Source organism: Salmo salar, chromosome ssa27 (genome assembly GCF_905237065.1).
Source record: "Salmo salar chromosome ssa27, Ssal_v3.1, whole genome shotgun sequence".
Lineage (NCBI taxonomy): Eukaryota > Metazoa > Chordata > Actinopteri > Salmoniformes > Salmonidae > Salmo > Salmo salar.
The window spans coordinates 31,919,963-32,064,141 of record NC_059468.1 but is presented as its reverse complement, the minus strand read 5'-3'; the positions used below and the strand labels follow the sequence as shown (position 1 = coordinate 32,064,141).

The 144,179-nt window shown below is 44.9% G+C and overlaps 4 protein-coding genes across 10 annotated transcripts in view; all 4 read right to left on the bottom strand.

The window, feature by feature from the left end:
• Positions 1-4,033, bottom strand: part of LOC106588960 (gamma-aminobutyric acid type B receptor subunit 2) — a 462,346-nt gene extending 458,313 nt beyond the window's left edge. Inside the window, exon 1 of the mRNA XM_014178545.2 lies at positions 2,855-4,033. Coding sequence (XP_014034020.2) covers positions 2,855-3,166 — 312 coding nt within the window. The 5' untranslated portion in view covers positions 3,167-4,033. The remainder of the gene's footprint in view (positions 1-2,854) is intronic.
• A 60,676-nt stretch (positions 4,034-64,709) lies between these two features.
• Positions 64,710-73,435, bottom strand: LOC106588932 (uncharacterized). 4 transcript variants are annotated; one of them, XM_045709817.1, is made up of 3 exons: positions 71,990-73,435; positions 69,271-69,378; positions 64,710-65,631 (listed from the first exon to the last, which is right to left on the bottom strand). In XM_045709817.1, exons 1-3 carry the CDS (start codon positions 72,291-72,293, stop codon positions 64,931-64,933), a joined length of 1,113 nt encoding a protein of 370 aa, XP_045565773.1. In that variant the 5' UTR covers positions 72,294-73,435; the 3' UTR covers positions 64,710-64,930. The 4 variants fall into 4 exon arrangements, with proteins under 4 accessions (XP_045565773.1, XP_014033964.1, XP_045565772.1 ...); XM_045709816.1 differs by lacking the exon at positions 64,710-65,631 and adding an exon at positions 67,547-68,407; XM_014178487.2 differs by lacking the exons at positions 64,710-65,631; positions 71,990-73,435 and adding exons at positions 67,553-68,407; positions 69,694-70,397.
• A 1,313-nt stretch (positions 73,436-74,748) lies between these two features.
• Positions 74,749-92,865, bottom strand: LOC106588955 (polypeptide N-acetylgalactosaminyltransferase 12). 4 transcript variants are annotated; one of them, XM_014178538.2, is made up of 11 exons: positions 92,596-92,865; positions 91,734-92,432; positions 90,953-91,122; positions 89,470-89,659; positions 88,666-89,157; positions 88,341-88,458; positions 87,601-87,777; positions 85,746-85,877; positions 84,856-84,969; positions 81,712-81,870; positions 74,749-78,074 (listed from the first exon to the last, which is right to left on the bottom strand). In XM_014178538.2, the coding sequence occupies exons 2-11, from the start codon at positions 92,087-92,089 to the stop codon at positions 77,934-77,936; spliced, it is 2,049 nt and encodes a 682-aa protein (XP_014034013.2). In that variant the 5' UTR covers positions 92,090-92,432; positions 92,596-92,865; the 3' UTR covers positions 74,749-77,933. The 4 variants fall into 4 exon arrangements, with proteins under 4 accessions (XP_014034013.2, XP_014034012.2, XP_045565765.1 ...); XM_014178537.2 differs by having other exon boundaries at positions 91,734-92,857; XM_045709809.1 differs by having other exon boundaries at positions 88,819-89,157; positions 91,734-92,855.
• A 2,115-nt stretch (positions 92,866-94,980) lies between these two features.
• Positions 94,981-140,048, bottom strand: LOC106588954 (polypeptide N-acetylgalactosaminyltransferase 4-like). Its single transcript, XM_014178536.2, is given in 12 exon segments — positions 94,981-96,787; positions 97,011-97,036; positions 97,039-97,162; positions 107,678-107,788; positions 108,691-108,822; positions 111,924-112,100; positions 118,180-118,297; positions 118,879-119,064; positions 119,346-119,535; positions 120,762-120,931; positions 125,119-125,569; positions 139,659-140,048. Coding segments are annotated over 11 exon segments (1,758 nt in total). The 5' UTR covers positions 125,502-125,569; positions 139,659-140,048; the 3' UTR covers positions 94,981-96,646.
• Positions 140,049-144,179: the final 4,131 nt, after the last annotated feature.

Sequence of the window (144,179 nt, the reverse complement as noted above, 5' to 3'; positions counted from 1 at the left end):
ATTCATTCATTCATTCATTCATCCCCAGAATGAATGTCCAACTGACCGATCAACTGACCTCTTGTTTACAGCTCATATTTCAACCAGGGGAAATATGCCAGTAGTATATTTAATCCTATGGGCAGAGGTGGATTCCTGGACTTGCATGCTGTATGCCATTCGTGACCACTCATCACTGTCCTGCTGCTGTCCGACAGATTATACTGTTGTTTGAACTTTTTGTTCACAGCGGCACGGAAACACCTGTGCCTTTATGCATTTGAAAAAGCAGTGCGCTTCATATGGAACAGGGTGTAATTTGGGAGTCAGCACACTACCTATTTTTAGTGTTCTGTGACAGCCTTCCTCCACACTTCAACCTGACTAGAGTGTTTATCACCGACATGGGTCTTATAAGTCAGTAAATAAATAGTACAATAAATACCTAAATGCTGGCAGCTGTAGAATGCAGACTGACAAATCAGTTAAAACAGGTAATGAGGTTTATTCAACACTTAAATTAACTCCTGGGTAATTTTAACTGCATCATTCATAACGGAATTAGTCACATCGATCGTTTTGCAAACGTGTTTCCTCAATGAAGATACCTGAGACCATTCACTGCAAACCTCATCAATTAAATCAGCTTGAGTGAGCACCGCAGTTTTGGACTCTGACCTTCAACCTGCTTCTACGTTGACAAGGTAACGTGATGTTTATATAATATCCTCGATATCACCTCTCTCGCCTCCTCAACCAATCACTGCTATGCCATGCCCATGCACCCAACCTGGTCTCAGAGGAATTTGTATTATTCTGTACGGAAATCCGAGACACTCCATTTAGTATGATATGTTACTTTTCGTATGGTATGTATTAATTTGTGGATGTCCATCATCGATTTTGTAGATATGTTACAAATTATAATTTGTATGATATTAATTATGTGAGAAATGGTGGTGGAAATCCCATTAAAACAGCTGAATACATTAGAGATGCTGAAGAGGCTTTTTTCGGTTGCTTGTACAGTACATTTTTATTTATAACTTTCTTGGAAGTATATAGTGGCCGTAATGGGAGTAAATGAAGATAGTTGCTCAGCGAAACTCCATATCTGATGATCAACAAACGTATTTTGACGTTATAATGCTTGCAGAGCTGGTGAATGGGAGTTTGAATAGGAGCTTTATGGGCGTTAGAGAGGTCTCTACGGCACAGATACTCTTTCAAGCTGTTTAATGATAACCTACCTTGTTCAGTTATTATAGCCATAATATTTATTTCAAATTTAACCATCAGCTAAATCAATCTTGACAGGCTCCTGTACACATTGGTGTAAAGTACTTAAGTAAAAATACTACTTAAGTCATATTTTGGGGTATCTGTACTTTACTTTTGACAACTTTTACTTCACTACATTCCTAAAGAAAATTATGTACTTTTTACTCCATACATTTCCCTCACACCCAAAAGTACTCGTTACATTTTGAATGCTTAACAAGGCAGGAAAATAGTCTAATTCACTGGATCAAGAGAACATCCCTGGTCATCCCTACTGCCTCTGATGTAGTGGACTCATGCTTAATTTGTAAATGAGTGTTGGAGCATGCCCCTGGCTATGCGTACATAAAAATAAAAAATAAAATGGTGCAGTCAAGTATCAAAAGTAAGATTATAAATCATTTCAAATTCCTTATATTAAGCAAACCAAAGTATATTTAAAACCAAATACTTTTACTCAAGTAGAATTTTACTGGGAGACTTTCACTTGAGTCATTTTCTATGAAGGTATCTATACTTTTACTCAAGTATGACAATTGGGTACTTTTCCACCACTGCCTGTACTGAGCTGACAAGGTAAAAATCTGTCCTTCTGCCCCTGATCAATTAAGGCATCTCCCTGAACAACTGACTAGGTATCCCCCTTTCCCTAATTGTGACAACAATTACATCCTGCATCACTGCTATAATGACTGGTTACCGCTAGTTACCACAGCCACAAAGTCAAACATTGGCTATAGCCTAATGTAAAAATGAATGAAAACGAAAAATAGCTTTTTTGTCTTATTTTAAGGTTAGGGTTAGGCATAAGGTTAGCAGTGTGGTTACGGTTAGGGTTAATATTAGGGTTAGGTTTAAACTCACATTGGTCCACCGAGTGGCACAGCGGTCTAAGGCACGGCATCTCAGTGCTGGAGGCGTCACAACAGATCCTGGTTCAATTCCACGTTGTATCACAACCGGCCGTGATTGGGAGTGCGGTGCACAATTGGCCCAGAGTCATCCCGTTTAGGTTTGGCCGGGATAGGCCATCATTGGAAATAAGAAATTGTTCTTAATTGACTTGCCTAATTAAATAAAGGTTAAATAAAAAAGCAGAGATTATGAAATATTGTTATTTGATCACGAGCTTGTGGCACCTACTGCAAATTAAGCAGAAATGGCCCTTTTGATCATGAATTGATGACGACAAAATGTGTCAACATTTAAAGACAACAAAATGTAATGACAACATCCGATAGTGTATGCTCCTGTGTTAATCGAACAGTACCCTAACGTTGCAGGCGTAAAATAAGGCAACAGCAGACAATCTCCAGGCATTATACAAAAATAAAAACAAGTTGTGGAACAATGCGCAGATGTAGGCCTACCAACCATTTCCAAATGGAAGCGCTGCCTGTGAGCGCTGCCTGCCGGGCAGTGTAGGCTACACCCCCTTAAACACAACACACACACACACACACAAACAGAGACATACACGCGCGCTAACAACCAAAGCGGTCTGAAGCGTTTTATCTGCCCCTGAAGCCCAAAGCGAAAGCACATGTAGCCTATGCTACCAAGGACATGGGGCAGAGTGGGTGAATGAGTTTACCTCGGTGTCGTAGATTTTGGTGATGAGTGAAAACTTGTAATTCTGTGACTCTCGTATGTGCTGGATGGCCAGTTGGACAGCGGGCTCGATGCCCTGACTAATGCTGCTCATCAGCGCCGACTCGTTCATCGGCATGAGCACCATGATGGGCAACTTCTCATCATCCCCCGAGAACCAGCTGTTGTCCTGACCGTGCCTCGTATAGTCATTGCAGACCTTGGCTAGCGCAGGTTGAAACGCCAAGATGGACAGGAGCAGGCATCGCGACAGAGGCGTCATCTCCCATCCGCAGTGCCTTCGCGACGGGGCCATGCTACTGTGGCGTGCAGGACGACCAAATAAGATCCCACCCAGGTCTCACTGCTCAAGCATCGCAAATTCGGGGTCGTCCGAGCCGAGAGGAGAATATATTAAAATGGTCCAAACAGTAAAACAGCAACCGTAGCCTAGGTAGGGAGTTCAACAGCAGCGAGCAACCTCAACCCGAGTGTAGCCTATCACAGCGAATTTAAAACAGATTTATTCTCGATGACAGGTTTTCTGTAGGATTATTCCAAGGTTCCAGTTTTGATGTTGCACCATATATGGAAGAAACGGAGACGCGTTCTGTTGCAGGTGTTATTGGCGCTGACGGTTCTCTCCTCCTGGTCTCCGTGATGCACAAGGTTTCCGCGTTAAAATCTCTCCAACTCAAACACTATCCTCTCAACCTGGTGAAGCAGCGCGACAATGGCACAAGAACATCACAATTCACAGTCCGTAGGATGCTCAAAAAGCCCAAATAAGACAACTTCAAGATGACAGAGGTCGACCAGAGTCATCCACTCTCGTTGACAGTTGGATACAAATTCACCTCCCGAGTATTTTCACCAGCCAAGAGACAGCAGGGTAGCCTAATAGAACATCCGTGCCAGCGCACAACAATATATAACCTATTAAGGTCGAAGAGAATACGGAAATTGTTCTGGAGAGCCTAAATAGAGAATATTCAAAGTAATTTTGCAGCGCGTCCAGAGTGCGCGAGACCAGATAGCGTCGGCGTTCTAACAGCCCGCGCGACTGTCAGTGTGTGTGCTGCTGCGGACGATGCTGCTGCTGCGGCTGCCTTATTGCCTCTGAAAAGGCTTCACTTATTTAGCACTGTCTGCTGCTACTCAGAGCGCGCACGAGTGGGAGCAGCAAAAGAAATGCGGAAAAAGGAAGACAGAGAGAGAGAGAGGGAGGGTGGGGGACTCAGAGGAGGGATGGATGGATGGATGGATGGATGGATGGAGCAAGCTCTTGTGTAAGCATCAGCCGCCTGACAGGCAAAGTTGATTTAATGGGCTTTCTGTTTAGCAGAGAGTCAGGGTTTCAAACATGCAAGAGGGGTTGTCAAGTGTAGCCTGATACAATACATGACCAAAAGTATGTGGACACCTGGTCGTTGAACATCTCATTCCAAAATCATGAGCGTTGATTTGAAGTTGGTCCCCCCTTTGCTGCAACTGCAGCCTCCACTGTTCTGGGAAAGCTTTCCACTAGATGTTGGAACATTGCTGCAGGGCCTTGTATCATTTCAGCCACAAGAGCATTAGTGAGGTTTGGCACTGATGTTGGGTGATTAGACCTGGCTCGCAGTCGGTGTTGCAATTCATCCCAAAGGTGTTCAATTGGGTTGAGGTCAGGCCGCTGTGCAGGCCAGTCAAGTTCTTCCACACCAATCTCAACAAACCATTTCTGTATGGACCTCGCTTCGTGCACAGCGGCATTGTCATGCTGAAACAGGAAAGGGCCTTCCCCAAAGGACAGAATCATCTAGAATGTCCTTGTGTGCTATATTGTTAATATTTCCCTTCACTGGAACTAAGGGGCCTAGCCCGAACTATGAAAAACAGCCCCAGACCATTATTCCTCCTCCACCAAAACCAAACTTTACAGTTGGCAGTATGCATTGGGGCTGGTAGCGTTCTCCTGCCATCATCCAAACCCAGATTCATCCGACTCACGCCAGATGGTGAAGCGTGAGTCATCACTCCAGAGAACACGTTCCCACTGCTCCAGAGTCCAATGGCGGCAGGCTTTACATCACTCCAGATGACGCTTGGCATTGCGCATGGTGATCTTAGGCTTGTGTGCGGCTGCTCCCGACGAACAGTTCTTGTGCTGAAGTTGCTTCCAGAGGCAGTTTGGAACTCGGTAGTGAGTGTTGCAACTGAGGAGACTCTTTTTTTTACGCACTTCAGCACTCAGCGGTCCCATTCTGTGAGCTTGTGTGGCCTACCACTTTGCGGCTAAGCCATTGTTGCTCCTAGACATTTCGACTTGACAATTACAGCACTTACAGTTGACCGGGGCAGCACCAGCAGGGCAGACATTTCACGAACTGACGTGTTGGAAAGGTGGCATCCTATGACGGTGCCATGTTGAAAGTCACTGAGCTCTTCTGTAAAGCCATTCTACAGCCAATGTTTGTCTATGGAGAGTGCATGGCTCGGTGCTCGATTTTATACACCTGTCAGCAACGGGTTTGGCTGAAATAGCCGAATACACTAATTTGAAGGGGTGTCCACATACTTTTCTGTATATAGTGTATTTTCGCAATGGCTCTATGGGCTAGCCTACTTCTTAAAACCATCCTGATCTCATAGAGCAGGGAAACATAATAAACATAAATCCAGGACACTCAAATCAGTATGATATGTTCTTTTTGGTATGGTTACATAAGACCGAAGGTAAACTTAAGGCAAAGAAGTAGGGTGGTTGGCCGGGGTGGATGGGTAGGCGAACGTCTAGCAACCCAAAAGTTGCTTGTTCCAATTTCAGCATTTCAGCACTTTAGCTAATTAGCAACTTTGCAGTTATTTACTACTTTGCAACTACTTAGCATGTTAGCGAACCTTAACCCTAACATTTGAACCTAATTCCTAACCTTAACCCCTAACACCTACCCTAGATAACATTAGCCACCTAACCAATATTAGCCACCTAGCAACATATCATATGTTTTGCAAATTCGTAACATATTGTACGAACTGCAATTCGTAAGATATTGTACAAATTGCAAGTCGTAATGTATCATACAAATTGTAATTGGTAACATATAATACAAAATAGGTGATGGACATCCACAAATGAATACATACCATACGAAACCTAGTGTATCATACTAATTGGTGTGTCCCAGATTGACTTTTACTATGTTACATCTACCCCTTAGTCCAGGTTGCATGCATGTATAACATAGCCTCAACATCACAGGAGGCTGCTGAGGGGAGGACAGCTCATAATAATAGCTGGAACGGAGCAAATGGAATGGCATCAAACACCTGGAAACCATGTGTTTCATGTATTTCATACCATTCCACTCACTGAGCTCCAGACATTACCAAGAGCCTGTCCTCCCAATTAAGGTGCCACCAACCTCCTGTACGTCTGCATGGACTTAAAATAACTTAACATGACTATGGCTAAAATGATTGCTTACTCTATATTATGTAGGCTATATAAACATAGCATATACATTTCAAAATGGTGTATATTGAATATGTTGAATCACAAGATAAGCAATCACGGGATTCCTTTAAAGAAGCGCAGTCATGCAGGATTATAAATTCATAAATTATCTAAAATATGAGAGCAGAAGAGAATGTCGAATGCCACACAAGTGTCAGAGACATAAACCAATGCATGTTATGGACCTCTCAGCAGCAGGTTATGGGGGTATTAACGCCTTGTTAAATAAACACTGCCACCAAGCATTTTCAAGACGATTATTCCCTCATACAGTATGGGCAGCCTAATTGTGACTTTGGCTTTAGTGGGCACTGCATTAAAATGTATGCTCACTGAATTTTAAACACAATACTTCTTGAAGGTACACTATGACAAAAAGGATTTTGTTGTCCCGTTTGAGTCAAGTTTCTAAGGGATGAAGGTGGAGGATGACGCTCTCCACATCCTGTATCATTGCGTTAGACGCGGCGCTCTCTGTGGGACAAAATTAGACAGCTTAAGCCAGTGGTTCCCAACCTTTTCCGCTTTCTGTACCACCCACAGAATTTTGCTCTGCCCAGAGTACCACTGAAGTACCCCCTCATGTGCATTTTACCAGTATGGTCTCATGAGTCTTCTGAAGTACCCCTTGTTTCCTAGTACCCCTGGTTGGGAACCACTGGGTTAAGTGGTTGTGCGCAAAGGGGGGTAAATGCCTACTGTAGCGTTCCTGTGAAAGCCTTTCACATGCAGTCTTTGTTCCCCATTACCTGTATGTCGCCAAGGGCATCAATCCCTTTCCAACCCCAAACTACCCACACAAGACTGACTGCATTTCTCCAGCGACATTTGAAGTCGAACAGAACAATAGGCAATTATTTGAAATTGTTTGCTGTAGCCTACACTTCTCCTAAACAGAACATCAAACAGCAATTTGAATCCACCATGCCAGGGGCAACTTCTCTTTCCATGTTTTTTCTCTCATCAATCTACACACAATACCCCATAATAACAAAGCAAAAATAGTTTTTAGAAATGTTTGAAAATGTATTACAAATAAAAAACTGAAATATCACATTCAATAAGTATTCAGACCCTTTACTCAGTACTTTGTTGAAGCACCTTTGGCAGTGATTACAGCCTCGAGTCTTCTTGGGTATGACACTATAATCTTGCCACACCTGTATTTGGGGTGTTTGTCCCATTCTTCTCTGCAGATCCTCTCAAGCTCTGTCAGGTTGGATGGGGAGCGTCGCCGCACAGGTATTTTCCGGTCTCTCCAGAGATGTTCGATCGGGTTCAAGTATGGGCTTTGGCTGGGCCACTCAAGGACATTCAGCGATTTGTCCCAAAGCCACTCCTGCGTTGTCTTGGCTGTGTGCTTAGAGTCATTGTCCTGTTGGAAGGTGAACCTTCGCCCCAGTCTGAGGTCCTGAGCGCTCTGGAGCATGTTTTCATCAAGGATCTCTCTGTACTTTGCTACATTTATCTTTCCCTCGATCCTGACTAGTCTCCCAGTCCCTGCCGCTGAAAAACATCCCCACAGCATGATGCTGCCACCAGCATGCTTCACCTTAGGGATGGTGACAGGTTTCCTCCAGACGTGACACTTGGCATTCGGGCCAAAGAGTTCAATTTTGGTTTCATCAGACCAGAGAATCTTATTTCTCATGGTCTGAGAGTCCTTTAGGTGCCTTTTGGCAAATTCCAAGCGGGCTGTCATGTGCCTTTTGCTGAGGAGTCTGTCATGTGCCTTTTACTGAAGAATGGCTTCTGTCTGGCCACTTTACCATAAAGGCCTGATTGGTGGAGTGCTGCAGAGATGGTTGTCCTTCTGGAAGATTCTCCCATCTCCACAGAGGAACTCTGGGGAGCTGTCAGAGTGACCATCGGGTTCTTGGTCACCTCCCTGACCAAGCCCCATCTCCCCCGATTGCTCAGTTTGGCCAGGCGGCCAGCTCTAGGAAGACTCTTGGTGGTTCCAAACTCTTTCCATTTAAGAATGATGGAGGCCACTGTGTTCTTGGGGACCTTCAATGCTGCAAAAATGTTTTGGTACCCTTCCCCAGATCTGTGACTCGACACCATCCTGTCTCAGATCTCTACAGACAATTCCTTCGACCTCATGTCTTGGTTTTTGCTCTGACATGTGCTGTCAACTGTGGGAGCTTATGTAGACAGGTGCGTGGCTTTCCAAATTATGTCCAATCAATTGAATTTACCACAGGTGGACTCCAATCAAGTTGTAGAAATGGAAACAGGATGCGCCTGAGCTCAATTTCAAGTCTCATAGCAAAGGGTCTGAATACTTATGTAAATAAGGTATTTCAGTTTTGCTTTTTTTATAAAGGTGCAAAAACATTCTAAAAATCTGCTTTCGCTTTGTCATCATGGGGTATTGTGTATAGGTTGATGAGGACATTTTTCTATGACAAGTTTATTTTCAAAATACTATAGGTCCATAGAATTTGTGTTTTTTATCAGAAAGAATTGTTAATGGTTATCTTCAAGTGTGTGTAAAATATTTTATTTTTATTTTATTTCACCTTTATTTAACCAGGTAGGCAAGTTGAGAACAAGTTCTCATTTACAATTGCGACCTGGCCAAGATAAAGCAAAGCAGTTCGACAACATACAAAAACACAGAGTTACACATGGAGTAAAACAACATACAATCAATGACGCAGTAGAAAAAAAAAAAAAAAGATATATATATTAAAAAAAAATAAGACTATATACAATGTGAGCAAATGATGTGAGATAAGGGAGGTAAAGGCAAAAAAAATGCCATGGTGGCAAAGTAAATAAAGTACAGCAAGAAAAACACTGGAATGGTAGATTTGTAGTTTGAAGAAAGTTCAAAGATAAAATATAAATAATATGGTGCAAAGGAGCAAAATAAATAAAATAAATAAATACAGTAGGGGAAGAGGTAGTAGTTTGGGCTAAATTATAGATGGGCTATGTACAGGTGCAGTGATCTGTGAGCTGCTCTGACAGCTGGTGCTTAAAGCTAGTGAGGGAGATAAGTGTTTCCAGTTTCAGAGATTTTTGTAGTTCGTTCCAGTCATTGGCAGCAGAGAACTGGAAGGAGAGACGACCAAAGGAGGAGTTGGCTTTAGGGGTGACCAGAGAGATATACCTGCTGGAGCGCGTGCTACAGGTGGGTGCTGCTATGGTGACCAGTGAGCGGAGATAAGGGGGGACTTTACCTAGCAGGGTCTTGTAGATGATCTGGAGCCAATGTGTTTGGTGACGAAAATGAAGCGAAGGCCAGCCAACGAGAGCGTACAGGTCGCAGTGGTGGGTAGTATATGGGGCTTTGGTGACAAAACGGATGGCACTGTGATAGACTGCATCCAGCTTGTTGAGTAGGGTATTGGAAGCTATTTTGTAAATGACATCGCCGAAGTCGAGGATTGGTAGGATGGTCAGTTTTACGAGGGTATGTTTGGCAGCATGAGTGAAGGATGCTTTGTTGCGAAATAGGAAGCCAATTCGAGATTTCACTTTGGATTGGAGATGATTGATGTGAGTCTGGAAGGAGAGTTTACAGTCTAACCAGACACCTAGGTATTTGTAGTTGTCCACAAATTCTAAGTTAGAACCGTCCAGAGAAGTGATACTGGACAGGCGGGCAGGTGCAGGCAGCGATCGGTTGAAGAGCATGCATTTAGTTTTACTTGTGTTTAGGAGCATTTGGAGACCACGGAAGGAGAGTTGAATGGCATTGAAGCTCGTCTGGAGGGTTGTTAACACAGTGTCCAAAGAAGGGCCAGAAGTGTACAGAATGGTGTCGTCTGCGTAGAGGTGGATCAGAGATTCACCAGCAGCAAGAGCGACATCATTTATGTATACAGAGAAAAGAGTTGGCCCAAGAATTGAACCCTGTGGTACCCCCATAGAGACTGCCAGAGGTCCAGACAGTAGGCCCTCCGATTTGACACACTGAACTCTGTCAGAGAAGTAGTTGGTGATTACTGTTACTATTACTATTACTGTTCTCAGACTTTTAATTCATAGATGAGTAACAAAATGTTTTTGTTGTTGTTACAAAAATGCTATATATCCATCGTATTGCGTAAATTAGACAATGTGGATGCAAGTTTGCAGCTTACTATTGAACTAGGTCTTCAATGTATCAGATTTGTGGCAGCCCACTGAACTAAGGTTTATAGGAGTTCATATAGAACTAAATCCTACATGTGTTAATATAAAACTAAATCCTATAGATGTTAATATAGAACTAAATCCTATGGGTGTTAATATAAAACTAAATCCTATAGATGTTAATATAGAACTAAATCCTATAGGTGTTCATTTAGAAGTAAATCATATAGGTGTTAATATAGAAGTAAATCCTATAGATGTTAATATAGAACTAAATTCTATAGGTGTTAATATAGAACTAAATCCTATAGGTGTTCATATAGAACTAAATCCTATAGGTGCTCATATAGAAGTAAATCCAATAGGTATTCAAATAGTACTAAATCCTATAGGTGTTCAAATAGAACTAAATCCTATAGGTGATCATATAGAAGTAAATCCTATAGGTGTGTCATGACGTGCCCTGGGGGGATTATCATAGCCACCTCTCCCTCTCTACAGTTTTATGACTTAACAAAAGGTGGTAAATTCCTCTTCCCCTTTGGACATGCAGTATTGAGGGAGAGAGAGAACAAAGGACTAGACTTGGCCAAACTCCTAAATCCCCAAAATGGGAGAATTAAACAATATTTCCACTTTTGAGAATTTTGTAATGGTCCGTGGACACTTAAGGGACAGTTATGACGAGTGTGTTTCATTTGGTGACTCACATGAAGGACAGGAAACACACATAACGGTATCTCTTAAAGTGTACATTTCCCAGCTATCAGGTTTACATCTAAATATTGTGAAACGTATGTGATTAAACATGAAACTATTTGTGAAAAGATGTAATGTGATGTTAACCTTCTAAATGAGAGTATGGATTTTCATATCAAGCATAACTAGTCAGTGGCCACACCGACGTGAGCATAGACAGTACGTTGGCGTCATGGAACCGCCCTTTTCTACTGAAATGTATAAAACCACCCGTAACTAAATTTACATTTCATACCAAAGAGACCCACTGTAAGCGGGACGTCTCAAATGGTTAAGAAGGCTAGAAAACATGTAGCTAAAGCTACAGTGGGGGAAAAATGTATTTGATCCCCTGCTGATTTTGTAGGTTTGCCCACTTACAAAGAAATGATCAGTCTATAATTTTAATGGTAGGTTTATTTGAACAGTGAGAGACAGAATAACAACAAAAAAATCCAGAAAAACACATGTCAAAAATGTTATAAAATGATTTGCATTTTAATGGGGGAAATAAGTATTTCACCCCTCTGCAAAACATGACTTAGTACTTGGTGGCAAAACCCTTGTTGGCAATCACAGAGGTCTGACGTTTCTTGTAGTTGGCCACCAGGTTTGCACACATATCAGGAGGGATTTTGTCCAACTCCTCTTTGCAGATCTTCTCCAAGTCATTAAGGTTTCGAGGCTGACGTTTGGCAACTCAAACCTTCAGCTCCCCTCCACAGATTTTCTATGGGATTAAGGTCTAGAGACTGGCTAGGCCACTCCAGGACCTTAATGTGCTTCTTCTTGAGCCACTTCTTTGTTGCCTTGACCGTGTGTTTTGGGTCATTGTCATGCTGGAATACCCATCCACGACCCATTTTCAATGCCCTGGCTGAGGGAAGGAGGTTCTCACCCAAGATTTGACAGTACATGGCCCCGTCCATCGTCCCTTTGATGCGGTGAAGTTGTCCTGTCCCCTTAGCAGAAAAACACCCCCAAAGCATAATGTTTCCAACCTCATGTTTGACGGTGGAGATGGTGTTCTTGGGGTCATAGGCAGCATTCCTCCTCCAAACACGGTGAGTTGAGTTGATGCCAAAGAGCTCCATTTTGGTCTCATCTGACCACAACACTTTCACCCAGTTGTCCTCTGAGTCATTCAGATGTTCATTGGCAAACTTCAGATGGGCATGTATATGTGCTTTCTTGAGCAGGGGGACCTTGCGGGCGCTGCAGGATTTCAGTCCTTCACGGCGTAGTGTGTTACCAATTGTTTTCGTGGTGACTATGGTCCCAGCTGCCTTAAGATCATTGACAAGATCCTCCCGTGTAGTTCTGGGCTGATTCCTCACCGTTCTCATGATCATTGCAACTCCACGAGGTGAGATCTTGCATGGAGCCCCAGGCCGAGGGATATTGACAGTTCTTTTGTGTTTCTTCCATTTGTGAATAATCGCACCAAATGTTGTCACCTTCTCACCAAGCTGCTTGGCGATGGTCTTGTAGCCCATTCCAGCCTTGTGTAGGTCTACAATCTTGTCCCTGACATCCTTGGAGAGCTCTTTGGTCTTGGCCATGGTGGAGAGTTTGGAATCTGATTGATTGATTGCTTATGTGGACAGGTGTCTCTTTTACAGGTAACAAGCTGCGGTTAGGAGCACTCCCTTTAAGAGTGTGCTTCTAATCTCAACTCGTTACCTGTATAAAAGACACCTGGGAGCCAGAAATCTTTCTGATTGAGAGGGGGTCAAATACTTATTTCCCTCATTAAAATGCAAATCAATTTATAACATTTTTGACGTGCGTTTTTCTGGATATTTTTGTTGTTATTCTGTCTCTCACTGTTCAAATAAACCTACCATTAAAATTATAAACTGATCCTTTCTTTGTCAGTGGGCAAACGTACAAAATCAGCAAGGGATCAAATATTTTTTCCCCCCACTGTATATGTGAAATGGTTTAAAACTACAAGATTGGAGACCATACAGCTGTAGTTTGACTACATGACTGGAAATGGTTCAACTCTGAGACTATCGATCACTACAGAATAAGAGCAAATCTTAGACGTATAATTACTAGTCTGCAGCTAGAAATTACTTAAGTCTAGAACAAGAATACCGACAACCGCCAAAGCATCTATCTATGAGAACATTTCTGAATGATACTCTGAAGTAGCCATCCTAACCACCAGCAACCACAAAATACTTTGTGACTTCAATGAAAGTTGACCAGAGACTCTGATGAACCCTCTAGGACGATTAAGGATTCCAACAGAGAAGACATCATATGGGCGTAAATATACTGCTAAAAAAAAATAAAGGGAACACTTAAACAACACATCCTAGATCTGAATGAAATAAATAATATTATTAAATACTTTTTTCTTTAGATGGTCCCAGATGGTCCCCTGAGGGATCTCCTCCCAGACCTGGACTAAAGCATCCGCCAACTCCTGGACAGTCTGTGGTGCAACGTGGCATTGGTGGATGGAGCGAGACATGATGTCCCAGATGTGCTCAATTGGATTCAGGTCTGGGGAACGGGCGGGCCAGTCCATAGCATCAATGCCTTCCTCTTGCAGGAACTGCTGACACACTCCAGCCACATGAGGTCTAGCATTGTCTTGCATTAGGAGGAACCCAGGGCCAACCGCACCAGCATATGGTCTCACAAGGGGTCTGAGGATCTCATCTCGGTACCTAATGGCAGTCAGGCTACCTCCGCTGTGCGGCCCCCCAAAGAAATGCCACCCCACACCATGACTGACCCACCGCCAAACCGGTCATGCTGGAGGATGTTGCAGGCAGCAGAACGTTCTCCACGGCGTCTCCAGACTCTGTCACGTCTGTCACGTGCTCATTGTGAACATGCTTTCATCTGTGAAGAGCACAGGGCGCCAGTGGCGAATTTGCCAATCTTGCTGTTCTCTGGCAAATGCCAAACGTCCTGCACGGTGTTGGGCTGTAAGCACAACCCCCACCTGTGGACGTCGGGCCCTCATACCACCCTCATGGAGTCTGTTTCTGACCATTTGAGCAGACACATGCACATTTGTGGCCTGCTGGAGGTCATTTTGCAGGGCTCTGGCAGTGCTCCTCCTGCTCCTCCTTGCACAAAGGCGGAGGTAGCGGTCCTGCTGCTGGGTTGTTGCCCGCCTACGGCCTCCTCCACGTCTCCTGATGTACTGGCCTGTCTCCTGGTAGCGCCTCCATGCTCTGGACCCTACGCTGACAGACACAGCAAACCTTCTTGCCACAGCTCGCATTGATGTGCCATCCTGGATGAGCTGCACTACCTGAGCCACTTGTGTGGGTTGTAGACTCCGTCTCATGCTACCACTAGAGTGAAAGCACCGCCAGCATTCAAAAGTGACCAAAACATCAGCCAGGAAGCATAGGAACTGAGAAGTGATCTGTGGTCACCGCCTGCAGAACCACTCCTTTATTGGGGGTGTCTTGCTAATTGCCTATAATTTCCACCTGTTGTCTATTCCATTTGCACAACAGCATGTGAAATGTATTGTCAATCAGTGTTGCTTCCTAAGTGGACAGTTTGATTTCACAGAAGTGTGACTGAGTTGGAGTTACATTGAGTTGTTTAAGTGTTCCCTTTATTTTTTTGAGCAGTGTATATTAAACATTGCAATTATTCTCGAATGAGCGGCCGTTCATCTGCAAACGATTAGTATTTCAATGAATACAATTATAGACTGTGTGTAATAAATCCATTTTGTCTTTCTTGCTCTTTCTCAGTCCCACCCCTTTCCTTTTGTCTACCAAGCTGTCATATCGGCTTAGCCCACAAGGGACTTTTCTATCGTTGTTAGTAACCAATATCTACTGTTTGTTTGCTCTGTATTTCTGTAATTATTTTGTTAGTTAGTAAATAAATAATTAAGCCAATTTGTATCTTCCTGATTCATTATGGAAACTAGGGTTCGTGCAGATAACCAAGAATTTTACGACGTTCAGATGAGACTGATAGAAGGTAAAGAATAATTAATGACTGATGACTGAAATGTAAGAGATCTTTAGATCTCTAAGAGTTCATTCGGAAGACAGAACTCCTTAAATAATCTTCCCCGTGGTGCCCCAGGTTATTAATGAGTTAAATGTTACATGATTTAATTCAATCACGTAATCAATTAAATGTTAGGTAATCGATTTCATAAAATAGAATGTCATCACATTAAGGATACTAAAGACACGACAGGTGTTAATATGGAAGTAAATCCTTTAGGTGTTAATATAGAACTAAATCCTATAGATGTTAATATAGAACTAAATTAGATTATTCATTATGTATAGTCTGATGAACCATCTCTGCTACACATCATTTCCATGTATCTCTGTTGAAGTCTGTTCACCCACATAACACCGACATGTTTGGTAGCCTTTTTAGGCAAACTCACTGAATGTAATATTTTCCATCATGTAGTAGTAGAAAAAACCATACCCACATTAACCGCCTCTGTGTGAAGTCCTTCATTAAGCTGGATGGACATGTCATCCCGCCCTACGTTCCAAATGGCAACCTATACCCTATATAGGGCACTACTTCTGACTAGAGGCCAATAAAGAGAATGGGGTGTCATTTTTTAGAACATGAAATTGGTAGCTTAAGCATAGCCACACCTCTCCAAGCTTAGGATACAACATTTACATTTTAGTCATTTAGCAGACGCTCATATCCAGAGCGACTTACAGTAGTGAATGCATACATTTCATACATTTTTTCTCCGTACAGGTCCCCCGTGGGAATCGAACCCACAACCCTGGCGTTGCAAACACCATGCTCTACCAACTGAGCCAGACGGGACCCAGGTTACAACCCAGGTTAGGATACAACCTGGGTGAGGATGCAACCCAGGATTCCTGCAGTTTCTAACTGTTTAGACCAGGTGAAAGCCTCCTACCAGTCCTTCTGACTTCTCTCATCACTGCCAGATTGTTATTTTCTCTGTGATATCCTGATAAAGAACTAGGTCAAGATGATTCTAGTGCCATCTGTTTATTCCCCCATAAGACACATCCCTCACTATTCCAACTTCAGCAGAGAGAGAGAAAGAGAAAAAGAGAGAGGGAGAAAATCAACTAGGCAAAATAGTTTTAAAAAAATACTTTGAAAAGAACATAAAATCAGAGTGTTTCTGTACGGCTGACAGGTAAATTGTCTGAACCCTGTGGCCTACAGTGCCTTTGGAAAGTATTCATACCCCTTGACTTATTCCACATTTTGTTGTTACAGCCTGAATTCCAGTGGTGTAAAATAAGTAAAAAATACTTTAAAGTACTACTTAATTAAGTAGTTTTTGGGGGTATCTGTACTTTACTTTACTATTTATATTTTTGACTACTTTTACTTTTACTTCACTACATTCCTTAAGAAAATATTGGACTTTTACTTCCTTGACACGCAAAAGTATTCGTTACATTTTGAATGCTTACACCCAAAAGTATTCGTTACATTTTGAATGCTTACACCCAAAAGTATTCGTTACATTTTGAATGCTTACACCCAAAAGTATTCGTTACATTTTGAATGCTTACACCCAAAAGTATTCGTTACATTTTGAATGCTTACAAGAAAATAGTCAAATTCACGCACTCAGTCGAACATCCCTGGTCATCCCTACTGCCTCTGATCTGGTGGACTCACTAAACAGAGAACATCCCTTGTCATCCCTGCTGCCTCTGATCTGGTAGACTCACTAAACAGAGAACATCCCTTGTCATCCCTGCTGCCTCTGATCTGGTAGACTCACTAAACTGAGAACATCCCTGGTCATCCCTACTGCCTCTGATCTGGTGGACTCACTAAACACATGCTCCGTTTGTAAATAATGTCTTAGTGTTGGAGTGTGCCCGTGGCTTTGCATAAATAAATAAAAAAACAGGAAAATGGTGCCATCTGGTTTGCTTAATATAAGGAATTTGAAATTATTTATACTTTTACTTTGGATGCTTTTAATTTACATTTTGTTTAACCTTTATTTAACCTTTATTTTAACTAGGCAAGTCAGTTAAGAACAAATTCTTATTTACAATGACGGCCTACCAAAAGGTAAAAGGCCTCCTGCGGAGGCGGGGGCTGGGATAAAAAAATATATATATATATATACTGCTCAAAAAAATAAAGGGAACACTAAAATAACACATCCTAGATCTGAATGAATGAAATAATCTTATTAAATACTTTTTTCTTTACATAGTTGAATGTGCTGACAACAAAATCACACAAAAATAATCAATGGAAATCCAATTTATCAACCCATGGAGGTCTGGATTTGGAGTCACACTCAAAATTAAAGTTGAAAACCACTCTACAGGCTGATCCAACTTTGATGTAATGTCCTTAAAACAAGTGAAAATGAGGCTCAGTAGTGTGTGTGGCCTCCACGTGCCTGTATGACCTCCCTACAATGCCTGGGCATGCTCCTGATGAGGTGGCGGCTGGTCCCCTGAGGGATCTCCTCCCAGACCTGGACTAAAGCATCTGCCAACTCCTGGACAGTCTGTGGTGCAACGTGGCATTGGTGGATGGAGCAAGACATGATGTCTCAGATGTGCTCAATTGGATTCAGGTCTGGGGAACGGGCGAGCCAGTCCATAGCATCAATGCCTTCCTCTTGCAGGAACTGCTGACACACTCCAGCCACATGAGGTCTAGCATTGTCTTGCATTAGGAGGAACCCAGGGCCAACCGCACCAGCATATGGTCTCACAAGGGGTCTGAGGATCTCATCTCGGTACCTAATGGCAGTCAGGCTACCTCTGGCGAGCACATGGAGGGCTGTGCGGCCCCCCAAAGAAATGCCACCCCACACCATGACTGACCCACCGCCAAACCGGTCATGCTGGAGGATGTTGCAGGCAGCAGAACGTTCTCCACGGCGTCTCCAGACTCTGTCACGTCTGTCACATGTGCTCAGTGTGAACCTGCTTCATCTGTGAAGAGCACAGGGCGCCAGTGGCGAATTTGCCAATCTTGGTGTTCTCTGGCAAATGCCAAACGTCCTGCACGGTGTTGGGCTGTAAGCACAACCGCCACCTGTGGACGTCGGGCCCTCATACCACCCTCATGGAGTCTGTTTCTGACCGTTTGAGCAGACACATGCACATTTGTGGCCTGTTGGAGGTCATTTTGCAGGGCTCTGGCAGTGCTCCTCCTGCTCCTCCTTGCACAAAGGCGGAGGTAGCGGTCCTGCTGCTGGGTTGTTGCCCCCCTACGGCCTCCTCCACGTCTCCTGATGTACTGGCCTGTCTCCTGGTAGCGCCTCCATGCTTTGGACCCTACGCTGACAGACACAGCAAACCTTCTTGCCACAGCTCGCATTGATGTGCCATCCTGGATGAGCTGCACTACCTGAGCCACTTGTGTGGGTTGTAGACTCCGTCTCATGCTACCACTAGAGTGAAAGCACCGGCAGCATTCAAAAGTGACCAAAACATCAGCCAGGAAGCATAAGAACTGAGAAATGGTCTGTGGTCACCACCTGCCGAACCACTCCTTTATTGGGGGTGTCTTGCTAATTGCCTATAATTTCCACCTGTTGTCTATTCCATTTGCACAACAGCATGTGAAATTTATTGTCAATCAGTGTTGCTTCCTAAGTGGACAGTTTGATTTCACAGAAGTGTGATTGACTTGGAGTTACATTGTGTTGTTTAAGTGTTTCCTTTATTTTTTTGAGCAGTGTATTTACCAAATAAAAGTAAATAATTATAAAAAGTAACACAGTAACATAACAATAAAGAGGCTATATACAGGGGGTACCGTTACCAAGTCAGTCTGCAGGGGTACAGGTTAGAAGTAATTTGTAGATGTAGGTAGGGGTGAAGGGACTATGCATAGATAATAAACAGCGAGTAACAGGGGGTGGGGGGGGGTCAATGTAATAGTCCGGTGGCCATTTGATTCATTGTTCAGCAGTCTTAGAAGCTGTTAAGGAGCCTTTAGGTCCTAAACTTGGCGCTCCGGTACCGCTTGCCGTGCGGTAGCAGAGAAAACAGTCTATGACTTGGGTGACTGTAGTCTCTGACAATTTGATGGGCTTTCCTCTGACACCACCTATTATATAGGTCCTGGTTTGCACGAAGCTTGGCCTCAGTGATGTACTGGGCCATACGCACTACCCTCTGTAGCACCTTATGGTCAGATGCCGAGCAGTTGCCATACCAGGTGGTGATACAACCGATCAGGATGCTCTCGATGGTGCAGCTGTAGAACTTTTTGAGGTTCTGGGGACCCATGGCAAATCTTTTCAGTCTTCTGAGGGGGAAAAGGTTTTGTCATGTTGACCTGTTTAAGGGTCTTGCTCATATCGACCACCGAGAGCGTTATCACACGGTCATACAGAACAGCTGGTGCTCTCATGCATGCTTCAGTATTGCTTGTCTCAAAGCAAGGATAAAAGGCATTTCGCTTGTAATAAGCCTGTGTGTAGCTGGTGTAGAGGAGTTAGGCGCAGGACAGCAGATATGAGTAATAAATGTAATTTACTCAAAGAATCAATAATACAACGCAATAATCTAGCCCACAATAATGGACCGTATTACATACAAACAATCACTCACTCACAAACAAACATGGGGGAACAGAGGGTTAAATAATGAACAAGTAATTGGGGGAGTGAAACCAGGTGTGTAAGACAAGGACAAAACAAATGGAAAATGAAAAGTGGATCGGCGATGGCTAGAAGGCCGGTGTCGTCGACCGCCGAAAGCCACCCGAACAAGGAGAGGGACCGACTTCGGTGGAAGTCATGACAGTACCCCCCCTTGACGCGCGGCGCGAGCAGGACGAGGCGCAGTGCGATCCGGATGGAGACGGTGGAACTCCTGCAGCAATGAAGGGTCCAAGACGTGCTCCACCGGACCGTACCCCTTTCACTCCACGAGGTACTGAAGGCCCCTTGCCCGACGCCTCGAGTCCAGGATGGCGCGAACAGCATACGCTGAGGCCCCCTCGATGTCCAGAGGGGGCGGAGGAACCTCCCGCACCTCAGACTCCTGGAGTAGACCAGCCACCACCGGCCTGAGGAGAGACACATGGAATGAGGGATTAATATGGTAATCTGGGGGAAGCTGTATTCTGTAGCATACCTCGTTCAGTCTCCTCAGGACTTTGAATGGCCCCAGAAACCGCGGGCGCAGCTTCCGGCAGGGCAGGCGGAGGGGCAGGTTTCGGGTCGAACACCGGGACCTCACTGCGGTGGCGCTCGGCGCTCGCGTTCTGCTGCCTCACGGCCCGTTGCAGGTGCACATGAGTGGCGTCCCAGGTCTCCTCCGAGCGCTTAAGCCATTCGTCCACCGCAGGAGCCTCGATCTGGCTCTGATGCCAAGGTGCCAGAACCGGCTGATACCCCAGTATGCACTGGAAGGGGGAGAAGTTAGTGGAGGAGTGGCGGAGTGAGTTTTGGGCCATCTTTGCCCAGGGGATGAACTCCGCCCACTCCCAAGGCCAGTCCTGGCAATATGACCGCAGAAAGCTAACCACATCCTGGTTTACTCTCTCCACCTGCCCGTTACTCTCGGGGTGAAAACCTGATGTGAGGCTGACCGAGACCCCCAGACATTCCATGAACACCCTACATACCCTGGACGTGAACTGGGGACCCCGATCAGAGACTATGTCCTCAGGCACCCCGTAGTGCCGGAAGACGTGAGTGAACAGGGCCTCCGCAGTCTGTAGGGCCATAGGGAGACCGGGCAAAGGGAGGAGACGGCAGGACTTAGAAAACCGATCCACAACGACCAGGATCGTGGTGTTGCCCTGTGAGGGAGGAAGATCCATCAGGAAGTCCACCGACAGGTGCGACCACGGCCGTTGTGGAACGGGTAGGGGTTGTAACTTCCCTCTGGGCAGGTGCCTGGGAGCCTTGCACTGGGCACACACCGAGCAGGAGGAAACATAAACCCTCACGTCCTTGGCCAAGGTGGACCACCAGTACTTCCCACTAAGACAGCGCACTGTCTGACTGATGCCAGGATGACCAGAGGAGGGTGACGTGTTGGCCCAATAGATCAACCGGTCGCGGACAGCAGACGGAACGTACAGACGCCCAGCTGGACACTGGAGAGGAGTGGGCTCTGTACGTAACGCCCGCGGACATCGATGTCCGCGTCCAGCTCCCACACTACCGGTGCCACCAGGCAAGAGGCCGAGAGAATGGGAGTGTGATCCATGGACCGCTCCTCTGTGTCATACATCCGGGACAGTGCGTTTGCCTTAGCGTTCTCGGAACCTGGTCGGTAGGACAGGGTGAACACAAAACGGGTAAAAAAACATGGCCCACCTTGCCTGGCGAGGGTTCAGTATCCTCGCCGCCCGGATGTACTCCAGATTGCGGTGGTCAGTCCAGATGAGAAAAGGGTGTCTCGCCCCCTCAAGCCAATGTCTCCACGCCTTCAGAGCCTTGACAACAGCCAATAGCGCCCGGTCCCGCACATCATAGTTCCGCTCCGCCGGGCTGAGCTTCTTCGAAAAGAAGGCACAGGGGCGGAGCTTCGGTGGCATACCCGAGCGCTGGGGGAACATGGCTCCTATCCCAGCTTCGGACGCGTCCACCTCCACTATGAACACCAAAGAGGGATCTGGATGAGCCAGCACGGGAGCCGAGGTAAACAGAGCCCTCAGGTGACCAAAAGCCCTGTCCGCCTCAGCCGACCACTACAGTCGCACCGGCCCCCCCTTCAGCAGTGAGGTAATGGGAGCCGCTACCTGACCAAAACCCCGGATAAACCTCCGGTAGTAGTTGGCAAACCCTAGGAACCGCTGCACTTCCTTTACCGTGGTGGGAGTCGGCCAATTACGTACGGCTGATATGTGGTCACTCTCCATCTCCACCCCTGAGGTGGAAATGCGGTACCCTAGGAAGGAGACGGACTGTTGGAAGAACAGACATTTCTCAGCCTTGATGTACAGGTCATGCTTCAACAGTCGACCAAGCACCTTGCGCACCAGGGACACGTGCTTGGCGAGTGTAGCGGAGTATATCAGAATGACGTCGATATACACCACTACACTCTGCCCGTGCAGGTCCCGGAAAATCTCATCAACAAATGCCTGGAAGACTGATGGAGCATTCATCAACCCGTACGGCATGACGAGGTACTCATAGTGCCCTGAGGTGGTACTAAATGCCGTCTTCCACTCGTCCCCCTCCCGGATACGCACCAGGTTGTAAGCGCTCCTGAGATCCAATTTTGTGAAGAAGCGCGCCCGTGCATTGACTCTATCGCACTGGCGATGAGAGGCAGCGGGTAGCTGTACCTCACCGTGATCTGATTGATACCCCGATAGTCAATACACGAGCACAGACCACCATCCTTCTTCTTCACAAAAAATAAACGAGGAGGCAGGTGAAGTGGAGGGCCGAATGTATCCCTGCCCCAGGGATTCGGAGACATATGTTTCCACTACATGATTCCATATGTGTTATTTCATAGTTTTTATGTCTTCTCTATTATTCTACAATGTAGAAAATAGTAAAAATAAAGAAAAACCCTGGAATGAGTAAGTGTATCCAAACTTCTGACTGGTACATTTACATTTTAGTCATTTAGCAGACACGCTTATCCAGATCGACTTACAGTAGTGAATGCATACATTTCATTTCATGCATTTTTTTGTACGGGCCCCCCGTGGGAATCGAACCCACAACCCTGGTATTGCACACACCATGCTCTACCAACTGAGCCACAGGGAAAGCTGGTACTGTTTATATATATATTTATTTGTACTAATGTTACTGTCCCCACTACAACAACAAAAAATACTTAAATACATGTAATTTTGTTCTTGAAACATTACTGTAGAATTCCATTAATTACTCTGTAGGACTGCTCCTTTCTATACCAATATTATGGCTGACCGGTGGCTTCGAAGCCTCTCAATGGCCAATACATAGCATCAGCAGTCTAGGGTTTATATACCTCATTGGTTCCAATGTTCCAGTGGTCTTATCGTCTCATCCATGTCACAAAGCATATATCATGTGATCCTTTATGTCTAAGTTGTTAGAGCATGGCACTTGTAATGCCAGGTTTGTGGGTTCGATTCCTGCTGGGACCATCCATAGTAAAACCTATGCACGCATGACTGAGTTGCTTTGGATAAAAGTGTCAGCTAAATGGCATATACATGTATATTATAAATGATCATCAATCACGACTATGAATTGGTATTTTTTCCCCCCACAGTGAAATGTCAAACCAAGCTATTAAACAACCTATATTCTGCTAATCGGGCCACAATGGCGTGGTGCAATATGAAGGGTAAAGCCAGACTATCATTACACATACGTACAGTATGTTGATACCATACTGAAAAGGAAAAGAGCAGTCATGGATGAAATTGAGGTTACATTTGATTAACACGTTCAGTGAAGTGAATCAGACTGTGATTGAATTCAACTTGGACCGGTATATGAGCAGCGGCTACAGCCTATCAGTCTCAGAAGATGATACTATTATCCTTCTTTTTGGAGATGTATGTATCAAGCTGATTTAGGATCAGTTTGGCTTTTTATATCACTGTGAATAAGATTACATGGACAAGGGGGATCTGATCCTAGATCAGCACTCCTTTGAGGTGCTTGATGCAAGTTCTGAGCAAAGCCGACTCTCTGGGTAAGCATCATTGGCTAAATACAGGTTATAAAATGAGCGTCTCAGAGTAGATTGGATTAAAAGGGTGAATTGGTGCAAGTAAAAACCAAGGGGAGGACACACACACACACACAGGTTGACATGTTCATGTTCAATATAAATGAATGAGATGGCCTGAGGACATCCCTCATTACTACTTTTGAAGATGCACTGTTGGACACACATTGAATTATAAATGGCAGGTGTTCCAAACACTATGAATGAGGCATGATATTTAATATTTCAGACGGGTGTATTTTGTAACAGCCGCTCTACTCTGTCTATTCTTACTAATGTATTTAGAGAATGTTCTGATTACTGGACTGCCTGACAGATCATTAATCATGTTTCCTTTTCATTGGAAGGTATTTTTCAGTATTAAATCACATCATTTCTGACATGAAACCCATAGACAGTACAGCTTTGGTTTAGTTAACAGTAGAGGCCTAGAAAGTAATTGAATTGCAGGCGTATGTTGGTGTAGTCACCGCGAGATCAAGAGGCAAGCAATAAAGAACATCATATTATATTCAAGTACACGGTTGTGTTATTACCTAGGTAGGCCTGTTCGTTTTTTACTTGCAGAGCTTTATGGACTCTATAATAAAGAGATGTAGCAAGTTAGGACCCATATGAGGGATTAAATTACTGTTAGGTGAACTGAAGGAAATGTCTTATTAAGAAATAATAAATGCTTTTATACATGGCTCAGTTCCTCAGGTTCTAACGTAATTAGAAGTAAGGTACATTCAGGGAATTGTATGAACCTAACAAGATGTCCCTTAATAGAATAGTTTAAAAAGCTAGATCCTTTTAAACAAGCCCTCTGTACAAGTCTTAATAATTTATCAGAATGGAGAGTGAGGCTTGTAAAGGATATTAATGTCCAAACTACTTGTAACGGTGACAGACACACTGTAAATATACTATCAGTATGGCCTGTTTGTGGTCCAGCGGTCTAAACCTGTTTCTGGTCCAGTGGTCTAAACCTGTTTCTGGTCCAGTGGTCTAAACCTGTTTCTGGTCCAGTGGTCTAAACCTGTTTGTGGTCCAGAGGTCTAAACCTGTTTGTGGTCCAGCGGTCTAAACCTGTTTCTGGTCCAGTGGTCTAAACCGGTTTCGGGTCCAGTGGTATAAACCTATTTCTGGTCCAGTGGTCTAAACCTGTTTGTGATCCAGCGGTCTAAACCTGTTTGTGGTCCAGCGGTCTAAACCTGTTTCTGGTCCAGCGGTCTAAACCTGTTTGTGGTCCAGTGGTCTAAACCTGTTTGTGATCCAGCGTTCTAAACCTGTTTGTGGTCCAGCGGTCTAAACCTGTTTCTGGTCCAGCGGTCTAAACCTGTTTGTGGTCCCCTGCTCTAAACCTGTTTGTGGTCCCCTGCTCTAAACCTGTTTGTGGTCCAGCGGTCAAAAACCTGTTTGTGGTCCAGCGGTCAAAAACCTGTTTCTGGTCCAGCGATCTAAACCTGTTTCTGGTCCAGCGGTCTAAACCTGTTTGTGGTCCAGTGGTCTAAACCTGTTTTTGGTCTGGTTCTAAACCTGTGTGTGTTACAGTGGTCTAAACCTGTTTGTGATCCAGCGGTCTAAACCTTTTTGTGGTCCAGTGTTCTAAACCTGTTTGTGGTCCCCCGGTCTAAACCTGTTTGTGGTCCAGTGGTCTAAACCTTTTTGTAGTCCAGTGGTATAAACCTGTTTGTGGTCCCCCTGTGTATACCTGTTTGTGGTCCAGTGGTCTAAACCTGTTTTTGGTCTGGTTCTAAACCTGTGTGTGTTACAGTGGTCTAAACCTGTTTGTGATCCAGCGGTCTAAACCTTTTTGTGGTCCAGCGTTCTAAACCTGTTTGTGGTCCAGCCGTCTAAACCTGTTTCTGGTCCAGCGGTCTAAACCTGTTTGTGGTCCAGTGGTCTAAACCTGTTTTTGGTCCGGTTCTGAACCTGTGTGTGTTACAGTGGTCTAAACCTGTTTGTGGTCCAGCGGTCTAAACCTGTTTGTTGTCCAGCGGTCTAAACCTGTTTGTGGTCCAGTGGTCTAAACCTGTTTTTGGTCCGGTTCTAAACCTGTGTGTGTTACAGTGGTCTAAACCGGTTTGTGGTCCAGTGGTCTAAACCTGTTTGTTATCCAGCGGTCTAAACCTGTTTGTGGTCCGCTGCCTCGGCATCACATGTATTATGCAGTGCTGTGAACATGGGTTCTAATCCTCTCTCTTGTTTCGTTCTCACTATCCTGTCCAATAAACATTTACAATATGAAATGATTGAGACTGCCCCGGAAAAATAAGATACTATTGATGCCTCAATTCCTTCCTAAATAAATGTAATCTGACGCCATCACTAGTGGATATACCAGGAGTATTTGAAGTGTAGGCTACTGTAATATGCTAATGTTCAAAGTCAAAAAGAGAGGTATAGATTGTTTGCTTCATACTATAGCCAACTGTTCAGTTTCCCTGGCCAGTCAGTGCAATAGAGCCTTTTCCATCCTACTGCAACCTGGCGTGGTATGGGTTTAGCCTTTTCCATCCTACTGCAACCCGGCATGGTATGGGTTTAGCCTTTTCCATCCTACTACAACCCGGCGTGGTATGGGTTTAGCCTTTTCCATCCTACTGCAACCCGGCATGGTATGGGTTTAGCCTTTTCCATCCTACTACAACCCGGCATGGTATGGGTTTAGCCTTTTCCATCCTACTACAACCCGGCATGGTATGGTTTAGCCTTTTCCATCCTACTGCAACCCGGCATGGTATGGGTTTAGCCTTTTCCATCCTACTGCAACCCGGCATGGTATGGGTTTAGCCTTTTCCATCCTACTACAACCCGGCATGGTATGGGTTTAGCCTTTTCCATCCTACTGCAACCCGGCGTGGTATGGTTTAGCCTTTTCCATCCTACTACAACCTGGTGTGGTATGGGTTTAGCCTTTTCCATCTTACTACAACCCAGTGTGGTATGGGTTTAGCCTATTCCATCTTACTACAACCCGGCGTGGTATGGGTTTCCTACTACAACCCAGCGTGGTATGGGTTTCCTACTACAACCCAGCGTGGTATGGGTTTAGCCTTTTCCATCTTACTACAACCCGGCGTGGTATGGGTTTCCTACTACAACCCAGCGTGGTATGGGTTTAGCCTTTTCCATCTTACTACAACCTGGCGTGGTATGGGTTTCCTACTACAACCCGGTGTGGTATGGGTTTCCTACTACAACCCGGTGTGGTATGGGTTTCCTACTACAACCCGGTGTGGTATGGGTTTAGCCTTTTCCATCCTACTACAACCTGGTGTGGTATGGGTTTAGCCTTTTCCATCTTGTAGAACTCTACATGCCCCAGTGATTTACAATAGAGAACTCTGATGCACCCAGTGATTACAATAGAGAACTCTGATGCCCCCAGTGATTTACAATAGAGAACTCTGATGCCCCCAGTGATTTACAATAGAGAACTCTGATGCCCCGAGTGATTTACAATAGAGAACTCTGATGCCCCCAGTGATTTACAATAGAGAATTCTACATGCCCCAGTGATTACAATAGAGAACTCTGATGCCCCCAGTGATTTACAATAGAGAACTCTACATGCCCCAGTGATTACAATAGACAACTCTGATGCCCCCAGTGATTTACAATAGAGAACTCTACATGCCCCCAGTGATTTACAATAGAGAACTCTACATGCCCCAGTGATTTACAATAGAGAACTCTACATGCCCCCAGTGATTTACAATAGAGAACTCTACATGCCCCAGTGATTACAATAGAGAATTCTGATGCCCCCAGTGATTTACAATAGAGAACTCTGATGCCCCCAGTGATTTACAATAGAGAACTCTACATGCCCCCAGTGATTTACAATAGAGAATTCTGATGCCCCCAGTGATTTACAATAGAGAACTCTGATGCCCCCAGTGATTACAATACAGAATTCTGATGCCCCCAGTGATTTACAAAAGAGAACTCTGATGCCCCCAGTGATTTAACAATAGAGAATTCTACATGCCCCCAGTGATTTACAATAGAGAACTCTACATGCCCCCAGTGATTTACAATAGAGAACTCTGATGCCCCCAGTGATTACAATAGAGAACTCTGATGCCCCCAGTGATTACAATAGAGAACTCTGATGCCCCCAGTGATTTACAATAGAGAACTCTACATGCCCCCAGTGATTTACAATAGAGAACTCTACATGCCCCCAGTGATTTACAATAGAGAACTCTACATGCCCCCAGTGATTTACAATAGAGAATTCTGATGCCCCCAGTGATTTACAATAGAGAATTCTAGATGCCCCCAGTGATTTACAAAAGAGAACTCTGATGCCCCCAGTGATTTACAAGAGAACTCTGATGCCCCCAGTGATTTACAATAGAGAATTCTGATGCCCCCAGTGATTACAATAGAGAATTCTACATGCCCCAGTGATTTACAATAGAGAACTCTGATGCCCCCAGTGATTACAATATAGAATTCTGATGCCCCCAGTGATTACAATAGAGAATTCTACATGCCCCAGTGATTTACAATAGAGAACTCTGTTGCCCCCAGTGATTACAATATAGAACTCTGATGCCCCCAGTGATTTACAATAGAGAACTCTGATGCCCCCAGTGATTTACAATAGAGAATTCTGATGCCCCCAGTGATTACAATAGAGAATTCTACATGCCCCAGTGATTTACAATAGAGAACTCTGATGCCCCCAGTGATTACAATATAGAACTCTGATGCCCCCAGTGATTACAATAGAGAACTCTGATGCCCCCAGTTATTTACAATAGAGAATTCTACATGCCCCCAGTGATTTACAATAGAGAACTCTACATGCCCCCAGTGATTTACAATAGAGAACTCTGATGCCCCCAGTGATTTACAATAGAGAACTCTACATGCCCCCAGTGATTTACAATAGAGAATTCTGATGCCCCCAGTGATTTACAATAGAGAACTCTGATGCCCCCAGTGATTTACAATAGAGAACTCTACATGCCCCCAGTGATTTACAATAGAGAACTCTGATGCCCCCAGTGATTACAATATAGAATTCTGATGCCCCCAGTGATTTACAAAAGAGAACTCTGATGCCCCCAGTGATTTACAATAGAGAATTCTGATGCCCCCAGTGATTTACAAAAGAGAACTCTGATGCCCCCAGTGATTTACAATAGAGAATTCTGATGCCCCCAGTGATTACAATAGAGAATTCTACATGCCCCAGTGATTTACAATAGAGAACTCTGATGCCCCCAGTGATTACAATATAGAACTCTGATGCCCCCAGTGATTACAATATAGAATTCTGATGCCCCCAGTGATTTACAATAGAGAACTCTGATGCCCCCAGTGATTTACAATAGAGAACTCTACATGCCCCCAGTGATTTACAATAGAGAACTCTGATGCCCCCAGTGATTACAATAGAGAATTCTACATGCCCCAGTGATTACAATAGAGAACTCTGATGCCCCCAGTGATTTACAATAGAGAATTCTACATGCCCCAGTGATTTACAATAGAGAATTCTACATGCCCCAGTGATTTACAATAGAGAACTCTGATGCCCCCAGTGATTTACAACAGAGAATTCTACATGCCCCCAGTGATTTACAATAGAGAATTCTACATGCCCCAGTGATTTACAATAGAGAATTCTGATGCCCCCAGTGATTTACAATAGAGAATTCTACATGCCCCAGTGATTACAATAGAGAACTCTGATGCCCCCAGTGATTTACAATAGAGAACTCTGATGCCCCCAGTGATTACAATAGAGAATTCTACATGCCCCCAGTGATTACAATAGAGAACTCTACATGCCCCCAGTGATTTACAATAGAGAATTCTACATGCCCCAGTGATTACAATAGAGAACTCTACATGCCCCCAGTGATTTACAATAGAGAACTCTGATGCCCCCAGTGATTACAATAGAGAACTCTGATGCCCCCAGTGATTTACAATAGAGAACTCTGATGCCCCAGTGATTTACAATAGAGAACTCTGATGCCCCCAGTGATTTACAATAGAGAATTCTACATGCCCCCAGTGATTTACAATAGAGAACTCTGATGCCCCCAGTGATTTACAATAGAGAATTCTACATGCCCCCAGTGATTTACAATAGAGAATTCTACATGCCCCCAGTGATTTACAATAGAGAACTCTGATACCCCCAGTGATTTACAATAGAGAACTCTACATGTCCCAAGTGATTTACAATAGAGAATTCTGATGCCCCCAGTGATTTACAATAGAGAACTCTGATGCCCCCAGTGATTTACAATAGAGAACTCTGATGCCCCCGGTGATTTACAATAGAGAACTCTGATGCCCCCGGTGATTTACAATAGAGAACTCTGATGCCCCCAGTGATTTACAATAGAGAACTCTACATGCCCCAAGTGATTTACAATAGAGAACTCTACATGCCCCCAGTGATTTACAATAGAGAACTCTGATGCCCCCAGTGATTACAATAGAGAATTCTACATGCCCCAGTGATTACAATAGAGAACTCTGATGCCCCCAGTGATTTACAATAGAGAACTCTGATGCCCCCAGTGATTTACAATAGAGAATTCTACATGCCCCCAGTGATTTACAATAGAGAATTCTACATGCCCCCAGTGATTTACAATAGAGAATTCTACATGCCCCCAGTGATTTACAATAGAGAATTCTACATGTCCCCAGTGATTTACAATAGAGTATTCTGATGCCCCCAGTGATTTACAATAGACAACTCAGATGCCCCCAGTGATTACAATAGAGAATTCTGATGCCCCCAGTGATTTAAAATAGAGAATTCTACATGCCCCAGTGATTACAATAGAGAATTCTACATGCCCCAGTGATTAGAATAGAGAACTCTGATGCCCCCAGTGATTTACAATAGAGAACTCTGATGCCCCCAGTGATTTACAATAGAGAACTCTGATGCCCCCAGTGATTTACAATAGAGAATTCTGATGCCCCCAGTGATTTACAATAGAGAATTCTACATGCCCCCAGTGATTTACAATAGAGAACTCTGATGCCCCCAGTGATTACAATAGAGAACTCTGATGCACCCAGTGATTTACAATAGAGAATTATACATGCCCCCAGTGATTTACAATAGAGAATTCTACATGCCCCCAGTGATTTACAATAGAGAATTCTACATGTCCCCAGTGATTTACAATAGAGAATTCTGATGCCCCCAGTGATTTACAATAGATAACTCTACATGCCCCCAGTGATTACAATAGAGAATTCTGATGCCCCCAGTGATTTACAATAGAGAACTCTGATGCCCCCAGTGATTTACAATAGAGAACTCTGATGCCCCCAGTGATTACAATAGAGAATTCTACATGCCCCAGTGATTACAATAGAGAACTCTGATGCCCCCAGTGATTTACAATAGAGAATTCTACATGCCCCCAGTGATTACAATAGAGAACTCTGATGCCCCCAGTGATTTACAATAGAGAACTCTGTTGCCCCCAGTGATTTACAATAGAGAACTTTGATGCCCCCAGTGATTTACAATAGAGAATTCTACATGCCCCAGTGATTACAATAGAGAACTCTGATGCCCCCAGTGATTTACAATAAAGAATTCTACATGCCCCCAGTGATTTACAATAGAGAATTCTACATGCCCCCAGTGATTACAATAGAGAATTCTACATGCCCCAGTTATTACAATAGAGAACTCTGATGCCCCAGTTATTACAATAGAGAATTCTACATGCCCCCAGTGATTACAATAGAGAATTCTACATGCCCCAGTGATTACAATAGAGAATTCTACATGCCCCAGTGATTACAATAGAGAACTCTGATGCCCCCAGTGATTTACAATAGAGAACTCTGATGCCCCCAGTGATTACAATAGAGAATTCTACATGCCCCCAGTGATTTACAATAGAGAATTCTACATGTCCCCAGTGATTACAATAGAGAATTCTACATGCCCCCAGTGATTTACAATAGAGAATTCTACATGTCCCCAGTGATTTACAATAGAGAACTCTGATGCCCCCAGTGATTTACAATAGAGAACTCTGATGCCCCCAGTGATTACAATAGAGAATTCTACATGCCCCAGTGATTACAATAGAGAACTCTGATGCCCCCAGTGATTTACAATAGAGAATTCTACATGCCCCCAGTGATTACAATAGAGAACTCTGATGCCCCCAGTGATTTACAATAGAGAACTCTGATGCCCCCAGTGATTTACAATAGAGAACTTTGATGCCCCCAGTGATTTACAATAGAGAATTCTACATGCCCCAGTGATTACAATAGAGAACTCTGATGCCCCCAGTGATTTACAATAAAGAATTCTACATGCCCCCAGTGATTTACAATAGAGAATTCTACATGCCCCCAGTGATTACAATAGAGAATTCTACATGCCCCAGTTATTACAATAGAGAACTCTGATGCCCCAGTTATTACAATAGAGAATTCTACATGCCCCCAGTGATTACAATAGAGAATTCTACATGCCCCAGTGATTACAATAGAGAATTCTACATGCCCCAGTGATTACAATAGAGAACTCTGATGCCCCCAGTGATTTACAATAGAGAACTCTGATGCCCCCAGTGATTACAATAGAGAATTCTACATGCCCCCAGTGATTTACAATAGAGAATTCTACATGTCCCCAGCGATTTACAATAGAGAACTCTGATGCCCCCAGTGATTACAATAGAGAATTCTACATGCCCCCAGTGATTTACAATAGAGAATTCTACATGTCCCCAGTGATTTACAATAGAGAACTCTGATGCCCCCAGTGATTTACAATAGAGAACTCTGATGCCCCCAGTGATTTACAATAGAGAACTCTACATGCCCCCAGTGATTACAAGAGAATTCTGATGCCCCCAGTGATTTACAATAGAGAACTCTGATGCCCCCAGTGATTTACAATAGAGAATTCTGATGCCCCCAGTGATTTACAATAGAGAATTCTACATGCCCCAGTGATTTACAATAGAGAACTCTGATGCCCCCAGTGATTTACAATAGAGAACTCTGATGCCCCCAGTGATTTACAATAGAGAATTTTACATGCCCCAGCAATGTACAATAGAGAATTCTACATGCCCCAGTGATTACAATAGAGAACTCTGATGCCCCCAGTGATTTACAATAGAGAATTCTACATGCCCCCAGTGATTACAATAGAGAATTCTACATGCCCCAGTGATTACAATAGAGAATTCTACATGCCCCAGTGATTACAATAGAGAACTCTGATGCCCCCAGTGATTTACAATAGAGAATTCTACATGCCCCCAGTGATTACAATAGAGAATTCTACATGCCCCCAGTGATTTACAATAGAGAATTCTACATGTCCCCAGCGATTTACAATAGAGAACTCTGATGCCCCCAGTGATTTACAATAGAGAGTTCTACATGTCCCCAGTGATTTAAAATAGAGAACTCTGATGCCCCCAGTGATTTACAATAGAGAACTCTGATGCCCCCAGTGATTTACAATAGAGAACTCTACATGCCCCCAGTGATTACAAGAGACTTCTGATGCCCCCAGTGATTTACAATAGAGAATTCTGATGCCCCCAGTGATTTACAATAGAGAATTCTACATGCCCCAGTGATTTACAATAGAGAACTCTGATGCCCCAGTGATTTACAATAGAGAACTCTGATGCCCCCAGTGATTTACAATAGAGAACTCTGATGCCCCCAGTGATTTACAATAGAGAACTCTGATGCCCCCAGTGATTTACAATAGAGAATTTTACATGCCCCAGCAATGTACAATAGAGAATTCTACATGCCCCCAGTGATTTACAATAGAGAATTCTACATGCCCCAGCAATGTACAATAGAGAATTCTACATGCCCCCAGTGATTTACAATAGAGAACTCTGATGCCCCCAGTTATTTACAATAGAGAACTCTGATGCCCCCAGTGATTACAATAGAGAATTCTACATGCCCCAGTGATTACAATAGAGAACTCTGATGCCCCCAGTGATTTACAATAAAGAATTCTCCATGCCCCAGTTATTACAATAGAGAATTCTACATGCCCCAGTGATTACAATAGAGAACTCTGATGCCCCCAGTGATTTACAATAGAGAATTCTACATGCCCCCAGTGATTTACAATAGAGAATTCTACATGCCCCAAGTGATTTACAATAGAGAACTCTACATGCCCCCAGACATTTACAATAGAGAATTCTACATGCCCCCAGCAATGTACAATAGAGAATTCTACATGCCCCCAGTGATTTACAATAGAGAATTCTACATGCCCCCAGTGATTTACAATAGAGAACTCTACATGCCCCCAGTGATTTACAATAGAGAATTCTACATGCCCCCACTGATTTACAATAGACAATTCTACATGCCCCCACTGATTACAATAGAGAATTCTACATGCCCCCAGTGATTTACAATAGAGAATTCTACATGTCCCCAGTGATTTACAATAGAGAATTCTACATGCCCCCACTGATTACAATAGAGAATTCTACATGCCCCCAGTGATTTACAATAGAGAATTCTACATGCCCCAGCAGTGTACAATAGAGAATTCTACATGCCCCAAGTGATTTACAATAGAGAATTCTACATGCCCCAGCAATGTACAATAGAGAATTCTACATGCCCCCAGTGATTTACAATAGAGAACTCTGATGCCCCCAGTGATTTACAATAGAGAACTCTGATGCCCCCAGTGATTACAATAGAGAATTCTACATGCTCCCACTGATTTACAATAGAGAACTCTGATGCCCCAGTGATTTACAATAGAGAATTCTACATGCCCCAGTGATTACAATAGAGAATTCTACATGCCCCCACTGATTTACAATAGAGAACTCTGATGCCCCAGTGATTTACAATAGAGAATTCTACATGCCCCAGTGATTACAATAGAGAACTCTGATGCCCCCAGTGATTTACAATAGAGAATTCTACATGCCCCAGTGATTACAATAGAGAACTCTGATGCCCCCAGTGATTACAATAGAGAATTCTACATGCCCCAGTGATTACAATAGAGAACTCTGATGCCCCCAGTGATTTACAATAGAGAATTCTACATGCCCCCAGTGATTTACAATAGAGAATTCTACATGTCCCCAGTGATTACAATAGAGAATTCTACATGCCCCCAGTGATTTACAATAGAGAATTCTACATGCCCCCAGTGATTACAATAGAGAATTCTACATGCCCCAGTGATTACAATAGAGAACTCTGATGCCCCCAGTGATTTACAATAGAGAATTCTACATGCCCCCAGTGATTTACAATAGAGAATTCTACATGCCCCCAGTGATTACAATAGAGAATTCTACATGCCCCAGTGATTACAATAGAGAACTCTGATGCCCACAGTGATTACAATAGAGAATTCTACATGCCCCCAGTGATTACAATAGAGAATTCTACATGCCCCAGTGATTACAATAGAGAACTCTGATGCCCCCAGTGATTTACAATAGAGAACTCTACATGTCCCCAGTGATTACAATAGAGAATTCTACATGCCCCAGTGATTACAATAGAGAATTCTACATGCCCCAGTGATTACAATAGAGAACTCTGATGCCCCCAGTGATTTACAATAGAGAACTCTACATGCCCCCAGTGATTTACAATAGAGAACTCTACATGTCCCCAGTGATTACAATAGAGAATTCTACATGCCCCCAGTGATTTACAATAGAGAATTCTACATGTCCCCAGCGATTTACAATAGAGAATTCTACATGCCCCAGTGATTACAATAGAGAACTCTGATGCCCCCAGTGATTTACAATATAGAACTCTGATGCCCCCAGTGATTTACAATAGAGAACTCTACATGTCCCCAGTGATTACAATAGAGAATTCTACATGTCCCCAGTGATTACAATAGAGAATTCTACATATCCCCAGTGATTTACAATAGAGAATTCTACATGTCCCCAGTGATTACAATAGAGAATTCTACATATCCCCAGTGATTTACAATAGAGAATTCTACATGTCCCCAGTGATTACAATAGAGAATTCTACATGTCCCCAGTGATTACAATAGAGAATTCTACATATCCCCAGTGATTTACAATGGAGAATTCTACATGTCCCCATGATGTTCACACTGTCAGTGCCGTTGTAGTGGACACAGGTCATTTCAACACCATGGTAGAGGTGAAACTATGCAGATTAAGGATGAATCCCAAATGGCACCCTATTCCCTGGCCTATTCAATAACTATGTGTCTTGGTCAAAATGAGTGCATTATAAAGGGAATAAACTATAGTCAAAAGTAGTGCACTATATAGGGAATAGGGTGCCATTTAGGAAACAACCTATAGCGACAGAGGAGAGGAGCTTCATTTATCAGTGGTGTGACCGCACAACTGAGTCATTTCACACATGGCTGATGCCAACCTGAAACTCCAATAATGGACTGTACATCAAACAGATCTGGATGCTACACTGAAGTAGGCTACTATTATTTTACCATAGCACACACCATAGAACAATGTCATCACGAACAAAAGAGGCTCGTCTTCTTCTTGTTCTTGACACACCTATACGCCGGTTACAGTGGAGGAGAGATATTTGAATAATTGATTTTCCAGTCCTGAGAATCCCATGCATACCAAAAAGTTCTATGAGTTATTCCCGCTGTAGTCGCAGCCGTCTGCAGGCGTCGCAGGGAAAATGCAGATTTTATGAGCTCGGGAACACGAAGACACTGTAGATTGCGCACGTATCCTTCCCAAGGCAGGAGGGGAGGGACACTGGATATTTAGAGATGTCTGTGTGCTACGTATGAAACCCCTAGAGATGAGTAATCTCCTTGTCGAAGGGAGTTGGAGACGACATGATTACTGTCAGCTATGGTGTATAGGGATGAAATTCTTGGTAACAGAATTATTGTTTTATAGCTTTGTAATAAGAACACGATTAGCAACATTGTATCAACATGTTGTTGCCATCACTGTGGTTTTCAAGATGTACTCCTTTAGGTATCTGCCAGAAGATGACATGGACTGACATAAGTAACACTTAAAAGTGGGTAGGCATATCTTGTCTTTCATGAGAAGGCAATCTGGAATCCAGTATCTGATATCAAGATTAAACAGCCACTTACACAGTTATACCTACTTTGAAATGACACAAACAGGTTATCAAAATATCAATCTAAAAGTCAAAAACGATATAAGAGGTTTAAAAAACATTCGTCATATTTCACTCAAAATTCCATGACGTCTATTTGAGTCAGACATTGTAGGTAGAATAAATGGTTGAAAGTCAATGCATGATTAATTTAATTCAGCAATAAATCTCAGGTTAATCTAATAAATAATGCTATCCGATTGTACTGAGCATTGTTAAAGCAAGGCCACATTTTGTGTAATCCCAATTTACATTACACTGTATCACATATAACCTGCAATCTGACATGTCCTCATGGATTAAGGTAGATTGAAAGAGAGCAGCTCTTTGTAATTTAATGATGTACTGACATATTAAAATATTTTTATGAGGTAACGTGGACATTTATGACAGCTGCTGTTTGTCTTTGTGTCTGTGTGTACACGCGTGTGCACCTGCCTGCCTGGCTGCGTGTGCATGCATGTGTGTGCACAGGAAATCATTTTCTCTGGCAGTCATAGCCGATGAAGAGGAGGGAGGTAAACAGTGATGTTTGAAGCTATGGCACCGTCTAAAGGCTGGTGGAGAGACAGGAAGGGGAGGGAGGTGAAACAGTGAGGTTTGAAGCTATGGCACCGTCTAAAGGCTGGTGGAGAGACAGGAAGGGGAGGGAGGTGAAACAGTGAGGTTTGAAGCTATGGCACCGTCTAAAGGCTGGTGGAGAGACAGGAAGGGGAGGGAGGTGAAACAGTGAGGTTTGAAGCTATGGCACCGTCTAAAGGCTGGTGGAGAGACAGGAAGGGGAGGGAGGTGATACAGTGAGGTTTGAAGCTATGGCACCCTCGAAAGGCTGCTGGAGTGACAGGAAGGGGAGGGAGGTGAAACAGTGAGGTTTGAAGCTATGGCACCCTCTAAAGGCTGCTGGAGTGACAGGAAGACAGGATGTCAACGTGTCGGCTCTGTTTTAGAGGGTGGATGTCAGCTAACCCAGTTCTTAATTAGAGCCTGTAGGTCTGAGAGAGGAGGGGGAGACTGGCAGAGTGGAGCTGTGCTCTCTCACATTAGCCCTGGAAGTATTATTAAAAACTGTCACTCTAATTAGCGGGTATGATCACACATGCACTCACACACGCACTCACACACAGAGAGAGAGAGACACAGGCACGCACACACAGACAGACAGACAGACAGACAGACAGACAGACAGACAGACAGACAGACAGACACCGACTCTCACACACACAGAGAGAGAGACGCAGGCACAGGACACACACACACACACACACACACACACACACACACACACACACACACACACACACACACACACACACACACACACACACACACACACAGAGATAGAAAACAAGCGATTACCATCAGTTTTGACTTCAGTTATTTCCCTAGCTCGATCGGTCATTGAAATCAGGTCAACAGGTTTTTTTCTCCATTTCAAGCCTCTAGGGTCCCAAAGTATTTTCTGGAATCGTTTCTGCTTCCACAACCATGCAGTGCAATCGGAAATTATTCAGACTCATTGACTTTTTTCACATTTTGTTAGATTACAGCCTTATTCTAAAATGGATTAAATTTGTTTTTTTCTTCATCAATCTACACACAATACCCCATAATGACAAAGCAAAATTTGTTGGCAAATTTAAAAAACTAAATTTACATAAGTATTTAGACCCTTTACTCAGTACTATGTTGAAGCACCTTTGGCAGCAATTAAAGCCTTGACTCTTCTTGGGGATGACTCTGCAAGCGTGGCACACTTGCATTTGGGGAGTTTCTCCCATTCCTTTCTGTAGATCCTCTCAAGTTCTGTCAGGTTGGATGGGGAGCATTGTTGCACAGCTATTTTCAGGTCTCTTCAGAGATGTTCGATCGGGTTTAAGTCCGGGCTCTGGCTGGGCCACTCAAGGACACTCAGAGAGACGTGTCCCAAAGCCACTCCTTGTCTTGGCTGTGTGCTTAGGGTCATTGTCCTGTTGGAAGGTGAACCTTGGCCCCAGTCTGAGGTCCTGAGCACTCCGGAGCAGGTTTTCATCAAGGATCTCTCTGTGCTTTGCTCCGTTCATCTTTGCCTTGATCCTGACTAATCTCCCATTCCCTGCTGCTGTAAAACATCCCCACGGCATGATGCTGCCACCACCATGCTTCACCATAAGGATGGTGCCAGGTTTCCTCCAGATGTGATGCTGGCATTCAGGTCAAAGAGTTCAATCTTGGTTTCATCAGACCAGAGAATCTTGTTTCTCATGGTCTGAGAGTCCTTTTGGTGCCTTTCAGCAAACTCCAAGCGGGCTGTCATGTGCCTTTTATTGAGGAGTGGCTTCCGTCTGTCCACTCTACCATAAAGGCCTGATTGGTGGAGTGCTGCAGAAATGGGAGAACCATCTCCACAGAAGAACTCTAGAGCTCTGTCAGAGTGACCATCGGTTTCTTGGTCACATTCCTGACCAAGGCCCTTCTCCCCCAATTGCTCAGTTTGGCCAGGCGGCCAGCACTAGGAAGAGTCTACCCTTCCCCAGATCTGTGCCTCGACACAATCCTGTCTCGGAGCTCTATGGACAAATCATTCGACCTCATTTCTTGGTTTTTGCTCTGACATATAGACAGGTGTGTGCCTTTCCAAATCATGTCCAACCAATTGAATTTACCATAGGTGGACTCCAATCAAGTTGTAGAAACATCTCAAAGATGATCAATGGAAACAGCATGCACCTGAGCTCAATTTCGAGTCTCATAGCAAAGGGTCTGAATACTTATGTAAATAATGTAGTTCGTTTATTTTATAATTATTGCAAAAATCCGGTTTTCACTTTGTCATTATGGGGTATTCTGTGTAGATTGCAGGTGAAAAAAAAGCATTTTATTCCATTTTAGAAAAAGGAAGTGTTTTTCTTCCATTTTAGAAAAACACTGACAAAACACATTACAGAACATCTGGAATCCAGTCGTTTCTGCTTCCACAACCATATAATAACACTGACAAAACACATTCCAGAACATCTGGAATCCAGTCGTTTCTGCTTCCACAACCATATAATAACACTGACAAAACACATTCCAGAACATCTGGAATCCAGTCGTTTCTGCTTCCACAACCATATAATAACACTGACAAAACACATTCCAGAACATCTGGAATCCAGTCGTTTCTGCTTCCACAACCATATAATAACACTAACAAAACACATTACAGAACATCTGGAATCCAGTCATTTCTGCTTCCACAACCATATAATAACACTGACAAAACACATTCCAGAACATCTGGAATCCAGTCGTTTCTGCTTCCACAACCATATAATAACACTGACAAAACACATTCCAGAACATCTGGAATCCAGTCGTTTCTGCTTCCGCAACCATATAATAACACTGACAAAACACATTACAGAACATCATCAGATGACCTTCAAAAAACAACAGCAGATTAACATTAACAGAATGTGTGTCTGAAAAGCTATAAGAAGTTTGTTGATGGATATTTGTATTTAAGTTATCATTTCAGTTTTACTTGGTGTTATCACTGTTACACACAATACTTCTGATAGCTTAACACCGCTAGAATGTGTCCCAAATGGCACCCTATACACAACAGTTCACTAGTTTTGACTAGAACCCATTTGGCCCTGGTCAAAGTAGTGCACTAAATAGGGAATAGGGTTCCATTTGGGATGAAAAACAGTACTATCAACAATTGTGTTCAATGTGCTGGGGACTGCTGTGACCCATCAAAATGTACTAGTTACAGCACTGCACATCTCTATGCTTGTAGCTGTTTGGCTGATAAACTGTGTTCATTAGAGTATGATGCTTATAATCCATTACCTTTGATTCTCTTCATCAGATGTCACTTCCAGGTATCACAGGTCCATAACGAATGTAGTTTTGTTCAAAAAAGCTCATCATTTATGTCCAAAAATCTCCGTCTCGTTAGCACATGATGTAAGCCAGCCGGACTTCGTCATGAACGAGGGGAAAAATATATTTCCGTTCGTTCAAACATGTCAAACGTTGTATAGCATAAATCATTAGGGCCTTTTTTAACCAGAACATGAATAATATTAAAGGTGGACGAATGCATACTCTTTTATAACGTATTGGAACGAGGGTACCCAACATGAACTCTCGCGCCAGGTGTCTAATGGGACATCATCGTTCCATGGCTCTTGTTCGGTCAGATCTCCCTCCAGAAGACTCAAAACACTTTGTAAAGGCTGGTGACATCTAGTGGAAGCAATAGGAAGTGCCAAAATATTCCTAAGCCCCTGTGTTTTTCAATGGGATAGGTTTAAAGTCAATACAACACATCAGGTATCCACTTCCTGTCAGAAAATGTCTCAGGGTTTTGCCTGCCAAATGAGTTCTGTTATACTCACAGACACCATTCAAACAGTTTTAGAAACTTTAGAGTGTTTTCTATCCATATATAATAAGTATATGCATATTCTAGTTACTGGGTAGGATTAGTAACCAGATTAAATCGGGTAAAAAAATTTTATCCAGACGTGCAAATGCTGCCCCCTAGCCCCAACAGGTTAAGGGCTTGCTGGCCCAGATACAATACTCCCAGAATAGATAGATGATCAACGTCTCCTCCATTCTTATGACTGCTGTCCTCAAAACAGATGACATCACAAGTCACCGAGGGGTCACCTGGACCACCAGGTGCATACAGGGATTAACTCCTGCAATGAAGAAACATATATCTCAGTTTTGGAAAGATTTGGTGACATGACATGTTTCTAGTTGTATAGTCCATATGAATCATCCAAAGTTGTGTACAATCCATTTCCATGTTAGTTTGGAACTTTGGATATTAAATAAACATATGAGATACAAAATCAGTAATAATCTGCCGTGATGATATGTCCAGCCAGGTCACCTGTGATACAAGTCAGTATTCGACGTCCATGTCTGAGATCGTCAGGAGATGACATGGAAACCGGACACTAGGGGCAAAAGTGAGCGCTGTTACCTTCAAGTAGGTTTAGGTTTTGCTAGGGCGTTGGGGATGGGGATGGTAGATGTGCATAAGCCTATCCCAAACCTTAACCGAAACTTAAAAATGTGGAGTTAATGCCTAAACATATCCTTAAACACAACAACAACAAAAAAATACTTTTGCAACAACCATGAAATTTGAAGTTTGAGAAACATGAATGAACGTCTAATTCTGACGTGAGACTGTGAGAGCTGGTTAAATATGTCACACACCCACAGCCAGGCTGTTGTATTTCTGTCACTACATGGCATCTCCTAGGATGTGTCCCAAGTGGTACCCTGTTGACAATAGTGCACTATCCCTGAACTGGTCAAAAGTAGTGCACTATATAGGAAACAGGGTGCCATTTCAAACGCAACCCTGGTGAACACCATGCAGTCACTCCTCAGGATACTCTTACTGCCGTGGTTAACATGGCATGGCAGAAATAATCTTCCAGTCTCACACTCCTTTTAGTGTTAGACGGGGCTGGACCATCTAAATCAACCCACCACCGCACAGACACAGAGACACAGACACACACACACACACACACACACACACACACACACACACACACACACACACACACACACACACACACACACACACACACACACACACACACACACACACACGCACGCACGCACTAGACACATTCTATCTGAATCTCTTAATTCCCCTCCTCTCTTTCTTATCAAGAAAAGAACATTCAACAGCATAGTTCACACGCAATCTCAGTAAAATATTCCTACCAGCCCATGTCCTTCCTAACATGACCAGAGGAAGCAGCAGCACTCCACAGTACCTTCCTCCATGTAGAAACCCTCAGCTCCATTACAACACCCAATCAGTCTCTGTCTATGTCCCAAATGACACCCTATTCCCTACATAGTACACTACATTCACCAGTGGTGCATTATATAGGGAATAGGGTGCCATTTGGGACTTACCCTTGTGTCTCCACTAATGAGAACCAACCATCCATCCATTCAGACAGCCAGGCAGCCAGTCAGATAGCCAGCTAGTCAGCCAGTCAGTCAGCCAGCCAGCCAGTCAGTCAGCTATGCAGACAGCTAGCTAGTCAGCCAGTCAGACATCTATCCATCCAGTCAGTCAGCCAGTCAGCCAGCCTGTCCGGCCCACGTGCCTGACTGATCTCCACTCTCCAAGGAGGACCAGCGCTCCAGGACTCCGGCCAGCACCATTAATTATAGAAGGAACCCAGAACACCCGTGTTAATAAGAGTTTGCTCCTGAAAGGTTAAGAGCCAGTCAATGATTTATACATGTGTGTACGGGGTGAGACACACAGTGAGAGAGCGAGAAACAGAGAGAGAGAAAGACAGAGAGAGTGAAAAATAGAGAGATGGGAAGAGAAAGAGAGAGACAGATGGAAAGAGAGAGAGCGAGAGAGAGAGAGACAGATAGAAAGAGAGAGAGAGCGAGAGAGAGAGAGAGAGATGAAGAGGGAGGGAGGGAGGGAGGGAGAGAGAGAGAGAGAAATAGAGAAACGGGAAGAGAGAGAGACAGAGAGAGAGAGCAAGTCAGAGAGCGAGAGAGTGAAAAATAGAGAGATGGGAAGAGAGAGACAGATGGAGAGAGATAGTGAGTCAGAGAGCGAGAGAGAGAGAGAGAGAGAGAGAGAGAGAGAGAGAGAGAAATAGAGAGCTGGGAAGAGAGAGCGAGTCAGAGAGCGAGAGATGGGAAGAGAGAGAGAGAGTCAGAGAGCGAGAGATGGGTAGAGAGAGAGAGTCAGAGAGCGAGAGATGGGAAGAGAGAGAGAGAGTCAGAGAGCGAGAGATGGGTAGAGAGAGAGAGTCAGAGAGCGAGAGATGGGAAGAGAGAGAGAGAGTCAGAGAGCGAGAGATGGGTAGAGAGAGAGAGTCAGAGAGCGAGAGATGGGAAGAGAGAGAGAGAGTCAGAGAGCGAGAGATGGGAAGAGAGAGAGAGTCAGAGAGCGAGAGATGGGAAGAGAGAGAGAGTCAGAGAGCGAGAGATGGGAAGAGAGAGAGAGAGTCAGAGAGCGAGAGATGGGAAGAGAGAGAGAGAGTCAGAGAGCGAGAGATGGGAAGAGAGAGAGAGTCAGAGAGCGAGAGATGGGAAGAGAGAGAGAGAGTCAGAGAGCGAGAGATGGGAAGAGAGAGAGAGAGTCAGAGAGCGAGAGATGGGAAGAGAGAGAGAGTCAGAGAGCGAGAGATGGGTAGAGAGAGAGAGTCAGAGAGCGAGAGATGGGAAGAGAGAGAGAGTCAGAGAGCGAGAGATGGGAAGAGAGAGAGAGAGTCAGAGAGCGAGAGATGGGAAGAGAGAGAGAGTCAGAGAGCGAGAGATGGGAAGAGAGAGAGAGAGTCAGAGAGCGAGAGATGGGAAGAGAGAGAGAGAGTCAGAGAGCGAGAGATGGGAAGAGAGAGAGAGAGTCAGAGAGCGAGAGATGGGTAGAGAGAGAGAGTCAGAGAGCGAGAGATGGGAAGAGAGAGAGAGAGTCAGAGAGCGAGAGATGGGTAGAGAGAGAGAGTCAGAGAGCGAGAGATGGGTAGAGAGAGAGAGTCAGAGAGCGAGAGATGGGAAGAGAGAGAGAGAGTCAGAGAGCGAGAGATGGGAAGAGAGAGAGAGTCAGAGAGCGAGAGATGGGAAGAGAGAGAGAGAGAGTCAGAGAGCGAGAGATGGACTGTGAGGCTGCCGGTAACACATTATGAACTGTCTTTTCTCCTCTGATTAGACTCATGGTGGATTGAGATGTTCTCTTCCACTCAAGGCGTTCAACCACATCGATAACTGATTGGATAGTTTGGGAGCGCTGTCGGCCAGGAGGCCGAACACCAACCGACCTCAGTTCATCTTTCAATCACCCACGTGGGTATATGCTTCTAAAAACCAATGAGGAGATGGGAGAGGCAGGACTTGCAGCGCCTTCTGCGTCACAAATAGAATTAACATCTATTTTAGCGCCTGGCAACGCAGATGATTGAATAACATGTATGTGTAAATTTATTTTTGCAACACTCACACACGTGACCAGTGTGGTCAGCATGTAAGAGTTTATTATAGAACAAGGGGCAGGCAAAAGGTAGGTCAAGACAGGCAAAGAGTCCTAATCAGAGTCAGGCAGGTACAGGACAGCAGGCAAAAAGTAAGTCAAGGCAGGGAAAGAGTCAAAATCCAAATCAGAGTCAGGCAGGTACAGGACGGCAGGCAGGCAGGATCAGGGTCAGGACAGGCAGAAAGGTCAGAACTGGGAAGACTAGGAAACTTGCAACAGGACGAACTTGCAACAGACAAACAGAAAACGCAGGTATAAATACACAGGGGATAATGAGGGGAGGTGGGAGACACCTGGTGGGGGGGGGGGGAGACAAGCACAAAGACAGGTTAAACAGATCTTGGTGTGACAAAAACCAAGCCACACTGGGATGCTCATATGCAGGTTACTGTATATATACACCTTGGGACGTTAATACCCAGGTTACTGTATAGACACTGGAATATTAAAATGCAGGTTACTGTATATACACTGGGAGGTTAATATGCAGGTTACTGTATATACACTGGGAGGTTAATATGCAGGTTACTGTATATACACTGGGAGGTTAATATGCAGGTTACTGTATATACACTGGAATATTAAAATGCAGGTTACTGTATATACACTGGGAGGTTAATATGCAGGTTACTGTATATACACTGGGAGGTTAATATGCAGGTTACTGTATATACACTGGGAGGTTAATATGCAGGTTACTGTATATACACTGGGAGGTTAATATGCAGGTTACTGTATATACCCTGGAATATTAAAATGCAGGTTACTGTATATACACTGGGACGTTAATATTTAGGTTACTGTATATACACTGGAATATTAAAATGCAGGTTACTGTATATACACTGGGAGGTTAATATGCAGGTTACTGTATATACACTGGAATATTAATATGCAGGTTACTGTATATACACTGGGAGGTTAATATGCAGGTTACTGTATATACACTGGAATATTAAAATGCAGGTTACTGTATATACACTGGGAGGTTAATATGCAGGTTACTGTATATACCCTGGAATATTAAAATGCAGGTTACTGTATATACACTGGGACGTTAATATTTAGGTTACTGTATATACACTGGGAGGTTAATATGCGGGTTACTGTATATACCCTGGAATATTAAAATGCAGGTTACTGTATATACCCTGGAATATTAAAATGCAGGTTACTGTATATACACTGGGACGTTAATATTTAGGTTACTGTATATACACTGGGAGGTTAATATGCAGGTTACTGTATATACACTGGGAGGTTAATATGCAGGTTACTGTATATACACTGGAATATTAATATGCAGGTTACTGTATATACACTGGGAGGTTAATATGCAGGTTACTGTATATACACTGGGAGGTTAATATGCAGGTTACTGTATATACACTGGAATATTAAAATGCAGGTTACTGTATATACACTGGGAGGTTAATATGCAGGTTACTGTATATACACTGGAATATTAATATGCAGGTTACTGTATATACACTGGGAGGTTAATATGCAGGTTACTGTATATACACTGGGAGGTTAATATGCAGGTTACTGTATATACACTGGGAGAGGTTAATATGCAGGTTACTGTATATACACTGGGAGGTTAATATGCAGGTTACTGTATATACACTGGGATGTTAATATGCAGGTTACTGTATATACACTGGGACGTTAATATGCAGGTTACTGTATATACACTGGGACGTTAATATGCAGGTTACTGTATATACACTGGGATGTTAATATGCAGGTTACTGTATATACACTGGGAGGTTAATATGCAGGTTACTGTATATACACTGGGAGGTTAATATGCAGGTTACTGTATATACACTGGGATGTTAATATGCAGGTTACTGTATATACACTGGGAGGTTAATATGCAGGTTACTGTATATACACTGGGAGGTTAATATGCAGGTTACTGTATATACACTGGGAGGTTAATATGCAGGTTACTGTATATACACTGGGAGGTTAATATGCAGGTTACTGTATATACACTGAGAGGTTAATATACAGGTTACTGTATATACACTGGGACGTTAATATGCAGGTTACTGTATATACACTGAGAGGTTAATATGCAGGTTACTGTATATACAGTGAGAGTATAATATGCAGATTACTGTATATACACTGGGAGAGGTTAATATGCAGGTTACTGTATATACACTGGGAGAGGTTAATATGCAGGTTACTGTATATACACTGGGAGTTTAATATGCAGGTTACTGTATATACACTGGGAGGTTAATATGCAGGTTACTGTATATACAGTGAGAGTATAATATGCAGATTACTGTATATACACTGGGAGAGGTTAATATGCAGGTTACTGTATATACACTGGGAGAGGTTAATATGCAGGTTACTGTATATACACTGGGACGTTAATATGCAGGTTACTGTATATACACTGGGATGTTAATATGCAGGTTACTGTATATACACTGGGAGGTTAATATGCAGGTTACTGTATATACACTGGGAGGTTAATATGCAGGTTACTGTATATACACTGGGAGGTTAATATGCAGGTTACTGTATATACACTGAGAGGTTAATATGCAGGTTACTGTATATACACTGGGAGGTTAATATGCAGGTTACTGTATATACACTGAGAGGTTAATATACAGGTTACTGTATATACACTGGGACGTTAATATGCAGGTTACTGTATATACACTGAGAGGTTAATATGCAGTTTACTGTATATACAGTGAGAGTATAATATGCAGTTTACTGTATATACACTGGGAGAGGTTAATATGCAGGTTACTGTATATACACTGGGAGAGGTTAATATGCAGGTTACTGTATATACACTGGGAGTTTAATATGCAGGTAACTGTATATACACTGGGAGGTTAATATGCAGGTTACTGTATATACAGTGAGAGTATAATATGCAGATTACTGTATATACACTGGGAGAGGTTAATATGCAGGTTACTGTATATACACTGGGAGAGGTTAATATGCAGGTTACTGTATATACACTGGGAGGTTAATATGCAGGTTACTGTATATACACTGGGAGGTTAATATGCAGGTTACTGTATATACAGTGAGAGTATAATATGCAGATTACTGTATATACATTGGGAGGTTAATATGCAGGTTACTGTATATACACTGGGAGGTTAATATGCAGGTTACTGTATATACACTGGGACGTTAATATGCAGGTTACTGTATATACACTGGGAGGTTAATATGCAGGTTACTGTATATACACTGGGAGGTTAATATGCAGGTTACTGTATATACACTGGGAGGTTAATATGCAGGTTACTGTATATACACTGGGACGTTAATATGCAGGTTACTGTATATACACTGGGATGTTAATATGCAGGTTACTGTATATACACTGGGAGGTTATAATGCAGGTTACAGTATATACACTGGGAGGTTAATATGCAGGTTAATGTATATACACTGGGGGGTTAATTTGCAGGTTACTGGATCGGTTATCCTACCGATCCTTGACTTTGGCAATGTGATTTACAAAATAGCCTCCAACACTCTACTCAGCAAATTGGATGCAGTCTATCACAGTGCCATCCGTTTTGTCACCAAAGCCCCATATACTACCCGCCACAGCGACCTGTATGCTCTCGTTGGCTGGTCCTCGCTACATATTCATCGCCAAACCCACCAGGTCATCTATAAGTCTTTGCTAGGTAAAGCTCCACATTTTCTCAGCTCACTGGTCACCATAGCAACACCCACCCGTATCACACGCTCCAGCAGGTATATTTCACTGGTCATCCCCAAAGCCAACACCTCCCTGTTGGCCGCCTTTCCTTCCAGTTCTCCGCTGCCAATTACTAGAATGAATTGCAAAAATCACTGAAGTTGGAGATTTATATCTCCCTCACGAACTTTAAGGATCAGCGGTCAGAGCAGCTTACCGGTCGCTGCAGCTGTACACAGCCCATCTGGAAATTGCCCATCCAACCAACTACCTACCTCATCCCCATATTTGTTTTTCTGCTCTGTTACACACCAGTATTTCTACTTTCACATTCTCATCTGTACATATATCACTCCAGTGTAAATTGCTGAATTGTAATTACTTCGTCACTATTGGCCTATTTATTGCCTTACCTCATTACTTCATTTGCACACACTGTATACAGATTTTTCTATTGTGTTATTGACTGTGCATTTGTTTATTCCGTGTAACTCTGTGTTGTTGTTTTTGTCGCACTGCTTTGCTTTATCTTGGCCAGGTCGCTGTTGTAAATGAGAACTTGTTCTCAACTGGCCTACCTGGTTAAATAAAGGTCAAATAAATAAATATACACTGGGACATTAATATGCAGGTTACTGTATATACACTGGGAGGTTAATATGCAGGTCACTGTATATACACTGGGAGGTTAATATGCAGGTTACTGTATATACACTGGGATGTTAATATGCAGGTTACTGTATATACACTGGGATGTTAATATGCAGGTTACTGTATATACACTGGGAGGTTAATATGCAGGTTACTGTATATACACTGGGAGGTTAATATGCAGGTTACTGTATATACACTGGGAGGTTAATATGCAGGTTACTGTATATACACTGGGAGGTTAATATGCAGGTTACTGTATATACACTGGGAGGTTAATATGCAGGTTACTGTATATACACTGGGACGTTAATATGCAGGTTACTGTATATACACTGGGAGGTTAATATGCAGGTTACTGTATATACACTGGGACATTAATATGCAGGTTACTGTATATACACTGGGAGGTTAATATGCAGGTTACTGTATATACACTGGGAGGTTAATATGCAGGTTACTGTATATACACTGGGAGGTTAATATGCAGGTTACTGTATATACACTGGGACGTTAATACGCAGGTTACTGCAGCCTACATTAACATCCTTATATAGCATATACTTTGTCATTGTTATTATTCCATGATGTAATATATTAATAATGCAAAAGAAGACATACTGCTGCCACGTGACACATACAGTACACACTAAGACCCTCAGTTATGCACGCTGACGTGAGGGTCATGTGACCAGAATCCAGGATGACTCTATCATGTACCATTAACAAGAACCCTGTTTCTGCTCACAGGCTACAGCCCAGCGCATGACAACGCTAGAAAAACACAGTACATTTCCTTTTTTCAGTAGACTGAACAAGGTGCTGTGAAAAAAACTCTTGTTCAGAATCGGGAAAAGAACACCCAACAAATATTTTTGGAGGCAAATAGATGAACAAATGAAAGTCATGAAAGATGAATGAGAAAATCAGTTGTTCATTCATATTTGATGGACCGGTTAATGTGATTTACCCAACAACCTACAGGGAGATGAGGAGAGAAATTATGAGGTTTGTGGATGGAAGTACCTGCAATATGCTGCTGATATCAGCTCTAACACAGTGGCCAATGATGTGGCTTCAGAATACTGCACTGGAATACCAATTCAAGCCTGTCTCTTTTTTTACGTAGTGGCAATAATGACAATCTACTGTACAGAGAAACACAGTCATGCACTCATTTGCACACACACACACACACACACACACACACACACACACACACACACACACACACACACACACACACACACACACACACACACACACACACACACACACACACACACACACACACACACACTGTGGTGGCTAATTTCTGCATTACCAAATGAGAAGAGTTACAAACACACCAGTCCGAGTGAAACTACATCTTTAATACTTAAGATACTTTTGCAAAAGTTCTTGACCTTCAATAATGCTATTCTCTCGAATGAACCAGGAAGGTGATTACACAATGGCTACAGAGATATTTTATAGCAATAATGCACCCCCTTCAACGTACATTGACAAACCACAGATCTTAGTAACAGTTCACTAAGGTTAAGTTTTATATGACAGATATCCATAAAACACAGCAGACAGTAACTGCTATGTCAACCTGGTTCATTGAATAGCCCAGTATCTGGTCTCCTTAGAACCGTCCCTCCCTGGTACGGTATAGAACAAAAACACAATTTCATCCAATGGCATATATCAATTGTCAACTCTAGATACTCCCATCTCAAGCAAACCCCTCTTGACCCTACTCCTGGACAGGCTCACTGGGGAGTGAGCCTCTAGGCCATATATTATCACAGGATAAGTTCAAGATCTAAAAGAGGACATACAAGGGTCCATTTACTGCCATAATCCTCCCCACAATAAAGAAAATGAGGGAGTGACTTGCTCACAGACATTGTGGAGACAAGTCATTGGTTCCCCATTAATCACGCCATCCCTTCACATGGTTTAAGAATAAGTAAAGACACATTCCCATGACAACTAATCTGACCTCTCCCCTCTCTGGGCTCCAAGTGTCTGAGCCCCAGCTAAGGTAGACGTGCAACTGAAAAGACACCAGAGTCCAATGGACACTTTCTAATAACAAGTACCTCAAATAAGCATATTATACTAATAAAACATCTTAATTATCTATGTTACCCAACTAATTCTGATTCGTCCACGACAACACACACACACACACACACACACACACACAGGACAAATAAACACACACACAGAGAGCACACACACACACACTACTAAGGGGTATACTACAAAGGAAGCTACGGTTTTCTAAAGCTAACCAGTTTCAGTTAGCTTCACAGTCCAGCTCAGGCTTCATCCGTACTACGACGGTGGATATTGCTCGTCCGCTTGTCGCTAATTCTAGCAGGCTTGTAACTGCGTGTGCATGTCGCAAGTGGCTAGTTGAATGCCGAACTCTTCATTGAGGAAACGCTGAAACATCAATCCATGGGCGAGTCAAAACTCTTCATTGAGGTAACGCTAAAACATCAATCCATGGGCGAATCAGAACTTTTTTTATATTATTTTAAGGGGGTGGATCAGCTTTAATATTGTGGATAGTGTCACGCTCTGACCTATGAAAGCTGTTTTTTCTCTGGTTAGTTAGGTCAGGGTGTGATATGGGTGGGCAGTCTATGTTTTTTGTTTCTATGTTTTGTTCTGGTTTTCTATTTCTAGGTTGCGTTTTGGATGATCTCCAATTAGAAGCAGCTGGTTCATGTCTCTAATTGGAGATCATATTTAAGTTGGGGTTTGTCTATGGGGTTTTGTGGGTAGCTGTTTTCCGTTTTGTTAGTTACCTGACGGAAATGTTGACTGTCGTTTTTGTTGTTTTTTGTTTAAGAGTCTTTATTAAAGTAATTATGAGCACTCTACACGTCGCGCCTTGGTCCCCTTCATACGACCCATGTTACAGAACTACCCACCATGATTGGATCAAGCAGTGTGCCCGGGCAGAGATGGATACCTGGTCTAATAAGGAGTGGACCGAAAGGAGAAACTGGACTTGGGGCCAGGTAATAGATAGATATCGGAGCCTCCCGGGGAAGAACGGGAGGCAGCCCCAAAAATATTTTTGGGGGGCACACGGGTAGTTTGGCTGGGCCAGGACTGAGACCTGAGCCAACTCCCCGTGCTTATTGTGGTGAGCATGTCCCTGCCTCTCGCGCTCTCTCTCCAGTGCGCCTTCGTAGCCCAGTACGTCCTGTGCCTGCTCCTCGCGCTCTCCCTCCAGTGCGCCTCCATAATCCAGTACATCCTGTGCCTGCCCCTCGCACTCTCCCTCCAGTTCGCCTCCATAGCCCAGTACGGCCGGTGCCTGCTTTGAGCACTCAGTCATCGGAGCGTCTTCCTAGTCCGGTGAGACTTGTTTCAGCTCCACGAATAAAACCTCCAGTGATAATCGATGGTCCGAAGCCTGTAGAGATGATCCATGGCACGAAGCCTCTAGTGATGATCCATGGCCCGGAACCTGTAGGGATGTGCCATGGCACGAAGCCTCCAGAGGTAATCCATGGCCCGGAGCCTGTAGAGATAATCCTTGGCAAAAAGCCTGTAGGGATTAATAATGGTCCGGAGCCTGTAGGGATAATCCATGGTACGAAGCCTCCAGTGATGATCCATGGTGCGGAAACTGTAGAGATGATCCATGGCATGGAGCCAGCAGCAATGGTCAGTAGTCCGGAACCTATAAAGACGCTTCCCAGTCCGGAGCCTCCGGCGACGCTCCTCCGTCCGGAGCCTCCGGCGGCGCTCCTCCATCCGGAGCCTCCGGCGGCGCTCCTCAGTCCGAAACCTCCGGCGGCACTCCTCAGTCCGAAGCCTCCGGCGGCGGTCCGCAGCCCGGAGCCTCCGGCGGTGGTCCGCTGCCCGGAGGCTTCAGCGGTGGTCCACAGCCCGGAGTCTTTAGCATCGGTTGGCGATTCAGAGCCTCCGGCGATGACCCACGGTCTGGTTCCTCCGGACATACAGAAGCGGGGGGGATCAGCGGGCGGTGGGGGTGCTACGCCCCGAACCAGAGCCGCCACCGAGTACAGATGCCCACCCGGACCCTCCCCTATAGGTTCAGGTTTGCGGCTGGGATTCCGCACCTTTGGGGGGGGTACTGTCACGCTCTGACCTATGAGAGCTGTTTTTTCTCTAGTTAGTTAGGTCAGGGTGTGATATGGGTGGGCAGTCTATGTTTTTTGTTTCTATGTTTTGTTCTGGTTTTCTATTTCTAGGTTGAGTTTGGATGATCTCCAATTAGAGGCAGCTGGTTCATGTTGTCTCTAATTGGAGATCATATTTAAGTTGGGGTTTGTCTATGGGGTTTTGTGGGTAGTTGTTTTCCGTTTTGTTAGTTACCTGACGGAACTGTTGACTGTCGTTTTTGTTGTTTTCTGTTTAAGAGTCTTTATTAAAGTAATTATGAGCACTCTACACGCCGTACCTTGGTCCCCTTCATACGACCCATGTTACAGATAGATTGTTGCTTCCATCAAAGTAATTGTCTGCATCATTTCCAATCCCCAATATATTTTTGGGGTAAATATATATATATTCAAAAAAGTTTGAAATATCCAATACATTTCGTTCCACTTCATGATTGTGTCCCACTTGTTGTTGATTCTTCACAAAAAATTACAGTTCTATATCTTTATGTTTGAAGCCTGAAATGTGGCAAAAGGTCGAAAAGTTCAAGGGGGCCGAATACTTTCGCAAGGCACTATATATATACACACATACATACATATATATATATATATATACACATACATACATATATATATATATATACACATACATACATATATATACACATACATATACATATATATACATACACATACATATATACATATATATATATATATATACATATATACATATATATATACATATATATATATATATATACATATACATATACATATACATATATATATATATATACATATACATATACATATATATATATATATATATATACATATACATATATATATATATACATATATATATATATATAGTGCCTTGCGAAAGTATTCGGCCCCCTTGAACTTTTCGACCTTTTGCCACATTTCAGGCTTCAAACATAAAGATATAGAACTGTAATTTTTTGTGAAGAATCAACAACAAGTGGGACACAATCATGAAGTGGAACGAAATGTATTGGATATTTCAAACTTTTTTAACTAATATAAAACTGAAAAAAACTCTCTCCAGAAGTTAAGTGAATGATCCAATGTTGACCTAAATGACTAATGATGATAAATAGAATCCACCTGTGTGTAATCAAGTCTCCGTATAAATGCACCTGCTCTGTGATAGTCTCAGAGGTCCGTTTAAAGCGCAGAGAGCATCATGAAGAACAAGGAACACACCAGGCAGGTCCGAGATACTGTTGTGGAGAAGTTTAAAGCCGGATTTGGATACAAAAAGATTTCCCAAGCTTTAAACATCCCAAGGAGCACTGTGCAAGCGATAATATTGAAATGGAAGGAGTATCAGACCACCTGCAAATCTACGAAGACCCGGCCGTCCCTCTAAACTTTCAGCTCATACAAGGAGAAGACTGATCAGAGATGCAGCCAAGAGGCCCATGATCACTCTGGATGAACTGCAGAGATCTACAGCTGAGGTGGGAGACTCTGTCCATAGGACAACAATCAGTCGTATACTGCACAAATCTGGCCTTTATGGAAGAGTGGCAAGAAGAAAGCCATTTCTTAAAGATATCCATAAAAAGTGTCGTTTAAAGTTTGCCACTAGCCACCTGGGAGACACAAACATGTGGAAGAAGGTGCTCTGGTCAGATGAAACCAAAATCGAACTTTTTGGCAACAATGCAAAACGTTATGTTTGGCGTAAAAGCAACACAGCTCATCACCCTGAACACACCATCCCCACTGTCAAACATGGTGGTGGCAGCATCATGGTTTGGGCCTGCTTTTCTTCAGCAGGGGCAGGGAAGATGGTTAAAATTGATGGGAAGATGGATGGAGCCAAATACAGGACCATTCTGGAAGAAAACCTGATGGAGTCTGCAAAAGACCTGAGACTGGGATGGAGATTTGTCTTCCAACAAGACAATGATCCAAAACATAAAGCAAAATCTACAATGGAATGGTTCACAAATAAACATATCCAGGTGTTAGAATGGCCAAGTCAAAGTCCAGACCTGAATCCAATCGAGAATCTGTGGAAAGAACTGAAAACTGCTGTTCACAAACGCTCTCCATCCAACCTCACTGAGCTCGAGCTGTTTTGCAAGGAGGAATGGGCAAAAATTTCAGTCTCTCGATGTGCAAAACTGATAGAGACATACCCCAAGCGACTTACAGCTGTAATCGCAGCAAAAGGTGGCGCTACAAAGTATTAACTTAAGGGGGCTGAATAATTTTGAACGCCCAATATTTCAGTTTTTTATTTGTTAAAAAAGTTTGAAATATCCAATAAATTTCGTTCCACTTGTTGTTGATTCTTCACAAAAAATTACAGTTTTATATCTTTATGTTTGAAGCCTGAAATGTGGCAAAAGGTCGAAAAGTTCAAGGGGGCCGAATACTTTCGCAAGGCACTGTATATACACACACACAGTTGAAGTCGGAAGTTTACATAAACTTAGATTGGAGTCATTTAAACTCGATTTTCAACCCCTCCACAAATGTCTTGTTAACAAACTATAGTTTTGGCAAGTCGGTCAGGACATCTACTTTGTGCATGACACAAGTAATTTTTCCAACAATTGTTTACAGACAGATTATTTCACTTATAATTCACTGTATCACAATTCCAGTGGGTCAGAAGTTTACATACACTAAGTTGACTGTGCCTTTAAACAGCTTGGAAAATTCCAGAAAATTATGTCATGGCTTTAGGAGCTTCTGATAGGCTAATTGACACCATTTGAGTCAATTGAAGGTGTACATCATGGGAAAATTGAAGGTGTACATCATGGGAAAATCAAAATCAAAAGAAATCAGCCAAGACCTCAGAAAGAAATTGTAGACCTCCACAAGTCTGCTTCATCCTTGGGAGCAATTTCCAAATGACTGAAGGTACCACGTTCATCTGTACAAACAATAGTACGCAAGTATAAACACCATGGGACCACACAGCCATCCTACCGCTCAGGAAGGTGACACATTCTGTCTCTTGGAGATGAAAGTACTTTGGTGCGAAAAGTGCAAATCAATCCCAGAACAACAGCAAAGGACCTTGTGAAGATTCTGGAGGAAACAGGTACAAAAGTATCTATATCCACAGTAAAACGAATCCTATATCAACAGAACCTGAAAGGCAGCTCAGCAAGGAAGAAGCCACTGCTCCAAAAAAAAGCCAGACTATGGTTTTCTGCACATGGGGACAAAGATCGTACTTTTTGGAGAAATGTCCTCTGGTCTGATGAAACAAAAATAGAACTGTTTGGCCATAATGACCATTGATATGTTTGGAGGAAAAAGGGGGAGGCTTGCTAGCCAAAGAACATCATCGCAACTGTGAAGAATGGGGGTGGCAGCATCATGTTGTGGGGGTGCTTTGCTGCAGGAGGGACTGGTGCACGTCACAAAATAGATGGCACCATGAGGTAAGAAAATTATGTGGATATATGGAAGCAACATCTCAAGACATCACTCAGGAAGTTAAAGCTTGGTCGCAAATGGGTCTTCCAAATGGACAATGACCCCAAGCATATTTCCAAATTTGTGGCATAATGGCTTAAGGACAACAAATTCAAGGTATTGGAGTGTCTATCACAAAGCCCTGACCTCAATCCTATAGAAGATTTGTGGTCAGAACCGAAAAAACATGTGCTGAGCAAGGAGGCCTATAAACCTGATTCAGTTACACCAGCTCTGTCAGGAGGAATGGGCCAAAATTCACCCAACTTATTGTGGGAAGCTTGTGGAAGGCTTCCCGAAATGTTTGACCCAAGTTAAACAATTTAAAGGCAATACTACCAAATATTAATTGAGTGTATGTAAACTTCTGACCCACTGGGAATGCGATGAAAGAAATAAAAGCTGAAATAAATCATGAATCAATAAATCATTCTCTACTATTATTCTGACATTTCACATTGAGTTTAAATGTATTTGGCTAAGGTGTGTGTAAACTTCCGACTTCAACTGTACATACTGTGGCAGATGGCAAGGAGAGGTGAGGGGAGTGTTGATTGAAGTTAGAAATCTTGCAGTCCGCTGGCTCCACCCCCGAGCCTTATATGGATTTCCTGCCCCAACGAGGCAAGCCTGTCGATCATTAAGCCATGGAGTGCTTCGGGATAAAAGAGGAAGTGGGCTGCACAGAGGGAGAATTGAGAGGGAAATGTGTGTTATGGAGTGTGTGAGGAGAGAGAATTATCTGTTGTGACCTGGACTGTCTGATTTCCCCCACTGTGTACCCCCAAAACCACACTTTCGCAGCCCCTTAATTCTCCTACCCATTATTTCAGTCCCTTTCTGCAGGATTGCAATGGACCTGGTGGGACCTATACCCAAGAGCAACCGAGAACCAATACATCCTGGTGATTCTGGATTATGCTACCAGGTACCCGGAAGCCTGTGCACCGTGGCCACCAAGGGAATTGCACGCGAGTTAGTCATGCTGTTCTCCCGAGTAGGCATCCCCGACGAGATATTAACCGACCAGGGAACCCCGTTCATGTCGCGAATCATGAAGGATCTCTGCAAACTAATGAAAATAACCCAGTTGCACACCTCAGTGTAACACCCGCAGACCGATGGGTCGGTGGAAAGATTCAATCGGACCCTGAAGCAGATGCTAAAGAAGGTGATGGAGGCGGACGGAAAGAATTGGAACCAACTGCTACCCTACCTGATGTTCTCAATCCGAGAAGTGCCCCAAGCTTCAACAAGGTTCTCTCCCTTTGAACTCCTGTACGGGAGACGACCCCGAGGACTGCTGGACATGGCTAAAGAAGCCTGGGAACAGCAACCATCACCCCATCGAACCATGGTGGAACACATGGAAGGCATGAGAGACCGGATGCCGGATGGGCGCTGGAGACGCTGAAATATGACTTATTGGGACGGCACTTCTCTCGTAACGGACCATGCACCACTGGTTTGGATGTCACGGAATAAGGACAGTAATGCCCGGGTCGCCCGCTGGTTCCTATCCTTACAGCCCTTTGCTTTCTCTGTTATCCACAGGTCAGGTGCAGCCAATGGAAATGCGATGCATTTGGGGGGGTGGCAGCAGATGGCAGGGAGAGGTGAAGGAAGTGGTGATTGATTGAAGGGAGATATCTTGCAGCCCGGGCTGGCTCCACCCCCAAGCCTTATATGGACTTCCTGCCCCAACAAGGCAAGCCTGTGGATCATTAAGCCATGGAGTGCTTGGGGATAAAAGAGGAAGTGGGCTGCACAAACAGAGGGAGGACTGAGGGAAATGTGTGAGAAGAGAGAATTATCTGTGTGATTACCCGTTGTGACCTGGACTGTCTGATTACCCCCCCTGTGTACCGACCTGAGTTTTAGGATAACCCCTGGAGAACGGAACGGACAATGGATTGTGGACTGAACTGGTTGCTAAATTCCTCCCTTTCCCACAGTGTGTAAGTCTCCCTAATACATTCCCCATTTGTATTCTAGTTGTGCTTGGTGTGCATGTTTGGTTATTGAACTTGGTGATGTGGAAACTCCACCCCCTTGAGCCTGCTACAATGCATACATATACACACTTTAAAAAATATATATCTTTATTATTCCCTGCAAACCCTACCACCCCACCCCCAATTGGAGTAAACTAATAAACAATAACACTTAGTCTTCTACCTACAGTTTATACATATTATACACATTTTACAGGCACAATCTATTTTACAGTAGTTATATTTTGTTTTTAATCCTGGCCTTCCTCTATTTCTGATGTCTATCCAGTTTTATTTCTATTTGTAACTGTGCTATTTGACAAAATTTCTGAACCTATATAAATTTTACAGGCCCCGTACGTTTTACATTTGTTCTTGTTTTCATGACTCTTCATTGAGGTAACACTGAAACATCAATCCATGGGCGAGTAGAACCCTTCATTGAGACACTGCTGAAACATCAATCCATGTGAGAGTCAGTGCCACATTTTCATTGGAGCTGAAAACAAAATGAAAAGTTGTCTTGCAAAGTGCTGTCTTTAGTTTATTACTTATCGTTAATGCCGTCTTTGGTGTGCTTATCAATGCATAAGAACCTTTTTCCCCACTCCTATCACTAAAATAATTGGATTAAGTCACACAAGTGTTAATGTGTGTTTAGTTTGAAAAGTGTTCTCTCATTACTAAATGTGTAATGTGATACATTTTTTAAATGTTAAAATACCTAACACACAAGGAAATGTATTAATTAAATTGATTGAAATGTATTAATTAAATTGATTTTTACGCAATCTTTGCAAGAGGGAGAGAATCTGATATCATTGGTCCTCAACTTGCAGCTAAGACATTTAATTCAGCATAAATAGTTAGTCCTGACTAGTTCTGAAGGATTCGTTGCCCTAGAAATTTACCTGGTTAAAAGGTGAGACACTTTTGTGGTTCCGGTTATCCCGAGTTGAACTCAGAGTTGACCTAAGTTACCTCGGTAACTCCTCAAACCTGGTGCTCCCCAGTGTATTTGTGTGTCATCCCATCAGGTCATTAACGGGCCGAGACACGCATCAGGTGACCGGGTCAATCAAAGCTTGCACTCTCTCTCTTCGTTAGAGTCCTCCCGGCTAGGCAACCTGTCACTCCGCTGCTCTGTCTCTGGCTCAGAGCACCACAGACCACAACACCACCCAGGAAACACAAGGAGCACTGTCAACCTCTGTGTCTCAGAGCACCACAGACCACAACACCACCCAGGAAACACAGGGAGCACTGTCCTCTGTGTCTCAGAGCACCAGAGACCACAACACCACCCAGGAAACACAGGGAGCACTGTCCTCTGTGTCTCAGAGCACCAGAGACCACAACACCACCCAGGAAACACAGGGAGCACTGTCAACCTCTGTGTCTCAGAGCACCACAGACCACAACACCACCCAGGAAACACAAGGAGCACTGTCCTCTGTGTCTCAGAGCACCACAGACCACAACACCACCCAGGAAACATAGGGAGCACTGTCAACCTCTGTGTCTCAGAGCACCACAGACCACAACAGCACCCAGGAAACACAAGGGGTGTGGAGCTCTCTCTCTCAGCAGCGGGAAGAAGAAACGAGGAGAGAAATAGAGGAAAAGCAGGAAGACTCATTCCACAATGTTGGTAAAAGAGACATAAATGTGATGCTACCAAAAACAACATATTATATCACATCTGTCTGGTGGTGAAGAATAAGATACGTCAGGTCAATAAGATTAAGCTTTCATAATGCAATCCATTAAAGATGTTGATTCAGACGTGGGGGTTAGGGACGCAGGGAACGGTACATCAATCGCAGACTGTGTTAATGAATAACGTTCTGCCGTTGAAATAGTTTACGGGTCTTGGATACCATGATGGCCGTGCACTTCAGGCTGATGATATAAACTACCGAGCAGGCTGAATGAAGGGACATTTTACCTGCACCATTTCCATAGCAATACCCACTGAGTGCTTAGAGCGCTTTGAACTTTCATTAGACATGGAATTATGTGATGTGTTTTGCATCGTGGGTTAGCGTTGGGAGTATTTTCAGAAGATAGTGTAATAGAGTATAAGGAATAAACCTCTGTGACGACTTTGGACATTTCATTGTTATCCTCTAATTTTGTGCCAAATTCAGATTCCAAATGTTTGCAATTGTTTGTTCATGTTGCTAGTTTTGAAGTACATTCCTAATGCTAGACATCAATTAATGTTAATTGATGAAATACCTGTTTGGACTTTTAACCTGTTCAGGTTGCTAATTTAGAGTTGAGCATAGGCTGGATTGACATGTTGTCCCAGGGCTGTGTGAGAAATTATTTACACTCAAAGTTATAGGTGCACTGCCTAGTTTAAAGGTGATCTGCCTAGTTTATAGGTGCTCGGCCTAGTTTAAAGTTGCTCTGCACCAGTAAATACATACCACCTTCTGCACCAGTAAATAAACACCACATTCTGCACCAATAAATACATTCCAATATATATATTTTTTTATTGTACTTTTACTCCTTTTCTCCCCAATTGGTAGTTAGTCTTGTCCCATCGCTGCAACTCCCCTACGGACTCGGGAGAGGCGAAGGTCAAGAGCCATGAGTCCCACGAAACAAGACGCTGCCAAGCCGCACTGCTCGCTTAACCAGGAAGCCAGCCGCACCAATATGTCAGAGGAAACACCGTCCAGCTGGCAACCGAAGTCAGCTTGCAGGCGACCGGCCCGCCACAAGGAGTCACTAGAGCGTGATGGGACAAGGACATCCTGGCTGTCCAACCCTCCTCTAACCCGGACGACGCTGGGCCATTTGTGGGCCACCTCATGGGTCTCCCGGTCACGGCCAGCTGTGACACAGACTGGGATCGAACCCGGGTCTGTAGTGACGCCCTGCGACGCAGTGCCTTAGACCACTGTGCCACTCGGGACTCCTAAATACCACATTCTACACCAGTAAATAAATACCACTACTGCACCATTCTGTCTGACTCCTGATGTTTCGCACCCCCTGACAAAATGCCTGGGGTCCACCGCCTTTCTTGCTCTTTCCCAACCATACAGTAATGAATATCAGTAGTAACCTGTTATAAAACATTCTTTTAAGACAAGTATAACAAAAACACAGAAATAGAACTGCAACTACTGTAAGTAGCCTGCCCTACAATGTTTAAGAATATCTAGGTTTGAGAAGTTGATATAAAACATTGTTGAATTCAAACATTCTGCTGACAGGTCCACTACAATTTGCCATTGTTATCTATTTCAGGAAACTGACAGTCATTTTCCAGATACAGCGTAGAATACTGCTAAAGATTAGAACATTCTGCCAACATAGTAAATAGACCAGTAGTGTATGTAAAATATTTGACAGTATTGGTAGGCCACAGTATTGCTGTGCGATGGGAGTGTGACATCATTGCCTATTTAATCTCAGAGCCTACACCAAGGCAGGATAGGAGCGTGACATCATTGCCTATATAATCTCAGAGCCTACACCAAGGCAGGATAGGAGCGTGACATCATTACCTATATAATCTCAGCGCCTATACCAAGGCAGGATAGGAGCGTGACATCATTACCTATATAATCTCAGTGCCTATACCAAGGCAGGATAGTAGTGTGACATCATAGCCTATTTAATCTCAGAGCCTACACCAAGGCTGTAACGTAGAGAGGGGACCAAGGTGCAGCGTGTTCACAATGAATATTTATTTCAACTCAGAACACTAAAGCAAAAATAACAAACAAACGGCCAACAGTTCTGTCAGGTAACAGATAACAAAACTGAAAATAACTTCTCCCTCACGACGCCAGGACAGCGGAGTCAATCACCACCTTCCGTAGACACCTGAAACCCCACCTCTTTAAGGAATACCTGGGATAGGATAAAGTAATCCTTTTAACCCCCCCCCCCACAAAAAAAAGATATAGATGTACTATTGTAAAGTGGTTGTTCCACTGGATATCATAAGGTGAATGCACCAATTTGTAAGTCGCTCTGGATAAGAGTGTCTGCTAAATGACGTAAATGTAAATGTACCCACAAACACAGGTGGGAAAAGGCTGCCTAAGTATGATTCCTAATCAGAGACAACGATAGACAGCTGCCTCTGATTAGGAACCATACTCGGCCCAAAACAAAGAAATACAAAACATAGAATGCCCACCCCACACCCTGACCTAACAAGCTAGAGAAATAAACCGTCTCTCTCAGGTCAGGGCGTGACAAAGGCAGGATAGGAGCGTGACATCATTGTCTATATAATCTCAGAGCCTATACCAAGGCAGGATAGGAGTGTGACATCATTGTCTATATAATCTCAGAGCCTATACCAAGGCAGGATAGGAGCGTGACATCATTGCCTATTTAATCTCAGAGCCTACACCAAGGCAGGATAGGAGCGTGACATCATTGCCTATTTAATCTCAGAGACTATACCAAGGCAGTACATACAAACCTAACAATCTATTGATAAACTAAATATTTTACAACAATTTGTCTTTTGCATGTCTTGGCCTAATAATGCCAAATGTTCAAAATTACACAACTAGTAAAGGGCATTTTGTCACCATAAAAGGTGACTGGAGGCATTTTCCAGTCTGGGAGAGTTAATGCTCGTTCATGCGCACAGTTTTACGACAGGTCTGGTTTATAATGGGAAACATGGGTATGTATGGTATGAGGCAAGTTTATAAATCTCAAGCAGAAATGTTTTGTATAATGTACGCAATGGCTGTAAATGAGGCCTCTGGTTCATACCAGCGATACTGGCCCAGTGGGGATCCCTCCTTAGGAATTAGCACTTCCTCATATCTGACTGTTTGTGTGAGCTTCCTGCCTCCCTCTTGTCCCCCTCAACTGAGAATGTTCCGGCGTCCCCCAGCGATGAACTCTATCAATCACCCCACTTGGAAAAGGTTACTTGGCTTTGGCTACTGGCTAGGCACCGGTACTCCCTGCCCACGCTATGCTCATCAACACTCCCCACCTACTTTCTATTTCTCTTTGATTCTTGCTCTCTCTCTGGTAGTCAGACAGGGACCTCAGCTGTAATCTGTAACCACTGTGCTTTTAAAACCCCACTGGATGTGTGTCTCTATGGTGCCACATGGTCCATTTCACAAGATGTTGTGGGAATACACTGCAGGCTCAGAGCAACAGATTTTTCTAAGTGGCTAGAGGATATTGTGTGTAATGTACCCATGAAATATGATAGCAACATTGCCTTTCAACACCCAGTAAAAGGAAAAATATTCTAAAGTTGCCACCATCAACAACGTAATGACCATAAAGTACATCGCTTAAACAAACAATTGTTTGTCATGTTATAAACCAACCATTAAATCAATCATTTTGCCAATGATGAATTATGTATGAAAAATCTTCCTATAGCTGGATAGACCTACAGCTCATATCTGAGGAAAATTACAGTTGTGCTCTCTTAAAAGAACATTAGCTGAAGCTCTGCTACTGGGATGACTGGCCTTGAGCTTCGTTGATTCCACAACTCCTTATCCTCTCTGCCTCTGCTACACTACAGAAGATTAATAGGATAGAATAATTAATTACACAGCAAGCAAATTATTTTCTAAAACCCTAAAGCCTGATACATATAAATGTTGCTCTCACTTTCAATTGAGCAGAAGGAGAAACAGATGAGAAAAAGCCGAAGTAGTGGCCAGGGGCTGGTATGAGGAGGATGCATGGTCACAGTGTGAGAGACCAGTTGAAGAAAATAAAGACCTGCACAACTGAACTCTGGTCAGCAGTGATGGTATTTTAATTCACACATGCGTGAACACAGACAGCAACTTATCTGCTTGTGAAAAACACAAACCAGTCCCACCATCCCAGAGCAAATCCTCTAAGGACAGCAATGACACCTTTACACTGAGAAATGTAATGCCAATAGTTTTTAATTCAATGCCAATAGTCTTTCTCATTCAGTGAAACTGAGGAATCAAAAAGAGGGATGTTTTTATGCTCTCTCTGGTGACTGGGTGACATCAGGGAAGGGGTAACATTCGATCTCATTCAGCCACTTGTGAACGGCTGTGTTCCTCCTTATGATCTCCACCGACTCCAGAGTCAACCTGTGGTTGGGTGCCCCCTGGTCCTTCCTTCCTGCAGCTCCAGGAGGAGCTCCCTGCTTCAGCCCTGTCTGCGCTCCACTCCTACCCCCTCTAGCAAGGCCCAGTGCTGCCCCGCACGTTGGTGGCCTCAGCTGCTTCTCAGCGACACTACTTGTTTGGACCCTCTCGTGGAGCTTCTTGGTTTCGTTCCTGTTGCGGATCTCCCTCAGCTTCTTGTAGAAGACGCGGCAGCTGAAGCCCTCCATCCAGCTGAGGCCGATGTGGTTCTGCAGCGCAGCCAGGCTGGGATAGAGCAACAGGCACCCAGCGCACCGGTACTGGAGCTCCCCCTCTACCTGCTCCATGGTAGAGGCCATGCGCAGAAAGTTAAATTCCAGGTGGCGTGGCTCGTATCTGGGCTCCACCGACTTGGACCGCTCCTTGGCTGAAGGCTGAGGTGGATGTGGTGGATATCCCTGTCCATGAGGGCTGGGTGGGGTGTGCTTCAGGGGGATGCAGGGAGGGTGAGCGAGGATGGACTGGGTCTGTCGTAAGTGCGGCTCTGCTGTCCTCAAAACCGTGAGGGAGGGTGGCCATCTCATTGAGGCTGGGAGAGAGAACAATAAATGAGGGGAACGTACATATGAAGAACACTGATCTATGAAGACATTGCTAGGTGAACACATACCAATGCTCCTGACTGGCCTTTACACTTTTCAGATTTCTATTCAGTATAGCATTTGAGAGGTAGACTAAACTGAAGAAAGCAGCCCATTGAGAACATCTAGCATTATGAAGGAACTGGAGTACATCTAGCATTATGAAGGAACTGGAGTACATCTAGCATTACGAAGGAACAGGAGAACATCTAGCATTATGAAGGAACTGGAGCACATCTAGCATTACGAAGGAACTGGAGAACATCTAGCATTATGAAGGAACTGGAGCACATCTAGCATTACGAAGGAACTGGAGAACATCTAGCATTACGAAGGAACGGGAGAACATCTAGCATTACGAAGGAACTGGAGAACATCTAGCATTACGAAGGAACGGGAGAACATCTAGCATTACGAAGGAACGGGAGAACATCTAGCATTACGAAGGAACGGGAGAACATCTAGCATTACGAAGGAACAGGAGAACATCTAGCATTACGAAGGAACAGGAGAACATCTAGCATTATGAAGGAACTGGAGAACATCTAGCATTACGAAGGAACTGGAGTACATCTAGCATTATGAAGGAACTGGAGAACATCTAGCATTACGAAGGAACGGGAGAACATCTAGCATTACGAAGGAACGGGAGAACATCTAGCATTACGAAGGAACAGGAGAACATCTAGCATTACGAAGGAACAGGAGAACATCTAGCATTGTGAAGGAACTGGAGAACCTCTACCATTATGAAGGAACTGGAGATCATCTAGCATTACGAAGGAACAGGAGAACATCTAGCATTATGAAGGAACAGGAAAAGTGCTCTAACCTCGCTAGAAGAAAACTACAGAAGAGTTTTGTCCATTTTGGTGTGTCGGAGGAGGCTGCAAAATTCACAAACTAGAGCATTTTGTGATAAAAACATGTTTTTTCTTAAAACATCATTTCACATTGAATGTTTACCACATGGAAATGGATTACTGGACTTTTTTTATATATTTTTTTCTGTTTTATATTTTTGTCTTGTATGCTCACATTTCTCAGAGGTGTGAATTCAATCCTAAGGCACTGCATGTAATGTTAATGGAGTAATCACATTTGAGCGTCTCCCTATTTTTAGCCAACACATTTGAATAAATGTAAATCTCCTACACAGGCTTGTCATTATGTGTCATCTGCATTAGCTCTGCCATGTCCATTGACTTTGGGGTGAAAAGAGCCATAGACTCCAAACTTTGTTGAACAAGTGTGATATGTTCTGACGGTTCTCCTCTCTCCATCACCATGGAGATGCTTCTCAGATTAAATACCAGTGGATGATGGCATAAACTACAAGCAGTGCTTTCTACATGGAAGATATGAATGCAAGGAGACTTGAACCTTTGTGAATGAAATCCTATTTTCATCTCTAAATGACAAAATAGAGTTTTCACAGTATTATATTAAAGGTCCAATGCAGTCGTTTAATCTCAATATCAAATCATTTCTGGGTAACAATTAAGTGCTGTGGTTGTTTTAAATTAAAATGGTAAAAAAAATAAACAAAAAAAGCTTGTTAGCAAAAGAGCAATTTCTTAAGCAAGAATTTTGCTAGGATTGTCTGGGAGTGGCCTGAGTGGGCATGGGGGAAAACTGAAAAATGGATTTTATTGGTTGAGAGGTTATGAACTGTCTTTCTTATTGATCTACTAACTAATTGATTTTCAAACAGCTCTTACACTAAAAGGGCATTATTATAATTTTCACAATTTCACAGTATTATTCCAACTTCAGTGTGGAAATATATATAAAACACAGGGAAATCAAATTGTTGACTGCACTGGGCCTTTAAGATCATTTCAGATATCCTAAACTCTGAGTAAAACACATTCAAAAGGGAAGTAGGAACTTATATTATGTTGATGTATTCATTCATTTATTTAACACACTTAGTTTCAAACACCTAGACAACACAGCAACAATAATACAGTACACACATTATCCAATCAACTCATTAAAAACTGCCTCAGTGAAGCAATGATGTCACTTCTGTCTTCTGCAGCCACTTGTGGATCATGTCTGCCTTCTTGTCCCTTGTCTCAGGACCATTCCTCCCGTCAACATCGGTCGGATGGTGGGCCAGGGCCAGCGAGGCAGACCCGAGGCGAACGATGGAGGAGCTAGAGTGCTTAGGGTCGATATCCAGGGCCCGGGCCTCCTTGCTCTGGCAACTCATCATGACCATGGGGCTGCGGTCCTGCATGCTCTTCAGCTTCCTGTAGAACACCCTGCAGCTGAAGCCCTCGCTCCAGCCCTGGTCAATGTGACCCAGCAGGGTCCCCAGGTGGTCGTAGTACCTCAGGCAGCCTGAGCACCTGTACTTACTCTCCCCGCAGACTAATTCTGCAGCCGTAACCGTGTGGATAAAGAGAGGATCCACATCGCCGCACAGTGACCTCTGGGAGTCAGAGCGCTGGTGGTAGTACATGGTCTGCGGCGGCTGGGGGTGAGGGTCGGCGCCGGTCAAACTGTTGCACCCTGCCAGGGTTTGAGTGTCCAGGTTGAGGGAGTAGCTGTGGACCATGGTGTCTTGGTGGGGGTCGGAGGGCCTACTGGCGGGGTGCTGGCCGCTGCCCAGGTTGGTGGTGCCGAGCCTGGAGAGGAGGTCTGAGAGACTGGGGTTGAGTCTGGAGGGAGTTGTCTCTATGGCCTTTGACTGCACCTGTACCTGACTCTCACAACCTGTACAGACAGCAGGCAGTTTATAATTCCAAGGCTTCATTAGAGGTCTAAAATTGAATCAATGAAAGAAAAATCTAGTCTGCATTGCCTCTTAAAAGTCAGTCTAAATGGAAATAGTTGGAGTGTTTTCAGGGGTAGAAGTGAGTGGGAAAAGGTCACTCATTTCTCCCACAGCTAGAGGTGGAAATGGGTTTGACGCATTACAGTTGACTAAAGGTCATGACCTTCATCAAGCAGCGACATCTAAATGGATAAATCCATTGAGTCTATCTGTACTTTTACCAAGAGTGATCACCCGATTCCCCTTCAGAAATGTCCATGTCATTGTCATCTCGCCCTGGTAAACACTTTTATATTTCGACATCACATTATAACATGACTAGTGTCATAAGGGCAGCAATCTGAAACCATTAAAGAGTAACATACCAGATGATTCCAATAGAATATTTGTATTTTTGTTCTTAGTCCTCCCCAGAGCATCCACACTCATGACCTTTAGTGCATCCTGCCTACACAGTTTCAACAGCTACTTTGAGTAGATAACTGTTCATTAATAAATTATATGAAAAGTGCTATAGAAATGTAATAAATTATTATAACACTTGAGCAATCATGTGCATCATCATCACAGGCCAGAACAGTGATGTCAAAGGGAACTCAATCTCAACATTCCACCGTGATTAACATTTTCTAATATTGAGTGCTATATTGTTGCTTAACAAGAGATGATTTTATCAGAAGTATCAGAACAAGCATTCCTTTTCCAGATAAATGTTTATAATGTCCATTCCTCTAGCATAAGAATTTGCTAAAATATGTAGGCTACATATTTTGTGGATAACAGTGCCAGCATAATCATTTACCTCTCTCTGCAGTCCTAGTGTTATCAGTAAGATCATCTGTGGTATCATTCTTTGGCGAGCCAAGCTTCCTATAGTGTCCCTTCTTGTGATACCTGGATATATCCAACTCTAGTCAGACAGGGAAGGATGTAAAGACATATTACTGAAACACTCAGTGGCCATGATAAAAAGCAAAAAATATAATTGGAAGTGTAACACATTTAAATAAGCAAGGCTACATCAGAACAGAGAACAAAATAATAAAAAATGTAATATTGAGAGATGGGTGAGTATTGCTGCAATTGAGAGCATGGTGCATGTGTATTCAGGGCCAAATAAATGACAAGCCAACATTAGCTCAGATTGTTCACTGTACAAATAAATGTTTGCATATACAAAAGATCCCACTCAACTATCAGATGAACTACTTAGCTGTAAATGTACCTTCAATCTTCTTCACAACAAAGTCCATTGGATTTTCCCCGTCAACAGTTTTGTGTACAGTTCTGGTATGAGCTCTTGAAGTACTAAAATATTGCATGCTTCAAATACTTTGTTTCCTTGTTCCCCGGGAAACCAGAATTCTATGAGATCAGAGAGTTCCATTCAAAGAAGAGATGCAAATGATCTAAAAATGTCAGTAGGCTCAAGCCTTTCTGTCCTATGAATACACTTATGTACGTGATCATCTATGATCAATCGTGTTCACTTTCTTAGTTCCTAATTAGATCCAAGTCAATCCACTTTTCCTTTACATTCACCAAAACAGAATCTAAACAAGAGCTTCAAGGCTCCTGAGCACTACCTCAGTATGCAGGTCTTACATAATCAATGCATCATCTGGCAAGCCTCCTGAAATGGTGTTTGACCTAATGCATTCAGCTATAGCAGCAGCTCACTGTGCCACTGGGCTCAATGGGTATTGGGGTTTATGTAAACCACTGACTTGCACTGAGAAGAGAAATATTCTATGTGTAGGCGATGTCACACACTCAAACCTATGGTTTCTCCCTCCCCTGACAACCAAAAAGCCTTAGCTTCACAAAGGAGTTGTACTGTAGGAAGTGTGATGTACATGACCAATGGACATATGCATGGGATGTGGGTTACTGTGGAAGGCTTGTAGCCTCAATGTACAGTTGTGTTACTACACTGAACATAAATGCAACAATTTCAAAGATTTTACTGAGTTACAGTTCATATAACTATAACCCACTGGTTCCAGGTCATCTACAAGACCCTGCTAGTTAAAGTCTCCCCTTATCTCAGCTCACTGGTCACCATAGCAGCACCCACCGGTAGCACGCGCTCCAGCAGGTATATCTCTCTGGTCACCCCCAAAGCCAATTCCTCCTTTGGCCATCTCTCCTTCCAGTTCTCTGCTGCCAATGACTGGAACAAACTACAAAAATCTCTGAAACTGGAAACACTTATCTCCCTCACTAGCTTTAAGCACCAGCTGTCAGAGCAGCTCACAGATCACTGCACCTGTACATAGCCCATCTATAATTTAGACCAAACAACTACCTCCTCCCCTACTGTATTTATTTATTTAGCTCCTTTGCACCCCATTATTTATATTTCTACTTTGCACTTTCTTCCACTGCAAATCTACCATTCCAGTGTTTTACTTGCTATATTGTATTTACTTTGCCACCATGGCCTTTTTTGCCTTTACCTCCCTTATCTCACCTCATTTGCTCACATTGTATACAGACTTATTTTTTTCTACTGTATTATTGACTGTATGTTTGTTTTACTCCATGTGTAACTCTGTGTTTTATGTGTCGAACTGCTTTGCTTTATCTTGGCCAGGTCGCAATTGTAAATGAGAACTTGTTCTCAACTTGCCTACCTGGTTAAATAAAGGTGAAATAATAAATAAATAAAAATAAGGAAAACAATAAATTGAAATAAATTCATTAGGCCCTAATCTATGGATTTTTATTTTTTCAATTTAACTAGGCAAGTCAGTTACGACAAATTCTTATTTGCAATGACGGCCTACACCGGTCAAACCCGGACACTGCTGGGCCAATTGTGTGCCGCCCTATGGGGCTCCCAATCACGCCTGGTTGTGAGAGCCTGGGCTCGAACCAGGGTGTCTGTAGTGACACCTCTAGCACTGAGGTGCAGTGCCTTAGACCGCTGCACCACTCGGGAGCTCCAGTCACATAACTGTAAATACAGATACGCATCTGTTGGTCAGATACTTACAAAAAAAAGGCTTGGATCATAAAACCAGTCAGTATCTGGTGTGACCACCATTTGCCTCAAGCAGCACGACACATCTCCTTTGCATACAATTGATAATGCTGTTGATTGTGGTCTGTGAAATGTTGTCCCACTCCTCTTCAATGGCTGTACGAAGTTGCTAGATATTGTCGGGAACTGTCGTACACGTCGATCCAGAGCATCCCAAACGTGCTCAATGGGTGACACGTCTGGTTAGTACGCAGACCATGGAAGAACTGGGACATTTTCTGCTTCCAGGAATTGTGTACAGATCCTTACAACATGGGGCTGTGTATTATCATGCTGAAACATGAGGTGATGGGGCAGATGAATGGCACGACAATGGTATCTCTGTGCATTCAAATTGCCATAGATAAAATGCAATTGTGTTTGTTGTTCGTAGCTTATGCCTCCCCATACCATAACCCCACCGCCACCATGGGGCACTCTGTTCACAACGTTGACATCAGCCAACAGCTCACTCACACAATGCCATACTACTCACCATCTGCCCGGTACAGTTGAAACCGGGATTCATCCATAAAGAGCACACTTCTCCATCGAAGGTGAGCATTTGCCCACTGAAGTCGGTTACGACGCCAAACACCAGTCAGGTCAAGACCCTGGTGAGGATGACGAGCACACAGATGAGCTTCACAAACAAATTTGTGCACAACATTTGAGAGAAACAAGCTTTTTGTGCATTTGGAACATTTCTGGGATTTTTTGTTTCGGCTCATGAAACACAGGACCAACAATTTACATGCATTTATATTTTGGTTCAGAATATGTACATCACTATTATACATAAAGATACATTTCTTTCCTGGAGAAGGTTATTAAGGTCTTTCCGTGTTAACAACTTATTCATGATATTTCTGGGAACTCAATTTTATCATTACATATTCCATACACTGTTCAAAGGCAAAAATATATACTATGGCAATATATACACTATACAAGGAGTGAATAGTACTCCGCGCTGATCTTGAGCTAATGCAGATTGATGTCCCGGCAGCATTAGTGCCTGTCAGAATGAGGGCTTCCTGCTAGTTCTTCTGAGAGCGTGTCATTCTGTGAGAGAGCCAGCACACTGAAATGTTCCAAAATAGATATAAGATATTTGCTCTACAGATATACTCCATGATTTAAAGAAAATCACATCTTTGTTAAATGTTGGTTTATGAGGTTACAATTTTCAACACAAAGGTTCATTTCAGCCTTCCTGAACTGGCCCCAGCTAGTTCCCTTCAGTGTTTCTGTGAGGAGAGAGACAGCGAACACAGCTCTAACTACCAAGGTTGTAATTCCCTTCCTTTCCTCTCACTGCGCCAGAGAGCCAGCCTAGGCAGACGACACCGCACAAAGGAGGCCCAAGCAGGCACCCTATGAAATATCAAACAGTGGAGCTTCATGAATGAGTAATTGAGGAAAACTGCAGGGCATTGCTGAGGCACAGGGGGAAGAGAGGGACTCGACATTTCCCCATCTCACACAGCAGCTGGTGTTAAAAACCAATCAGATATGGTTTGAACAGAACTCTCTCTCCCTACACAAAGAGTATAATGGGAATGAATCCAACAGCAGCAGTCTATATTATTATGACTGGGATGCATGAGTCATATATGGAAAAGGGAACAAACTATTAAAATTGCAATGATATGAGTAGTTACTAAAAATATGTAGTGTTTTCTTGGGGAGCTCTTTTTAAATGTATTTTTTAAAGGTACAGTACTCAAAAATACCTGCCTGTGCGTCAGGCCACAGCAGAGTACACACACAGGCATCTGAAATGTACATAGATAAAATGTCTACTGTGCTGTAATGGTATAAAGGAGAAAGATTGTGTGAATTCAGGTATTTGATGTACATTACCTGTCAAAGGTTTGGACACACCTACTCATTCAAGGGTTCTTTATTTTTACTTTTTTCTACATTGCAGAATAATAGTGAAGACATCAAAACTATGAAATAACACATATGGAATCACGTAGTAACTAAAAAATCAAATCTTAAACAAATCAAAATATATTTATATTTGAGATTCTTCAAAGTAGCCACCCTTCACGTGGAAAGCTTTTCCAACAGTCTTGAAGAAGTTCCCACATATGTTGAGCACTTGTTGGCTGCTTTTCCTTCACTCTGCGGTCCAACTCATCCCAAACCATCTTAATTGGGTTGAGGTCGGATGATTATGGAGGCCAGGTCAGCTGATGCAGCACTCCATCACTCTCCTTCTTGGTCAAATAACCCTTACACAGTCTGGAGGTGTGTTGGGTCATTGTCCCAAAACCAGGTGGGATGGCGTATCGCTGTAGAATTCTGTGGTAGCCATGCTGGTTAAGTGTGCCTTGAATTCTAAATAAATCACAGTGTCACCAGCAAAGCACCCCCACACCTCCTCCTCCATGCTTCACGATGGGAACCACACATGCAGAGATCATTCATTCACCTATTCTCTCGTCTCACAAAGACATGGCCGTTGGAACCAAAAATCTAAAATGTGGACTCCTCAGACCAAAGGACAAATTTACACTGGTCTAATGTTCATTGCTCGTGTTTCCTTGGCCCATGCAAGTGTCTTCTTATTGATGTCCTTTAGTAGTAGTTTCTTTGCAGCAATTTGACCATGAAGGCCTGATTCACGCAGTCTCCTCTGAACAGTTGATGTGGAGATGTGTCTCTTACTTGAACTCTGAAGTATTTATTTTGGCTGCAATTTCTGAGGCTGGTAACTCTAAATGAACTTATCCTCTGCAGCAGAGGTAACTCTGATTCTTCCCTTCCTGTGGAAGTCCTCATGAGAGCAAGTTTCATCATAGCGCTTAATCGTTTTTGTGACTGCACTTGAAGGAACTTTCAAAGTTCTTGAAATTTTCCGGATTGACTGACTCATGTCTTAAAGTAATGATGGACTGTCATTTCTCTTTGCTTATTTGAGCTTTTCTTGACATAATATGGAATTCCACAAATTAAACAAGGCACACATGTTAATTGGAATTCCAGGTCCACCTCATGAAGCTGGTTGAGAATTCCAAGAATGTGCAAAGCTGTCATCAAGGCAAAGGGTGGCTATTTTGAAGAATCTAAAACATATTTTGATTTGTTTAACACTTTTTTGGTTACTACATGGTTTCATTTTTGTTATTTCATAGTTTTGTCTTCACTATTATTCTACAATGTAGAAAACAGTACAAATAAAGGAAAACCCTTGAATGAGTACCTGATGTGTTTTGAAGAAAATACATACATACCAACCAAGAATACAATACTTAAAAGTTTTACTTTGTATTATTATTCAGAAATTAAACATTACACATTAAATACTTTTCCAGAATGGTACTAGAAAAATGGTACATTAATATGATTATAAACTCAGTTTCATCCAATCTATTCCATTTTATGGACAGTTCCTAAAAATATCTTGAATTAATAACTCATTTTTTGATGATATAAAGGCCACTTGGAATGAACAGCATTATAATAGAATCCAGTTGGATCCAGCATATTGATTTTAAAAAGTAGTTCTCAACATAGAGATGCATCCAGAGTACTGTGTCCCAAACAGACAGAACGTCTGGGCAGCTAGCAGAACATCACACTTTATGATGTACGGTGATAGAGGAGCGCCGCGTCATTCTATGACCTGCCAGAAAGATATTAAGCAAACCAGGTGAATGGTCACTTATCAGTTTTGCTGCGGTCATATACCATGTCAAATAACATACAATAAAACATGTTTTACAATGTAGGGACATGCCTGGAATACCAGATGACTAAGCAAACCGTAAATAACGCTAATATAACTCAGGAAAAACAATCTCATATTTATTCAACTCCCTGGCGCAAAAATATGTCTGCATCCCGAATGGTACTCTATATAGTGCACTACTTTGGACCCTGTTCAAAATCAATAGGTTTACATATTGTGATTCACCCAGTCTTGTTTAAAGAAGACTGACTGTTGTCAATGTACTTAGAAAACATGTTATGAACTGTGGCCATGGGATATAAAAAGGTATAAATTAAATCTCATATCCCTATTTAAATTGAAGTGATCCAGAGATCCTCAGTCCTCAAGCACGTAAACTCCTGTGTGTGTGTGTGTGTGTGTGTGTGTGTGTGTGTGTGTGTCCAACGTCCCCCTAAACGCAACAGCCATAGCACTAGGCTAAGCGATCAGGGATCAATGCAGCACTCCATTCACCCACAATCTCCTTGCATAAGATATCAATCTTAAAGTACACTTAGGCTAGATCTCAAATGCCACCTTACGCCCTATAGCAGCCATACTCAACTGGCAGTTCTGGATCCGGACCCAGAACGGGGTCAATACGGACCGCAGGTCCTGACTAAATAAATAAATAGTATTTCTTTTTGGGGAAATTAAACTTACTGCTGTTGAGAGTTATAATAGTAGAATGCACAAGGTAATATGTTGAAATTTGGTTGTGTATGGACAGTTTTCCTTCCTCCACTGACAGACCTTAGAGAGCTATTTCTAACCTGTCAGAAAAATGTCCAGTTCATTACCACTAGCAGATGTCAACTAGAAAGGAAATTTAGGCTAACCAGCTACCTACTTCTTGTAGTTATCGTGGCCAGATTACATGCACAGGGGCCTCCATCCCAAGGGAACCCCAACTGATTTTGTTGAGCCACTCGGGTATCATATGAACACACATAAGACATGTCAAAATGTGTAGAATTGCAGGAAATTAGTTTAAAAAAATGGCAACTTTATTTTTATATCCGGCAAAAAGAGGGGTGTAAACAGTTTGAACAGCTTGGGGGTCGCAATGTTGGGGTTTGTTACGACAAATTACAATATCCATCCGGACCATCGCCACAGAGGAAATGTATGTGACCGGACCTTCTTAAATAGTAGTCGAGTACCCCTGCACTATAGTACACTATATAGGGAATAAGTAGGTATCATTTGAGATTTGTCCTTCATATCTTTTAATAAAAATGTGGATTTGTTTAATAATTCCATGGGTATCTTTCCATACCTCTTTTTGCATCAGGTAAGGCACTTCTGGGTAAAATGGCCCACATTACGGCCTTAAGGAACATTTAGTCAACAATTGTTTTCCCGATTTGTTGTTGCAGTTGCAATACATAAAGTCAAGTGGCTCATTTAACTTAGTGCTGAATTAATAAATCCATGCTGACATCAATGATGATAAATAAGTAAGTAAATAAACATTGAGTAAATATCATTTCAAATAAACAAGAATTGTAATATAATTAACACACCCAATATAGCTACGTTAAGTCTTAGTAGCTTCAGTCTATTAGGAGAAGAACAAATCACACTAGGTGTGGATTGCATTGACAAGATGTATGTTAGACCAAAAACCACTGAAAAACCACAAGTATTCCTTCTTTCAGAAATGTTTCAATTGCTTAGCGTGAGTTATCCAATTTCATGATTGTGATTCATGAACACAACTAAAGACTGCAGTGGAATTTCTCCTACTACCAGTAGTTGTGCGGCTAAAGAGGTACTGTGTGCTGTCTTAAGCCTATGAGTGAAGCCAATCGAAAGTTAAAAAGCCCCTCCACGATTCTGTCATTGCATTTTTTTTGTGTGCAATCCAAAATTTCGCCACATATTTTGCGAGGGCTTGCAAATTTGACCAATCACCACACGATTTCTGCATAAAAAAGTCAAATCATTGCAATATTACCGCAAAAAACGGATCCATCACGGCAGTACAAAAAGAGGGTGCGCAAATTAACCAATCACAGCATAATATGGTTCAATCAATCTACACGTCAACAAATGTTTCCCTCGTCGGCGCATTTTCGCGACAAATTGAACAAAATTGTTGCATACTGCCATTCAATATTTTTTTGTCCGCAAATATCACCAAAAAAAATAACATCCTGGAGGGACTGGTTGAAGTAGTAAGCACGTATTAAAAAAAAAAATACATGTATAAAACAAAATACTTGCTCCCAAAAATACCTGAACAATTAACCACTCACATCACTGAGCTGAGAACATGCTGGATGGAGTGATAAAGATCAGCACACAAGATGGAAGCTTTGGCTCCGTCTAGAGGTTGAGTCTGAGATTTCCAGCTATAATGTAATGCGCAAGTACATAAGAGTCTGTCATGATCACTGCAATGCCAAACACATCCACTACCAGCTGCTAAGTGGTCCTGTGTTCCAGAGAAAGAGAGAGGTAAGAACAAAAGTGAGAATAAAAAGTAGGAGTGGCTTTCAGTCAGATGAACAGACAGGTCATTAAATCCCACACATAAAAGTGTTAAATATCCCAGTCCATTGTCTCCCAGGTTTTCATAACAAATATCGACAAAAAAAGATGAGAAGTTGATGTGGTATGAGTTAATATCAAATGTGCGAAAACGTCAACGTTGTCCAGCAAGCACACGGTTGTGCATAGATACAGGAGGTGAGAACGGTTCGCCTCTCCACTACACCCCCCTCTCCTCAAAAAACCACTTCTGGTTGGCGTGGTCTGAGCAGGGCCGCAGGGCAGGGGCAGGGGTGTCGTTGTCAGTCTTGTCTACGGCCTGGACACACTGCTGCGTCATCACATGGTAGAGGGTGTCGTCCTAGTGGAAAGGAGTTATTAAAAACATGTTACCTTTATTTATAACAGGTTATTGAAATATAATCTATTTTACAAGCCAGGCCAAATGGACCACTAGTATAGAGTAGAGAAGCACTGTCCTTAAGGCCTATTAACTAATGCTGGTCCCTATTAACTAATGCTGGTCTTAATCCTTCCCTTTAACCAACTAATATCTACCTAAATAACCAAGTCTGTGGACTCACTATCCAACCAATAGAAAAAGAAGAATTTAACAGCAGAAGGACTGGCTACAACCCTGGAGAAGTGAAGTTGTGAACCACTGGTGTGTAGACGACATCCAGGAACAAGAGACTACATACAGACATTACAGAGAGGGGAGCAGTGCAGTGTGAAAAGAGTCATATCACAATACATTGAAAGCCAAGAAACTGTCCCTAGCCTTCTGTCAATTGCTCTCTCCAGCTATTAACATGTTTGGAAACCAGGGGAGCAACTTTGATTTTAGAAGTGGGAGGGACATCATCTTTTTTTTTTTTAATCCAGTCCGATAAACACTCCAAACAGCCTACCCGACCGCTCGGAGGCGTCCGCATGGTCCTAAAGCACACCGTTGCCTTGTTTTGTATCACATTCCAATGATAAAACTGGGGGGGACAAAAATGCAAATGTGGGGGGGACTTTCGCTTGTCCCCAGTGAAAGTTGCACCCCTGCTGGAAACACTGAACACATACCTGTACTAAACTACCACAACAAGCATGGACTGTGCACCCAGTCAATAGGCTACCTCAATGCTTTATGATCCATTGTGTACGAAATGACACAAAAACACTTATCACCTGAGATACATCAAAGCTATCCAGAAGACATTATTTGATCATGTGACCCCTACTCCAAAGAGAGACTGGGGCTATTAACATCTACTAAAGTGGTACTGGGATGAGTCTGTATCTGAGGGGAGTTGGAGTCTGTGGAGGCTAAGGACTCGAGAAAGAGAAAGGGCAAGAAAGAGCGAGAGAGTGCTGACAGAGGTACTGCTGAAAGTGTGAAAATGGGAGAGCTGAGAGAGTGTGAAAATGGGAGAGCTGAGAGAGTGTGAAAATGGGAGAGCTGAGAGAGAGTGAAAATGGGAGAGCTGAGAGGGAGAGAGATGGCTTTATCTATCACGTACAGAGATAAACCTAGAGAAGAGTCCCCTAAGCAAGCTGGTCATAGGGCTCTGTTCACAAACACAACCCCAGGACTGTTTGTGTTTGGAATGTTTACTGTTCATTTTTGATTGTTTATTATCTATTTCACTTGCTTTGGCAATGTAAACATATGTTTCCCATGCCAATAAAGCCCTTTGAATTGAAATGATAGAGCGAGATAGCGCTGAGAGAGAGAAAGAGATGAGAGCTGAGGGGAGAGGGCTTAATGTCAGTATTTGTCAAAGCTTCCCTTTGAACATGCTCTGAATGCATCGAGGCCGCTCCAACAAAAAAGTCAACAGAACACAAGAGTGCTTAGTGAAAACCAACATTTAGCTCCACCCGTACTGTACTCTACTGTATATTCTGTCTTCAGAACCCCTTGATTTTTCCAACATTTTGTTGTGTTACACAGTGGGATTAAAACAGAATGTTGTCCATTTTTTTCAACAATCTACTCAAAATACTCTGTCAAAGTGGAAGAAAACTCTAACATTTGTTAAACATTTATACAATAAAACACTAATCTATCTTGATTAGATAAGTTTTCAGCCCCCTGAGTCAATACATGTTAGAATCAACTTTGCACACCTGGATTGTGCAATATTGGCCCATTATTCTTTAAATCATCATTGCTAGACAGCCATGTTCAAGTCTTGCCATAGATTTTTGTTTTAGGTTTTGTCCCATGCCATGACAGGGGTAAAGGATGATCCGGTGGTTTTGGTCGTCAGGAGGGTTGTAGTAAAAAGGTGAATGTCTCCCAGTGTCTGTTGGAAAGCAGACTGAACTGTGTTTTTCTCTAGGATTTTGCCTGTGCTTAGCTCTATTCCGTTTCTTTTTATCCTGAAAAAGTCCCTAATCCTTGCCGATGACAAGCACACCCATAACATGATACAGCCACCACCATCCTTGAAAATATGAAGCGTGGTACTCAGTGATGTGTTGGGTTTGACCCTAACATAACACTTTGTATTCAGGATAAAACATTTTTGCAGGATTAGTTTGGTGCCTTATTGCGAACAGGATGGATGTTTTGGAATATTTTTATTATGTACAGGCGTCCTTTTCACTCTGTCATTTATGATTGTATTGTGGAGTAACTACAATCTTGTTGATCTATCCTCAGTTATCAAACTCTAAATGTTTTAAAGATGAATTGTATTTATTTATTTAACGAGGCAAGTGAGTTATGAACAAATTCTTATTTACAATGACGGCCTAGGAACAGTGGGTTAACTGCCTTGTTCAGGGGTAGAACAACAGATTTTTATCTTGTCAGCTCAGGGATTCGATCCAGCAACCTTTCGGTTACTGGCCAAACGCTCTAACCACTAGGCTACCTGCCACCCCTAAAGTTGGGTCACCATTGGGCTCATGATGAAATCCCTGAGAAGTTTCCTTCCTCTCCAGCAACTGAGTTAGGAAGGACGCCTGTAACTTTGTAGTGACTGGGTGTATTGATACACCATCCAAAGTGTAATTAATAACTTCACCATACTCAAAGGAGCACTTAAGTGTGTGTTTTTTTTTTTACCCATCTACCAATAGTTGCCCTTCTTTGCGAACCATTGGAAAACCCTTCCTGACCTTTGTGGCTGAATCTGTGCTTCAAATTCACAAATTCACTGAGTGACCTTACAGATAATTGTATGTGTGGGGTACAGAGATGGGGTAGTCATTTAAAAATCATGTTAAACAAAATTATTGCACACAGAGTGAGTCCATGCAACTTATGTGACTTACGTACATTTTTACTCCTGAACTTATTTATGCTTGCCATAACAAAAATGGTTGAATACTTACACTCAAGACATTTCAGCTTTTCATTTTTAATTAATTTGTAAACATTTCTAAACATATAATTCCACTTTGACATTATGGGATATTTTGTGTAGATTAGGGACACAAAATAATCTAAATTTAATCCATTATAAATTCAGGCTGTAACAACAAAATGTGGAAAAAGTCCATGGGTGTGAATACTTTCTGAAGGCCCTGTACGTCCATGTGTTCATCTGGGTTTTCTACTCCCCACTCCACCTTCTTCAGAGGAGGCTGGTGGACAGAGATCTAAGAGGACCGGTTCTTTGTAATGGTTGAATGGAACGGTATCAAAACATATGATTTCCATGTGTTTGATACCCTTACACGGCAGGTAGCCTAGTTTTGGGCCAGTAACCGAAAGGTTGCTAGTTCGAATCCCCGAGCTGACAAGGTAAAAATCTGTCGTTCTGCCCCTGAACAAGGCAGTTAACCCACTGTTGCTAGGCCGTCACGTAAATAAGAATTTGTTCTTAACTGACTTGCCTAGTTAAAATAAAAAGGTTAAATAAAAAAAACATTGATTCCATTTTTAAAAATCCTGTCCACGTATATCTCTGCCCACCATCCACCACTGACCCTTTCCTCTGCTCCCTGTTTGCTGCCATGATGTGGGATGAACACACAGTCCCCACCCAGCTCACCTCTCTGAGGACAAACTTCTGGTCCTGTGGTACAGTCTGCCGGGGTTTCCTGCACAGCTGCACGGTCAGGTAGTTGGAGACAGCATCCCCCACAGCACACCCTGCTGGCTCCCTGGTGTTATAGCGGATCTCCCTACTCTCATTGGAGTACTCAAAGAACTGCAACAGGAGAGATGCAGAGTGTGTGCGTGATTCGTGGAGTTTTTGTTGTGTTCCATACAGCTGACCTCACACACGATGGTACCTGATTTCTTCACTAGCATTTTGGTCCAAATACACAGTCATTTTGTACTTGTCAATGTGCATTATAATCTGAAGCCCTGAGTCAAATACCGTTTCCATTACCACCTGCTGTCTGCCAGGGCCAGTTAAAAATCTAATGACCATTACATGCAAGTTGCGCCTCTCCCATTTACTCATTGGTTTTCAGGAGCATACCAACCCACCTGGATGATAAAAGGTGAACGAGGAGAGATTAAATCAAAGAAAACCTACTAGGTTTCACCTTTATCTGTGGACTAATTGTCAGAGTAGAGAACACACGACTTTGTATGACTCAAAATAGGTTCAATTCTACAAAAATCCACCAAAAGAAGAAGGTAAAAATAATACAATGATTTTTATTCCAGGACAAATTAGCTAGCAACTGCAAGCTAGCTAAATGTCCATTGCCATGACTTTGGCCTGTGGGTAAGGTTTATAACCCCCCCCCCCCCCATAAATGCCTTTCTCCCTTTTCTCTAATGAAGGACTCTTGAAAAGCCTTTGTTAAACAGAGTCGGGGAACATCAAAAGGTGGGGGGAAAGGAACCATATTTCGGTAATCCAACTAGTGGAGAATATGCGTTGGTACTTAATGAATATGATGTCAGTTCGGTTGTCATCTGAGACATTATGACTGATGACAGGACGACATAAACTATCTGGGAAAGTCTACACATTCTAGTTATGAGATTCACATGGAATTGTTGTGCAATTTAAATGTTTAAATAAAAGATGAAATGTAATTTTAGCTTCCAAATGAGAGAATTGGGTTTTCATAAGGTTAGAGCTCTGCTCAATCAGTGGCGCGCGCCTGTGAAGAGACATTGGTTATAAACTATGAAACCCACCCTTCTCTCCCTCCACTATATAAGCCCTTGATGAAAATGTAACCTCCTGTTCTGAGTACGTGAGGCCTGCAGCCTCTGCGTTAAAAGGGAGAATAATTTGCTGTTCCGGGTTCATTAGGGCGACGGTCCGATGTCAGAAGGATTCAGATAATAAGCTGTTCCGGGTACATTAGGGCGACGGTCCGATGTCAGAAGGATTCAGATAATAAGCTGTTCCGGGTACATTAGGGCGACGGTCCGATGTCAGAAGGATTCAGATAATAAGCTGTTCCGGGTACATTAGGGCGACGGTCCGATGTCAGAAGGATTCAGATAATAAGCTGTTCCGAGGACGTGAGGACGACGGTTCCACGTTAAAAGGACGAACATGTCAACTACAGAACTAAGCCAACCTCAGCGTGAGCTTTGGTTGCGAATGGTATGAACTTTGAACTCTTAGTCACTACAGAAGTGATACCTCCTAGCCGTTGAGTTAGCAGCGGCCGCTGTAAACGTGGGCTAGGAAAGGATGGACAAAGGATCTCTTCTAACAAACACGACACTGCCAAGTATTCTGTTTACCACCAGAGACACTCTTAAAGGGACAAGGAAGATCTCTGTTGGGCAACACGACCAGCATCTACAACCAACCTACCGAAGCGCAGCTCAGAGTAAATATTTATTGCATTTTCCTTTTCCAAATGGGCGGTTATTTAGAATGCATAAAATTCTGTATTTACGATAGCATAGCTTCTATGTTTGTTCTTCAGTCCTCCCGCGCTTTCATTCAAGCCCAACCCCCTCTCTTTGTGTAACCAGCCGTCATACAGGTTCCGTCCCCAGGGACGTTTTCTTGTAGGATATAATTAGTAATCAATGTATGATCCATTCTGTGTGATTAGTTAGGTATTTAGTAAATAAATAATTAAACCAAAGTTTGTATTGGTGATTCAACTTGTTAGCCAGGGTTCGTGAAGATAACCAAGAATTTACAACTTTCAGATGAGACTGAAATAAGGTGACGATTAATATTGACTGCTATTGATGTAAAATATTACTAGGTCTTTAAGAGTTTATTCGGAAGATAACAGCTCTATAAACACTCTTTCGTGGTGCCCCAACTTTCTAGTTAATTATCTACCTGATTAGCTTAATCAGGTGATATTAATTACAGAGAAATGATTTTATAGAATAGCATGTCATATCACTTAATCCGGCATAGCCAAAGACACGACACCATGAATGCTTCATGTGTTTAAACCTGTCCCCAAACTAATATAGTTGGTTAGGCATTTTAATCTGTGTGTTATGAACACGTCTGCTGGGTATAGACAAAATCAACATGCACACGCAGATGCACGTGCATGGCCGGTTTGGTCAAGGTGTTAGGCTATTGGCCATGAAAGCACTATAAGCATTGTTTAACCATGACAGCTGAGGAGGCGTAATTTGTTCTTAACTGACTTGCCTAGTTAAAAAAAGGTTCAATTAAAAAAATTATAAACAAAAATCTAAACTAACAACAATCACTGCAGTCCTGAAAACAATATAGGTTAGCACACCAGTGTCTGAACCACTACTAAATGAAGGACATGGAGAGTAAAGATGGAGCCATAGCTACCTGGTTTTAAATGAAGGACATGGAGAGTAAAGATGGAGCCATAGCTACCTGGTTTTAAATGAAGGACATGGAGAGTAAAGATGGAGCCATAGCTACCTGGTTTTAAATGAAGGACATGGAGAGTAAAGATGGAGCCATAGCTACCTGGTTTTAAATGAAGGACATGGAGAGTAAAGATGGAGCCATAGCTACCTGGTTTTAAATGAAGGACATGGAGAGTAAAGATGGAGCTATAGCTACCTGGTTTTAAATGAAGGACATGGAGAGTAAAGATGGAGCCATAGCTACCTGGTTTTAAATGAAGGACATGGAGAGTAAAGATGGAGCTATAGCTACCTGGTTTTAAATGAAGGACATGGAGAGTAAAGATGGAGCCATAGCTACCTGGTTTTAAATGAAGGACATGGAGAGTAAAGATGGAGCCATAGCTACCTGGTTTTGTCCCATGCCATGACAGGGGTAGAGGATGATCCGGTGGCCCACCAGGTTATGGTCGTCAGGAGGGTTGTAGTCAAAGCAGTAGCTGGACATGCCTCTGTTCTTCAGCTAAAGGGAAACAACACGCAGATGCTGCTGTTAATGTACAGCTATGAGTGTGGGGAGTCAAGGGAAAGTTCAGTCAAGTTGTCTATGACAACCCACTTGAGTGCACTATCCCTTTAATAAAAACACAGATTAATTAATGTTGTACATTTACTTAAGTAAAAATACTTTAAAGTACTACTTATGTCGGGTTTTTTTTATCTGTACTTTACTATTTATATTTTTGCCAACTTTTACTTCACTACATTCCTAAAGAAAATAATGTACTTTTTACTCTATACATTTTCCCTGACACCCAAAAGTCCTAGTTACATTTTGACAGGAAAATGGTCCAATTCACACACTTATCAAGAGAACATCCCAGGTCATCTCTACTGCCTCTGATCTGGTGGACTCACTAAACACAAATGCTTAGTTCGTAAGTTATGTCTGAGCGTTGCAGTGTGCCCCTGGCTATCCGTTAACAAAAAAACGAAATAACATAGGGATGTCTGGTTTTCTTAATATAAAGAAGTTAAAATGATTTATACTTAAGTTCATTTTAGCAATTCCATTTACTTTTGATACTTAAGTATATTTACAACCAAATACCTTTAGACAAGTAGTATTTTACTGGGTGACTTTTACTTGAGTTACACTGTGCAAATGTGAGGTCGCCTGGGTTGAAAACGTCAACACCTGTTTCTTATTGGACAGGTTCCGGTAGTTTCAGTCCGTTTTCTTCTGTTTGGTGCCTGACTAATACAACCTTGGAGTCAAAATGGTAGCATTCTCCTCACCATTCCAAACATCCCAGGCCTGTCCTCAGGGACGTGGATATCAGGATAGATGTTCTCCAGGTACCACTTGAAGTCCTTACATCCCAGCTGGGTCCTGAGCCTCCTCCTGTCTGTCACGTCCCCAAAGGCTTCCTGACAACAACAAAACATGAGACTTTAAAATTATACAATTATATTTATTTTGAGGCCATGCAGTCATGAGCTCAGAAGTAAATGTTCAACTGACTTCCTGTCTCTGGGTATTATTCTGTGAACTGACAAAGAACAGCACCATCTATGGTTTTTCAAAAGTTCCCATAAACACACAAATCACAAAACCACCATATACACTGACACTACAAAAACAGACTTTTGCATCAACCTCCTCTTCTGTTGCACACAATCTCAACTCAAATGTAAGCACTCCTCCCACACACACAAACACTTCCCAGTGGCAGACCACCACTGCATCCTGGTCACTGTTAGCACAAATACACTCCAATCCACAGTCTAGGGTTGCAAAATTCCCAAGGTTTTTCAGAAATCAAATTTGATTTGTCACACGCTTCGTAAACAGCAGGTGTAGAGTAACAGTGAAATGCTTACGAGCCCTTCCCAACAATGCAGAGAGAAAGAAAATAGAGACATAATAGAAAAGTCAAACAAGTAATAATAAATACACAATGAGTAACGATAAATTGGCTATATACACAAGGTACCAGTACCGAGTCGATATGCAGGGGTACGAGGTAATTGAGGTATACATGTACAGTTGAAGTCGGAAGTTTACATACATTTAGATTAGAGTCATTAAAACTCGTTATTCAACCACTCCACAAATGTCTTGTTAATAAACTATAGTTTTGGCAAGTCGGTTAGGACATCTACTTTATATGTCCTATATCGACATAACCGGAAAGGCCGCTCAGCATGGAAGAAGGCACTGCTAGCAGAGAGAACAGTGTATGACTTGGGTGGCTGGAACATTTGACATTTTTTAGGGCCTACCTGCCTGGTATAGAGGATACATAGAGCTCGGCAGAGAGCTCTGCTCCAGTGATGTACTGGGCCGTATGGTCAGATGCCAAGCAGTTGCCATACCAAGCGGTGATGCAGCCAGTCAAGATGCTCTCAATGGTGCAGCTATAGAACATTTTGACAATATGAGGCCCATGCCAAATCTTTTTAGCCTCCTGAGGTTTATATGCAATGCAGGACAGAGCTAGATAAACTAGTATTATCATCAACCATGTGTAGTTAACTAGTGATTATGATTGATTGATTGATTGTTTTTTATAAGATAAGTTTAATGCTAGCTAGCAACTTACCTTGGCTTCTTACTGCATTCGCGTAACAGGCAGGCTCCTCGTGGAGTGCAATGTAAAGCAGGTGGTTAGAGCGTTGGAATAGTTAACCGTAAGGTTGCAAGATTGAATCCCCGAGCTGACAAGGTAAAAATCTGTCGTTCTGCCCCTGAACAAGGCAGTTAACCCACCGTTCCTAGGCCGTCATTGAAAACAAGAATGTGTTCTTAACTGACTTGCCTAGTTAAATAAAAGGTGCAAAAAAAAATCATAATAATAATAAAAACCGGCCAAATCGGCATCCAAAAATACCGATTTCCGATTGTTATGAAAACTTGAAATCGGCCCTAATTAAATCGGCCATTCCGATTAATCGGTCGACCTCATGTCCTGGACCCACAATTACAGCACCATACACTACTGGTCCTGACCCACAATCACAGCACCATACACTACTGGTCCTGACCCACAATTACAGCACCATACACTACTGGTCCTGACCCACAATCACAGCACCATACACTTTCAAACTGTGCAGCAAAATTGCTAGTTCCTGTTCAGGGCTGGCCTACCAGGCGAGCGTGGGGGTTACGGTGGTAGTACAACTCCTTGTAGTCGTCCATCCAGACCTCGGCAGCACGCACGCTGTTGGCCAGGGCCTTACTCCGCGAATAGGGGGCCTTCTTGGGGAAGACGTGGCCCACGTGGGAGCAGGGGTGGATCTCCAGGCTGCCCCCGCACTGCCAGATCTAAATAACAACAACAGCAGCAACACAAGGACATGATTAGCTACACACCGTGATTCAATCAGGCAGCACAATGGACAGCTTTGTGTGTCTTTCTAAAAGGGGAGGGAGTTCTGTTGTTGTATGGCGGTTTGGTTCTTTCCCACAGGAAGTAACTGAAGGAAAACATGACCTCTGTGCTGGTTTAAATTCTTCAAACTCTGCAACTTTATTGACTGTGGAACCTTTATTGACAGAGGTAACTTTTGGTTCAAAGTTCTTTAATGTGATTTTGATTAGAGAACAGAAAGGCAATTTTTGTTGACCCAAAATGGCATAGTGGTGACCTAGTTATATAATGAAAGTATAAACATTGCAGCCTTGTGTGAATCCCCACATATTTCACAACAGTATGGTGACCATCGGTTACTGGATTCCAGTGGGTTTTTAACTTTTCACAGAAACGTCAGGAAAAAGGCATGGATAAACAGCACAGAGTACAGCAAGCCCAAAGGTATCACTCTCGCTCTCACACACAATCTCACTCACACAAACTCTCGCTCGTTCTCTTTCTCACCTACACTCACCCTGAATGAGAACTCTAGGTTCTCTCCTCCCCACACCTCCATGCCTGTGTCGTACGTCCCCAGGTAATGGAAATAGTTCTTACTGACAGCAAACAGCCCACCAGCCATAGTAGGAGACCTGGGACCAAAACACACACAGCTTACAGAACAGATCATGAAAACTTGTTCCATAATTATCAGAAATCATATAGCCTATGGTATGTATAACAATTGTTGATCTCTACATAATATGCACATCAAATTGTTAAACGTACATCTTGATAGTTAACTGAGGATTAGACTATTTTCCTCTCCGATACACTGAAGTTGTTAGGGTCCCACAGACCTGATGACATCAATGGCAGAACACCTGTTTCTAATGTAGGGTACCACAGACCTGATGACATCAATGGCAGAACACCTGTTTCTAATGTAGGGTACCACAGACCTGATGACATCAATGGCAGAACACCTGTTTCTAATGTAGGGTACCACAGACCTGATGACATCAATGGCAGAACACCTGTTTCTAATGTAGGGTACCACAGACCTGATGACATCAATGGCAGAACACCTGTTTCTAATGTAGGGTACCACAGACCTGATGACATCAATGGCAGAACACCTGTTTCTAATGTAGGGTACCACAGACCTGATGACATCAATGGCAGAGCGCCTGTGTTTCTGCTCGTACTCTGGCACCGAGTGCCAGGTGAAGACCAGCCGCCAATCAAACCCTCCAATCTGGGGTTCCCCGGGGTTGCCTAGATACTGGAAGGTGTTCCAGTCGATGACATCAATGACGGGACACACCACAGCAGACGGCTCCTCCTTTATCCTGGGGCAGAGGAGAAGAGAGCAGAAGCAAGCATGGGGCAGGGGGTTGCAGTATAACAGGGTGACGACAGAGAGAAAGGCCTCACCAGGTACGATATGGAACAGGCCTTTGGAGGCTTGGGATTAATGTGAAAGGGGGTGGGTAAGGAAAATAGTTCATATAGCTACACATATCCAAATCTAGCCAGCAACACGATACATTCAACCGCAAAGTAGAAGGAATGGAGAGAAGTACTACTGTACATGTGAAAACTAAGGTCCCACGACTAGACTGAAGAACTGTCCTGACCTGGCCCACTACGGGGTTTCTCACCTGTCGAGCAGGGGCTCCAACCAGCCCTTGTGGCATTCACAGTGGCAGTCGAGAAAGGTCAGCACGTCGCCCGTGGCGATGGAGGCCCCCAAGAGCCTGGCCCGCACCAGGCCCTCCCTCTTCCTGGCACGGATCAGATGCACCTTCTTCAAGCTGGAGATGTAGTTTTCTAACGGCTCCTTCAAATGAGCTGACAGGGAACCAAAAGGGCTGTTTACGCATCATGACAAGTGTGTACATTTCCTCAACTGGGATGTGTGTAACGTGCAGGTACAGGGTGTGTAATGGTACAGTGTGTGTAATGTTACAACAGGGTGGTGCTGCTAACAGATGTGCCTGCGCTTTGTGGTTTAATTGATAATGACAAGCAAGTAAGAAAGGCTTTTCTTCACTACGTTTTCTTCACTGTAGGTATTTCCAAATGTACTGATTTAGCACCATCTAGTGGCGATGGAAGTAACCACTCAACGTCAAATGGGGAAGTGATGCCCTTTGAGGTTCAGTAAATATTGGTGCCCTATCGATCCTTAAGAGAAAATACAACAAACCAAAAAATGATACAAATTGTTAACTAACACTGGCACTTGACTCTTTTTCCCCTTACTAGCTCTGACTTTGCTGATAGATACTTTGAGGAAAAATGTACTTACTGTGACTGATGTGTGGTTGTCCCACCTAGCTATCTTAATACGAATGCACTAAGTGGAAGTCGCTCTGGATAAGAGCGTCTGCTAAATTCCTAAAATGTAAACTACTTGTCAGAAATCTGACCAAATAATCAGAGCGACTCCCACGGCCAATAGTACGTCATGTGCTGAAAGGGACAAATAGTGGCCTATGAGTAAGGCTGCAAGTTTACCAACTGGTATTCAAATGTATTTCAAGTTCACTTAAAAACTTTCATTTTAGTATTTTGTTCATTAGTCCGTTGTTAACGCAGTCCCCCCCAAAAAATGTGCATGTCAGCAGTCAAGTTTTCAAGGTAGAACACTTTCAGTACAGAGCAGAAACTTTGATGATGATGATGATGATGATGAGTTCGCATTATATGAACCATCACTTTAACCTTAACATATTGAATGTCATATTCATCAGATATTGACTCTCATTGGCTTTGGCAGACATAGTGATGTCACTCTAGCCAAGCATGTCTGTAAATCTGGGCCCATACAAACAGGGTCTCAGAGTAAGAGTTTAGCCTTTAAGATCACAATTAATACAAATTGCATTGACAGAAGGCACCTGGTCCTAGATCAGCACATACAGGCAAAGGGTGGCTACTGTGAAGAATCGCAAATAGAAATATTTTTGGATTTGTTTAACTCTTTTTTTTTGGTTACTACATGATTCCATGTGTGTTATTTCATAGTTTTGATGTCTTCACTATTATTCTACAATGTAGAAAATAGTAAAATAAAGAAAAACCCTTGAATGAGAAGGTGTGTCCAAACTTTTGACTGGTAGTGTATGTCTATGATTGTACCTCTGTCACTATAGTCGTCCACCAGCACCACCTCTCGTAGCAGTACGTCAGGTGAGGTCTCCAGGACACTGTGGACAGTGCGCAGCAGCGTGGACCACGCCTCGTTGTAGAAGGCGATCACCACTGAAGTGGATGGCAATGACCTATAGTCATACTTCTGGTCCTTACAACTGGAGAAGTAAAGAGTTCACTTGTTATAGATCTGTAGCAAGCCTGACCTCAGACATCCCCTACCCATCATGCTTCTCATTGTTTACTCACTGTCATATGCATGACTAGGATTGTAAATATAGCACAAACAGATCTGTCACCCCGGCTAATAGATCTGGGTCAGTATTCTGAATGTGTCTAAGAGTAGGAGTGCTGATCTGATCTAGGAAGAAAGAAAATCTGTTCGTTTTTGGTCAATGTTGTTGGTTACCCTTGTGCTTGGATGTCTGACTGAGATGTGGCTGCAGGACTTTATTCATTCTTTGCACATGGCTCAACAGGCACCAAGTAATTTAATACCTAATTCCTGGCCCTTTAGTAAACTCAAAATAAAGAATTTAAAGTGCTGTGTCAGTGATCTGACTTTATCCAACCTTGCAAAATCAAGCATTGCCTTGCCTGTCATTTAGAAATACTCAACGAGGTTTGCCACAATGGGTTGATGGCAAGAGGCTAGGCTACTTCATATTCAGTCAGTCATATTTAGAAAAGCTCTAGAAAATACTCTTATCACAGGGGAATGTTGGGAAAATATCAAACACACCACACATCAAACTCACGGCCAACTTACAGAGGATTCCATCGTTCAGGCAGACTGCGGTGGAGAGACACCAGATCACTCACATAAGTATTAATCTGGTGTTTATTAATACTTTCCTCTTCTTTTTTCTTCTCCTCTCCAACGAGGTTCAATTTGACAGCTCTGCCCATTTCTCCCAAGGCATTTAAATCCAACGGCGGTTTGTCATATACAGGCTTTTTAAGCATTTCATTTGCAATATCTTGCTCAGTGGGAACCTCTCTTCGACTTGTTCCAGCTATGTCGCCGGGATTATTATGCCTGTTTAAAATAAAATATCCCACAATAGACGCCCCAAAAAGGCAAACTATCAACTTCCACCGATTCCTTCGCCGGGAAAGTGCCATCGTGTCTCCCTTCACGGGATATGTTCATACCCCGTGGGCTACAGCAGCATCATGGTGCATCACCAAACCAGATCCACCAAATTCACCATGAACTGGCTTCTGATAATAACTTTACGCAATGTAAAAGTTCCCCTATTTTACGTGAATCAACTTTTTATTTCAAAATGTTTAACAGGGTTGACCAAATTTGACTAACCAAGTCAGATTTCAACGGTCTTTTCCTGTCATCCAGCGATTGGCTTCCTTGGTCAAAGTTTATTGAAATATGACTTCTCCATAAACGTGATGTTAAAACTGGATTTACCCGATTAGAGTATCTATCTTGATGGATTACCAATAACACCTAGATAAAAAAAAAAAGAATGAAGGTCAAATTAAAGAGTGTGTCCAGCGCTTCATTCTGTCCCAGTAGCACTAAATCCTAATCCATTTTACGCACCCTACTTATCTTCGCGCCATGGACACAATGTAGCCTACATTAACTATGTCACATTGTAGCTCTTTACCTGCAACCTACTCACACACTTCAACGGTTTCCGTTAGCCGAGCCGCACAAAATCATTCACGTCGATACATTTCAGAAGTTTGTCAGAAGTTTATCAGTCACTAATCTTTCTCCAGTGTCACGAGTTGTTGTACCAACAAACGACGCTGTGCAAACAATGTCTTCTGGGTTCCAGGAAACTGTACCGAAAAAATGAGTTAGAGTTTAACAATGTTACAGCTGCTTCGTTTCGATTTCCTATTCATAATTATGCAAATGCGTGAAGCATTAAATTGACTGCTTCCGGGTTGGCAACAAGGAGTAAAAAAAAGTACAATATCACGTGACTGTAGTTGACTGTAGTTTTCATGCACTGATTCCAAAGAGACTACTGATATTCCGTGTTCTTGTATGAACAGAACTTGTGTTATTAAATATATTATTTGACATTTGTTTAACATTTACGGCTGCAACAAAGTCATCTTCATTGTGGACCAATATTCTTACATTATTTCTCTTAGCACTGATGAATGTCACTTAGCCCTATATTTATTTAAAATAATCTAGTTTGAAGCAAACATCTTGAAGCAAACATATTTAAGAAAATGAAAATGATCAATAATTGAGGTAACTGTTCAGAGTGAGAAGGTCATTTGGGTGCCATACTGTTTGATTGAATACTCTTATTGTCAAAACAACAAATAGAAAAGGTAACCAGAGTGTTGTAATACACCATGGTACACTGACGGGTCTGTCTGACTATCTCTGGAGGAAAACATATATTAGCCTGGATGAGGAAGTTTTCATAAAAAATAAACAGTCAACACTCATTTTGTAGGCCAACAGGTTATTATTTCTCTTAACCTATTAAACATAAAACAATATGTAAAAGAGAGATACTTTAAATGCAAATTGAATGGTCCATACACTCTCCTCGGACAGTAGTGCATACAGTGGCATTAGTGTCAAGAAGCCAACTAATATGGTACTACATCAACCTCCAGTTAATTGGCTTCATTTCCATGGTGGTTATGATGCAATATCTCAAGGTGCTGTCCAGAGTCATGCACATGCTACAGCATTTCACAAGTGTCATTTACATCATTTCTGGCAAGCAAAATGTATTTAGGCTTACACTTCAGTGAGCCTGAAGATTATTCTACCATTTCACGCAAAGCCACGGAGTAATTTGATTGGATAAGTAGTAAACACCGGAGGCTCTGGTCATGTAAAGTACTAAAGAATGTTGGAAATCCTGATTGTTTTATTGCTCATGGTAAGGTTTAAAAAGAAGTTAGGGGGTACTAAGCTAACATATGGAATTGTTTTAAGATGGTCATAGCATGGATCATTTACCTATTTGATTTAGAATTTTAGGACCCCTTTAGGTGTTAAAAAAAGTACATATAATTTTTTGTTGTTCAAATATTCAATTTGGTCTTCACTACTATAGAAACGCATTGAATAACATATTCATAAATGGCAAAAAAATATATATATAATAAAAGAGTTCAAATATTCATCATAAAGAACAAGGTTTTGAAGTGTTTGTCCTATATCTAGGAGATATAAGAAAGGTCAGAAAATATATATTTTTGGGGATTTAAACCCTAATTTGTGTTGGCACAAAACAGCCTCCATACTTCCATTCGTTTGTACAGGTTACTTCAGAGGAGTCCCGTGACACTGATGGGTGTCAGAGAAAAATAGAGAACACCATCGTGTTCGTAAGATTCTCCCCTTTCCATAGTGGTCATAATAGCCAAACCGTTCGGACGCTACAGGCGTTTTCGTGAAGGACCACATTTTCGGGATGCCTGGTGGTCTGACAAACACCGCTGTAGCTATGCCACCTTTCACCGCTGATGCGGAAGGCCGACATAGATGGATGAGGTGGATTGAGACACAGTCTATGCAAAACAACATATCTCTAGTCTAAATTGACAGATTTTGATGGGGATTAGGTTACTTAGATTATAATAGACTCTTAAGGATTAAAAGGGCACCAATATTTACTGAACCTCAAAGGGCATCACTTCCCCATTTGACATTGAGTGGTTCCTTCCATCGCCACTAGATGGTGCTAAATCAGTACATTTGGAAATACCTACAGTGAAGAAAACATAGTGAAGAAAAGCATTTTTTACTTGCTTGTCAAAGTTCACTGGAGTCTTGTGTCAGTACTAAGCGAAATAAAACCAACTCCTTCGGATTCTTGTTTTAATGGTCATTGTTCAGTGAGTTAAAAGGCATTGATCTAGCAATCCTCAAACTCTCGGAAGCTCTGTTGGGCTCTGGGTTAGGGGAGGGTCTGGCCGTGGTAGGCCACCATTGTAAATAACAATTTGTTCTTAACTGACTTGCCTAGTTAAATAAAGGTTAAATTAAAAAAAATGTAAACACCAACTTTATTTTGACCCTTTTATTCTTCACTGGTACAAACAATAATCCCCAGCACATCTTGTGCTTATTAAATCAGTTCAGTAGTTTAAATAGCCACATCCCATTCAGGTCCCTTTATGCCAAGAAATATCATATTAAGCTGGAGTCATTTTGAATGATTAAACAATCATTACAAATGTTTGATATGAAGAAGAAAAAATGCCCTAGTGCAAAGGACCACAAAAAGACAATTAGGAATAACAGTCTGCGGCGGTACAACTGATTTCAATAATAAGCACTTCAATAGCAACAAACACAGAATCACTGTTATTAAGGCCATAATGTGGTTCTCGAATCCCAATCAAGGGAACCAGATATTTTAGGAAAGGTTCAGGTTTAAGAGAGAGAGTAAGAGCAGAGTGCGGGTGTTGATGTAAGTCTGTCAAACAAAGACAAGGGAATCTGTTGTGTGGCAGATTTAAGAGAATCAAGCCCTTGAGATATCAACAATTGATGCATGATACAGTAGAAATGCTACAAGTAAGCAATGCTGTGACATGCTTGTGTTAGTTGCAATGGTGAGGCCTTGGAAGAGAGCAGACAACATTGCTGTAGACCAAGACTCATATGAGAATATCACAACTATGAAAGTCAAATGAACATCTTTATAATTGTATGTTAGGCACAGTAGATGTTTTCATTTTTAAAGATTAAAATATGTGTAAAAGAATCCTGGCAATTTTTTGTAACTGTGCCTCAGTTTTTGGAGGCAACATCGTAGACCCAGTAAATCGGCCTGTTTTTGAATCCACAGCACAGTGAAGACTCCCAGACAACAATGTCAGACATCCCACCATCCTCAGGAAAATTGCACTTAGCACAAGCTTAAGTGTTTCAAGTCTTGTTCGAATAGCCCAATTTCAACCTACTTTGAACAGTCTCCAAACAGAGAGACGGACGCTGGTGAGTAGAACACATACAGCCTGCTAGCATGACAGGGTCCTCTTAACTCCAGTTCACATAAACAACAAGATGGGGCTTGTATAGTTACGTCTCATATGATACAAAGCTTTGGGATTTATTCAGCTATCTCAAAGGGTTATCTTTGAATTACAAACCCCAGATTAACCACACATAGAAAAGAGCAATCTAAATCAATCGTTTTAAAGTACTAAACTTTTTAATCTTATTTTTAGGACAACACCATTCAGTTATTTGTTGTGTGGTCGACCTGTTAAAAAAAAGACCACCAAAATATTCTATAAAAAAACATTCTGTAGTGCAACAGTACTTGTTCGAATCTATGCCGATCCCACTGAAATAAAAAACAAAACTCCCATGATGCCTGCCATTGATCCTCTTTGAAAGCAGTCTTTTAGATCTGACACAACTAGACAATCCTGGACTGTTCGTTCAAGCTTTCTTATTGTGTTTCAGCCCCCATAGTGACAGGAAGGAAAGATCAACAAAACTAGGGCATTCTGACAGACGGCATAAATACTGTCATCTCAGGTGTGGACCCCACTTGGTTTGCAAAGGCACTTTAAATGAGGAAGTCTTCCCACAGGGAACAAGTAGGTAGTTTGCTGAAAGGCTTTGCTGGGTCCCTCTTTAAAAATCCTGCCTCTCAATCATCCACCGTGGAACTGTAATTGCACTTAGGTCAAAGGTCAATTAGGGTTAGGGTGAGGCTAGTTCCTCCCATTCTCAAACTTCCAGCGCTGGTGCTTGTCCCCGGGAGTGCACGTCCTCATCTGGACGTCCGCTCGCCCCTGGGCTGTGTGGTAGGAGGTGACACACATGTCTGAGTGAGGCTGGTATATGGTCCCGTCCTGAAGGGGCAATACAGAGACATCCAGGTAAGACACTACAGCTATGGAAGAGTTGAATATAGTCCTTTACTAACTGACAAGACCACTTGTCGTGTGTTTACCAATTGAATCAGACCAGTAGTGCATACTATGAAAATCTGTAGTGTTCTTCTGTGAGTGAGTACGTGTGTAAGAGAATTTCTCTGCTTACGTGGATGCTTTGGCTTGCGTCTGCATCACTCACCTCTCTAAACTCCCAGATGATGGTGGGGGTGTAGGGGTTCTGTCATGGGGACAGTGTTTCATCCCAATGTAAATCTGTCCCTCTGGGACCTCGGCACACAGCTCCGTCACAGAGTTATAGCGGATCTCCTTATGGGTCGTGTACTCAAAGTACTGGGGGAAAGAGAGAGATGCATGGTTAAACTCTGCTTATCTGAATTATAGTAACCACCGTACTCCTGGGGAATGGATGAATGTTTCACCATAAGAATCTCTTACTTTCGAGAGAGAAATGGTTGGATCAAGGTCTAAAGTAATGTCTGTTGAGCAAGCAGGGGGGAGAGAAAGAGAGAGACGCACAGGGAAAGAGGTGCGCCCCTCTCTCCCCCCCCGCGCACGTGTCTCTCTCCCTCTTTGCAGGCGCGCATCTCTCCCTCCCTCTCCCTCTCTCCCTCCCTCTCCCCGCGTGTCTCTCTCCCCGCACCTCTCTCTGCTTACCTCCCTCTCTCCGTGCGCCTCTCTCCACCTCCCTCTCTCCACGCGCCCGTGCCTCTCTCCCTGCGCACGAGCCTCTCTCCCTCTCTCCGCGTGCGCCTCTCTCCCTCTTTGCGCGTCTCTCCATCTTTGCGCACACGCCTCTCTCCCTCCCTCTCCCTGCGCCTCTCTCCCTCTCCCTGCGCACCTCTCTCTACCGCCCTCTCCCTGCGTGCGCGTCTCTCTCCGCACGTGCCTCTCTCTCCCTCTCCGCGCGTGCCTCTCTCCCTCTCCACCCCTCTCCCCGCGTGCCTCTCTCCCTGCGTGCCTCTCTCCCTCTCTCCGCGCGTGCCTCTCTCCCCCTCTCCCTGTGTGCCTCTCTCCCCCTCTCCCTGTGTGCCTCTCTCCCCCTCTCCCTTTCCCCGCGCGTGCCTCTCTCCGTGCGTGCCTCTCTCCCTCTCCAGACGCAGACGCCTCTCTCCGCGCGTGCCTCTCTCCCTCTCTCCGCGCGTGCCTCTCCCTCTCTCCCTCTCCAGACGCAGACGCCTCTCTCCGCGCGTGCCTCTCTCCCTCTCTCGCGCGTGCCTCTCTCCCCCCTCTCCGCGCGTGCCTCTCTCCCCCTCTCCGCGCGTGCCTCTCTCCCCCCTCTCCGCGCGTGCCTCTCTCCCCCTCTCCGCGCGTGCCTCTCTCCCCCTCTCCGCGCGTGCCTCTCTCCCCCTCTCCGCGTGCCTCTCTCCCCCTCTCCGCGCGTGCCTCTCTCCCTCTCTCGCGCGTGCCTCTCTCCCTCTCTCCGCGCGTGCCTCTCTCCCTCTCTCCGCGCGTGCCTCTCTCCCTCTCTCCGCGCGTGCCTCTCTCCCTCTCTCCGCGCGTGCCTCTCTCCCTCTCTCCACGCGTGCCTCTCTCCCCGCACCTCTCTCTGCGTACCTCCCTCTCTCCGTGCGCCTCTCTCCACCTCCCTCTCTCCGCGCGCCCGCGCCTCTCTCCCTGCGCACGAGCCTCTCTCCCTCTTTGCGTGTCTCTCCATCTTTGCGCACACGCCTCTCTCCCTCCCTCTCCCTGCGCCTCTCTCCCTCTCCCTGCGCACCTCTCTCTACCGCCCTCTCCCTCCCCTCTCTCCGTGCGTGCGCGTCTCTCTCCGCACGTGCCTCTCTCTCCCTCTCCGTGCGTGCCTCTCTCCGCGCGTGCCTCTCTCCCCCTCTCCGCGCGTGCCTCTCTCCCCCTCTCCGCGCGTGCCTCTCTCCCTCTCTCCGCGAGTGCCTCTCTCCCTCTCTCCCTGTGTGCCTCTCTCTCCCTCTCCCTTTCCCCGCGCGTGCCTCTCTCCCTGCGCCTCTCTCCGTGCGTGCCTCTCCCTCTCTCCGTGCGTGCCTCTCTCCCTTTCCAGACAGACGCCTCTCTCCGCGCGTGCCTCTCTCCCTCTCTCCGCGCGTGCCTCTCTCCCCCCTCTCCACGCGTGCCTCTCTCACTCTCTCCGCGCGTGCCTCTCTCCCCCTCTCCGCGCGTGCCTCTCTCCCTCTCTCCGCGCGTGCCTCTCTCCCTCTCTCCGCGCGTGCCTCTCTCCCCCTCTCCCTGCGTGCCTCTCTCCCCCTCTCCCTTTCCCCGCGCGTGCCTCTCTCCGTGCGTGCCTCTCTCCCTCTCCAGACGCAGACGCCTCTCTCCGCGCGTGCCTCTCTCCGCGCGTGCCTCTCCCTCTCTCCCTCTCCAGACGCAGACGCCTCTCTCCGCGCGTGCCTCTCTCCCTCTCTCCGCGCGTGCCTCTCTCCCTCTCTCCGCGCGTGCCTCTCTCCCTCTCTCCGCGTGCCTCTCTCCCTCTCTCCGCGCGTGCCTCTCTCCCTCTCTCCACGCGTGCCTCTCTCCCCGCACCTCTCTGCGTACCTCCCTCTCTCCGTGCGCCTCTCTCCACCTCCCTCTCTCCGCGCGCCCGTGCCTCTCTCCCTGCGCACGAGCCTCTCTCCCTCTTTGCGTGTCTCTCCATCTTTGCGCACACGCCTCTCTCCCTCCCTCTCCCTGCGCCTCTCTCCCTCTCCCTGCGCACCTCTCTCTACCGCCCTCTCCCTCCCCTCTCTCCGTGCGTGCGCGTCTCTCTCCGCACGTGCCTCTCTCTCCCTCTCCGCGCGTGCCTCTCTCCGCGCGTGCCTCTCTCCCCCTCTCCGCGCGTGCCTCTCTCCCCCTCTCCGCGCGTGCCTCTCTCCCTCTCTCCCTGTGTGCCTCTCTCTCCCTCTCCCTTTCCCCGCGCGTGCCTCTCTCCCTGCGCCTCTCTCCGTGCGTGCCTCTCTCCCTCTCCAGACGCAGACGCCTCTCTCCGCGAGTGCCTCTCCCTCTCTCCGTGCGTGCCTCTCTCCCTTTCCAGACACAGACGCCTCTCTCCGCGCGTGCCTCTCTCCCCCTCTCCGCGCGTGCCTCTCTCACTCTCTCCGCGTGCCTCTCTCCCTCTCTCCGCGTGCCTCTCTCCCTCTCTCCGCGCGTGCCTCTCTCCCTCTCTCGCGCGTGCCTCTCTCCCCCTCTCCCTGCGTGCCTCTCTCCCCCTCTCCCTTTCCCTCGCGTGCCTCTCTCCGTGCGTGCCTCTCTCCCTCTCCAGACGCAGACGCCTCTCTCCGCGCGTGCCTCTCCCTCTCTCCCTCTCCAGACGCAGACGCCTCTCTCCGCGCGTGCCTCTCTCCCTCTCTCCGCGCGTGCCTCTCTCCGCGTGCCTCTCCCCCTCTCCGCGTGCCTCTCTCCCCCCCTCTCCGCGCGTGCCTCTCTCCCCCCTCTCCGGCGTGCCTCTCTCCCCCCCTCTCCGCGCGTGCCTCTCTCCCTCTCTCCGCGCGTGCCTCTCTCCCTCTCTCCGCGTGCCTCTCTCCCTCTCTCCGCGTGCCTCTCTCCCCTCTCTCCGCGCGTGCCTCTCTCCCCGCACCTCTCTCTGCGTACCTCCCTCTCTCCGTGCGCCTCTCTCCACCTCCCTCTCTCCGCGCGCCCGCGCCTCTCTCCCTGCGCACGAGCCTCTCTCCCTCTTTGCGTGTCTCTCCATCTTTGCGCACACGCCTCTCTCCCTCCCTCTCCCTGCGCCTCTCTCCCTCTCCCTGCGCACCTCTCTCTACCGCCCTCTCCCTCCCCTCTCTCCGTGCGTGCGCGTCTCTCTCCGCACGTGCCTCTCTCCCTCTCTCCGTGCGTGCCTCTCTCCCCCTCTCCGCGTGCCTCTCTCCCTCTCTCCGCGTGCCTCTCCCTCTCTCTCCCTTTCCCCACGCGTGCCTCTCTCCGTGCGTGCCTCTCTCCCTCTCTCCGCGCGTGCCTCTCCCTCTCTCCGTGCGTGCCTCTCTCCCTCTCCAGACGCAGACGCCTCTCTCCAAGCGTGCCTCTCTCCTTCTCTCCCGCGTGCCTCTCTCCCTCTCTCCGCGCGTGCCTCTCTCCCCCTCTCCGCGCGTGCCTCTCTCCCCCTCTCCGCGCGTGCCTCTCTCCCTCTCTCCGCACGTCTCTCTCCCTCTCTCCGCGCGTCTCTCTCCCTCTCTCCGCGTCTCTCTCCCTCTCTCCCGCGTGCCTCTCTCCGCGCGTGCCTCTCTCCCTCTCTTGCGCGTGCCTCTTTCCCTCTCTCCGCGCGTGCCTCTCTCCCCCCTCTCCGCGCGTGCCTCTCTCCTCTCTCCCCTCTCCCTCTCTCCGCGCGTGCCTCTCTCCCCCCTCTCCGCGCGTGCCTCTCTCCTCTCTCCCTCTCCCCCTCTCCGCGTGCCTCTCTCCCCCCTCTCCGCGCGTCCTCTCTCCCCCTCTCCGCGCGTGCCTCTCTCCCTCTCTCCGCGCGTGCCTCTCTCCCTCTCTCCGCGCGTGCCTCTCTCCCCCTCTCCCTGCGTGCCTCTCTCCCCCTCTCCCTTTCCCCGCGTGCCTCTCTCCGTGCGTGCCTCTCTCCCTCTCCAGACGCAGACGCCTCTCTCCGGCGCGTGCCTCTCTCCGCGCGTGCCTCTCCTCTCTCTCTCTCCAGACGCAGACGCCTCTCTCCGCGTGCCTCTCTCCCTCTCTCCAGCGTGCCTCTCTCCCTCTCTCCGCGTGCCTCTCTCCCTCTCTCCGCGTGCCTCTCTCCCCTCTCTCCACGCGTGCCTCTCTCCCCTCTCTCCACGCGTGCCTCTCTCCCCGCACCTCTCTGCGTACCTCCCCTCTCTCCGTGCGCCTCTCTCCACCTCCCTCTCTCCGCGCGCCCGTGCCTCTCTCCCTGCGCACGAGCCTCTCTCCCTCTTTGCGTGTCTCTCCATCTTTGCGCACACGCCTCTCTCCCTCCCTCTCCCTGCGCCTCTCTCCCTCTCCCTGCGCACCTCTCTCTACCGCCCTCTCCCTCCCCTCTCTCCGTGCGTGCGCGTCTCTCTCCGCACGTGCCTCTCTCTCCCCTCTCCGCGCGTGCCTCTCTCCGCGCGTGCCTCTCTCCCTCTCTCGCGTGCCTCTCTCCCCCTCTCCGCGCGTGCCTCTCTCCCCCTCTCCGGCGTGCCTCTCTCCCTCTCTCCCTGTGTGCCTCTCTCCCTCTCCCTTTCCCCGCGTGCCTCTCTCCCTGCGCCTCTCTCCGTGCGTGCCTCTCTCCCTCTCCAGACGCAGACGCCTCTCTCCGCGAGTGCCTCTCTCCCCTCTCTCCGCGCGTGCCTCTCTCCCTCTCTCCGCGCGTGCCTCTCTCCCCTCTCTCCGCGCGTGCCTCTCTCCCTCTCTCCGCGCGTGCCTCTCTCCCCCTCTCCCTGCGTGCCTCTCTCCCCCTCTCCTTTCCCCGCGTGCCTCTCTCCGTGCGTGCCTCTCTCCCTCTCCAGACGCAGACGCCTCTCTCCGCGCGTGCCTCTCTCCGCGTGCCTCTCCCTCTCTCCCTCTCCAGACGCAGACGCCTCTCTCCTGCGTGCCTCTCTCCCTCTCTCCGCGTGCCTCTCTCCCTCTCTCCGGCGTGCCTCTCTCCCTCTCTCCGCGTGCCTCTCTCCCTCTCTCCACGCGTGCCTCTCTCCCTCTCTCCACGCGTGCCTCTCTCCCCGCACCTCTCTGCGTACCTCCCTCTCTCCGTGCGCCTCTCTCCACCTCCCTCTCTCCGCGCGCCCGTGCCTCTCTCCCTGCGCACGAGCCTCTCTCCCTCTTTGCGTGTCTCTCCATCTTTGCGCACACGCCTCTCTCCCTCCCTCTCCCTGCGCCTCTCTCCCTCTCCCTGCGCACCTCTCTCTACCGCCCTCTCCTCCCCTCTCTCCGTGCGTGCGCGTCTCTCTCCGCACGTGCCTCTCTCTCCCTCTCCGCGCGTGCCTCTCTCCGCGTGCCTCTCTCCCCTCTCCGCGCGTGCCTCTCTCCCCCTCTCCGGCGTGCCTCTCTCCCCTCTCTCCTGCGTGCCTCTCTCCCTCTCTCCCTGTGTGCCTCTCTCTCCCTCTCCCTTTCCCCGCGCGTGCCTCTCTCCCTGCGCCTCTCTCCGTGCGTGCCTCTCTCCCTCTCCAGACGCAGACGCCTCTCTCCGCGAGTGCCTCTCCCTCTCTCCGTGCGTGCCTCTCTCCCTTTCCAGACACAGACGCCTCTCTCCGCGCGTGCCTCTCTCCCCCTCTCCGCGCGTGCCTCTCTCACTCTCTCCGCGCGTGCCTCTCTCCCTCTCTCCGCGCGTGCCTCTCTCCCTCTCTCCGCGCGTGCCTCTCTCCCTCTCTCCGCGCGTGCCTCTCTCCCCCTCTCCCTGCGTGCCTCTCTCCCCCTCTCCCTTTCCCCGCGCGTGCCTCTCTCCGTGCGTGCCTCTCTCCCTCTCCAGACGCAGACGCCTCTCTCCGCGTGCCTCTCCTCTCTCCCTCTCCAGACGCAGACGCCTCTCTCCGCGCGTGCCTCTCTCCCTCTCTCGCGCGTGCCTCTCTCCGCGCGTGCCTCTCCCCCTCTCGCGCGTGCCTCTCTCCCCCTCTCGCGCGTGCCTCTCTCCCCCCTCTCCGCGTGCCTCTCTCCCCCTCTCCGCGCGTGCCTCTCTCCCTCTCTCCGCGCGTGCCTCTCTCCCTCTCTCCGCGCGTGCCTCTCTCCCTCTCTCCGCGCGTGCCTCTCTCCCTCTCTCCGCGCGTGCCTCTCTCCCCGCACCTCTCTCTGCGTACCTCCCTCTCTCCGTGCGCCTCTCTCCACCTCCCTCTCTCCGCGCGCCCGCGCCTCTCTCCCTGCGCACGAGCCTCTCTCCCTCTTTGCGTGTCTCTCCATCTTTGCGCACACGCCTCTCTCCCTCCCTCTCCCTGCGCCTCTCTCCCTCTCCCTGCGCACCTCTCTCTACCGCCCTCTCCCTCCCCTCTCTCCGTGCGTGCGCGTCTCTCTCCGCACGTGCCTCTCTCCCTCTCTCCGTGCGTGCCTCTCTCCCCCTCTCCGCGCGTGCCTCTCTCCCTCTCTCCGCGCGTGCCTCTCTCCCTCTCTCCGCGCGTGCCTCTCCCTCTCTCTCCCTTTCCCCACGCGTGCCTCTCTCCGTGCGTGCCTCTCTCCCTCTCTCCGCGCGTGCCTCTCCCTCTCTCCGTGCGTGCCTCTCTCCCTCTCCAGACGCAGACGCCTCTCTCCAAGCGTGCCTCTCTCCTTCTCTCCGCGCGTGCCTCTCTCCCTCTCTCCGCGCGTGCCTCTCTCCCCTCTCTCTCGCGTGCCTCTCTCCCCCCTCTCCGCGCGTCTCTCTCCCTCTCTCCGCGCGTGCCTCTCTCTCCGCGTGCCTCTCTCCCTCTCTTCGCGCGTGCCTCTTTCCCTCTCTCTCGCGTGCCTCTCTCCCCCTCTCCGCGCGTGCCTCTCTCCTCTCTCCCCTCTCCCTCTCTCCGCGCGTGCCTCTCTCCCCCTCTCCGCGCGTGCCTCTCTCCTCTCTCCCCTCTCCCGCGCGTGCCTCTCTCCCCCCTCTCCGCGCGTGCCTCTCTCCCCTCTCTCGCGTCCTCTCTCCCCCTCTCCGCGCGTGCCTCTCTCCCTGCGCCTCTCTCCGCGCGTGCCTCTCTCCCTGCCCCTCTCTCCCTGCGCCTCTCTCCGCGCGTGCCTCTCTCCCTCTCCAGACGCCTCTCTCCGCACGTGCCTCTCTCCCTGCGTGCCTCTCTCCCTCTCTCCGCACGTGCCTCTCTCCCCCCTCTCCGCACGTGGCTCTCTCCCCCCTCTCCGCACGTGCCTCTCTCCCCCTCTCCGCACGTGCCTCTCTCCCCTGCGTGCCTCTCTCCCTCTCTCCCGCGTGCCTCTCTCCCCCTCTCCCCGCGTGCCTCTCTCCGCCGCGTGCCTCTCTCCGCGCGTGCCTCTCTCCCCTCCCTTTCTCCGCGCGTGCCTCTCTCCGTGCGCGCCTCTCTCCCTCTCCAGACACCTCTCCGCACGTGCCTCTCTCCCTTCGCGCGTGCACCTCTCTCCCTGCGTGCCTCTCTCTCCCTCTCTTCGCACGCGCCTCTCCCCTCCCTTTCTCCGCGCGTGCCTCTCTCCCCTCCCTTTCTCCGCGCGTGCCTCTCTCCCCTCCCTTTCTCCGCGCGTGCCTCTCTCCCTGCGCCTCTCTCCGCGCGTGCCTCTCTCCCCCTCTCCCTGCGTGCCTCTCTCCCCCTCTCCGCGTGCCTCTCTCCCCCTCTCCGCGCGTGCCTCTCTCCCCCTCTCCGCGCGTGCCTCTCTCCCCTCCCCTTTCTCCACGCGTGCCTCTCTCCCCCCTCTCCGCGTGCCTCTCTCCCCCTCTCCGCGCGTGCCTCTCTCCCCTCCCTTTCTCCACGCGTGCCTCTCTCCGTGCGCGCCTCTCTCCCTCTCCAGACGCCTCTCTCCGCACGTGCCTCTCTCCTTCGCGGCCTGCGTGCACCTCTCTCCCTCTCTTCGCACGCGCCTCTCTCCCTCTCTCCGCGCGTGCCTCTCTCCCCTCCCTTTCTCCGCACGTGCCTCTCTCCCCTCCCTTTCTCCGCGCGTGCCTCTCTCCCTGCGCCTCTCTCCGCGCGTGCCTCTCTCCCCCTCTCGCGCGTGCCTCTCTCCCCCTCTCCGCGTGCCTCTCTCCCCCCTCTCCGCGCGTGCCTCTCTCCCCCTCTCCGCGCGTGCCTCTCTCCCTTTCTCCGCGTGCCTCTCTCCCTGCGCCTCTCTCCGCGTGCCTCTCTCTCCCTCTCCAGACGCCTCTCTCCGCACGTGCCTCTCTCCGCACGTGCCTCTCTCCGCACGTGCCTCTCTCCCCCCTCTCCGCACGTGCCTCTCTCCCCCTCTCCGCACGTGCCTCTCTCCCCCTCTCCGCACGTGCCTCTCTCCCTGCGTGCCTCTCTCCCTCTCTCCCCGCGTGCCTCTCTCCCCCTCTCCGCGCGTGCCTCTCTCCGCGCGTGCCTCTCTCCGCGCGTGCCTCTCTCCGCGCGTGCCTCTCTCCGCGCGTGCCTCTCTCCCCTCCCTTTCTCCGCGCGTGCCTCTCTCCGTGCGCGCCTCTCTCCCTCTCCAGACGCCTCTCCGCACGTGCCTCTCTCCCTTCGCGCGTGCACCTCTCTCCCTGCGTGCCTCTCTCTCCCTCTCTTCGCACGCGCCTCTCCCCTCCCTTTCTCCGCACGTGCCTCTCTCCCCTCCCTTTCTCCGCGTGCCTCTCTCCCCTCCCCTTTCTCCGCGTGCCTCTCTCCCTGCGCCTCTCTCGCGCGTGCCTCTCTCCCCCTCTCCCCGCGTGCCTCTCTCCCCCTCTCCCCGCGTGCCTCTCTCCCCCTCTCCCGCGTGCCTCTCTCCCCCTCTCCGCGCGTGCCTCTCTCCCCCCTCTCCGCGCGTGCCTCTCTCCCCTCCCTTTCTCCACGCGTGCCTCTCTCCGTGCGCGCCTCTCTCCCTCTCCAGACGCCTCTCTCCGCACGTGCCTCTCTCCCTTCGCGCGTGCACCTCTCTCCCTGCGTGCCTCTCTCTCCCTCTCTTCGCACGCGCCTCTCTCCCTCTCTCCGCGCGTGCCTCTCTCCCCTCCCTTTCTCCGCGCGTGCCTCTCTCCCCTCCCTTTCTCCGCACGTGCCTCTCTCCCCTCCCTTTCTCCGCACGTGCCTCTCTCCCTGCGCCTCTCTCCGCGCGTGCCTCTCTCCCTGCGCCTCTCTCCGCGCGTGCCTCTCTCCCTGCGCCTCTCTCCGCGCGTGCCTCTCTCCCCTCCCTTTCTCCGCGCGTGCCTCTCTCCGTGCGCGCCTCTCTCCGTGCGCGCCTCTCTCCGTGCGTGCCTCTCTCCGTGCGTGCCTCTCTCCGTGCGCCTCTCTCCCTCTCCAGACGCCTCTCTCCCTCTCCAGACGCCTCTCTCCGCACGTGCCTCTCTCCCTTCGCGCGTGCGCCTCTCACCCTCTCTCCCTGCGCGCCTCTCTCTCCCTGCGTCTCTCTCCGCACACGCCTCTCACCCTCTCTCCCTGCGTGCCTCTTTCCCTCTCTCCGCACGCGCCTCTCACCCTCTCTCCCTGCGTGCCTCTCTCCCTCTCTCCGCACGCGCCTCTCACCCTCTCTCCCTGCGCGCCTCTCTCTCCCTGCACGCCTCTCTCTCCGCACGCGCCTCTCTCTCTCCCTGCGTGCCTCTCCCTGCGTCTCTCTCCGCGCACGCTTCTCTCCCTCTCTCCGCGCACGCCTCTCTCCGTGTGCACCTCTCTCCCCCTCTCCGCGCATGCCTCTCTGTGTGCGCATGCCTCTCTCCGCACCTCTCTCCCTCTCTCCGCCCGTGCCTCTCTCCTTCTTTGCGCGTGTCTCTCTCCCTCTTTGCGTGCGCGCCTCTCTCCCTCCCTCTCCCCGCGCGTGCCTCTCCCCCCCTTCCCTCGCACCTCTTTCCCTTCCCTCGTGCCTCTCCCCCCCTTCCCTCCCCCCTCTCATGTATCTTTTAAATGGAACTAGGAGTGAACTCTCTAAAGAGAAGGTAGAGGTTTCCGTTTCAGTGCAGGCTGTGGAAACATTGATTTTCAGTCACACACATGGTGCTTTTAGTAGCGTTGGACACCTGATGCGATGCATCAATGAGTAATCAGAGATCGAGATATAGCCGGTGGAGATAGGCATGCAGGCAGAGGCCTCCACTACTCCCTGTTGTCTGACTGGACATCAAATATACATCCATACAGTCACCAAGTATCTGTAAAATAACTAGAAACATGGCTATAAAAGTATAAAAAGTAAGCTATGTAGATTTAGGCTTAAAATATGCTTTAGGATACTTTGTCTAGAAATACTAAGCCAAAGTTGTAGATGTCTCAGCATCTCGCTTGACACTAAATTCTAGATAGCTGAGATGAGGTGGATATTCTCCCACGGTCACCGGATATCGTTGACATTCAGAGTAACCACTCCGTCCGTCCATCAGGGAGACGGAAAATAAACTGACAAGACATGACATTTTCAAATCACCTGGTTGCCGCCCTGCCCATGGCAACCGAAGAGGGAGATGTGCGCCCCCGTGGGACTGTGTTCCGGAGCGTTGTAGTCCAGGCACTCTGAATGGATCCCAGAGCTACGCACCTGTGATGAGAATGATCCGGATTAGCATCATGAGATCTGCCATCACTGCAAAGAGGGTCAGATTAAAGGAGACAAACAACTGTGCCTCTGCATTGCTTGCTCTTTGGGGGTTTAGTCTGGGTTTCTGTATAGCACATAGTGACAACTGCTGATGTAAAGAAGGCTTCATACACTGAGATTGACACACATACACAACCCATTTCACAATTGTCTCCAGAACCAGTCTCCTCCCCTTCATCTACACTGAAGAAAAGTGGATTTAAGGGGAGGAGACAGGTTAAGATTTTTAAGCCTGGTTAAGATTTTTAAGCCTTGTGCCATTTGAGACATGGATTGTGTATGTGTGCCATTCAGAGGGTGAATGGGCAAGACAAAAGATTTAAGTGCCTTTGAATGGGGTATAGTAGTAGGTCCCAGGCACACTGGTTTGTGTCAAGAACTGCAATGCTGCTGTTTTTTTTACACTCAATAGTTTCCAGTGTGTATCAAGAATGGTCCACTACCCAAAGGACATCCAGCCAACTGGACACAACTGCGGGAAGCGTTGGCGGTAACATGGGCCAGCATCCCTGTGGAATGCTTTCGACACCTTGTCGAGTCCATGCCCCAACGAATTGAGTCTGTTCTGAGGGCAAAAAATGCATACATTTTTACATATAGAAGAACTAAAAGTATGCAGGCAATATGGCAGAGGAAAATGGTTAGGAGATGCTAGTATATTTTAATGCTATTACCATGCTCATTTCACATCTACGTGGAGGCCAACGAGGTAGGACATAGGAGTTCATTTTGGCTTCGACTTATTACAGACCAATGTTTTATGTTGTTTTAATTTGTTGGCGTGCCTTAGTGCTTAAGATATGGAATCGTATTGATGGGGAGAGAGAGAGAGACAGACTCACCGCCCCGTGCCAGCCCTCCCTGTCCTCTGGTACATGCAGGTCAGGGTAGATGTTCTTCAGATACCAGTCAAAGCTGTTACACTTCAGTCTCTCTCTGAGGACAACCCTCTCTGAGATGTCCCCATATGTCTCCTGTGGAAAAATAACACTTCATCTAACACGTTTATTTAAGTAGGGATGGATACACTTAAAAACATTGACACATTGAGTAAACAACATAACACTTTAGCTTGCATCAATTTCCAGCATTTCACAAATTAGGCCCACACACACAACTGTAAAAAACACACCAGAATAATAACCGGGGAAGCAGGTAGCCTAGCGGCTAAGAGCGTTGGGCTAGTAACCAAAGAGTAGACTGAAAAATCTGCCAATGTGACCTTGAGCAAGGAACTTAACCCTAATTGCTCCCGTAAGCTGCTCTGTATGAGAACGTCTGCTGAATGACAAAAATGTCATGTAAATGTAATTAACCTGGATTTCACTGAAATCCTCAATGCAGCTCTGGTGAAATATGCCAATCCTAGGAGTGGTTTGACATGACACACTAACCATGATGGTACTGGGTGACAACATGAAGTAGCTACATCCTGGTCCATTAACTTGAATCTGTTTGAATCCTGGGTGGAGCGTTGCTGTTGTGTCCTTAATGAAAGTCATGAAAAGGATTTCCTGGATGACAGGTGTGAGCGTGACACCTGTGTAGTACTGACAGCAGTGGTTCTCCCCACCTTGAACAAACCAACGGGATGGGAATTCAAACACACGTTTGTGGCAACTGATGAACCAGGGGTGTATTCATTAAGGCACACCGTAGCAAAACATTTAGCAACGGCAAAATGAAAACAACTGTTTCTTACTGAATAAAATTCATGTAGGTTTTTTGATTTCCGTTTCATCCCATTAGCTTCTGCTGGTTTGTTTAGACAAAAACAAAACAAAAAGACTAGTGGTTTACATCCAAGTGAATTCAAACATGCCAATTCCCTGGCACCCAGTCTCCAGCTACCTTTGGTTGGGTCATTTATTGTTTGATCAAAGATGCCTGGCATTAATAATGTAACTTATTTCAGAGGTGAAACCAAGATGAACATGAGACTTTGATATCAGGCAACACTAAGAAAGCCGAGAGGGACACACACTACTGCTGACACCTAGACAGGTGAAGCAACATCTCCATCCAAGTTACTCCATTACGATACAATATTAATCAAGTCTAGGGTGTTCCATCCTTGGTAGAACTATCACAGCTCTAAAGTGCCAATCAAGAGTTGCTACATCCACTTTGACTGTGGATGACACAGCAGGGTTCTCCAACTGGCGACCGCGGGCCAAATTTGGCCATAAAAGACTAAAAACAGCAGGAAATCCGCACCAAGTGATTTTCATTTTAAGAAATCTGTTCCCAAATATTCCCACGCATAGAGAGACACGTGATCATATATAAATGCAAGAAATGTGTGACTAAAACAATTTTAAACCCATCTGTTTGGGCTTCTTGCGGTCAATTCGCCAGCTACAAATAATTTTTTTATTATGTTCCAGCCCCCGACCTCTCAAGAAAAAAATGATCTGGCGGCTGAATCTAGTTGATGATCCATGATACAGTTTATAGATATTGATTCTTAAAGGAATGGAACGAACTACAAAAATCTCTGAAACTGGAAACACTTATCTCCCTCACTAGCTTTAAGCACCAGCTGTCAGAGCAGCTCACAGATCACTGTACCTGTACATAGCCCATCTATAATTTAGCCCAAACTACTACCTCTTCCCCTACTGTATTTATTTATTTTATTTATTTTGCTCCTTTGCACCATATTATTTATATTTTATCTTTGAACTTTCTTCAAACTACAAATCTACCATTCCAGTGTTTTTCTTGCTATACTTTATTTACTCTGCCACCATGGCATTTTTTTGCCTTTACCTCCCTTATCTCACATCATTTGCTCACATTGTATATAGTCTTATTTTTTTTTCTTCTACTGCATCATTGATTGTATGTTGTTTTACTCCATGTGTAACTCTGTGTTTTATGTGTCGAACTGCTTTGCTTTATCTTGGCCAGGTCGCAATTGTAAATGAGAACTTGTTCTCAACTTGCCTACCTGGTTAAATAAAGGTGAAATAAATAAATAAATAAAAAAGAATAGATCTTAAAAATGCCTCGTGAGCTTAGTTCAACTGTCTTACCCCATCAGATCCCAAAATATAAGCTGTCTTTACTCCCATGTTTGTTAACAAAGTCAATGTAAACAAACACTGTATAGCTTCAAAACATGGTTAAAACTATCATTTTGATATCATGGACGGTCAGTCCAAAGCTCTGTCTAAGAATTTAAGAGTGGTTACAGTTCTCAAACCCCATCCCTCAGCGCTTTACCAAAACAAATGTCCGAGTGCATGATTTGATCTTTTTTTAACTCCAGATTGGTCCTTTAACTAAAGCATACTCTACTTCTTATCACCTGCTGGGATTATGCACATTCCAATAAGTGACTTTATCACATTCCAATAAGTGACTTTATCACATTCCAATAAGTGACTTTATCACATTCCAATAAGTGACTTTATCACATTCCAATAAGTGACTTTATCACATTCCAATAAGTGACTTTATCACATTCCAATAAGTGACTTTATCACATTCCAATAAGTGACTTTATCACATTCCAATAAGTGACTTTATCACATTCCAATAAGTGACTTTATCACATTCCAATAAGTGACTTTATCACATTCCAATAAGTGACTTTATCACATTCCAATAAGTGACTTTATCACATTCCAATAAGTGACTTTATTATTGGTATTTCTTCAGCCTGATCTATAAATCACTGCATCCTCCACAACTAAGGGAAAGGGGGGATACCTAGTCAGTTGTACAACTGAATGCCTTCAACTGAAATGTGTCTTCCGCATTTAACCCAACCCCTCAGAGGTGTGGGGGGCTGCCTTAAATCGCCATCCACGTCTTCGGCGCCCAGGGAACAGTGGGTTAACTCCCTTGCCCAGGTGCAGAACAACATATTTTCAACTTGACGATTCGATCCAGCAACCTTTCGTTTCCTGGCCCAATGCTCCAACCACTAGCTACCTCATAATGGTGTAACTTTGTTGTAGCCCCTACAACTCACTGAAAATACTGTACCTCACACTGATCATATGACAATGGGGAGCGAGATAGAATAAGATAACATTTTACTGTAAAGTGTACTACAGTATTCTACCTTTCTGGCAGGGGGGTTTCTGTTGTAGAAGTGCTGTTTGTAGGTGTCCATCCACACCTCGGCAGCACGGACCGTGTTCTGGAGGAACTTGGGCCTGGCGTAGGGGGCTTTCTTTGGGAAGACATGGCCCACATGGGAGCAGGGGTGGATCTCCAGAGAACCTCCACACTGCCACACCTGGGGAACAGGAAGAAATATAGCCCATTTGCCATTTTTTGCATCTTATGATATTTCTGGCAAAATTCCAGACAAGAGATATACAGGATGGGTATGCATCCTATTGCTCGTGTTTTCTTTATATACTGTTAAAAAAAATAAACACTAAAATAACACATCCTAGATCTGAATGAATGAAATAATCTTATTAAATACTTTTTTCTTTACATAGTTGAATGTGCTGACAACAAAATCACACAAAAATAATCAATGGAAATCCAATTTATCAACCCATGGAGGTCTGGATTTGGAGTCACACTCAAAATTAAAGTGGAAAACCACACTACAGGCTGATCCAACTTTGATGTAATGTCCTTAAAACAAGTCAAAATGAGGCTCAGTAGTGTGTGTGGCCTCCACGTGCCTGTATGACCTCCCTACAACGCCTGGGCATGCTCCTGATGAGGTGGCGGATGGTCTCCTGAGGGATCTCCTCCCAGACCTGGACTAAAGCATCCGCCAACTCCTGGACAGTCTGTGGTGCAACGTGGCGTTGGTGGATGGAGCGAGACATGATGTCCCAGATGTGCTCAATTGGATTCAGGTCTGGGGAACGGGCGGGCCAGTCCATAGCATCAATGCCTTCCTCTTGCAGGAACTGCTGACACACTCCAGCCACATGAGGTCTAGCATTGTCTTGCATTAGGAGGAACCCAGGGCCAACCGCACCAGCATATGGTCTCACAAGGGGTCTGAGGATCTCATCTCGGTACCTAATGGCAGTCAGGCTACCTCTGGCGAGCACATGGAGGGCTGTGCGGCCCCCCAAAGAAATGCCACCCCACACCATGACTGACCCACCGCCAAACCGGTCATGCTGGAGGATGTTGCAGGCAGCAGAACATTCTCCACGGCGTCTCCAGACTCTGTCACGTCTGTCACGTGCTCAGTGTGAACCTGCTTCATCTGTGAAGAGCCAGTGGCGAATTTACCAATGTTGGTGTTCTCTGGCAAATGCCAAACGTCCTGCACGGTGCTGGGCTGTAAGCACAACCCCCACCTGTGGACGTCGGGCCCTCATACCACCCTCATGGAGTCTGTTTCTGACCGTTTGAGCAGACAGATGCACATTTGTGGCCTGCTGGAGGTCATTTTGCAGGGCTCTGGCAGTACTCCTCCTGCTCCTCCTTGCACAAAGGCGGAGGTAGCGGTCCTGCTGCTGGGTTGTTGCCACCTGCAGAACCACTCCTTTATTGGGGGTGTCTTGCTAATTGCCTATAATTTCCACCTGTTGTCTATTCCATTTGCACAACAGCATGTGAAATTTATTGTCACTCAGTGTTGCTTCCTAAGTGGACAATTTGATTTCACAGAAGTGTGATTGACTTGGAGTTACATTGTGTTGTTTAAGTGTTCCCTTTATTTTTTTGAGCAGTGGATGTATATATACAGTGCCTTCAGAATGTATTCAGACACCTTGACTTTTTTTCCACATTTTGTTACGTTACAGCATTATTCTAAAATGGAATAAATGAAACAATTTCCTCATCAATCTACACACAACACCCCATAATGACAAATCAAATACAGGTTGGTAGATATGTTTGCAACTTTATTAAAAATACACATTTACATAAGTATTCAGACACTTTACTCAGTACTTTGTTGAAGCATCTTTGGCAGCGATTACAGCCTCAATTCTCCTTGGGTATGACACTACAATTTTGCCACATGTTTTTGGGGAGTTTCTCCCATTCTTCTCTGCAGATATGCCGTCCCAAAGCCCTTGCTTGGAAGTGTACTTCGCCAGACTGCCAACAACCTTGCCCTCATCCAGGCCAAGGTGGCGAGACACAGTAGTGATGACACCATAGGCCTTGTTGATCTCTGCACCAGACAGGATGCTCTTGCCAGCATACTTGGGGTCCAACATGTACGCTGTGGCGTGTATGGGCTTCAGGCCGAAGTCTTCACACTTTTTGATGCATTTCAGAACTACAGTTTCCTCTGCTTGGAGCAACAGTGAAGTGGGCAGGGCAGTATGGATTTCTTCTCTTACATCTGCAGTCTGAACATCAGACTGCAGATGATGTCTGCATGATGACTCCATGATGTCCTTGAGGAGCAGATTCAATGCATGAGCAGCACAGCCAATGGGTGTGATGTGAGGGTAGGACTCCTCCACTTTAGACCAAGCAGCCTTCATGTTCACAGCATTGTCTGTCACCAGTGCAAATGCCTTCTGTGGTCCAAGGTCATTGATGACTGCCTTCAGCTCATCTGCAATGTAGAGACCAGTGTGTCTGTTGTCCCTTGTGTCTGTGCCCTTGTAGAATACTGAGGGGTGGAGATGATGTAGTCAATTATTCCTTGCCCACAAACATTCGATCACCCATCAGAGATGATTGCAATACAGTCTGCTTTCTCTATGATTTGCTTGACCTTCACTTGAACTCTGTTGAACTCTGTTGAACTCTGCATCCAGCAAATTAGTAGATAAAGCATGTCTGGTTGGAGGGGTGTACGCTGGGCGAAGAACATTCAGAAATCTCTTCCAATAGACATTGCCTTTGAGCATCAGAGGTGAACCAGTTGCATACACAGCTCGAGCAAGGCATTCATCAGCATTTCTCTGACTACATTCCTCCATTGAGTCAAAAAAACTTCTGATTCCAGGAGGACCATGAGCTGTTGCTATCGATAAGGTGTCTGATTCATCATTTTCACCTCAAATAGAAGTAGACGGACTTTTGTCAGAGGTTGCTTGTTGTGAGCGCTGAGGGAACTTTATGCACTTGGCCAGATGATTCTGCATTTTTGTTGCATTCTTCACATATGATTTGCACAGTATTTGCAAATGTACACAGCTTGTCCTTCTACATTAGCTGCAGTGAAATGTCTCCACACATCAGATAGTGCCCGTGGCATTTTCCTGTAAAGATGAGAAAAAAATGAGTAAAAAACAAACAAATACAATTCCCTGTACAGATAAATAGTTAAGCAGTTAGATTAAACAACTCCTTTGTAAGATAAATGTTTTAAAATGAAACATGTATGGAAACAGGTGAATTAACCCTCCTCAGTTAGCAGGCTCAAGCAAGCTAATCCCCACATGGTAGCAAAAACTAACTAGCAGAAATTGTTAACAAGTTAGAAATTATTTAAACACACTTTGCTGTAGGCTACTATTTACTAGTTAATAAAAAATAATGTATGTCATAAAATATATTCACACCACCCAGTATTGTAATCAAAACTTACCACAAAGCATGTAGTCCTTGGCTCAGACAGTGTAGTAGTGTGGGATCAATAGCATCTCATTAGTGTGAAAGATCTTGAGAATCAGCTGTACATGTGATGGAAGAATGCACTGTGCATGCAGAGGGTTGCAATTCCATTGAATTGGGGATATTTTAACCAAAATATGCCACAAGACCTAGAATTGCCTTATGTGTATCCAACAAAAAAGGTTCACTGTTATAAACTAACTTTTTTGATGGATTTAAGCAAAATTTCCAGGCTTAACTTCCCATGGAAAATCTTCGGAAAAATTACAGCAATTTACCGGAAAGTTTCCGACCCATTGCAATCCTAGTTACCAGCCTCAAAAATAGCAGCCCAAATAAATACTTCAGAGTTCAAGTAACAGACACATCTCAACATCAGCTGTTCAGAGGAGACTGTGTGAATTAGGCCTTCATGGTCGAATCTTTGCAAAGAAACCACTACTAAAGGACACCAATAATAAGAAGAGACTTGCTTGGGTCAAGAAACACGAGAAATGGACATTAGACCGGTGGAAATCTGTCCTTTGGTCTGATGAGTCCAAATTTGAGATTTTTGGTTCCAACCGCTATGTCCTTGTGAGACGCATAGTAGGTGAACGGATGATCTCCGCATGTGTGGTTCCCACCGTGAAGCATGGAGGAGGTGGTGTGTTGGTGCTTTGCTGGTGACACCGCCTGATTTATTTAGAATTTAAGACACACTCAACCAGCATGGCTACCACAGCATTCTGCAGCGATAAGCCATCCCATCTGGTTTGCGCTTAGTGGGACTATCATTTGTTTTTCAACAGGACAATGACCCAACACACCTCCAGGCTGTGTAAGGGCTATTTGATCAAGAAAGAGAGTGATGGAGTGCAGCATCAGATGACCTGGCCTCCACAATCACCCAACCTCAACCCAATTGTGATGGTTTGGGATGAGTTGGAATGCAGAGTGAAGGAAAAGCAGGCAACAAGTGCTCAGCATATTTGGGAAGTCCTTCAAGACTGTTGGAAAAGCATTCTAGGTGAAGCTGGTTGAGAGAATGCCAAGTGTGTGCAAAGCTGTCATCAAGGCAAAGGGTGGCCACTTTGAAGAATCTTAAATAATAATAATAATAAATATATATATAGTGTGTGTGTATATGTGTATATATTTTTTATTTAGTTATACTATTTTGATATGATTCACTGCACTGTTGGATAGAGCTTGCAAATTAAGCATTTCACTGTATTTTGCATGTGACAAAATAAATCCATGACAGTTACATATCGCAATTTTATTTTTTGACAATATTATAAATCGATACTTTGACTGCAAGTATTGAATTGTAAAAAAAGGTAGCGTTAGCTAGCGATAGTCAGCGGTACATGTTCCATAATACGGCTATTTTTTTATCCTGGAAGTACTTTTTCTTTTCTTTTTTAAATAGTGAGCCAACATGTTTTCAGAACTTTTATTCCAAGACTGATCAAAACTTATTTTTTCATGCTCTCTCATATCTCTCTGCAGCAGACATATAGTGAGCAATATGCTTGGAACATCAAATCGCAACAAAAACAGTATCGAATTGTAATACATATCGCATCGGTCCCAGGTGATTCCGAGCCCTACTTCCTAATAATTAAACTAGTGCCTAAATGTTCTCCAGACTATGAAATAGGATCCAAACTAGGATGTAAGTGGTGTGATAATGCAGGCAGAAACCAAGATGGACGTTGTCTATGAATAATCAACACTGCCGCTCTTCTTCTCGCACAGCTACTATGCAAATGACAAGAGAATCATGAAAACCAGTTTGTTGGGGGATCTTTTTCCCATTTGTATATATTTCCTGCAGGACATTTGATTTATGGTATCAATTTGCATCTTATAATTGCTTGTTTTCCACTACAGCCAATAAAACAGCTTTGGAGAGCGACAGGGTGCTACCTCACTATTCGCTAATTACCTTTAGGGACTTCCTTGAGTTACGCCTCAATTACACAACATATTCTCTCATTGTAATGGATACTTAGCTAGAACCCTATTCATTCTCATCAAAACATTTCATTCTGTGCCATACTTACTCCTTTGTGGTCCCAAAACACAGTTGTAAACCAATTCACAAGTCATCAATTATGGATGGAGAGTCCCAGAGAGAGGCATTTTATTTCCACATACATAAAACATCATATAGGGTGATACCCCATCCATCTTTAGTTTTTCACACACACACACACACACACACACACACACACACACACACACACACACACACACACACACTTGGATCAAAAACAGGAAATCTGTGCCAGTAATGATTGACGTGAACAGCTGAAAGGGACACCAACAAGGTAGCCTTCATTATCTAAATGGGGATGCAGTGTCAGACGCCATCCATCCATCACTCACAGTCAGCAGATCAGACACTGAGAGACATCACTTCGCCATCAGGGCCGGCTGAGAACTATGCTAGGTCCCAAATGGCACCTTATTCCCTATGTAGTGCACTACTTGAGGCATAGAACATATACTTTGTAAACCTTTTTGGAGCATGGATCGTTGACGTTTTTAAAACCATTTTGGGACAAAGATCAGAATATAGGTGGGTGTCCTTTCTGCATTAGATTAGTCTCTTTTTTACCAAGTACTTGAGAAATAGCTTAATTGTGCCAACTGCAAATGCTACTGGCACTGAGATGTTGACGCCATATTGAAAGAGTGGTTGCTTCCCAATTGGCATCATATTCCCTATACCCTTAGGGCCCATAGGAGTCTGGTCCAAATTAGTGCACTTTAAAGGGAATAGGTGCCATTTGGGACACAGTAAATTAGTATTTAGTACTCACCCTGAAGGACAGTTCTAGGTTCTCTCCTCCCCACACCTCCATGCCCATGTCATATGTGCCCAGGTACTCAAAGTAGGCCTTACTCACAGCAAACAGTCCACCGGCCATGGTAGGAGACCTGAGAGAGAGAGAAAGCATAGTGGAACATGGAGGTCAGTACAGTGTGCAGTTAACAGTCAGAGGCCATATTAGAAGACTTTTAAATAAAATCTATTTATCCCTTTCCTGAGGTAATCACTTATTTGTATGTGATTAGACCTTCTTCAAGGAATGAAGGAGAGAAGGTGAGATGCATTTCAAAACATTTGAAACTAGGTCAGAAAGGAGAGTATTTGGGATCCAACTATAACTTTTACAAAACAACTTCTCTTCAAAATATCTCCCTATTTAATTTCCTCCTAAGAGGAGAGCCAGAGGCTGTTTCCCAAAAGGCACCCTATTACTTATCTATAGAGCAATACTGTTTACCAGGGCTCCCAGAGGGCTCCCAGAGGGCTCCCAGAGGGCTCCCAGAGGGCTCCCAGAGGGCTCCCAGAGGGACTCCCAGAGGGCTCCCAGAGGACTCCCAGAGGACTCCCAGAGGACTCCCAGAGGACTCCCAGAGGGCTCCCGCCAAAAGCAGTGCACCAAAGGGGTGCCGTTTGAGATGGGCCCAGAAATCCCATATGAAAATAAACTGATGACCATAGAATTACTGACCTGATGGGTTCGGTGCGGGATTTGCGTTTCTTGCGGTCGACCTCAGGGAGGGAGTGCCACTGGAAGGTCAGCCTCCAGTCAAAGCCTCCGATCATGGGCTCATCTGTCTGCATGTAGAACTCAAACGAGTTCCAGTCGATGGTGTCGATCACCGGACACACGATGGTGCTCTCATTCTCTCCAATCCTGGAGGGAGGAGAAGATACACAGTATGGTGTAAGAAAGGACACTCACTGAAAGTCCCTGGAAGGTTTTCATGAGACATTCCCTCATTTACATGTGATGAAATTCACGTGCCACTATACTTGACCAGGAATGCCAATAGGCCAATCAACACTAGTCTGTTTTTATTGCCTCCAGAATGTCTTGTTGCTATGCAACCCTAATGACCAGTCCCATCCCATTCATTGAGTATTGAATCTGTAATTGTAATCACATTGTCAATATGCTGGCTAAGTGAAACACACCTCTCCAAGAGCGGCTCGATCCAGCCGGGGACACACTCACAGTGACAGTCCAGGAAGGTCAATACGTCCCCCGTGGCGTAGGTGGCGCCGATGAGCCTCGCCCTGACCAGCCCCTCCCTCTTGTTGGTGCGGATGAGGCGGACACGCTCCCAGTTACTGATGTACTGCTCCAGCTGAGACTGCAGATAGACTGGGTTTCACACAGAGAGATAGATGGTCAAGGCTTCTCTCTCACACACACACACACACACACCACACACACAATGCAGCCACTGTACTTCTAAAAACTCATAATTGATAGTATGGGAAGGGAACAGATCCTTACTTCGCAACTGTTTTCAAAAAGTTTATCTGCTGTGTGCACAGGAGAGAACTGGTGTAAATCAGTACAGTGAAATTCTTACCTTGAGAGTTCTTTCCCAACAGTGCAGTGATAATAATGTAGACAATAATAGAAAGTAGAACAAATAAACAGATCTTATCTTTGCATACTGACAGACCAACAGGCTAAGCTAAATTATTATTCATCTACAATGAAAATGATAGTCCCAGTCTCCCTGAAGGGGAAGACACCGTCAATAGTGCTGATGACAGTGCTTTCCTCTCTCCTCATCATCAGTCTCTTGTATATTACAGTTGTGGATGAGAATGACGTGGCATCTTACATCCTGACTGGTCTCAGAGGGCGGTGGAGAGTAAACTGTAGTATGTGGTCAGAGAGAGCAGCTATCATGTCTGAGCATAGAATCAAATGAATAGAACAGACATCCCCCATTCAGGTCAATTATGCCATAATGGGTGGACTGGTGGCAATTTTGAATCATTTGGCTCAATCTATTTCTGTGTGTGTCAGAGACAGCCTATTCACTGACACATACATAGAGAACTATTATATAATTCGTTTTTCCTGACCAGCGCCACACATAAACACTAGAAACTCCACTTGTACTGACACTCAGCAGTGACTGTGTTGTCTCCGTGGAAGGATATGTCCTTTCTCTCTCACAGAACTCTCTGGCTCATCTCATCTCAGATATGTACAGATAAGCCCCATTGTTCGGCCTACAGCGTTACTGTTCTAAGTAAGGACCCTGTTCTGTATTACCGTCAACTTTGGGGTGAAACGCAATGCCTGACAAATATTAGCTAGGTATTCTAAGGCATCTTTTAACCTTTTCTTTTACTCTCTAACTTGTGTTTTCTTGGCATAAAGGATTGTTCATATAAAAACTACGTTTATTAACCAGATGTTCACAAATTAAAATATGTTCTATGAATTTTTTTCTCCCAAAATAGACAACGACAAAGCACGAACTGTATGTAGAGGTGCTGACTAGGCTAACAGAACATTAAACTGTGTAAAAATTACTATTAACTATCCCCAAAAAAGACAAGGACAAAAAAGCTCCGTCTCACCTCGGTCACTAAAGTCGTCTATGAGAACGATCTCCTTCAGGAGGACAGCGGGAGTGCTCTCCAGAACACTGTGGATGGTTCTGAGCAGGGTGGACCAGGCCTCGTTGTAGAACGCTATGATCACTGACGTGGTCGGCAGACGGCCGTAGTCAAACTTCTTAGCTCTGCATCTGTACTCAAATGAAAGACAGAGATGTTGTTTATTAGGATTGCTTTCAGCCTATCAAAGGCTAATCTTAAATTAAATGATCGAAGGCTAATCCCTAAATAAATGTAAAGATTAAGGGATAGGTAATAATTTAAGCAAAAAAGAAAAACATAAAATAACCCTTCCTATAGATGGACATTATTCTTTAGTGAAAAAAAACTTTAGATAAAATGTTTTAAAAATTAATAAATATACACTACCATTCAAAAGTTGAGTCACTTAGAAATGTCCTTGTTTTTTAAAGAAAGCAAATTCTGTCCATTAAAATATCAAATTGATCAGAAATACAGTGTAGACATTGTTAATGTTGTAAATGACTATTGTAGTTGGAAACAGCAGATTTTTTATGGAATATCTACAGTGGGGGAAAAAAGTATTTGATCCCCTGCTGATTTTGTATGTTTGCCCACTGACAAAGAAATGATCAGTCTATAATTTTAATGTTAGGTTTATTTGAACAGTGAGAGACAGAAAAACAACAAAAATAGAGAAAAACGCATGTCAAAAATGTTATAAATTGATTTGCATTTTAATGAGGGAAATAAATATTTGACCCCTCTGCAAAACATGACTTAGTACTTGGTGGCAAAACCCTTGTTGGCAATTACAGAGGTCAGACGTTTCTTGTAGTTGGCACCAGGTTTGCACACATCTCAGGAGGGATTTTGTCCCACTCCTCTTTGCAGATCTCCTCCAAGTCATTAAGGTTTCGAGGCTGACGTTTGGCAACTCGAACCTTCAGCTCCCTCCACAGATTTGAAGGACAGTTTGCGCTGTTCTGTGACGGGAGTAGTACACAGCGTTGTACGAGATCTTCAGTTTCTTGGCAATTTCTCGCAAGGAATAGCCTTCATTTCTCAGCACAAGAATAGACTGATGAGTTTCAGAAGAAAGTTCTTTGTTTCTGGCCATTTTGAGCATTTTGAGCCTGTAATCTAACTCACAAATGCTGATGCTCCAGATACTCAACTAGTATCTGGAGCATTTTTATTGCTTCTTTAATCAGGACAACAGTTTTCAGCTGTGCTAATGTAACAGTATAGCTTCCGTCCCTCTCCTTACCCCTACCTGGGCTTGAACCAGGGACCCTCTGCACACATCAACAACTGTCTCCCACGAAGCATCATTACCCATCGCTCCACAAAATCCGTGGCCCTTGCAAGGCAAGGGGAACAACTACTTCAAGGTCTCAGAGCGAGTGACGTCACCGATTGAAACGCTATTAGCACGCACCCCGCAAACTAGCTAGCCATTTCACATCGGTTACACTAACATAATTGCAAAAGGGTTTTCTAATGATCAATTAGCCTTTTAAAATGATAAACTTGGATTAGCTAACACAACATGCCATTGGAACACAGGAGTGATGGTTACTGATAATGGGTCTCTGTACGCCTACGTAGATATTCCATTAAAAATCAGCTGTTTCCAGCTACAATAGTCATTTACAACGTCTACACTGTATTTCTGATCAATTAATGTTACTTTAAATGGACAAAAATAAGGTGCTTTTATTTAAAAAACAAGGACATTTCTAAGTGACCCCAAACTTTTGAACGGTAGTGTATATAGATAACGAATATATAATAATAAATATAGAATAATAATTTTTACTGCAAGACTGCAAGACAGACCACACAATCAGTCACTCTCTTTGGAGCAGTGTACATGTGACAGTTTGCTAGAGAGTTGCTTTGGTCATTGCAGGAGAGGAGCATTTGGTCTCATTCCAGTGGGGAGTTGTGGAAATGACAAGAAACAGAAATATGAGGGGAAAGAAATCACACCGACGTCCCACATGCCTGAGCCGTTCTCACGGAGAGACCAGAGGACAACGTGCCTGAGCCGTTCTCACGGAGAGACCAGAGGACAACGTGCCTGAGCCGTTCTCACGGAGAGACCAGAGGACAACGTGCCTGAGCCGTTCTCACGGAGAGACCAGAGGACAACGTGCCTGAGCCGTTCTCATGGAGAGACCAGAGGACAACAAATGGAGAAAAAGGAGAGTGATGAGAGGGGGAGATAGAGAAAATGAGAAAGTGAGGAGAGAGAAGAGCGAGAAAGAGTTAGACAGAGTTAGACAGAGAGAGACAGAGAGAGACAGAGAGAGACAGAGAGAGACAGAGACAGAGAGAGAAAGGGGCCAAGCAGAAGGAGAGAGGTAAAGAAAAAGAGAAACAGAACTCAGGTTTCTGCACCAAAGGGGAAATAAGAGAAAGAATGGCATTTGAGAGCTTCAGTCAGGGACGGAGGCTACCCTCGACAGTCAGGGACGGAGGCTACCCTCGACAGTCAGGGACGGAGGCTACCCTCGACAGTCAGGGACGGAGGCTACCCTCGACAGTCAGGGACGGAGGCTACCCTCGACAGTCAGGGACGGAGGCTACCCTCGACAGTCAGGGACGGAGGCTACCCTCGACAGTCAGGGACGGAGGCTACCCTCGACAGTCAGGGACGGAGGCTACCCTCTACAGTCAGGGACGGAGGCTACCCTCTACAGTCAGGGACGGAGGCTACCCTCTACAGTCAGGGACGGAGGCTACCCTCTACAGTCAGGGACGGAGGCTACCCTCTACAGTCAGGGACGGAGGCTACCCTCTACAGTCAGGGACGGAGGCTACCCTCTACAGTCAGGGACGGAGGCTACCCTCTACAGTCAGGGACGGAGGCTACCCTCTACAGTCAGGGACGGAGGCTACCCTCTACAGTCAGGGACGGAGGCTACCCTCTACAGTCAGGGACGGAGGCTACTCTGTAAAGAACTGGAGAGACAGCTCATGTGCCTTTAAAAAAATAAAAATAATGATCCTTGCCTCACTGTTTATTGGAAGCTGACCATGAGCCCAGACAGATTCAGTGTTTATTGGAAGCTGACCATGAGCCCAGACAGATTCAGTGTTTATTGGAAGTCATTGTAACTCAAGCAGAACAGCGTCTTATGGAAAACAGATGAAAAGTAACAAAAACACAAGCTTGAATTCATCCACAGTAATAATGGTGTGTGTGTGTGTGTGTGTGTGTGTGTGTGTGTGTGTGTGTGTGTAGCAGCTTGATTATAGACGAGTAGTAACCGGTTTTGTTGCCGATCTTTATGCAAACAACGGTATGCTTCACAATATAGGTAAACACAGTAGTAGGTAACAAATCTGCTACATTCAAAGCAATTTACGTGCCTAACAAGATTTAAGTCTCCTGTTATGTGATTGGCCAGATCTCAACTTACACTGTGTGTTACTAACTGACGTCATGCTTGCCTTGCACAAAAATTGGAGTTGGGTGATTGTATTTGAAGTCAGGATTTAGCTTTAAACGTTTGTTTGAGCATTCAGGGACCCTTTATTTTTTTGGCCCGAATTTCTCGCAACCCTACAAATCTAATGACACAACCTTAAAATCAGTACATTTAGATTTTTACATCAACAAATAACCTTAAAATCATAACATTTGTCTCTTATCAAAATGAAAAGAAACCAACATTTACTCAATATCTTTTTCAATTTTTTCAATTTGTATTTTTGTAATTATTTTGCTCACAAACTTTTGTATATTATAGTATACTCTTAATTATTTGTTGTGAGGGGTAATAATATAATACATTATCACATGATGGCTGACATTATCACTGAGCATCACTTCTGCTGTGAACAGCTGAGAAGACGAGACACAGATGGAGACTTTTTATTGAGGCAATTAATCAAAGTTCAGTCCTCTAGTGCAATGAGTACTTTTAAACTGAGTAAGGCCAGTTAGGGAAGTTACTCATTCATCCCAGCTGTACAGGAAATATCACTGTCTTACATGACACCAGGTTAGCCAAATCTAATTCAGCTTCATAACACAGATTAGTAGCCATTTGTCAAAGTTGTAGGTTTAATGTACGTTTCTGCAATCAGCCTCACTGGACCTGTACAATCAGAGGTGGTTACTGGTCTAAACTACTGGTCCAGATGGATTGAAATGCCAGGGGGTGGGGTCTCTGAATCCCAATAGCATACTCCTCACATCCCCTCTTTCTCAAAACCCATTGGAGGACAAGGTCAGAGGGGAGGGACCTCTCAATTTTGAGAAGAAGACGAGGAGAGAGGACGCGATGAGAATGCAATTGAGATGTTCCCACTGTGTGAAGATGAAGATAATTTGCCTACTCACTCCTTCATCCTGTTGTCCTGGATGTGTCGGTGCAGGGAGATCTTATCGCTGACAAAGATATTAATAGCGTATCTCTCCACGCTGTCCTCCTCTTGCTTCTTCTCCTCCGGGCTGAGGTTTAGCCGGGTGGCCTTGCCCCATTCCCCGGGAGCGTTTGCGTCCGCCGGCGCTTTCACGTACACAGGCCTGGCCAGCTGCTCGTTCCCCTGTTCCTCCACGGGGGCTATGTGCCTAACCAGCAGGCTGCGGCCCCCTCCATCGTTCCCTGTGGAGGAAGAGAAGGAGGAGGAGCGGACCAGGAGCAGGTAGCCCAGCCACAGCACCCACAGCAGGAAGAAGGACTTAGCTAGGAGGCCCAGCTTCCGGGAGCAACGCACCCTCATCGCCCCCGGCAACCAAGAGAGTGGAATCTCACCAACTGCCACTCAAAAAGTCCCCAGGCCACACAGCTCTGTGGAAAACACAAACACACAACAGGGAGGGCTGAGAAAATGTTTAGGTCCAGTTTGAAGTTTGGCCTATGATAAAAGTAGTAAGACACCTTGAGCTGAGTTATAAGTCAATCCATGACAGACTTGATAAGACTTGAACCATTAAAGTGAGCAGATGGCGTTATACCCCTTATAACAGGTGGAAAAGGAATTCCCAGGTAAACGAAAACGTGAGAGCAGCCACAGATAAAGTCAATCAAAAATCAATCTGGTTTATTACAAGTTGCAACAGGGAGACACCTACAGCACAGAAGCAGAGAAAATGTCTAACTGGCCCCTTGGAAACAGGTACTTTATATCCTAATAAAAGCACCAAATGTTCTCTAAACACCAGCCGAGAGGCTTGTAGAAAGTCCAAACAAAACGCTGTGACTGTGAGCTGCTACAGAATCACACAGTGGTCATAGAATGTCGTCAATACAACAGTGAATAATCAGTGTGTCCTCAGTCCTTGTATCTCCAGTCTGGCGTCAATCACTATCCACAGATATGACAATAATCCATAACAAGTCTCGTGACCTTCAATTTGCACCTTGAGAGTCGCAAATAGAACACTGGAAACGATGCGTGTTACAGAAACTCCAAATATGCTAAACTTAGTGTTGATCAGGCTAAATGAAATATTAAAACGTCGCCATATTAAATATTTCCATTACAACGGTTGAATGTTCATAACAAGTTTCATATTGACAGATTAAAATTCTCACTCAAGAGCGTTCCACATGACAGGGAGATTTAATTAAGCACAAAACGCTTAAAGGCTAATGATTTTATGCTAATTTCATTCCACTCAGTGGCAGCGCTAATGCTCGACGGAGCAGAGACCTTCGCAACACGACCCGCCAAGCCGCACTGCTTCTTGACACACTGCTCACTTAACCCGGAAGCCAGCCACACCAACGTGTCGGAGGAAACACCGTACACCTGGCAACCGTGTCAGCGTGCATACGCCTGGCCCGCCACATGAGTCACTAGAGCATGATGGGACAAGGACAACACAGCTGTCCAAACCCTCCCCTAACCCGGACGACGCTGGGCCAATTGTGCGCCGCCTCACGGGTCTTCCGGTCGCGTCACAGCATGGTATCGAACCTGGATCTGTAGTGATGCCACTATCACTGCAATGCAGTGCCTTAGACCACTGCGCCACTTAATCAAATCCAACATTTTATACAGGAGGCATTGCACATGGCATACTCTAGAAAGTTCTTTTCAGAACCTAAAGGGTTATTCTTCTGTCCCCAAGGGAAAACCATTGAATGACTATTTTCACAGAAGGTTCTATATGGAATCTAAAAAGGGTTCTAACATAGAACCTAAAATGGTTCTTCAAATAATTATCCAATAGGGACAGCCGGAGAAACCTTTCAGAACCCATTTTTTTCTCTCTAAGAGTGTACTACACTGCTCAAAAAAATAAAGGGAACACTTAAACAACACAATGTAACTCCAAGTCAATCACACTTCTGTGAAATCAAACTGTCCACTTAGGAAGCAACACTGACAATACATTTCACATGCTGTTGTGCAAATGGAATAGACAACAGGTGGAAATTATAGGCAATTAGCAAGACACCCCCAATAAAGGAGTGGTTCTGCAGGTGGTGACCACAGACCACTTCTCAGTTCCTATGCTTCCTGGCTGATGTTTTGGTCACTTTTGAATGCTGGTGGTGCTTTCACTCTAGTGGTAGCATGAGACGGAGTCTACAACCCACACAAGTGGCTCAAGGTAGTGCAGCTCATCCAGGATGGCACATCAATGCGAGCTGTGGCAAGAAGGTTTTCTGTGTCTGTCAGCGTAGTGTCCAGAGCATGGAGGCGCTACCAGGAGACAGGCCAGTACATCAGGAGACGTGGAGGAGGACGTAAGATGGCAACAACCCAGCAGCAGGACCACTACCTCCGCCTTTGTGCAAGGAGGAGCAGGAGGAGCACTGCCAGAGCCCTGCAAAATGACCTCCAGCAGGCCACAAATGTGCATGTGTCTGCTCAAACGGTCAGAAACAGACTCCATGAGGGTGGTATGAGGGCCCGACGTCCACAGGTGGGGGTTGTGCTTACAGCCCAACACCGTGCAGGACGTTTGGCATTTGCCAGAGAACACCAAGATTGGCAAATTCGCCACTGGCGCCCTGTGCTCTTCACAGATGAAAGCAGGTTCACACTGAGCACATGTGACAGAGTCTGGAGACGCCGTGGAGAACGTTCTGCTGCCTGCAACATCCTTCCTCCAGCATGACCAGTTTGGCGGTGGGTCAGTCATGGTGTGGGGTGGCATTTCTTTGGGGGGCCGCACAGCCCTCCATGTGCTCGCCAGAGGTAGCCTGACTGCCATTAGGTACCGAGATGAGATCCTCAGACCCCTTGTGAGACCATTTGCTGGTGCGGTTGGCCCTGGGTTCCTCCTAATGCAAGACCTCATGTGGCTGGAGTGTGTCAGCAGTTCCTGCAAGAGGAAGGCATTGATGCTATGGACTGGCCCGCCCGTTCCCCAGACCTGAATCCAATTGAGCACATCTGGGACATCATGTCTCGCTCCATCCACCAACGCCACATTGCACCACAGACTGTCCAGGAGTTGGCGGATGCTTTAGTCCAGGTCTGGGAGGAGATCCCTCAGGAGACCATCCGCCACCTCATCAGGAGCATGCCCAGGCATTGTAGGGAGGTCATACAGGCACGTGGAGGCCACACACACACACTACTGAGCCTCATTTTGACTTGTTTTAAGGACATTACATCAAAGTTGGATCAGCCTGTAGTGTGGTTTTCCACTTTAATTTTGAGTGAGACTCCAAATCCAGACCTCCATGGGTTGATAATTTGGATTTCCATTGATTATTTTTGTGTGATTTTGTTGTCAGCACATTCAACTATGTAAAGAAAAAAGTATTTAATAAGATTATTTCATTCATTCAGATCTAGGATGTGTTATTTTAGTGTTCCCTTTATTTTTTTGAGCAGTGTAAATAGCCAAGGTTCTCTGAGATGATACGTTTAGGCAACAGTCTAAGCCTAAGGTTGTTCTACTGTTCTTCTGGTGTTTACACACACAGGCTTAGAGTCAGACTTCATCTGGTGTTTACACACACAGGCTTAGAGTCAGACTTCATCTGGTGTTTACACACACAGGCTTAGAGTCAGACTTCGTCTGGTGTTTACACACACAGGCTTAGAGTCAGACTTCGTCTGGTGTTTACACACACAGGCTTAGAGTCAGACTTCGTCTGGTGTTTACACACACAGGCTTAGAGTCAGACTTCGTCTGGTGTTTACACACACAGGCTTAGAGTCAGACTTCGTCTGGTGTTTACACACACAGGCTTAGAGTCAGACTTCGTCTGGTGTTTACACACACAGGCTTAGAGTCAGACTTCGTCTGGTGTTTACACACACAGGCTTAGAGTCAGACTTCGTCTGGTGTTTACACACACAGGCTTAGAGTCAGACTTCATCTGGTGTTTACACACAGGCTTAGAGTCAGACAGCTCAGCTCAGAAGACAGGCAGACCAGAGGCAAATCAAAGAGGGCAGACACTGCTAAACCGGTCTCCATCATCACTGCTGACATTGAGTGTAATCGCAGCATTAATAATTCAGCAGGCAGCGATATGTACTACAACAGAGACTGACAGACTTCAGAGGCTTCAGAAAGTAACTTTGATCCACTCTGTCTTTCCACTCCGAAGATACACCCGATGAGGTGTTCTGTCCACACACACTCCAGTTTGCTACTGTACCACTGAGATTCTTCCATAATCCAGACTACACTGTTTTACTGCTATATCAATTTAACTCTGGGGGAAAAATGATCAATGATCATGACAGGGAAATTCTGAGGGTGCCAGCGAGGATGTCACCCTAAAATGATTCATTTATGCGCCCTATATAGATCTATATATACACAATGCACCATAAAACTTTGTCAGATTCAGGTCTGAGGAGACTCGTTGAATGGGGTGTGCTGCAGCATTGTTGAGTCACTAAGCATGAGTCTCCATTTCAGTCCTTCAAGATGTTAGCAGGCCATGGCTCTTTCACACTCAATGCCCTGGTCACTGGCCAAGGGACTCCGAGGCCTGGGGTTACAAAATGGAGAACGCCTCTAAACAAAACCTCCTTTATATTAGACGTCCATCACACCCTCCTCCCACTAAATCTGATAGCCCTTGGTGGGGCTGGGTAGGGAGGGATTTGCAACAGCAGTCTGGCTTAGGGAGAATTTCTGCCTCCTCTTTGAGGTAAGACCATGTGAGCTCTGCAGAATCCAAAACAAGTAGACCTAAGCCACCCGCTACAGGAGGCTTTGGATCCATGGCTGGCTACACTGCCCCATTGCTACGCTATCACTAATCTAGATGCCACCTGATCTAGCATCTTCTGTCAGAGGGGTTTTCAAGGGAGTCTGGAAAGCAGTGTTTAATCTTAAAGGTCTGACTGACGACAGAGCAGATGGCTGCTTTACTGTTGTTACAGTAGGCTAGAGAGACTAGCTGTACAGTAGGCTAGAGAGACGAGCTGTACAGTAGGCTAGAGAGACGAGCTGTACAGTAGGCTACAGAGACGAGCTGTACAGTAGGCTAGAGAGACGAGCTGTACAGTAGGCTAGAGAGACGAGCTGTACAGTAGGCTAGAGAGACGAGCTGTACAGTAGGCTAGAGAGACGAGCTGTACAGTAGGCTAGAGAGACGAGCTGTACAGTAGGCTAGAGAGACGAGCTGTACAGTAGGCTAGAGAGACGAGCTGTACAGTAGGCTAGAGAGACGAGCTGTACAGTAGGCTAGAGAGACGAGCTGTACAGTAGGCTAGAGAGACGAGCTGTACAGTAGGCTAGAGAGACTAGCTGTACAGTAGGCTAGAGAGACGAGCTGTACAGTAGGCTAGAGAGACTAGCTGTACAGTAGGCAAGAGAGAGACTAGCTGTACAGTAGGCTAGAGAGAGACTAGCTGTACAGTAGGCTATAGAGACAGACTAGCTGTACAGTAGGCTATAGAGACTAGCTGTACAGTAGGCAAGAGAGAGACTAGCTGTACAGTAGGCTAGAGAGAGACTAGCTGTACAGTAGGCTAGAGAGAGACTAGCTGTACAGTAGGCTAGAGACTAGCTGTACAGTAGGCTAGAGACTAGCTGTACAGTAGGCTAGAGAGAGACTAGCTGTACAGTAGGCTAGAGAGACTAGCTGTACAGTAGGCTATAGAGACTAGAGAGACTAGCTGTACAGTAGGCTAGAGAGACTAGAGAATTTAGCTGTACAGTAGTCTAGAGACTAGCTGTACAGTAGGCTAGAGCGGCTAGCTGTACAGTAGGCTAGAGAGTACAGGTCGACCGATTATGATTTTTCAACGCCGATACCGATTACTGGAGGACCTAAAAGCCGATACCGATTAAAATCGGCCGATTTTTTTATTTTTATTTGTAATAAAGACAATTACAACAATACTGAATGAACACTTATTTTAACTTAATAAAATACATCAAATCAATTTAGCCTCAAATAAATAATGGTTTAAATAATGCAAAAACAAAGTGTTGGAGAAGAAAGTAAAAGTGCAATATGTGCCATGTAAGAAAGCTAACGTTTAAGTTCCTTGCTCAGAACATGAGAACATATGAAAGCTGGTGGTTCCTTTTAACATGAGTCTTCAATATTCCCAGGTAAGAAGTTTTAGGTTGTAGTTATTATAGGAATTATAGGACTATTTCTCTCTATACGATTTGTATTTCATATACCTTTGACTATTGGATGTTCTTATAGGCACTTTAGTATTGCCAGTGTAACAATATAGCTTCCGTCCCTCTCCTCGCCCCTACCTGGGCTCGAACCAGGAACACAGACAACAGCCACCCTCGAAGCAGCGTTCCCCATCGCTCCACAAAAGCCGCAGCCCTTGCAGAGCAAGGGGAACAACTACTCCAAGTCTCAGAGCGAGTGACGTTTGAAACACTATTAGCGCGCACCCCGCTAACTAGCTAGCCATTTCACATCGGTTACACCAGCCTAATCTCGGGAGTTGATAGGCTTGAAGTCATAAATTGCAAAGAGCTGCTGGCAAACGCAGTAAAGTGCTGTTTGAATGAATGCTTACGAGCATGCTGCTGCCTACCACGCTCAGTCAGACTGCTCTATCAAATATCAAATCATAGACTTAATTATAACATAATAACACACAGAAACACGTTAATATGGTCAAATCCGGAAACTATCATTTCGAAAATAAAATGAGTATTCTTTCAGTGAAATACGGAACCGTTCCGTATTTTATCTAATGGGTGGCATCCCTAAGTCTAAATATTCCTGTTACATTGCACAACCTTCAATGTTATGTCATAATTACGTAAAATTCTGGCAAATTAGCTCGCAACAAGCCAGGGGGCCCAAACTGTTGCATATACCCTGACTCTGCGTGCACTGAACGCAAGAGAAGTGACACAATTTCACCTGGTTAATATTGCCTGCTAACATGAATTTCTTTTAACTAAATATGCAGGTTTAAAAATATATACTTCTGTGTATTGATTTTAAGAAAGGCATTGATGTGTATGGTTAGGTACAGTCGTGCAACGATGATGCATTTTTCGCAAATGCGCTTTTGCTAATCATCCTCCGTTTGGCGAAGTCGGGTGTCTTTGTTAGGAAGAAATAGTCTTCACAACGAGCCAGGCGGCCCAAACTGCTGCATATACCCTGACTCTGTTGCACAGAACACAAGAGAAGTGACACAATTTCCCTAGTTAAAATAAATTCATGTTAGCAGGCAATATTAACTAAATATGCAGGTTTAAAAATATATACTTGTGTATTGATTGTAAGAAAGGCGTTGATGTTTATGGTTAGGTACACATTGGTGCAACGACAGTGCTTTTTTCGCGAATGCGCTTGTTAAATCACCCGTTTAGCGAAGTAGGCTATGATTCAATGATAAATTAACAGGCACCGCATCGATTATATGCAACGCAGGACAAGCCAGATAAACTAGTAATATCATCAACCATGTGTAGTTAACTAGTGATTATGTTGAAATTGATTGTTTTTTTATAAGATAAGTTTAATGCTAGCTAGCACCTTACCTTGGCTCCTTGCTGCACTCGCATAACAGGTAGTCAGTCTGCCACGCAGTCTCCTCGTGGAGTGCAATGTAATCGGCCATGATCGGTGTCGAAAAATGGCGATTACCGACTGTTATGAAAACTTGAAATCGGCCCCAATTAATCGGCCATTCCGATTAATCGGTCGACCTCTACTAGAGAGACTAGAGAGTTTAGCTGTACCGTAGGCTAGAGAGACTAGCTGTACCGTAGGCTAGAGAGACTAGAGTTTATTTATTTATTTATTTATTTCACCTTTATTTAACCAGGTAGGCAAGTTGAGAACAAGTTCTCATTTACAATTGCGACCTGGCCAAGATAAAGAAAAGCAGTTTGACACATACAACAACACAGAGTTACACATGGAGTAAAATAAACATACAGTGGGGGAAAAAAGTATTTGATCCCCTGCTGATTTTGTAAGTTTGCCCACTGATACAGAAAGGATCAGTCTATAATTTTAATGGTAGGTTTATTTCAACAGTGAGAGACAGAATAACAACAAAAATATCCAGAAAAACGCATGTCAAAAATGTTATAAATTGATTTGCATTTTAATGAGGGAAATAAGTATTTCACCCCCTCTCAATCAGAAAGATTTCTGGCTCCCAGGTGTCTTTTATACAGGTAACGAGCTGAGATTAGGAGCACACTCTTAAAGGGAGTGCTCCTAATCTAAGTTTGTTACCTGTATAAAAGACACCTGTCCACAGAAGCAACCAATCAATCAGATTCCAAACTCTCCACCATGGCCAAGACCAAAGAGCTCTCCAAGGATGTCAGGGACAAGATTGTAGACCTACACATGGCTGGAATGGGCTACAAGACCATCGCCAAGCAGATTGGTGAGAAGGTGACAACAGTTGGTGCGATTATTCGCAAATGGAAGACACACAAAAGAACTGTCAATATCCCTCGGCCTGGGGCTCCATGCAAGATCTCACCTCGTGGAGTTGCAATGATCATGAGAACGGTCAGGAATCAGCTCAGAACTACACGGGAGGACCTTGTCAATTATCTCAAGGCAGCTGGGACCATAGTCACCAAGAAAACAATTGGTAACACACTACGCCGTGAAGGACTGAATCCTGCAGCACCCGCAATGTCCCCCTGCTCAAGAAAGCACATATATATGCCCGTCTGAAGTTAGCCAATGAACATCTGAATGATTCAGAGGACAACTGGGTGAAAGTGTTGTGGTCAACTCAACTCGCCGTGTTTGGAGGAGGAGGAATGCTGCCTATGACCCCAAGAACACCATCCCCACAGTCAAACATGGAGGTGGAAACATTATGCTTTGGGGTGTTTTTCTGCTAAGGGGACAGGACAACTTCACCGCATCAAAGGGATGATGGACGGGGCCATGTACCGCCAAATCTTGGGTGAGAACCTCCTTCCCTCAGCCAGGGCATTGAAAATGGGTCGTGGATGGGTATTCCAGCATGACAATGACCCAAAACACACGGCCAAGGCAACAAAGGAGTGGCTCAAGAAGAAGCACATTAAGGTCCTGGAGTGGCCTAGCCAGTCTCCAGACCTTAATCCCATAGAAAATCTGTGGAGGGAGCTGAAGGTTCGAGTTGCCAAACGTCAGCCTCGAAACCTTAATGACTTGGAGAAGATCTGCAAAGAGGTGTGGGACAAAATCCCTCCTGAGATGTGTGCAAACCTGGTGGCCAACTACAAGAAACGTCTGACCTCTGATTGCCAACAAGGGTTTTGCCACCAAGTACTAAGTCATGTTTTGCAGAGGGGTCAAATACTTATTTCCCTCATTAAAATGCAAATCATTTTATAAAATTTTTGACATGCGTTTTTCTAGATTTTTTTATTGTTATTCTGTCTCTCGCTGTTCAAATAAACCTACCATTAAAATTATAGACTGATAATTTCTTTGTCAGTGGGCAAACGTACAAAATCAGCTGGGAATCAAATACAATCTTGTCCCTGACATCCTTGGAGAGCTATAAAATACACCTGGGAGCCAGAAATCTTTCTGATTGAGACAGGGTCAAATACTTATTTCCCTCATTAAAATGCAAATCAATTTATAACATTTTTGTCATGCGTTTTTCTGGATATTTTTGTTGTTATTCTGTCTCTCACTGTTGAAATAAACTATTAAAATTATAGACTGATCCTTTCTTTGTCAGTGGGCAAACGTACAAAATCAGCAGGGAATCAAATACTTTTTTCCCCCACTGTACCTGCTGGAGCGCGTGCTATGGGTGGGTGCTGCTATGGTGACCAGCGAGCTGAGATAAGGGGGAACTTTACCTAGCAGGGTCTTGTAGATGACCTGGAACCAGTGGGTTTGGCGACGAGTATGAAGCGAGGGCCAGCCAACGAGAGCGTACAGGTCGCAGTGGTGGGTAGTATATGGGGCTTTGGTGACAAAACGTATGGTACTGTGATAGACTGCATCCAATTTATTGAGTAGGGTATTGGAGGCTATTTTGTAAATGACATCGCCGAAGTCGAGGATCGGTAGGATGGTCAGTTTTACGAGGGTGTTTGGCAGCATGAGTGAAAGATGCTTTGGTTGCGAAATAGGAAGCCAATTCTAGATTTAACTTTGGATTGGAGATGTTTGATGTGAGTCTGGAAGGAGAGTTTAGTCTAACCAGACACCTAGGTATTTGTAGATGTCCACATATTCTAAGTCAGAACCGTCCAGAGTAGTGATGCTGGACGGGCGGGCAGGTGCTGGTAGCGATCGGTTGAAGAGCATGCATTTAGTTTTACTAGCGTTTAAGAGAAGTTGGAGGCAACGGAAGGAGAGTTGTATGGCATTGAAGCTCGTAGTTTAGCTGTAGAGTAGGCTAGAGAGACTAGAGAGTTTAGCTGTACAGTAGGCTAGAGAGACTAGAGAGTTTAGCTGTACAGTAGGCTAGAGAGACTAGAGAGTTTAGCTGTACAGTAGGCTAGAGAGACTAGAGAGTTTAGCTGTAGCCATCTGAAGGATTTACATCCAGCCATGATCCTATGTCACTTTGTGTGCTGGAATAGAGAGAATTTGCATATGAGCCGAACACTGCACCTTGCCGTCAATGACCTGTAATACTAACTGCACTATACTGTACTATGTAGGCTACACCTCTGCACAACACTGGATGTGGACTGCAGGCCTATACAGTGCTGTGAAAAGTATTTGCCCCCTTTCTAATTTAGCATATTTTTTATACTGAATGTTAAATAAAGATCTTCAACCAAAACCTAATATTAGATAAAGGGAACTTGAGTGAACAAATAACACAACAATGACATAACTATTTCATTTGTTTCATAAACAATCATATGCAACACCCAATGCCCCCTGTGTGAAAAAGTAATTGCCCCCACTGGTTGTACCACCTTTAGCTGCAATGACTCCAACCAAACACTTCCTGTAGTTGTTGATCAGTCTCTCACTGTGGAGGAATTTTGGCCCACCCTTCCGTGCAGAACTGCTTTCACTCAGCGACATTTGTGGGCTTTCAAGCATGAACTGCTTGTTTAAAGTCCTGACACAACATCTCAATTGGGATTAGGTCCTGACTTTGACTAGGCCATTCCTAAACTTAAAATGTTGCTTTTTAGACATTTCCAAGTAGACTTGATTGTGTGTTTTGGATCATTGTCTTGCTGCATGACCCAGCTGTGCTTCAGCTCAGACAGATGGCCTGACATTCTCCTGTAGAATTCTCTGACACAGAGCAGAATTCATGGTTCCTTCTATTAAGGCACATCATCCATGTCCTGAGGCAGCAAAGCATCCCAAACCATCACACTAGCACCACCATGCATTCCACAGTAAGAACCTTATACCAACGGTGATGTATGGTGGTGGTAGTGTGATGGTTTGGGGACAGAATTTCTCCACAGCGATGTGGAGACTGACCAACAACTACAGGAAGTGTTTGGTTGCAGTCATTGCAGCTAAAGGTGGTACAACCAGTTATTGAGTTTAACGGGGCAAATACTTATTCGCACAGGGAAATTGGGTGTTGCATAACGTTGTATATTAAATTAACAAGTATTCTTTTTTTGTTATTTGTAAACTCAGGTTCTCTTTATCTAATATCAGGTTTCAGTTGAAGATCTGATAACATTCAGTATCAAAAATATGCAAAAATAGAGAATATCAGAAAGGGGGCAAATACTTTTTCACAGCACTGTGTACATGTCACGGCAGCATCCCTCTCGCTGTATACTGTTGCGGACAAATATATTGTCACCACTTTTCTTAAATAAATCCTTAATTCTTCTAAAATAAGTTGAAACTGAAAAACACCTTTGGTCTCCACACCTTAAGATAACTGCAGACAACTGCTTATTGTAGCCATCAATGAGCTTGCTGCACCTTTCTACTTGCAAATAAATGCTTCAGAGTTCAAGTAACAGACACATCAACTGTTCAGAGGAGACTGCGTGAATCAGGCTTTCATGGTCAAATTGCTGCAATGAAACCACTACTAAAGGACACCAATAAGAAGAAGAGACTTGCTTGGGCCAGGAAACACGAGCAATGGGCATTAGACCGGTGGAAATCTGATGAGTTGGACCGCAGAGTGAAGGAAAAGCAGCCAACAAGTGCTCAGCATATGTGGGAACTCCATTAAGACTATTGGAAAAGCATTCCTCACAAAGCTGGTTGAGAGAATGCCAATAGGTGTGCAAAGCTGTCATCAAGGCAAAGGGTTTTACTTTGAAGAATCTCAAATATACAATATATTTGGATCCATTTAACACTTTTTTGGTTACTTTTTTGGTTACTACATGATTCCATGTGTTATTTCATAGTTTTGATGTCTTCACTATTATTCTACAATGTAGAAAATGGTAAAAATAAAGAAAAATCCTTGAATGAGTAGCTGTGTCCAAACTTGACTGGTACTGTATGTATGTATGTATGTATGTATGTATGTATGTATGTATGTATGCATGCATGTATGTATGTATTTCTGGTGAGACAAGCTTTTAAATGGATAGTCGTTGGCAAAATGACTGGAAGTCTATGGGAACAGCCAGCACGTCATTGCCCTAACATTAGTAGCAATGCTCTCTCCCCCCCTTACCCTTGCCACCACTGCTGAAAAAAAATCCTAGGGGAAACACATTGTCACTGGAATGTATTTGGCAGGCATTCTAAAAGTGGTTACGTTAGTATGGACATGGGAGCATCGCCAATGTCTTCATCTGCAACCGAAGAAGAAGAAGAACACCCCTGACAAAGAGCTACAGTCAATCAACAACAGTCTTATTAAAGTACAAACACAGAACAGGGCTGCTGCTTTCACTGTGACATCCATCTCAGAGACCAGTCAAACAAGTTGCACTGACAACACTCACTGTAACTCAGAAAATGTGTGTGAGTAGATTTTATCTGTGTCGCTGAATGGTAGACCGCAGATGAACAGCGGGCCAACATGAAATATGAGGGTCAATATGTGAGCGTTTACTCGCTTTTAAACATTCAGCACTGAAAAAAACTCAAAATAGGTGCTAGTACATTCTGTATTCCACTATGATGTCATCTGTCTCACTGAATGGTGTAGTTTGAAGTTTCTCTAGCAGACGCTGATCTTGGGTCAGTTTTGCATTTCCATCACTAATGGTTAAGGTTGGAAATGGGGATGCTGATCCTTGATCTGTACCTATGGGAAATTTCCCCCGGCATTTCACTGAACCGTACACCAGAGAGGAACAGCTGACCAGCTCGAACTACAAGAGCCAACAGGCCTATACTCCCTGTAAACATTTGACACAGAAAAAGCTCTGGACGACAATAACAACTCTTCAGTGATTACACTGAGCGTAAACACTATACTAAGACCGACAGGCCGACCATATGAAACTGGACCAGGAGGTTGATAAATAAAGTTAGGCTATAACATGTCTTCCACATACCTCCGTTACACTGACGAAAATTGTCTAAAGCCTACAGTGAAAGCTTGTCGTTCAGCTTTACTTTCTCTTTAATGGACTTGATGCATCTTGTCTGATGTTAGCCCAAACTGTCAAATGAAAATAGCCGATGTCTCCTTGTATGTTGACAGATTTAGTTTCAAAGACTTTGGGGAAAACTTTGGCAAAGTGCTTGTTTCCCCTGATGTTTAGGTTGTGGTCTGGATGCAGCGGAGCCAGCAGAAGTGGGTGTGTCAGTAGATGGCTAAAGGTACAGCTACATTTGTACATCTTCAGCATAAGGCCTACATTTTGTTCCAACAGAGTGCAAATAAATCATATCTAGTTCATGAAACTTGACAGGCTTTAATTATAGACAATACAGAAACAATACAGAAACACGTATCACTGTAATGCAGAGTCTAGAGATCCCCTTCAGTTTAAAGAAGATGAGGCTTACTGTGAGTGTGAGCTATAATAACTCAACTTGGGACTGCGAAGGGTTTAAAAGCATTGCACCTTTAGAATGAACATATAACCATGTTAAATCAGGGAATATAAACTCTAGCTAAAACCAATGCATTTTGTTGTTACCAACTGTTTGTTACAAAATAACAGTAGTATAAAAGTTATTTGCATGGACTGACATGGGTTAGCTATTATTAGGTTCGCCTAGCTCAGCTGTCATGACAGACAACTAAATTAGCTGGTTAATAAATCTCAGATATTGAGGCTCTTTGATTAGATTACCAACTAGTTAGCTAGCTAGCTAAGGTTAGCTTGTTACTGACCGGGAGCTGGATGACCATGGTTCGAAACCTTCAGGAACAAGACATTTACATCCAACGTAAATTTACTAAACACCCAACTAGCCACGTTTGGCAAGAACACAAAGTTCCTGTAGCAAAAGACCAAGCAATCCTAGCTACCTACTGTAGTTAGCTACTGTAGCTAGCTAACCTACTTGATAGTTAGCTAACTCTAGCCCTGTGCGACCAGAGCTGATCTATGTATTCGTTTGCTAATCAGATTACACCTGATTAGCCACGTGTACAAATTAACTTCATTCTTACTTTATTACCTAGTCCACTACATTCCGTGTTCCTGGAAGCTGCTCGGCGTTCTGTCTCCGACTCAACCTCTGGCTTGCATCTGTCTAGCTCGATCTCAGACTGCAGCTTTCAACACAACCACATCCCTTCACGTTGATGATGGTCCGGAGCGCTGGCTAGCTCGGGCTGTCACTTTTCCGTTCTGGAATGTATCTTGCCAGCTCTTGTTTTCACTCGATTTCAAAGGAATTCTTGAAGCTGTGTAATAAATGAGACTACATGTATGCGTACTTGTACTGGAAATATTTCTGACCTTAAAACCTCTTGTTATTACGAAATTCAGGTACTTGGTTGATCACTCACTAGGAAGTTTGCAAATGTGGCGATTTGATCTGAATAAACCACGTGACCAAAGCATTGTGGAAAAATAATATTAAAGACAGCACAGAATTTTAAACAATGTTCCAAAATGAACAAGGATGTTTCACTTGTAACACTTTTTCCAATGTCACAAATAATAAAATAATAACAAAGTAATGCATCTTATCTTTTGTATGTGCGTGTGTGTGCGTGTGCTTGCGAGCGTGCATGTGTGTATGTTTGACCTTACGTGACAGTTTACCCGTTAATCCCTACCTCTTTAACCTCCATTAGATATATTCTGTCCATGGACGAAGTGTGGTTTACAGGTTAGATAACATGCATTGTTCAATGAGATTTTCATGAGTCCCAGTCTGAACTCTTAATGTGTCTTTGTCTGGGCTTATGTTTGAAAATGTATGATATTATAAACAAAAGGTCCATATATGCAGAAATGTAAAAGAAAGTGGAAAACCCTCATACATTTGTTTGGGAATGGAGGAGTTAACTGCATCGAACCTTTGGACCATAACTGTTTGGTCTTTGAGTTTATAACTGTTGGTCAAAAGAATGCCCCAAAGAACTTGATATTTCCAAAACCTTTCTTTCACATCCTACAGACCGTTGTTAATTAACTGGATTAACTGGACTTCAACCCCACCGGGTTTGTTGTCGAGGGCAGCCTAGGTCTGGCGGATATAACTGCACTTCAACCCCACCGGGTTTGTTGCGGAGGGCAGGGCAGCCCAGGTGTGGCAGATCTCAACAGTAAACTATAGAATACTCTGTGTACACAGACTCCATAGGCATTGCAATGCTAATAACAAAGGTATGGCATGAGAACAAGAGGAACAGTGTTTACATTTTTACTGATTTATTTTATGCAGAGCTCTCAGTCAGTTTAAGTTTATTTGCCAAATAAATACATTGGAAATCTGACTCACAGTAAAAGAAAAGGAATTATAATATGAATTTGACTTTAGAGCATTTGTATCCACATCCCACATGTCACGCCCTGGCCATAGAGGGTTTTGTTCTCTATTTTGGTTAGGCCAGGGTGTGACTAGGGTGGGCATTCTATGTCCTTTTTTCTATGTTTTGTATTTCTTTGTTTTGGCCGGGTATGGTTCTCAATCAGGGACAGCTGTATATCGTTGTCTCTGATTGGGAGCCATACTTAGGCAGCCTGTTTTCCTTTGGGTTTTATGGGTGGTTAATTTCTGTTTAGAGTTGATGTTCCTGACAGAACTGTTTAGCTGTTGTTCATGTTCTTGTTTTGTTTAAGTGTTCTATTAAAAACTTAAATGATGAGCACTGTCCACGCTGCGCCTTGGTCTACTCCATTTGACAGCCGTTACAGAACCACCCACCACAAGCGGACCAAGCAGCGTGGAAAAGAGGACTGGACATGGGAGGACATCCTGGACGGCAAGGGATCCTACATGTGGGAAGAGATCCTGGCCGGAAGGGATCGCCTCCCATGGGAACAGGTGGAGGCAGTCAGGAGAGCGGAGGCAGCCAGGAAGGAAGGACCAACGGCAACGGTATGAGGGAACACGGCTGGCAAGGAAGCCCGAGAGGCAGCCCCCCCCCCAAAAAAAGAATGGGGGGCACACGGGGAGTATGGCAGAGTCAGGTTGGAGACCTGAGCCAGCTCCCCGTGCTTACCGTGGCGTGCGTTGTACTGGTCAGACACCGTGTTATGCGGTGGAGCGCATGGTGTCTCCAGTGCGCGGTCACAGCCCGGTACGTTACATCCCAGCTCCCCGCATCTGCCGGGCTAGGGTGAGGATCCAACCAGGAAGGATTGGGCCAGTACTACTCTCCAGACCTCCAGTGCGTCTCCTCGGGCCAGGATATCCTGCACCGGCTCTGCGCACTATGTCTCCAGTGCGTCGGCACAGCCCAGTGCATCCTGTGCCTGCGCCCCGCACGTGCCGGGCCAAGGTCACCATCCAGCCAGGACGGGTTGTGCAGGCTCTCAGCTCGAGACCTCCAGTGCGCCTCCACGGCCCAGGGTATCCGATGCCTCGGTCAAGGACAAGGCCTCCTGCGTGTCTCCCCAGCCTGGTGAGTCCTGTGCCTGCTCCCAGAGCCAGGCCTCTTGCGTGTCTCCTCAGCCTGGTGAATCCTGTACCTGTGCCCAGAGCCAGGCCTCCTGCAAGTCTCCCCAGCCTGGTGCGTCCTGTGCCTGCTCCCAGAGCCAGGCCTCCTGCTTGTCTCCCCAGCCTGGTGAGTCCTGTGCCTGTGCCCAGAGCCAGGCCTCCTGCGTGTCTCCCCAGCCTGGTGAGTCCTGTGCCTGCGCCAAGAGCCAGGCCTACTGAAAGACCCGCCAGTCCGGAGCCGCCAGAACCACCCGCCAGTCCGGAGCCGCCAGAGCCGCCCACCTGTCCGGCGCCGCCAGAGCCGCCCGCCTGTCCGGCGCAGCCAGAGCCGCCCGCCTGTCTGGCGCCCGCTGCTAGGGTCCCCATTCCAGAAACACCACCTACGTGGGCCAAGCCGAAGGTGGAGCGGGGTCCACGTCCTGCACCAGAACCGCCGCCGTAAGGAAGGCCCAACCGGACCCTCCCCTTTAGAGTCAGGTTTTGCGGCCGGAGTCCGCACCTTTGGGGGGGGTACTGTCACGCCCTGGCCATAGAGGGTTTTGTTCTCTATTTTGGTTAGGCCAGGGTGTGACTAGGGTGGGCATTCTATGTCCTTTTTTCTATGTTTTGTATTTGTTGGTTTTGGCCGGGTATGGTTCTCAATCAGGGACAGCCGTATATCGTTGTCTCTGATTGGGATCCATACTTAGGCAGCCTGTTTTCCTTTGGGTTTTGTGGGTGGGTAATTGTTGGTCCCGTGTGGCTCAGTTGGTAGAGCATGGTGTTTGCAACGCCAGGGTTGTGGGTTCAATTCCCACGGGGGACCAGTACAGAAGAAAAAAATGTATGAAATGTATGCATTCACTACTGTAAGTCGCTCTGGATAAGAGCGTCTGCTGAATGACTAAAATGTTCATTTCTGTTTAGAGTTGCTGTTCCTGGCAGAACTGTTTGGCTGTCGTTAATTTTCTTGTTTTGTTTAAGTGTTATATTAATCTTAAATGATGAGCACTCTCCACGCTGCGCCTTGGTCTACTCTATTTGACAGCCGTTACACCACATCTATAGCTATTGAGGAAGACCGAAGTTAGATCACTGAAACCCTAAACACTGAAAATATGGAAGGAATTACATTCCAATAGATAAAATTCATGATATGTCAGCCGGCTATTAGCAAAAGGGTTTTGTGTGAAACATTTAAGTGCCGTCTCAGTTCACAGTGTCAAGAGAATATTTCTTATGTTGGATCAATACCAACACATGGTTTATGGTTTCATAACTTAAAACAGGTTTTAGGCTTCAATCTGAAATGACAGGCTGTGGAATAAGTTATGGGCTGAAGTTATTAGTTCAGTGCAGGGACTAGCACTGATAAAATAAGAAATGTGATACTGGAATTTTTCAATATGTGACGCAAATGCTGAAGATATTCAATGAAGCCAGTTATGATTTTTGTAAATAACTCCCAAGTTAAATAATTCACAAAACAGAGAATCGTGTGTCACAGTGTAATAACATAATTATAATTCCAATAATAGATAACAGGTGTGGGCCATACTCTCCCTATTTGAAACAAATGACAGCTACATATTGCCAAAGAAAATGATTAATTAACTGTTTAACATCTGGGCCTGTCTGCATATGCTATGCACAGTTGCACACAATTCTCCCTTCCCTCTCAGCATATTTACTTTATAGGGATTGGTTTGTTGTCTTTTCCTCTAGGGGTCCTGTTCATACCGGACCAGGCCCGGATGGACAGCAGTGTGCCAGGCTGCCAACCAACTTTTCTTTTCCCTCCCTTCTCTTTTTCCCATTGAAAACAATTGACACTTCTTTCTCTCCCAGGAACCCCCAGCCGGAACTAGAGGGGTCCCGTTTCCCTGATACCATTTGAAATCTCAAGCGACTGAAGAAAAGGGATTATTGTACTGTCACGCTCGTCGTTAGAAATGGTGGACCAAAACGCAGCAGGTATGTGTATACTCATCTTCTTTATTTACCGGAAAAGAAGGAAAAACCAAACAAACACGTATACAAAAATAAACAAAAAAACAATGAACGACAAAATGACAGCCTTGAAGGCACCACAGCAATC

What these genes read in the sequence shown, in the direction of transcription:
- LOC106588932 (XM_045709816.1), bottom strand. Translation starts at nt 72,293, where the DNA reads ATGTATAATAGTGATGTACATATTCTGAACCAAAATATAAATGCATGT. An exon ending in TCAACTGTACCGGGCAGATG is followed by an intron (nt 69,379 to 71,989) that starts GTGAGTAGTATG and finishes CTGTCTGACTAG; the next exon opens with AGTTGGATATATCCAGGTAT. An exon ending in CACTAGGACTGCAGAGAGAG is followed by an intron (nt 68,408 to 69,270) that starts GTAAATGATTAT and finishes CTGTCTGTACAG; the next exon opens with GTTGTGAGAGTCAGGTACAG.
- LOC106588955 (XM_014178538.2), bottom strand. Translation starts at nt 92,089, where the DNA reads ATGGCACTTTCCCGGCGAAGGAATCGGTGGAAGTTGATAGTTTGCCTT. An exon ending in ACCTAGAGTTCTCATTCAGG is followed by an intron (nt 87,778 to 88,340) that starts GTGAGTGTAGGT and finishes GTTGTTATTTAG; the next exon opens with ATCTGGCAGTGCGGGGGCAG. An exon ending in ATGGCATGGGACAAAACCAG is followed by an intron (nt 81,871 to 84,855) that starts GTAGCTATGGCT and finishes CTCCTGTTGCAG; the next exon opens with TTCTTTGAGTACTCCAATGA.